Raw genomic sequence first — 127,561 nt, 5'->3', positions numbered from 1 at the left:
CTAGTGAAGTATTTTATCGTGATCAGGAGAGCAACATGTTTCTCAGCCCTGATTTATTTTTGATTCCATTCTCTTTTGGTTAGACGAATTGTTACAAAAGAAAAATCAAAGCAAGTAAATGTCTGAGATCAAAAAACGTCTTATTTTTCTGTGTCGTCAAGGTTTATTTAGAAAAGTGTCAAGAAGTCAACAATCAGACAAACCAAGGTGTTTAGAGCGTTTTCATACTCCCCCTCTTTACCCCAAGAACTGTCATCCAGTCTTTTGCAAATCATTAGAAGACTGTGTGAAGTGTAAAATCTATTTGTCAGGCTGTTCATGACAGGGAGCAATGACAGTCACAAAGATTAAACAAATATCACTACATATATATATTATATATGTAGAAGTTTTAATCTGAGGTTTCATTGAGATTCATTTTTTTATGTTACAGTTATTTTACTGAGCTAAGGTGTGACTAAGCTGCTTCTTGATATTTTGATACCAGATCAGTCACATATTGATTAACTGCATCACATTCATCGCTGGTTCCTGTTTCTCAAATGATCATGTTTCCTGCCTATTTTCTGTTTTTTGTCCAAGTATTGTTATCCTGAGGACTGCCATTTGGGAGTGTCTCTGGCAAAATGTGGTGGACGTTTACACTATTTTCTGATATTTGAGCTGCAACAAAAAAAGTCCAGATAATTGTGAATTGCCACCACACCACAGAGTTGTTGCACAAAGTATGATGTATATCTTTGAAGTCTCGAAAGTCTGTCTCTCATGTTTTAAAGGCAGTCACTCGACTGCATGTGTTGATGTGTAAAAAGCAGCCTTGGAATGAAGCAGCACCACAACTCAGTGTTTCTGTGGATGCATGCGCATCTGCCTTGCCATCTACGAGGAGTGTTGCCAGTTCCTTACCTCCAGATCAACATGCATCTTTCCCTAAGCACTCCACAACTGAAGAATCTCCACACTAATTAACTGAGATTACAGCAATTAGCAGACCATTAATCACACCCTTATTAGTTTAGCAAGGCAGAGAGAAGGAAAGAGTGAAGAGAGGGATGGAAAGACGTGGAAAGTGCAACAGTAGAGGAGGAAAGACTGGTGGGATGTGGGGGAGAGGCTCTCCTCTTGGCACCAGAGTTGTCTGTGACTCCACATAGTGAAGCTTTAGGAGCAAAACGATGCTTCCCCAGATTAATACCGGGGGTATTTGTTCCTAAACGCGTGCTCTGTGTTTTACAACATACTTAGACTTTGCACACAGACACACCTTCATGCAATTTTTTCAAACACGCCCTGTGCAGATTTTACATACGATAGGGGAGGTGTACACTTAGAGTGTAAAAAATGTGGCGAGTCCTGAAGACAACTGTGTGTATGTGTGTAATGGTGGTGGGTGGCAGAGTGTGAGTTCGGGTTGGCACAAGTGTTGGTATGTTAAAGCTCGAGCGTGTGTGTGTTTGTTTGTGAGTGTCCTAATGCATGGTCTTACAGTATCAGTAAATGTGTGAGCATGTGTGTTTGAGCCAGGGGGGAAGAGGTTGCATGTGTGTGTGTGTGTGTGTGTGTGTGTATTATATATGTGTGCATGCGTGTGTGTATATTGTGTATATTATATATATGCGTGTGTGTGTGTGTATGTGCGTGTGTCTTAAGGAAGGAGTGAGAGCAAAGCGGCTTCAGAGGCTGAATTTCTAAATGTGCTCACATCTGATACTATCTTCCATCTTCTATTCTATGTTTCTTCTTCTCTCCTCTGCTACCCCCCCCCCCCCTCCTGCCTCCACCCCAACCCCCACCCCAACTTGCCCCCCCCCCCCTCGTCAGTGAGCGGGGTCAAATGTTATTCCCTCCTCGTTGTCACGGTTGCCAATCACCTCACTTTCTGTAGCAACTGTTTCCAAGGCAACGGAGAGATCCGGTTGCCAGGCACCGAGAGCAATGCATGTGATTGTTACTTATTTATTTAATTCTATCTTTATCTATTTGTTCATTCTAAATGCGTCTGCACTTGCGTTCACGTGCGCACCCTCCATGCACCAGAAAGGCACACACACTCTGCTCATCTCGCACTCACAAGCACAAATACATGAGCTTCACACACACACACACACACACACACACACACACACACACACACACACACACAAACGACTGAGACCTTAACTAGCTAACCCATCTGCATTTACCACAGGTGTGAAACGTGCGCATTGGATGACAAACAGTGATTATCATAGCAATAAGGATCCTAATCTGAGCCCTGCTCTCCTCCTGGCCTTCTGTTCCCTCCTCTCATCTGCCACGTCTCATAGGAGCTGCACAGTGATAAAGACAGGCCCTAATAAGAGGGCTCTTATTGCGCTGTGATTTCCTCCCTCTGTCCCTTCATCTCCTACTGCCCCCCCACCTCCCCCCACCCCCAACTCTTCCATATCCATCCTTCTATACCTACAGCATCTCCTTTCTCTCTCTCCCTTTCCGTCTATCCGTCAGATCCCTGCAGCCACTCCTGCACACAGCAGGCCTTTTGTTTTCCTGGATAAGTATTACAGGGTAATTGTAATGGAGTGACCCATCGAGGAGGAAATTACTTCTATCACTGCGCGGCCAAACCCAAGGCATACTTATTCATTCAGAGCCTGTTGTCTCTGTTTTGTTTGGTCTTACTGTGGTTATTACAGACTGATCTGTCGGGGGTGGGGTGGGGGACAGTGTAGATGGAGGAGAAAGGGGTTGGGTTAGGGTGGGTGGTGCTTCAGCTGACCGCGTTGTTGATTCTGATGGGGGTTGCTTTGATGTAAGCTCAGCCACAGATTGTAATGTGGGGCTATTTGATGGCCATGTTTAGCGCCATCGCTTTTGAGAGGCAGATTGCTATTGTTGTCCGGAAATGATAGATTAATCATGTTCATCAGCAGCAGCTCTATGAGAAGTGGACAATGAAGAAATGAGGTTGATTTGAGTGTTGGGAATGTGGTCAGTTTACTGATTGTGGAGACACAGGGGTGGAAGTTGAGTTACAGTAAGTAGAGCTGAGAGGGCTGCGAAATATGAACGACAGCAAACTGCCTATGATGTATTCCTTCATAGCTTCTTCATAGGTCAAAAGAGTACTCTTTATTATATTAGTCCACTACTTTAATTGTTTTAACCTTAAGCTGCTTTAAAAAACAAACAAAAAAAATTATAAGAAGAGTCATCCGGTCTTCATTTGTATACTTCAGTTTGTGCACTTCTGTGTGCACTTTATTTACTTACTTGCACGATGTTTGAATTTCTCAAATTGAACACTGCAAGTTGTGTACTTAGAGACGATTGATATCAGGCATTTTGCAAATACGTCCGACTTGTCGTGGATTTGGCTAAATTGTTGTGCAGTGAAGGCAAGAATTCTACGATGCCACACATGTATATGTACAATGCCCGATCAGAATTGGCCTCCTATAGTAACTTTGATGTTTTCTCGTTCCCTCTAGTGCCACCAGCAGAAAAATCGAACGTGTGTCAGGCGTACATGGTTCGTTGACATTTATTGCTCTGCTGAAATGTCTGTTTGATCTGTTGCATAGCTTGCCATGAGAACAAATATAATGAGGGGATACGATTGTTTGTTAGGATGACACCATCTTCTCATCTAACACCAACATTAAGTGTATATTTTAACTTGATTCATGATATCTGAGAAGGAAATGTCAGAGTTAAATGCACATTTAGCTTTGTTTTGTACACAGAAAATGTTGGCGTTACATCAGATTGTAGCTAAATGCACAGTCAGTGGATATAATAATCATTGTTTTTTTTTTCTATAAATTTCCACAAATATTGAAAAATATGCTATCATGTGCCAGCAAATTCAATATTTCTAAAGTATTTCCTACCGTATGAAACAAAGACATCTTGGCCTTTAAGAAGCTAAAAGTACTTAAATAGTTAACTGCTAACAAAATTCTTGCCATACATTTTCTGTGGATAATTATTTATTCTGTTAGTAAATGTTTTTCTTTTTCCTTTTGAAGGCATTGTATTTAAAGGTAAGGTGTACACGTTATTGTTCCAGCTCCCTGTTTAATCAGATATCATAGAAAAACCAAACTAGTGAAGCAGGTAATCAGTGTAGGCAGGGAAATCAATTGGATCTTTAATTGCTGTGTGGAAGAAGAAACTGAAAAATTGCAATCTTACACATGCGTGCACACACACACACACACACGCACACACACATGCACACACCCGTGCACAGTGACAGACAGACAGTGGCACTGATATGAGTGGTGTCTCTGGGGAGTGGCATGGAGAATCCTCTTGGCTGGGAATTTCCAGGGTTTAGCACAGAGACACAGTTTCTGTCAAAGGGCCCTTTACATGGATGAGCCCCAGCATCACATTCGCCCACTGTGAAATAGAGGGATTTGAATAATCTTATTACATCCCATTACAATAACGCTAATATGATCCAGTGCCCTGCAAACTAGACTGGAGTGGGAAACTGACAATCTGACCACCCCACATGGCACCAAAGCTGGGGCAAGTAAATCACAAAAAAGATATTAAGGGGATAGCATTTTCATGAGATTACTTAACCAACATTTCAACCCCACAAACATGACTCGATTAGTGAGTTGAAGCAGAGGCTGGTGGAAGGACTTATGTGGTTAAGGTCACAATTGCATGGCAAAGCATAAAGTCATGGATTTTTACTCTGCTTAGTGAAAGCAGAGATGTATCGTCCCCTTATACGTAGATATATAAGTATATATAACCTGGCTGAAATTGTTCTATGGATGTACTTGAAAAATATATATATAAAAAAAAAGTTAATACAGCTTTAGAATTATGCAGCGTGATCTTAGAATTAGCTGATTTACTTGAAATTACTGACTGCAAATGATATCGCCTTATAAGCAGTGTGTGATAAGCAGTGTACACTGGTAGTGTGCTACATACAGTCCCATGTAATGTAACGTAAATTGTGTGTGATTTTTAAAAGTAAATGTATGCAATGCATGAAATTTACCTGCAGAGTAACTGTAAAAATCAAGTTAAATAAGGAAAAAGGAGGCGTATGTGTGTAGGCAGGATGACTTTGGTACATTATAGAACAGCTAATTTTGAGCATTGTTTTTGATACATTGTTTCGATTTTCACCACCTGTTATCAGCCAGTCAAACCCATGCAGTTTGCTCCTGGCAGCCTGAGTCTGTTAGGCCTGCGATCGACACACCACTCCACAGCAGGTAACCTTTACGTGCCGAAAATTCAACATTAATTTACTTAGGAAATTTAAAAAAGCTCCATAAAAGCCCTAAACCTGAAAATAGAATCTTCAGAGGACTTTTCTGCTTTTTGTCCAGTTAAAATATTAAAAGTAATCAAAAAGTAACCAAATGTAATAATTTACTTGACTTTTATGAAAGACTTGAAATAAGTTCATTCCTTACATTTTTAATAAGATAGTAAACTGTAACCTATATTTCAGAAATTACCTTCCCAACACTAAAGATTGATTTACAATCCTGTGCTAAATCTATGGTCATAGTTGTCATGTAATTGCATGCTCTATGCTATTAACTATGCCATTTTCTGAGACCTTCCCAGGGATGTAAGTACACATTTCAACAAAGCACACGGCAACAACTGTGACTCGTCTTCTTGGTAGTATGCTGCTTAAATACATAATGAGGCCTCTATGAAACAAAATGTAACGGAGAGAGAGTGTGTGTATATGTGTGAGTGTGTGTGTGTTAGTGAGTCTGGGGGGGTTGGGTGGTGGTGGCTATAATTGTATTTAGTTTGCTCACCATGCTAACACAATAGCTCGTATTCTGCCAGTGTAGACATATGCTGTTTTCTTGTTTTCATAGCTCTGACAATCTGCGTTTCAATATTTTTTTAGCTCCAAGTCCAACATGATCAGCTCACTTTCAGACACGAATGGCAAAACGATGCAGACGCAGCACACAAGTATAAATGCAAACGACGACGTCGCCCACTATAGGCTCTGCAGAGATTAAAGCTAAAGAGCTGCTGGTCTCACACACTGCAGTAAACAGACAGACCTGTATGTCTGTATTAATCTGTCTATGCAAACTGCTCTCTGCCATGTTTTTTTTTTAAATGTATAGTAACTTTTTTATCTATATATTGAAAAAAATATATAAATATAAAAAGTGTGTGTGTGTTTCATGGATTTAGTAACTTATTTATAGTTTTACTGTATATATACATACAAGGCCTTGCAATTGTTACACTTTTTAAATATTGTATTAGTGTTTTTAATCTAACAACGATATGTAGTTACTGTATTACTTGTTTGAAATAATGTACTTTATATAAAATGTAGTTGTAAAAAAATAAAAACTACTACATTTGCTTTTGAATACAAATCCAAATAAAATGCTGCATGTCATGTCATGACTAACATGTTCCCTGCCCTCCCATTTTCTTAGAAAATGAACAGTTCAAATAGTCATACTGGAGCACTTAACACTGCACTGTTTTGTATAAAAGCCTGAAACTATATATTACAAATAACTAGATGAGCGGAGTGGAGTCGTTTGTTCAGTAAAGCTGTAAGTGAACTGTATTTAGGGGCAGAACCTGAGCATGAGAACGTAATTGTACATGTTACCTTCCTTTCATCAGATATTTGAATCACAGATATTGCATGTGAAGGTTGTTCCCGTGTTTGCCTGTCTTATAGCCCCAGTTTCTGTTCTTCTGTCTGCTTCTCCACCCACCCTCCTCCAGGCAGCTTGTAGAACAGCTGAGAGTAGACTGAGATTTATCTCTGACTTTCTAAATGCGTTCCTGCCCGTGCCCCTACCTGCCCGCCAGCCTGTTTGCCCGCCCGTCTGCCCGCCAGCCTGTCTGGATATTGGATTTGCTCTTTGACTGTGACCTTATACACAGTGAGCCACAGGAGCTAGTGCGACTGCTGGACCTTCTGTCCTGTCGTGCAGAGTCGTGTCTTCCTGCCGTCGGGGGCCCAGCCTCCCTCCCACCGAAACATCAACACTCCCCCCTTCTACAAACCCCTCTGCCATGTGCACTTATTGGATTCCCCTCTTCACCACGCACTCTGATAAGGGCATCTGTCAAGCGGATGAACAATCCGAGCTAAAAAGGTGTGTGATGCACGCTTGGAAGGATCTTACTTCCTGCAGAGGCCGAGAGGATGCTGGGTAGAGAGTCTGAGGACCTCGAACGGGACTTCGGGAAGAGGACCGCCATCACCACAGGTGCTCTTCACATCAGGAGGAGAAATGTTTTATCACTGCACATGATGGTGATGATGATGGCTTCCGCTCAGCTACGCGTATTCTCAAGCAATAACATCGACATCTGTATTATCAACCCAAGAATACCCGTGGTCGAGACGGGAGCAAACGGTCACGCCACCGCTCTTCCCTCCACCTTCTCTCCTCTTATGCTCTCACCTCGCATCCCTAACCCACCCCCTCTGTCCCTGTTCGACGTTATACGGCAGGAGAGAGCTGGAGGGAAGGGTGGGGATTTCATAAGCGTTTTCATAAACTGTCCAGGTCCTGCAAAAGGAAAAAAAGAAGAAGAAGAAGAAAGAAAGAGAGAGCAAACACAATTCTTATGGGATTGATTCAGAAAATAATTACGCCCGCAACAGTTTTTTTAATCAATCATTCATCTGCACATTATTCGCAAAATATCATAAAAATGGTACAAATAAAAAGGCAAAAGCGGAAAATGCCAAAACCCTACATGATATTATAAAACATCAGCATATGTTCACATTAACAGATGACAAAGAAAAACAGGAAATCTGTAAATGATTGTTATTGTTTTTTACTTTAAAAAAAATCACTGAAATTATGACCAAAAGCGTCAACTGCTTGTGGAAACATCGTCTGCGTCTATGGGCGCATCACAATCACATTAAAGTTTGCTTTAAAGTGAGAGGATTACTAGGAAGCTACTGAGGAACGAAACAGGAATTCAAACAAACAAACAAAAAAATACAGGGAGTGGATGCGTTCAGATCATCATCTGAACCGAGAGTGAACGCTCTGCTCAAGATCCCCGCTCCACGTCGCGCACAAGTCCTCGCTAATTGCCGTGAATACGTCTTGTGTTTTAGCGGTGTCAGCCACGGTGCGACAATGAAACTACTCTTGTTTCCAGCGTCGTAAACACTCCCTCCACTTACTCGCCGTTTCTCCTGCAAACACCAAACCGTATCTACAGCCAGCAGCAGGCGAGCAATGAAAGAAATAAGAGCGAGAATGTGATGGACTGCCGTGCTCGCATGAATAGTCATTTTGTCACCGCACACTGGGGCGCAATAAAGTCCCCCCTCCCCTTTTTTCTCTTTTTTTCTTCTTTATTCTGTTCACCTCTTGGAACCTCTGACTGTGTGCGAGTGAGGAAGTGGGAGATGTGAGCTTTAGCCATCCCCTGTCCCCCGTGTTTTATCAGCAAGCGCCACAGTCGCACGCTTGCATCTGAGGGAGTGAGGGCTGCCCCCGCAGTGCTGCGAGCTCGAGCCCCCCCCCCCCCCCCCACGCCGTCACCTCCTCCACCCCACCTCATCCCGTGCAGCACATGTAAGAGAAATCAGAAGAAAAGGAAAAAATGTATGGAAGAGGAGGCTTTGTAGAGAGACGACGAGGATATATATATATATATATATATATATATATATATATATATATATAAATGTCAGGGAAGGAAAAAAACAAAAAAGGAGACGTGTGCGCAATTTCAAGAGAAAGAGAGGGAGAAGAAATGGATAGAGAGAGAGGTTTTTGTGTTTATGTGTGTGTGTGTGTGTGTGTGTGTGTGTGTGTGTGTGTGTGTGTGTGTGTGTGAGAGAGAGAGAGAAAAGACAGAGAAAGAGAGAAGGGTGGGGTGGGTTTGTGGGGGGCGGGGGGTGATATCAGCTGGGTTCGGACTGTCATTCTACAACATGATTGGCTGTGTCAGGGAAGAGAGATAAGCAGTCTTCACATCCCTCTGCCCTCGCATCTTCAAGGCCCCGGAATCAAACGGTGGAGAACACCGACGTGCGCTCCTCTGCACTGAAAAGAGACTTACATGAAAGGAGTGATTCCTGCTATTATTCTAAACACCTCTGCATGTGAAATACCACACTTTTTTTTCAAAGGGTGGAGGTGGGGAGGGTGGGGAGGAAGGATGAAAAGGCAGAAAGACAGAGAGAGAGAGAGAGTGAGCAAGAGAAAAAAGGCTGTTTTTTTTTTTGTTTTTTTTTTTTTAAAGAGTTAGAATTCCTCATAGGAGGTTGTAGCCTGATAGTACCCCTGTGGTTCCAAGGCCCTGAGATCTCAAATCCCTGTGTCTTTACAACTCTTTCTTCCTCTTCCACTCGCCATAAGCTCTCACATTAGACAGCATTAAGGGAGGAGATGGAGCGAGGAAGAGCAACTCCCCTACATCTCAGTTCCTGTAGGACTTAACATCTTAGCTCTTAACTGTCCCGGTGGCCTGTCCAGCCGCTCTCCCCTGATTCAGTCCACCACTTCCCAAGCGTCATCTAAGAGAAATCCCCAAATTAATCCTCCAGGCGTTATTATAAGCTGTGACACTCTTGTATAGATCTGCAGGATTAAAAAAAAGAAACAGGCAGGTATTATAAGGTATTACTTGGTATTAGGTTTTTTTAAGCAACAGCTTAAACCTTCACATCTGATGATGGACTGGTGAAAGGGCTTTTAAACGTTAATTCTATTGATATAAGTAGTTCCTTGTGAGCGCCGAGAGCTACAGGGTGGTGTAAAAGATTCCGATCACAAACCCTTTAAAAATAAAGAACCGCAGATTGGGGATTGATTGAGCAGATCTGAGCGCACGCCGCAATAAGAGCGAGTGTTGTAGTGTTTGGACCCTGCGAGGATAGAACGCCAGGCTGTGTCTGAAACAAGACAGACTGTCTGCGAGGCTGCACAGGCATCACCGGCAATCTCTGGTGTGCTCCCAAACAGCTCCCCACTATGCGCCGCATCAATTATTCAGCATATTTATCTATGCAATTTGACGGCCTCTCCCCTCCAAAGCTCTGAACAAATTGCGGAAGCAGCTAATATCGCTCCCGGGCTATGTGGCTCAAATCGGTGCGCTATAGCAAAAAAAAAAAAAAACCCAAAAAAACCCAAAAACCCAGAGGCTGAGCACAAGAGGCTGTAAACAATCACTTGACACTTAGCACTTATATTTTTTGATCTGTTGGGCTAAATGCAGGCTGTGAACTCGTGCACACCTCCTCTTCCCAGACGTGCGTGCCGCAAGCGCGAGCCTCTTTTTTCCCCCATGAGAGACACAGTGGCGATAAATGTGCGCGCAAGAGACCTGTGGAGCTTTTACAATACCAACAAATCTAAGCATCCCTCACCCCCGCCCCACTTCCATTGGCGAATCCATGTGAACACACACACACACACACACACACACACACACACACACACACACACACACACACACACACACACACACACACACACACACACACTCCTCATTTCTTTCTTTTCTCTCGTTTTCCACCAAACCGGCATTTAGCATGACACACGCCGAGGAGCCAGGGTAGCCAATTATCAAACAGATGTCAATGTATGCGTTACAATACTGAGGGGAGCCCAATTACCACACAGATGTTTTGTTTTCCTTCTCTCACTATTTGCACCCCCCCCCCCCCCCCACACACACACACACATTTTCTACCCAGCATCCTCTCTGCTCAAGGCCCTGTGGGCCCAGATCACCCCCCAACCGCCCGAAAAACACAACCTCCACTAGTCAACACTAAAACCGAAGTGCACACATGTGTACGCGTGCACTCGCGCTCAGCCTTTAGCGAGCCAAAAGGAGAGCATTGGGATGTCAATCAACAGGGTGGAGGAAGGGAAAAGGACTGGGGAGGGAGTAGGTGGGGTGGGGGATAGGAGTGTGTGCGTGTGTACATGTGTGAGTGGGTTTTTGTTTCCGGGGGGGACGGAGAGGAGCAGTATATACGGCTACTGATCAGAACCAAGGACAGCTCCCAGTGGGTAGACGCTTGCCGCTTTGCTGCGTTATTAAATGGAAGTCTTCAGACACACACGCGTTCATATGAACACACCCGTGCAAGTGCGCTAAAGCACCGCTATACGAGCAAACTGATTAGTGCGTGTGTGCGCGCGTGCGCGTGCACAAAAAGTCAGACACACACATGCACATATAATCACATGTACACCCACACACGCGCGCACACGCACATGATCTTTGTCCAAGCACTAACAACAATTTAGTAATCAACTATTAGCTCATTCCTGTTTCCTCTCTTCATCCATCTCCCTTAATGGATTCCCAAGGCTTCGACCAATCTTTTTGTATTTCCTCCTCCTACTCCCCCCATCTCACCACCACCCCCTTCCACCTTCTCGTCTTCATAGGGGGGCCAGCAAGCCTAAAAGACAGACAGCTAGCTCCAAGCCGAGCCCACATGAAAACCGAGGAGATGGAACTTTATGTCTCTCTCTGCTGCTTGATCAATAGGAATTTAATGGACAAGGATTGAGTTCAGGGAGTTCATGCTTGCCAACGTGCCTGAGGGGCTGAGCACATGCACACTGTGAGGGAGGCAGGGGGGCTTACAGACACACACACACACACACACACACACACACACACACACACACACACACGGGCACGCATACACTCATTCAAATGGATGTTCTTTCTCTATACCATTCAGATGCACGCGTGAACAGGTGCACATCACGCCGTCACATGCTCACACGAACCAAAAGCTGCAAAATCAAACAAACAAACAAACAAATAAAAAGCCAACAGTTGAAATTCAACTGATTGCAAGTTACAGGCGGAATCTGACATAACTGTTCACTGCACAACTCACAGAAGGGAGACATGGACACGCCGAGGAGAGAAAGCACGAACATGTCACTGAAGTGAGCCGAAACCAAATCATCTGAAGAGGTCCATCACATTATGCTGAGCCCTCGCGCGAGAGAGCAGCTCCTGCCTTACAAATGTGGGGGTTTTAAAGCGCAGGCTGTTTAGCCTGCATGGATACTGACAGAAAACTTATGCTGGATTGCTGCAAAAAACATAAAAGAGAATGTCAAATGAAGAAAGGCCCGAAGAGTTCGGAGTAGATCCACAAATACATCAGCTTGGTGTTGCAAACATTAAATGATGCTTAACATTCACGGACACACAAACTGTGACGGTGATGACTTTCGGATTTATCAGGGCGAAAGAAAGAGTGTCATGATGTTGTGTTGCATTGTTTCCACATTTTCCTTAGTTCTAAGCTTTATTTGGCGGAGAAAATAAACTTATTCACATCTGCATTGTAGTGCAGGCTGTTCACTTTGAACACAAAGTGAAGTCATTGCAAAATTTCAGGCAACAAGCAAAGTCACGTCCAACTCTTTCAAAAAAAAAAAAAAAAAAAATCTTACTAAAGTCTGTGAAGAGGAATTAGAAGAAAAAAATAGGGAGTGGGGAAAAAGCACGGGAGCAAGTTGGAAAATCGCGCGCGAGGAATGTATGAATGAAGGGAATAAAGAGAAGGGGAATGGTCTTAAAGCGCTGTTTCATGACACTGGTGTTGGCTTTGTGCTGCGATTACACTACACAGAGCGCTTTTTCTTCCTCCTCCACCCCATCCCCTTTTATTCCCCCCTCTCTCTTTTAATGGACAGTCTGCTCTGTAACGATGGTCAATGATTTGAATAAACCCACCTGACGAAACTGACAGCTTTTCATAGTGCACTGTAGCCATATTGGCCACACATTTTCTGCGTGACTTAACGGCTCTGCATTAATTCTATTACACAGCATTTATGTCAAACGGATTATGAGAAGAATGGCAGCAGCAGCGGTGGCAGCAGCAGCAGCAGCAGCATCATCTCTGGAGGATTTATTCCATACTCACCCCATTGTTGGAAGTCTGTCAATTCCCCCCTCATGCACTCAAGTCGACGGCAGTGTATTGGCGATATCTGGAAATCACACTGAAGAGAGGAGGGGGAAACGCCCCCCTTTCTAACTCTCTCTTTCTCCTTCCATCCAGAAAAAGCCTCACCCTTGTTCGAGGGAGGGGAAAAATGAAGGTAAAAGAGGAGAGGGGAAAAAGAAGAAGAGAGATCCGAGAGGCAGACACTCTCCACCCTTTATCCTCCCTTTAGATCCTGGAATCTCTGGCTCTGCTTCTGCCCTCATCTCTCTCTCTCTCCCTCTCTCACTCCCCCTCTCTCTCTCCTGTTCTCCCATTGTTGCGAATCAAGCGTGGTCAAAGGGGCGCGGCGGAGGCGACTCAACGATTCAGGATTCACAGAGAAGGAACAGATTCAAGCCCCGCGCACGCGCTCACGCACGCACGCGCACATACATCGCGGTCATGGTGATGCACGCTGATCAGCATGTAATGACAGCTCACACACTGTCGGGGGAAGAATCGGCGTAGGTCTAATTACGACGACGATAATAATAATAATAATAATAATAATAATAATAATAATAATAATAATAATAATAATAATAATTCAAAGTGTGTGAGTGTAAAAGCAGAGTGTATTAACTCGTCCGCATTCTTTGCTCACCGGACTCAGTGCAGCTTTTTTCCCTTCTTTGTCTCAGTGTCTTAATTCCATTAGGCTATAACAAGCGCATTAAACAATAGTCTCTAACTAAGCCTTGGAAATTATTCAAATGTAACCTTCACCAAAGTGTTCAAATGATAAACCTGCACACCGGGAGACACTCATTAGGCAGTGGCAGGCTGCCTGGAGAGCTCCGCTTTGGATCCGTTTGCCCTGAACATGACCGCGTTGCGCGTTAGGCTAATTAACTTTTCAAAATTACAGATGGTCCCGCATTTAAATTCTGGCCGGAGTGATGGACATTTTTTTTATTAATTCCGCACCCCGTCTTCTTTTATACCCCAAAAAGAGAGAAAAAAATCATCATCATTGTGCCCAAAATCAGGCCCCATCAAAAATCTTTTCTTGTCCTCCTGTTCCTTTAAAATTGTCTACTTCCTCAGCAGCATATAACACGAGCTGATGGATAGATGCACAAGCAAAGGAAGTCACTGCCTGCCCATTCAAAAGCACAAGCACAATCTGTATACACACACCAACACACACACACACACGAGTGTGTGTGTATACTATGGCCTACTGTGAGCATTGCAGCTCCCTGACAGCAACTTCTCAGTGACTGGCTCTATATCCATCCTAATCCAATCCCATGGGATTTCCAGCCGTTGAATTTCCACAGCAAGAAGACTGGCAGCTTCAGCAGGATCTCTGCTTCTCAAATCTTCCCAAACCTCGCCTTATCCGCCGGGGGATTACACAGCTCAACTCCCCGGGTAGCAGTGGAAGTAGAGGTAGTATACTCCAGCAGCAGCAGAAGCAGCAGCAGCAGCAGCAGCAGTAGTAGTAGTAGTAGTCTGGTGGAGGGTGTGGAAGTAGTGTTGCTCCATCATTGCATAATAGCTCAGTATCGCTGACGAGGTGGGCACATTGTGGGACTGCGCCACCCATTCATCACGGTTTTATTATTTGTCAAAGAGCATCAGGATGCAGGGTTTTTACTGGGCTGACACCGAGAGGCAGGTTTGCTTTTCTCCAAAGAAGGGGCCTGGCAGAAACAGCATGCGTGAACACGCACATGCATCATATCTGACCATCCATCTCTCTGCGGCTGATACGGCTGTAGCATTACATAATATTGCTGCATGCTGCCTGTCAATCACAAAGCGGTTCGATTTCCTATCCCGTGCATACTGTAGGTGATCAAAGTTTTTCTGTAGTAATGGGGGTTTGCACAGTTTTTTGGGTCCCCTCTTTACTGAGCTTGAGATGGGCCCCCAGCCTTGGTGAGGTGGTGGTTTTCCAGGATCTGAAGCCATCAGCGGCTGTGTGAGGAGCCCAGACAGGACAGCTGAGTTGTAAGTCCTGTTTCCTGCCTGTTTCCAGTCTCTTTGGCTCTCTAATTTCTTCTCTCTGTCTTTCCTCTGTCCCCCCCCCCCCCCACTCTTTTGCAGTCTGCTCAGATCCCCGTGGTATGAGCACATTTCTCATTCCCTCTCCTTCTCTCTCTCTCTCCCTTTCCCTCACTCCCTCAAGATTGCTGCTTTATTAAACAGACTCTCCCTATCTTTCATTTGCCACTCTCCCCACCGTGCTCCCCACTCTCGGCCTGTGTGTGTGTGTGTTTTTTTATTTTATTTATTCTCTCTTTCAACGCACACATCACACTGGCTTTTGCATACGTCAATGCATTGCTCAGCACACATGCCTGGGTACACTTTTCCCCACCATATTCTCTTTAGTGCAGTAAAACTAAAGGATGGGAAAGTGTGATAGCAAGAGAGCGAAAAAAGAAAGAAAGGAAGGCTTCCCTTCTTCTATATGTTCCACCCCGACTCCAACCACATCCCTCCCTTTGCTTGGTGTCTACATCGCTCCTGCCCTATGTGCTCTCTCCATCTCTCTCCCTCTCTTTCAGACCCAGGGCAGCTATATTTAGCGGCAGGTTAACTGCTCCTGTCAAAGGTCTGATTTGTATTCTCTGCATGCAAGCCTGACTCGGGCCTCGCAGCAACACAAACAAAAGGCCCTAGTTTGAATATGCACTGAGCCCTACTGGCTTAGGAATCAAAGCCCTCTCTCTGCCCCTCTGCCAGTGGCGCCACCTGCTATGGAAAGGGGAGGGTGTGTGAGGAGAAGGAGAAGGAGGAGGCGGTGGGTCACAGGGACTCAAAGTCAAGCTCAAGTCGCTCCAAATGCACACATTCATGCAGGGGGGTGTGGGGTGTGTGTGTGTGTGTGTGGGGGTGGGGGTGGGGTGGGGGGTGGAGGGCACCCGCGCAATAGGCCCAAGTCGCTCTGTTGCACAACCCCTTGAATGTGCAATATCTGAGTAAGTGAGGCAAACATGCGATCAGTCGCACCCCTGTGCCAGAATCTGGGATGGCAGGTGGGAGGGATGGGGAGAGAAAAGGAGCCCCCATACAGGAGACAGACCGAGAATAGAAATCTTCCCATCCTCAAAGTGTGCCCCCGGGGGCTTCAAGTGACAAGGGAGATTAAAGTGAAAGGCACATGCATTCCACGCTACTGTACATGTAAGGACACATGGGGAGCCCACGGAGCCGGGCTGGCGGAGAGGTGTGATAAACCCCGCTGCTTTCCCCTCGCTTCCACTGCCTGGTCTCATCTGGTCCTGCAGCAGGCTGTGGGTGACAGGCTGAAATGGCACCGTGCTACATCGAGAGATACAGTCACTCTGACCAGAGGCTCTGAACACAACACATCCCACATACCAACACAAAGCCTGCCTCCGCTAGACTCTTTTCTAGGTCCTTGCCCTTATTAGTTGCTGTTGCCTTGCGTGACGTGCTTTCCATTCTCACACTGGCAATACAGTGACAAAGGTGGCAGATTTAATATCGAAACCATTAATAGCGTTCAGACAGAACCAGGGAAAAGCAGCTACTCATATCTTGCCAGTAACAGTCAGTTTTCCTGAATGAAATGAGAACTTTCCCTGGCAACTTATATTAGCTGTAGAGAACTAGTAAAGTGGCATTAGATTTTAAACTATAAGGCCTTCCGAGGTTCATTAATACATATTGGATGGTAATCTATAGAATAGTCCCGCTAGTGAATAGCTCATTTACACATTGCACATAGGAGTATCTCAGTAAATAATGCTGCAACACAACATTATTGTTGTGCTGCTGCATGCCTGTTGTGCACTTCAGTGTTGTTGCATTATCAAACAGATTGTTCGACGTTTACTGTTAGAAGACAGAAGGCTTTCAGGATGAGGACTAATCACTGCATTTGGCAAATGTAACATCCGGGAAAACAAGTTAGAGCGGGGTTGCTTGAGGGTAAACTTCCCTAAATCCAATAAAATAAAAAAAGAAACACAGGACAGAGACACTGATCTGACACTCTGAAAAGCATCAGGAAAATACACAAAGGATGAGCTAGTTGTGAGCAAAAACACCACTAAACCATTAAAAAAAAAAGTAGTATAAAATGCTTATTGGCATTGGAAGCCATGCTTTGTTAGTAGTTTAGACGATTGCATTTAAGGTCAGAGCTTCATGTTTACTTTTGTGTATATGTGAAATTTGGTTTAAGAGTAAAAGGGGAAGACAGAAACTTCTTTTCATCCATCACTTTCTGAGCACATTCACACATAAAGGGATGTCTTTCTGTGCAACCTTTAAAAGTCTTTTCACTTTTCATGTTTCAGCCCACTGAGCACTGGGCTCACTTCAACATTATGACTGTGTCATTGCTTTCGTACAGCTGTACGCTCTCTGGCTAGATAAAGATCACTTTTGAGTCTGAGCACTTTTAATTATTTATTGCACTGTAAATATGATCACACAAACAACTGCGAACGTGTAACAGGGCTAAAATAATTTGAAATGCATTGTGTGAAGGGTTGATATGATCCCATTTTATCCAAAGCACTATTCCATTCCCTATTTGTGTCACTAAAAGTATCTATTCAGTAGCAGGGACCACACCTCAAATGTGATTAGACAATGTTTATTGGAAGAGAGTGGAGGATGGAGTGAGTGAAGGTCTGGCCCTGAGACTGCGGTTTGGGGAAGGCCTCAGTGAGGATTGGTGACTACTCCAGACAGATGGAGGAGAAAGTATGGAGCCCAGAAATGGGAATAAATAAACTTGTAGGGCAGAAAGGCTTTTATTAATGCTTGTAAGAGGTGTGTCCCTTTTCTTGGAATTTAGATAAATTATCAAAAATAAACAATCAGGGTGTGCAATAAAAAAAATCCTTTACTGATTTGAGTAAAAATACACTACTTGTCCTCAGGCTAAGAAGACAGAGACAGTCCAGCTTACTGTAAGACTAATACGAATAATATATGGCAAGTGGGGAAAAGGGCCATATTCAGTAAATGGCCCAGGGTGGGCTAAACATCAGGCCTCTGCTCAATCCAGTGAGTAATATTGGCACTCTGTGTTGATGTAGACTGATCAGGCATAACATTATGATCACCTGTCTAATACTGTGTTGGTCCCCCTTTTGCTGACAAAAGACCCTGACCCATCCAGCCATGGACTCCTCTAAACCCCTGAAAGTGTGATGTTGTATCTGCATCAAGATATTAGCAAAAGACTCTCTAAGTCCTGTAAGTTGCGAGGTGGGGCCTCCATGGACCGGACTTGTTAGTCCAGCACATTCCACGGATGCTGATTGTGCTCCTCAAACCATTCCTGAACCATTTTTGCTTTGTAGCAGGGTCCATTATCTCGCTGAAAGAGGCCACAGCCATCAGTTAATACTGTTTCCATGAAAGGGTGTTCATGTTCTGTAACAATGCTCAGTTTGGTGGTGTTGACCCAAGGTTTTCCAGCAGAACATTAACCATCGCACTGCCTCCACCAGCTTGCCTTTTCCCCATAGTGCATCCTTGTACACATACACAACAAACTGTGAAGCACTGTGTATTCTGAGAAATTTCTATTAATTTTTTTAGCAATTTTAGCTCAGTATGTTGGATCGGACCACACGGGCAAGCCTTCGTTACCCACTTGCATGCACAAGTCTTGGTTTTCCATGACTCTGTCACTGGTTCATGACTGTTTCTTACTTGGACCGTTTTTGATAGATACTAATGCACATGCAAACCAGGAACACCCACCAGGAGCTGCAGTGTTGGAGATGCTCTGACTCCGTCATCTAACCATTACAGTTTGGTCCATGTCAGACTCACTCAAATTCTTATGCTTCCCATTTTCCTGCTTCTAACACAACTTTAAGGATAGAATGTTCACATGCTTCCTAATATATCCCACCTACTAACAGGTGCCATGATGAAGAGATGATCAGTGTTATTAAGGGCATCTGCCAGTGGTCAGAATGTTTTGGCTGACTGGTGTGTTTCTAAATGCTAAAATAAAATTTGATAATTTCTGCAATCCAATCGTCAGATTGCAATTCAATTCAATTCAATTCAATTCAATTCAATTCAATTCAATTCAATTCAATTCAATTCAATTCAATTCAATTCAATTCAATTCAATTCAATTCAAGGCACTTTATACTATAAGGTAAAGACCCTACAATAATACAGAGAAAAACCCAACAATCACATAACACCCCGTGAGCAATAATTCGGCAACAGTGGGAAGGAAAAACTCCCTTTTTACAGGAAGAAACCTCCAGCACAACCAGGCTATGGCCATTTGGGGGAGACACAACGCACTCCACTCCACGTGCAAGGACTTCCATCCATTCCTATACTGTGTGTCACATGGTGAGCTTGCAGTACACCCTTTTAACAGTTTATCAGCAAACAGATTCAGGTTGCATCTTTAAGATGCATAACCGTGTATGTCCTACTGCTCCTCTTGAATGTCTGCATGTGTTTTTCTTCAAACTCATAACTGTTCAAATGAAAACTTTTGAATGATATTTCTTCAGGCAAAGCGTGGTCCAAAACAGATGTTCATCTTGGTCTGAATCCGGACCAAATCAGATGGACTAAACAATTTTTGATGACTCATTTTGGGCTAAATAAAGATGATGACTGACCAAACACACAGCCTCCATGGACATCTGGTGTTTGGTGGGGAAGGATGAGAATGACTAGTCTCCCTTAACAGGACATATGTTTATACCACGGCTAAGACACCATGACAGACAAACATTCATGTTCACACTCGGGGTTTCCAAATCAACCAAATCAGCAGGGCAAAAGAGCCTCAAATGAGACGTAAACCGACACCTTGCCTGTCACATCACATCACTGCGAAGAAAAAAAAAAAAACGCTCTGGAGCTGCTAAATCCCAGAAGGAAAGTTTCTTGATTCTTGTATCTGCCATAAAAAACTCAAATAGTATGATTTGCATATCCTTTAGGAGTTGTAAGAAAGATTCATTCGAGCTTGAATTTTGCCCAAATGCATTATGATCAAAGTGTGAGGTTTATGACCATGTGGTCGGTAAATATTTTGAATGCAAACAGTGACAGTTGGTGTCCAGTCTGCTCAGTCGGTTACTGACACAGCCAAACAATATCAACAAACATGACCAATGATTGCGTGATTCAAAAGGGGACTTATCCAATCAAATCCAAAAAGGAGGGGGAAAAAAAACAATCTTCACAGAACAGTTTCTGAATTGTCCATTACATCCAAGTGGCACCTCGACTCAGACAAGTGAAAATGTGGTTTGAAAAATAGGCCAGGCGCACACGTGTAATGAATACATTTCCTGGTTGGCAGAAACATATTTGAATATAATTTCAAATGAGCTGTGGAACACTTTATATTTTGCTCACTGAAAATAGCTTTGAAAATGAATGAATTGCCGGTCAAATAAGATTTTTTTCCCCCTCCCCTTCTTCCTTGCTTGTTTCCACAAACACTTTATGATGATTTGTTTAAGGAATGGAAATAAATCACAAGCTATTTTTAAATTACTGTACTCTAACTTGGCTGTGATTACATGACGGTCGTATTAATGCCGAAGCATATTGCAAAGAGATAAGTTACGGCATCGTATTTCTTTGGAAAATTACATCGTAAAAGGTTATTAAAAATAAATATATTTTTTGTAATAGAGTGGGGACCAACGCATGAGGCTAAGTTTGGAGAGAAAAGAAGGAAGTCTCTCTCTCTCGCTCTTTGTAGATGTAGTTACAACATAGTTAAATACTACATCAAATAAAAACATATGAAAAGGAATAAATTCAAACGTGTTGTTTTTTAATGAAGGGCATACTTTTGCAAAGGGATTTCTTTGCTATGAATGCATGGACACATGTAATATTTATGTGTGTGCATGGAGATGGTTTCCTCTGTTTTCTTACATGTGTTTTATTGTTTGTGCAGTTGACACTGCAGACCTGTGTTTTGGGGCTTTCTCTTATACGTGCATACATCCACGTGTATGCACGTATGTTTGTTTTGTCCGTAGACACCGTGTACACGTGTGTTGTTTCTCAGTGAGTATGTGCAGCTATGTTAGGTGCACTAATGTATGAACTACATTAAGGATAAAATAAATAATAACTGCTATTTTAAGATTAGACTTAAAAGTTTCATTTTTGATGGAGCTTATAGTTAGGGCTTGATCAGGTAATCCTGAAACCTGCCCTTAGTTTTGTTGCAATAGGACTAGGTTGCTGGGATGCACTGAGTGTTTTTTTCTTCAGTCTCTATGTATTTATACACCACTTTGCATGTGCATTAGTTGTTATTAATCCCCCCACAGCGTGTCTTTTGTCCTGTCTCCCTCCCTTGATCCTCAACAGATGGCTGCTCCTCCCTGAGCCGGGTTATGTGGAAGGTGTCTTCCTGTTAAATGGGAGTTTTTCCTTCCCACTGCCCCCAAGAGGTCGTCTGATTGTTGGGGTTTTCTTTCTATTATTGTAGTGTCTTTGCCTTACAACCTAAAGTGCCTTGAGGTGACTGCTATGTAAATAAAATTGAGTTTTTTCCTCATATTTATAACATAGTTTTTGTATAAACGAATACAGACCTGTCTGTACCTTGTAATTATTTCAATAGATGTCAGATAGTCGGGTGTATTTTAGGTGAAATTGTGTGTCGGAGCTGAAGTGTTGCCCTCGTTCTCTTCCTGGCGTTCTTTCGATATAAGTGGCACCTCGCGTGTCCAAATTATTTTACACTGTCATTTGCTATGTCATTTAAAGCTGTGTCACTTTAAATATTTTTATAGGCGTCTGGGATGTCAGACTAGATTGTTCCAAGACTGAAGCCCTTATCCTTCAGATGGATGACAAGCCAAGCTTCCACACAACTTACAACGCCAGAGGCAACCTACAGTCCACACAAATGACCCGATCTTTGGAACATATTACAGATGTTTCTACTTTGCTAGAAGAAAAAAAGCAGTTGCTGGCTATCTCTGCCTAGCCCTCTCCATTTCCTTGTCTATCTGTGTCAGTTTGTCTGTCCAAAAGCTGACATGCACTGCCAAGCCCCACACCCATAAACTCTGACCGATTTTCCCATTTGCAGCTGTCTTACGGAGACTGGGAGGTGTTTTCAGTTTTATGGATATTGACTCCTCCTCTGCTCTTTGATCCTGGTTGTCCACCTTCAGAATGGAATCTATCAGCTGCTTGTAAAACCCGGTGACAGCTCCAGACAAGTAGGCCCGATGTAAAAATGCATGTACTTTTATTGTTCACGTCTAGTCTTACAATAACCAGGTCTGCCAATCAATCACTCTTCCAGTCAGTCAGGGCTCAACATGAAAGGGTTTTTGCTACTGGACCGCACACAGTTGGGCTTATGATTGTTTTTCATTTACTCTGATTAATAGGGTGAAAAAGTGCACGTGTGACAGCTGCAGTCTCAGAGCGCTTTGTCTTGTCTGTGCTCACACTCGTCAGCCTCACCTACTCTCAACAGCTCACTCAAGGGGAATGTCCTTATTGTCTATTAGCTTGCTGTGTGTCCATGTGTTTACGTGTGTGTGAAAAAGGTCCTGGGCCTGTCATCAGTCAGATTTACTACAGCAGTAGCAACCGAGGCAGAGGCAGTGTAGCGATGGCAGGCAGGGAGGGGCTATATGGGCTGGGATATAAGGAAGCTGAGCATGGCTCGGTCCCTCGGGCCTGCTCTATGTGTGAGGATGTGTGTAATGTGTGTGTGCTCAGGTCAGCACCTCGCCCACAGCCCACTGATGATGTCCATGCCTGATGATGTCATGGTATCGATCACCAAGGCGTCTGTTGTGGGATTTGGTGTCAGTATCTGGAGAGAAGAGAAGAGAAGAGAAGAGAAGAGAAGAGAAGAGAAGAGAAGAGAAGAGAAGAGAAGAGAAGAGAAGAGAAGAGAAGAGAAGAGAAAAGAAGATACTGGTGAAGAAAGAGCAACAGATAAAAGTGGGGAAAGGGAAGCTTGTGGATAGATAGAATGGATAAAATATGATTTAAAGTAAAACTTTATCAGGCATTTTAAAGAAAATATTTGAAAATTGAAAGTGACTCAGCTAGCCTGAGGCAGTTCACTCCATGGCCTGAGGGCCACTGACTACACAGGCTCCATCCCTTCTTGTTTTACAGAGAAGGGCAGAACGAAGACTCCTGGACTGGATGTCTTTGTATTGTTGTAATGTACTGTTGAATATATAGTTAGAGATCCGAGATCTATCTATCTATCTATCTATCTATCTATCTATCTATCTATCTATCTATCTATCTATCTATCTATCTATCTATCTATCTATCTATCTATCTACCTATCTATCTATCTATCTATCTATCTATCTATCTATCTATCTATCTATCTATCTATCTATCTATCTATCTATCTATCTATCTATCTATCTATCTATCTATCTATCTATCTATCTATCCCTGTCTGTCTATAACAATGGGTTCACTGTAGTCAAATGGCCTCCGGATTCCAAAGAAATACAACAGAATGGCTGCTTGTCTGTGGTGTCTCAAGCTGTCCGTGTTCATTTCAGAAACTGAGTATAGCTTAGCATGAAACCTGGGCGATTTGATTGCTCTGTCTGAAAGTAGCCCACTTATGTGCTCTATTGTGTAACTTCCAACAGCAATTCAGAGGGCTACCTGTGTCTAGGAAATTTCAACTGTCTCTGGGAGCCACCCAAGATGTGTTTTGTCCTTGTTTGTAAGCATAGACTGTGCTATATACATTAGATGGTTTCCTAGGCAACTAGAACCTGCAATGTCTGCTACCAACAACCAACCCTTCAGCTAAAAAGTGATGTGCGACAAGCGAATCACCTCCTGTGCGGACATCCCTTGAGAAGCCAGAGACGTTATGCTCTCGTTTTAAAAACAACTTGTTAATCACAAAGTGGCGACGCCCTAAAGCATGCCCAGCTTCATGATCCATTTTACTCTAAATGGGATCATAATTTACAGCATGAACATCATACTGGATTGAAAAAAATTGACCCCCCCCCCACCAAAATAAAAAAAACAACCCTAATTAATAGATATACATAATAGATGTTTCCTTATGTGATAAATTACAAAAAAAATCTGACTGCATATCTGAAGCATGTCCACATAGGCTTAACCTTTGGGACCACGGGGCGACATCAGTCTTTTAAAACCCGCACTGACAGGTGCTACTGAAAAAGTCTTCTCTCTAATGTCGGAAGGATCAGTGTTGCTACTACTTGTTATTAAATTCTCTCCAGGGAGTCGGTGGTGTTGCATTCGGCTGTACACGTGTCACAATAGGTTGAGTCTGAAGTAAAGGACATCCAACATGAAAAGGTGAAAGGGGAGGTGGTGGCCAGAGTGCTGTCTGAACATACAAAACATCCTTTTAGCTCAGTTTATGGTCTCCATTGAGTCCCGAGGGAACATTAGCAGGCAGATTTTCCACTGACATGTATGTATGGTGTGGTTATAAATGATTAAGATTCAGAAAGAATAGATAGATAGATAGATAGATAGATAGATAGATAGATAGATAGATAGATAGATAGATAGATAGATAGATAGATAGATAGATAGATAGATAGATAGATAATGCATGAGCATGAAGTAATGAAGTAGGCTTCCATCTCTGACTTACAGTGGTGAAGTGTATCAAGCCCTTTAACCATCCAGTGGGCCCAGGGGACTTGTGTGTAGGAGGATTACAAACCTTACTGCCAGCTCCGGCCATCATTTAAACCTTCTTCAGCATCTCATGCACTTCTAATCGATGCGTTGCCAAGCATTAGCATCACATTAACAGTGTGAATATATAGACTTCTGCATTATTATAAACATTCGCTGCAGTCACCTCGTACCATCAGCCCGCGTAGCGCCGCCATCCTGCCAATAATGACTTTAATGAGCATCCTCCTGCGTGATAGTGGGCTTTTATGAAGTGGGCAGAAAGCATGAAATATACAGTAGCTTGTTTTATGGATTTGTGTCCTCTGGGTTTCCCTCCGATGCCTCGGCATAGCACGGCACCTCCATCACATTGACAGTCAGTCGGTGGGCTGAGCCGTGCTGCTGAAGCTGTATTGTGTAGGCTTGTACAGTACAGTTAAGCTACAAGCTGCTGCATTAGAGCTTGCAGACTCTGATGTGTGCTGCACAGAAAAAGAAGAAGAAGAAGAGGGGGAGGAAAAAAGAGTTTTTCCTTCATCTCCTCCTCCTCCTTTTCCTCCCCTATCTTTCACTATCCACTTCCTGGAACCTGCCCATGCAATTGGATTTAGTGTCTGTCTGTGTGCCTGGCTTGTCTCAGCCCTCTCTCTCTCCACTGCTCCATAGCACTCCACTCTCCCACTTTACTGCCCCCCTTGGCTCGTCTCTGCATTCTAATAGGACGATAATGCAGCCAGTGTGGTCCACAACTACAACACTACATGACAGTGCAACAACAATAGAGCTCCTCCAACAGGCTCACTGCCGACTGTGTATTGAGCCGCTGCTGCTGCTGCTACTGCTGCTGCTGTGTGTGTGTGTGGATTATTCCACGTCTGTTTACATTCGTGCACGCGCAACGTGATACCCCGGTCTGTCCGTACAGTGACTATTTGTATTTAGATAAGGGGGGCTGAAAGAGGGAGCAGAGATGAGGGACGGCGAGACAGTCCGCTGTTTACCCTCATCGATTGAACTCCAACCACCACGCCTCTCATTCACATTCCTAGCTGGTTTTTTGCCTCTACTGCATGTGTTCATTTTATGTGTTTCCCCATCCATCCATCCATCCATCCATCCATCCATCCATCCATCCATCCATCCATCCATCCATCCATCCATCCATCCATCCATCCGCTCTCAACAAAACCCTCCTGACCCTCTGCACACTTATCGCTGCTCCCATTGCCCTGTGCTGCTCCCTCCGCATCTGCTCCACGTTCAGCTGGGGAGTGGGGAGCTGGCCGGGTAATGGCTGTAGAAACGGCCTAATAACATTACAAGCTGCTATAAGGGTGGGGAGGGGTCAGGAAGGGTGAAACGAGGGAGGGGTGGGTGGGTTAGCGGGTGTACTTATGAATTGCAAGGGGTTGGTGGGGTCTAGAGGGGTGGCTGGTTGTGAGTGAGGGATGCGGGTGTGTGTGTGGGGTGGGGGGTGGAAGGGGGGAGGGGCAAGTGCATCACTAATGGCTTTTTAAAAAGGTTACAGCATGTCGCTCCCTCTTCATAATGGGGCCCTGGCTGTGCTGGAAATGCAATTTCCGGGAAAGATAATGCAAGGAGTGAAGGGGCTGCGTGTGTGTGTGTGTGTCGGGCAAGAGGTGGGTGGAGGGTTGAAGATGGGGTGAATGGGTCTGGGGGGAGGCTTAGTGTGTACCTTGCGCTTATATTCAAGTCAAAGAAACAGAAAGGGAGTGAATGAGACGGGGGGATGAGGGGGAGAGAGGAGGTGCAGGTGTGAAAAAGCACGGGGCTTATGGAGGTGTGTGCATGCATGCGTGGGTGTGCATGTGTGTGTGTGTTTTGGGGGATGTGTGTTGGGGGGGTGGTTACACATTTTCTCGGATGTTCAGATAAAGCAGGAGAGACGGCGGGAGACGGGCATGAGAGGAGGAGGCGTCGAGGTGGAGGAAATGCCGCATGTACGCTGGGGGAGATACGGGGTTTATCTGTGTGCTGTGTGCAGCAGCATCAATACTTAATGAAGACATTATCTGCGGACACTGTGCCCGTGTATCTAAACAAACATAATCCTTCAACCCCTTCCCCCTCCACCTCTCCAACATCCTGCATGGTTGGTTAAAGCCAAGTATACTAATTAACCCCACTCCACCGCTGGATATGAGTCTCAACTTTGCTTGATTGAATCTTCCTGCTTTTCACCGGGCATCTGTAATTGCTAGTCATGTTAGAGGGAGGATTTAAGTGTATACATTATGTTCCTGTCGGCGCTGCACACTTTGCTCGATGCTGTAGTAATACTTTCAATTTATTTCACACCCTCTGCACATAACACAAAATCAATACCTCACAGTTATGTGTAATTTCATTGTGTCAGCCTGTAGTTCTGCCTGAACAATTATAATTTAACTAAATTAATATTGAGCTGACATCTGGTATCAGTGTGTGTGTGTGTGTGTGTTCAGCATGAGTGTGCCCGCCTCTGTGCATTATTTTTCATACATAAATAAAAGAAAGAAGAGACTGAGGATTGAGAAGCAGGAACTTAATAAGTTTCTCTACACCTGCTCTGTGGCTTATTTTCTATAGAAATTCAATACAGCACCACACACACACACACACACACACACACACACACACACACACACACACACACACACACACACACACACACACATATACCCACACTCTCACTTTCTCTCCCCTCCCTCCCTTCCACGTCTGCCTCTGTTCCATCATGACTCATCCGGCTTGTCTCTCCTCCTCTCCTCCACTTAACCACGATGATGACATGTGCAACTTCCTCAGTGGAGCAGCTCAGCTGACTGTGCCTCACCTCCAAACTGTCAGGGGGAAACTGATGCCCCGAACCTACAGCACCCGCTTTTAGAAACAGGTCCCATATCCCGGCAGATGGGAGACAACGTGGAGTGGGACGGAATTTGAGATTCGAGTGGGAATGCCCCCATCGTCTGCTTGTTATAGATTTTGTGTGGTGCCTCTCCTCTGCCTGCTCGCTTGCTCGCCCTGCTGTAATCAAAACTACAGGAGTGAGAATTCAAATGAGGTTCCACGGCAACACTTTAAACACACTCAAACACACAACAAAATAAAAAGCAAAAGACCGAAATAATTATTGTGAAGATATTATTTTATTTACTGAGTTGTAAAATTATTCTGTTTATAGTTTTGGAAATAAAATAAATAAATAAAATAAAACCTGCGTCAAATGCGTTCACTGCATAAACCTGAATAATAGAAAGTTTATTCAAGAAAAAACAAACAAATATTGTTTAGTGCGTGGAACATTTAAATTCTAAGTGGAAAGATGTCAAAAGAACTTGTGGTATCGTACAGAAGACACACAGCTTGATTTGAAGTCCCTCCCATAAAGAGTCATGCTGAAATGTTTGCAACAATGTAAAATTCATTCAACGTAACTTTATTAAAATCAGGACCGGACTTCCTGGCTAAAAGTAGCAACTCGTTACATGAAGGCAGCCATTTTAGAAGGCTTGTTACTTCCTCTAGTGACAGATAATCCAGCAGTGAGCTGAAGATGTGGTTGGTCTTTATACAACTCGTGTATCATATGATATGAATGGCTGTGTAAGGTCCAGCACAATATTGGAGAACAACCTCTCAACAGTAACATGTTGTCCAATACTCTGAGGTTTGTGCACTTTTTTCATTTAAATATTTAAGAAAATATAAAAGCAGATGGAATTTGTGAGTCTTCTGAGTCACAGCGGTTGTATACATGTGCCTGTGGTCTTTAAACAATGCTCAGTAGAAGCAGCCTGAACCAGTTTTTGGTGATAGTTGTTGTAGCCTCAGTTTTCTCTTCTTAGGTGGCAGGAGAAGTACCTGCTGTGGTCTTCTGCTGTTGTAGCCCATCTACTTTGACTTCAGTGCATTGTGAGATCATCTTCTGCATACTTAGGTGGTAATGAGTGGTTATCGAGTTGAGGCCATTCTCCTCTGGCATCGGAGAACTGTTGCTCACTGGATATTTTCTCTATTTCAGACTGTTGTCTGTAAACCCAAGGGATGGTTGTGTGGAGAAGCAGATGTGCAGTTTCTGACATACTCAGACCAGCCCATCTAGCACCAAGTCCAAAGTCACTTAAATCACCTTTCTTATCCATTCTGATGCTCAGTTTGAACTTCAGGAGGCCAAGTTGGCCATATCTTCATGCCTAAAAGTGTTGGGCTTCTTCATGTGATTGCTTTGTGTTAAGAAACAATTGATCTATCAAAAATGACTGGTGCCTGTATTCTTGTCATTGAATGCAAGCTAATAAGTGGCTAAATGGGCAGCAAATATTTATGTTTGCAAATATTTAACCCTGTAAGACCCAACCCATCAAAAAATAACCAGAAAATTCAGATTTTTTTGAACTGAGATGTTTATTAACCCTTATAACAAAATCCACATTTTTTTTTGCTATATCATGTTGTGAATTCTATATTTTTATTATATATTTATTATATTGTTTTGTATCGCATTTCGATACATTGGGCGTTTTGTGCAACTTTTTGTAACAACAATGTTAACTTTAGACAAAAAAAAAGTTTTGTCCATAACATTTTGAAATTATGGCAAGTACTGATCATGTTGATGAGATAGAGGTCTCAGAAACTCATGTATCAAATATGATAAAAAGGGCATTATAGGGTTAAAGATCTACACTTTCTCCCATTATGTAGAAGATGTGATGCATAGTGGGGTTGTGTTTTTTTGCTGTTTGTTGGTTTGAAAAAAGAAAAACCTGAAGATCTCTCAGCCTTGTGCACACTGCTCACACATGTGCATAAATCTGAAGCCCGACAGGCTAAAAATAGAGATCATTTAAGGTTTAGTGATGGGTCACCTAAATTCGCTAAATTACTCAATAAATATTGATTAACCTTCACTTGATATAATCTCCTGAGCAAATGGTCCACATTTGCTTATATGGAACTTGACTGTCCAGTTTTACTGACTCGGGAAGGAGATAAAGACATCAGTTGTGTTTTCACCTTTGCCTCTCCACGGCATGCATATTTGCGAAGCATAAATCAGTTAGACGGCTTCAGCTTTGAATTTTTAATATATTTTCTCTCTGTTGAATTGAAAGATATTGATTGTATCTATCAGGATCATAAGCATAAATCACCAGACTCCTGGAAACAATAACAAGGACAGTCACTGCTCCAGTGTATTTCTTTTCCACTTATGCAAAGGAAGAAGAAGACAAAAATGACATGATTTCTCTCTAAGAAATCTCTTAGTGCACATTCTGCAGTCGTATTTTTTGCGCACTCATCCCCAGCATGCAAAACCCACTCTGCTCTGAGTTGGTATTAAAGCGTTTGGTCACCCTGATCACGTTTACCTTCAAACCCAAAAGAGCTTTCTGGTTGAAAATAAAATTACCAAAAATGACAAGAAAACCTTTGCAATAGGAATGCAGAGGAGAAGACAGTGGAATTAAAATCCCCAGCAAACTAACAGAAGGAGTTGTGCTGCCCACACTAATGAGGCCTGTATGGGCAAGAAAAAAAAGAGGCAGAAAGATGCTGCAGGTGGGATTTCACCAGGAAACTGCACCATTCTTTGAACCTCTCTTACTGGGATGTTTGGTAGTCATATTCAGTCAGGCAGTTAAAAATATATTTATTTATTTATTTTTTTTAGGAATTGCAGGTGCATCTCTCTAAAAGTCTGGAGAATTGAGCTGGTTGCAATTAGCGTCAGCTGTACTGTAAGGTTTCTTTGATCAGCTTTCCGTGGATAGTGTTCCATGTTTCATGGGCCCGAATTTCCCTCCAAAAAAAAAAAAGAAAAAGAAAAAAAAATCTGTCAAAAAAGAGCCACTCGCTGTGCAAATCACACGTGCAGATTGGCAGAGCGCGCAGGCGCTTATGTATAAGCAGTTCTTATCATTATCTGTGACATTAAGGAAATGGATGCCATTATAACTCATTAGCGTGCACAGGTGCAGATCTTCTCATTAGAAACTTTGATTGTTCCTTTCATTTCATGACACAGCTTGAGATGTCTCTTCACGTCTGGAGGATGAATGCTTTGTTGGAGTCGACTTTGTGCTCCCTCCCTTAATATTTACATGTCTGTGATGTACAACGCCATCGTGTGGATTTAACCCGCAAACGCATGCACACCTTGAGAGTGGCCAGTCAAGTGTTGTTAAAAAGAAAATGAGAAAAAGCATACTTTTTAATTTTTTTGAATTTAAAGTTTCATATGGTTTTCTTTCATGTGGTCATTCCCAGCACGCGTGACACCGTAGTTTAACTTCTTTTAATTCATATTTAATTTATTCATTTAAACATATTTTAAATAAAACTCTGAAAATAACTGGGCTAAAAGATTATAATTCCCCTTCACAATCATTGAGCTCCATCTCAGGTGTGTGTTGGAAAGGAACGCTTTACCCCACATGATGGCAGTACTGAGTCTGCCGTGTCACACAGCTTTAAACAGACTGGGAATTTATGCGAATGAGACTATGTATGTATTAGTTTTCAGTTTCTTTTTTTTTCTTTTTTTTCCAATATTTTAAAAGTTGTGCTGTAGGTTTAAAAGAACACTTTGCAGACTTAACAGTTCAGCAGTCATGCGGAGCAGCCTGTGAGAACAGTTGGAACAGCATGTCCCCTGATGATGTCATTATTAAGTGGAAGACTGTGAATAGTTTCTGGAGCTTGATGCGTAAAAACAAGTCTGAACATCACAGCCTCTGAATTACTCATATATGCTAGTGATTCTCTTAATATCTTTCTTAAATGCAATATATCTGATATCCTTGTGTTGGAGTTCCTGCATCATAATAATGTTGCAATTGGCCAATCACATTGTTGTGATGTCATTGCCTTGCAAAGTGGGGATAGAAAGCCAAAAAACAAAAGGATAAAAAAGGCTTTGTTTATCTAAAACTCTTTTCTGGAACAAATGATCAGCATTTCAAGTGTTTTATTTGTTCATTTATACAACATAATGATGTTATATTAGTCAGATTTACATTATTCGTGTTAGTTCGCTTGTGAAAGTTTTAACAGCATTATCTAATATCTTGGCTCCTGCTAACCTAAAGCATTGATCAGTTGCATTGTTGATGATCCTGGATCAATGATGATGTAGGAACAACACCAACGTGGGGATATCTCATCAGATCGTGCCATATATATTCTGTTACGGTGCTGGTTCATAAGAAAGATGGCCAAGGGTTCAATGAGCTCAGTGTATGTGCGAGTAATCCTTATGAGCCATACATTAAGGCTTTTTCTCTACTCCTGGCTTTATAAATGTCAATGAAAGTGGATAGCCTAACCCTGTTGGGAGGGGTGGAAGAGAAGCTAAAACAGCATGTTTCAGACAGTGGATGAAGTGTGTGGCTGCATCAGCTCAAGATAAATAAGGGTTATTTTGAGCTGTGAAGTATGCAAAGCTACTCTAGTAGAGGCCACAAATAAAGCAGGACGAGTTCCCTATGAGTGATGGAACAGATGGAGGTGGAAATTAGCCAATTACCGCAGGTCTGCTTTGTGACACTTTAATGTTACTTTTACAACTCAGCAGCTAGACATTTTAGAGAGACATAGGGCACCCTGTCTGCAACTGATTTCATACATTTATTCAAAAGTAACTTTAGGTAGTAAGATTTTATATTTAAAAAAATTAAAGTTGAGAAAAATTACCTTAAAACTTCTCTCATTTTGATTACATTTAAATAACTACTTCACTTTAAAACTTTAAAAGCATAAAAGAACATTTTTTTTCTGTTCTAATGTTTAAACTTCTGACACCCTCTCAGGCTTATCAAGAGAGAAAGGGCCTAGGTTATGTAGAGTTAACGATCCAGTAACATGATTTTTAATGATAATGAACATAGAGACATGCTGCTGGTAATACTGCTAAGTACTTTCTGTCAAGTAGGATGTTGGATGTGGGACTTTTTTCATTGCTGTACTGACACATTTGTAAAGAATCTGTCATCTGGAGATATACACCATGTGTATATGGGAAAGGAATGGGAATAATAATGTAGTAAGTCGTGACTAATCATTTTAAATGAATCTGTACCTTTTGTTATTAGTTTTTTCTTTTAATCAGTGATACTTTGGCTCCATGTCAGGAGATCGGAAGATACTTTAGGAGTTGAGCTGCATTTATAAAATACAAAGAAGGGGACAGAAGGCTTTCTAAAAAGCCCTGACGTTATCACTTTTTCCCAACAAAACGAAATGAAATGCAGTCTCAAACCATGACAGAGCCTCCACTATGTTTTACATGGCTGCTCACTGTTCTAACTTTCTCCTGACCTCCTCTTTATATATTGATAACCTTTTTAACCAAAAATGTAAAATTTGGAGCTATCACTCCATAAGACCTGCTGATGCTGAATTTTTTGTCCAGTTTTTGTGTGACTTGGCAGCCTTTTCTCCCCGCTTCCTTTCCTCAAGTCAACAAAAGCATCCTGTTCACATGCAAAACAAATGCAGCAGCTCTGACACACAAAATCACCGCCAATCACTCTGAGAACACAACAGGAAAACAAGCAGTGCAGACTGACACAGACAGCTTTTCTTATTTCAATATCCATTTATTGTTCTCATCACACAAATCTTTACAAAAACAGAAGGTTTGCTGCATCAGGATCAAAGGAAACACGGTCCTGCCTCTGAGTAGCAGATCTGAAGGAGACTGGTGCTTTTTATTCACATGTCAGTCAACTGCAGCGTGTTTGTTGTTTGATTTTTAAACATGTGTTACCGAAGACTTTACAGGAAAGTAAAGCTGCGGCGACGGCAGTCGAGCCGGTAGAGAATCCGAGTCTTCGTGGCGGGCGTGTTTACCTTTCATGTTTGTTTGTGTCTCATTTGTGCATTTGGGATCACAGAGGATTCACAGAGAACTTGGACAAATGACAAACTCGCACTTGCAAATGAAATTACAGCCAGTCACTGCTTAGAAAACACTTTCGTTACATTTCGTCATCAAGATTATCTTAAGGCATTTCTGCTTCACTGGGACATTGAAGACTGGAAAGAAATGAGGAAACACATGAAACAAAGGGCCATCATGCAGCAAAGGTCACATGTCTGACTCAGCTTCACAAAGTTGCAGGTACAGTATGTGGTATAAGTAGCCCTGGCTCTCTGAGCCATCAAAAATGTCACAGTTTTGATTATTTATTTATTTGTTTTTTCAGTGAAATCAAACCTCTCACAAGTACAAGATGCTGATGATAATGAAGCTTAGCATCCATCAGGGAACTATATAAGGGTAGTTTAGCACATATTCTCAATGGTCAAACACATGCTTTTGGTTAAGTAGAAGCTATAATGAAAAATAAAATCTACTGGGTGCTAGATTTGGATCTCTAAAAGAGGAGAGAAATTATGTTCTTTTTGTTTTAATTTCCAAAATGATACCTATGACAGCCACATAGAGTGTGAGTGGAGCGTTCGTAAGGAATGTTAACAAAAAACTTAAAGATAGGTAGGCTGATGGAGGATTTAGTTGTTGTCATGCAGTCTGATGACGTTTTATCACTAATGTTATAATGCTAATGATTAGCCAGAGAAGCACATATTTACAACACAGGCCTATCATCAGAAAATTGGGCCATCTTTAACTTACATCCACATGAATGGGGAACCAAAAGCGATACATGCCTGGAGAATTATCACCCAGCTCTGCTTCTCAGCGATATGAAGCCTTTTAAGCATGTTATAGGTTTTTATTCTGGTTTTGTGACCTGCAGCTTTACATTACTTCAAAACATTGCTATAGTCAGATAATAATAATGTATACTTTATTGATCCCTGTGGGGAAAATCCTCTCTGCATTTAACCCACTCACTCAGTGAAGCAGTGGGCAGCCATTGGGCACCCAGGGAGCAGTGTGTAGGGACGGTACCTTGCTCAGGGGTACCTCAGGGTTGCCATTCAGTGGATTTGAGCCCTCGACCTTCCGATCATGGTGCCACCACTCTACCTACTGAGCTATCCCTGCCCTTATGAAGATTCTCATTTCCATCTGCAACAATTATTCTTTTCAGGGACCTTGCTGCTTTATTACACAATAGACATGACATTGATGAAGTCAGATAGAGCATTCGAGAAGGGGTGGTGATCAAGGTGGGTTGCAAAGCAGCTTGCAGAAGTGCATTAACTGCAGACAGGCTACACCAACTCAAATAGCATAAGTCGGATCAGCTAATGTGGAATAGCATGAGGATCAGCTGATCTGCTGGTATCATGAATGAGCCTCACTTTATGCTAGATAATTAAGACTTAAAAGCAGGAAGCTCCCTTCAGTGGGGAAACCTCTGGTAACTGTAAAACTGGTCCAAGTAGACAGCAGACAGACAAAGTTAGCAGCTGGCTGGTGATCATAGTAGAGCATAGTAGAACAACTAAAATAGAAAATATGCCCATTCATCATTAACATTACACCATTCATCAAATTAAAGCTCTTAATCTGTTAAGTTGGATGTGAAAGCTGTTAGATAAAGTATTAGTGCTAACTAGAATGCAATAATTTGTGTTCACAGCTTGACCTATTGCCTTGAAAAAGGAAAAATAGATCTCTATGCTTTAGATTTATGGCCCCACTATAAACTGTTGACCTGTCTGGGATGTAACCTCACTCTTGCCCCATCACAACTGAAAAGTAGAGGATGGATGGATGAATGATCAAAGCATCAAAGTATGGATGAAAAAAGAAAAGTGAAAATGGCCTCATAAAACTCAGAAAGTCAGGATCACATAGTGTCTGATGTCAGAGTAAAATGACTTTTCCAATCCAGCTTTATTCAGTCCAACAAGCAGACGCAGCAAATTGAAAAAAAAGTGAGTCATCGGAGTACTTTCCAACTGATGGGTCAGAGTGGTTCAGCACGTCTGCACGAATTCTCCATCATTGTAACAAAAACAAGATTTTCCTTCAATCGCCACACAGAGTCTTGGTGATGCTCGTGTAAAAATCACACTCTCAATAGAAAAAAGAGCTTTGTACAATATCTTACAGGTTCCGTGTTAGAAAGTGGGGAAGAGGAGAAGGAAAGTACAGTAACAAGTAGGGGGTATAAGTGTGCTTGTGCATGTGCGTGCTTTCAAATATGTTAGAGTTTACGTCTGTAAAACGAGGTCTTCTGTGCTTTGTGTGTGTGTGTGTGTGTGTTTGTTTGTCCAGCAGAGGGAAACATTTCACAGCACAGTGATGGCATATTAGCCTAGATACAGACACCACAGAGAAGAGAGATAAATGGAGAATGTAAAAAACAAAATGTATTTGTAAAGAAAGGAAAAGCAAACAAAGGCAAATGAAGAGAACAAAAGACAAAAGTGGATCGTGAGGGAGTGTGCAAATCAAAATCAGCAAAACTGTCATGCCACACGGAGCGCTTATGGCAACCACGCCGTATATACACAAACGTCAGTAAATCAATATATCAATAAAATCTCAGAAATAAATCACAGTAATTACACGACGCAGCCAGTCCGCAGCAAAGGAGATGCCACTTCAGTATGAGCGATGCTGTTCCACAATTAAATGAAAGAGACATTTTTTAAAAAAGTCAGTTGGCATCACAGAGAAGTGTCCTGTATGAAGGCTCCTTTTCACAAAAGAATACAAAAAAAAAAAAAAACAAGCAAAAAACAAATATTTGCTCCTGAATGTGATGCACTTAATTTGGCTCACTGTTGTGAGGGAGCTTGGATTTGTCTCATCCAATGTGTGTTTCTGTTTCACATTAGGTTTTGGCAAAATTGCAACCATCTGAGAGCGACGGAAAACACAAAGTTGATAGCCAAGTGAAGATGTCTGTACCTTCATCTTGTTTGCTTTTGTCTGGTGCTTCTGCTGAAGGATAAGAAACGGATCCATTGATCCTAGGAACCCTCATGCGAAGCTGACTAGGGCACTGCTACTCAACCCTGGTGGGTGCTTATGCATGTGTCTGTGTGCACGTGCATGGGATGAAATAAGGAGAGCAAGTGTGTTTGTTTGTGTGTTCATATGGCTTGCTAAAAGGATGTTTTGTACGGGTAAATCTCAGCAGCACACATTTCCTCAGGTGGGTTTCTTTGGTCCAACACGGCGCACGTCAAAGCCGCGTCCTGAGAGCTCACCATCACCTTTCGGGTTCTTTCCTCAAACAGGTGTGCGCTCGTACGGTTGACGAAAAAGAAGCAGCGGACATTCTCAGTGGTCACCTTATATTTAGTTTTCGTAACAGAGCAAACCACTGCTGATGAAAGTGAGCTTCATGTGATTGAGTTTATATACATATAAAAAAATTAGTTACATTTTTCAACATGAAAAAAAAGGAAAGAAAAATATGATGTACCTGACTCTGTACTTATTGTTCAGAGCTTTACTTTACTGGTATTCCACAAAGAGAAAGTCTTTGAAGTGTTTGCCTATCGGTTCCCCGGGGGTTGAGAGGGCAACGGGGGATGTGTGTGCTGTGTATCATGTATTAGGAGGGGTGGGGGGTCTAGACCTGCGTGGAATAGGAGCGGTGCAATGTTGCGTACCGCCCAGCCGGATGGGCGGCGCATTGTGGTGAGTGCTGCTCCGACTGGTCTAGACTTCGCTGGAAATGGAGCGAGACGGTATGAGGACATCGGGGGTGGCGGGGAACCGATAGGGCTGATGGTCATGTGATCTCGGTGAACGGAGATCCCCGCGGAGTCTGCAGGGGAAAGAGAGGAGTGAGAAAGAGAGAGGAGGACGGGGCAGAGAGGAGGCGGAGGAAGAGAGAGAAAAGTGAAGAAAAGAATAATCAAGAGCAATGTACAGGGATGAGGGGAGAACAGAACAGATGTTCAACAGAGCAAAAAACAGAAATAAGGCAACAGATGGCGGAGATAGTGTTGGGGTAGGGTGACAACGTTGGGTAAAAAATATTCAAAGCTGGTTAAAATGGTTGGACGTAGGTGTTGTAAGGTGGGGAGGAGGAGGAGAGTGCAAGATGCTGAAGGAGAGTGAGGGACAAGGAAGCAGATTGAAAGGAGAGAGGCAAGGTGGGAGACAGAGGAAAAGAAGGCAGTCAGGTGAGGGTTAGTGACAGTGAGAGACCACAGAGGACGCACGATATTTTTCTAAATGCTTCACCCCTGAGAGAATCGCTTTAGAAAATGCAGCGCTTTCGGGGAGAAGATATAACTTGAGGGGATCGCTTCCACAGCTAAGACTATTTTCTTTTAGCCTCTGCTGACTTCACAGTTTCCCTTCAGCCAAGTGCTCTGCATTATATCCAAATGGTAAATAACACTTGGAGTGTGTCAGCCAAACTGCTGATTCACCTCAAAGACACAAGTGGCTCTCTCTATAAACCAGATAACGTGAAAATTTGTAACACTGTGGGATTTTTAGGAGTAAGCAGCACCTCTTTCCATAGCAAACATTCACACTAGAATTTGTTCCATCCTCTGACTGAAACATAACCGTGGCTCATTTCACACCACTAGAACAAATCTCACATGCGTTCTTATCAGGGTACAACAAGCCTCGCGTGCGCAGAGATTTAAAGGATTCACTTGGGTGTTTTGCTAGGACTGGGCGTGCAGGTGGGCTTGGAGCATGCGTGTTTGAATTTGTTCTTTTTTGAGGAACAAAAGGAAGGTCACGGATTCAGTTAAGAGACAAGGGGTGTGTATCTCAGCGCTTATGTGAGCACAGTTGTGCCTCACACCCACCCCCGCCCCTTACCTGAGGGCCACTTAACTTTTCGAGTGGACTCTCCACAGAGGGCAGTGTCACCATCGGCATGCCCAGCATTGACTCGGGACGTTGGGGTCGCGGTGGAGGAAGACCGGGCTGCAGCTGTTGGAAGTTGTTAATCACACAAGTCACCTGGTGATAGAAACCAACATAAAGAGTTAACTGGGCCCAGTATGAGACACATGAGAGAAATTGACCATTTGCCAAATTCAGACTGTTCAGTAACAGCTTAGTGGATTTTCCTGTGTGGCAAAATGGTTTACAAGGGCTTTGGGGAAAAAAAGGACCGAATTATCAAAGAGCATGAATGTTATAGTTATTTTGGGCTTTGGATAATTTCTTTGAACTGTTCTTTTTCCAGTGTACATCTTTAATGCACAAGTTTAAATATTGTTCTCCAATCCACACGGGGTAAAAAGTACTCAAACATACTCAGATATCGACATACATTCACTTAAATCTTCTAATATGTGGTACTAAAGGTTCTTGTCTTTTAACTCGACAAGGGTAAGGCATATTAACCTCTCATTAGTGATCATGATTGACTACAACTGGTTCTACAACTTTTCAACTCAACATAAAAAGAATTTGACAGTACTCTCTGGATTACTCGATACTCAGAATGGGAAAGTCCAAGTGAAAATCTAAGATTGAGAATTATAGATTTACACAAGTTGGGAAGGTCTCAACAACTGCACCATCAGTTCAAACATTTCTATGTAAATGGAAATTATTTGGATTTTTCCCCACCAGAAAACCCAACTGTCACCCTCAGCTGAGAAGAAATGTGTTAGGATATTCAGGAACAACCAAGGAACCACCAAGGTTCCAAGGCATGACCTGGAAACTGCTGGAACACCAGTGTCACTGTCCAAAGTGATGTGGGTTTTTACACAGCTATGGACTAAGACAGTGCTAACCAAGAAAGAAGCCCCTGCTCCAAAGGTGGCAAGGTCAAGCTCAACTGAGACTTGCTGCTGCCCACATGGCAAAACCTAACACTCCTGAAGAAAGGTTTTATGTTCAGATGAGACAAAGATTGATGTAGTTGACCACAGTGAGATTAAGTATGTTTGGAAGAGAATAAGTTCAGGTTTTCAAACCTAAGAACTAGGGCTATATGACCTAAAATTCATATCGCGATATAATTTGAAGCATGTGCGGTAACGATATATATCACGATATATTCTTTTCTTCTGTATAGCGTATTTTCTGCACTATAAGGCACACTTAAAATCCTTTAATTTTCTCAAAAATCGAGAGTGTGTCTTATGTATGAATTCTGGTTGTGCTTACTGACCTCGAACCGATTTTGGCGTGCCGAAATCTGTTAAAAAATGTTTTAATACAACTTTGGTAAGCCGCACTGCTTGATGGATTGTCAGAGCATTACGGCTACCGTAGTGAGGAGCTTCGCGGAGTAATCTGGGTCCAAAACTCCGTCCACTTCAGGTCCCAAAGTCAAACGAACACTAAGAGTTAAAAACGGTCTAAATTCTTTCATCTTTAATTAAATCATCAGCATTGCTGCTTTATTGGTTGTAACAATTAAGTTTAACATCCATGAAAACAGAATTTATTAAATTTAACGGAGTTAGAAGTTAACAGGAAGTTAGCTCGCTAGTTTACACCTAAACATTTCATACCATGTTCTGACTGAGAGATTTTTGAAACTAATTAAAACGTACAGCTCTGTTACCACTTCCAACATAAATGAAGACAGAAAACTAAACAGCAGTGGCGTTTGCAGGGTTACTTAAGTTGGACTACCTGGTATTTAATGTTGTGCTACGTGATTGCTAGCGACACAGCTATGTTAGCATAACATTAGCACAGTGAAGCTGGATGATGAACGCCAACTTTTTTTCCACTCGATAAAAGTTAACGTGAGGGATTCTGGTGGTTAGGGACAAATGCAATCGCATAGCAGGATGCTATAAACGGGCCAAATTTCAGTCAGGAGAACAACTGAGATTATTCATCCACAATACGAGGTTAGTTATTAATATACTGCAACAACATGGGAATAGAACAGCTGCGAGAGAATTCAACATTAATGAATCAATGTTACTGAAGTGGAGGAAGCGCAATTTTGGGCTTTCCCCATGTTTCAAAAGTGCTTCATCTCTTTGCTATGACTGTCGCCCGCCATAATTTGCAGATGATAATTGTTGTAGCAGCCACTGCGATGCTTTCGACCAAAACAGGCGCAGCTAGATGACATCATCAAAATGCGCTATCGCGATAGAGCGATATAGTCAAAATCTCTATTGTTGGCCAAATTTATATAGTTTCTATCGTATATCGTTTATATCGCCCACCCCTACTAAGAACACGCCATCAAGCCTCAGGCATGGTGGAGGTAGCATCATAATCTGGGGTTGTTTTGCTGCTGGTTGTATTGCATTACATTAGATTAGAAAAAATCCAAAATAAAGTCAAACATTTGCACCCAATTCTTGCTTTTTAAAGTCATTAAAGAGTATCCTGGAAAAAGAATATTTCAAAGAAATAATTAGGAGTCCAAAGTTACCATGGCATTCATGCTCATGATGAGTGGGTGTAAACTGCAAAACATTATCAGGCACTGCTAACTATTGTTAGGTCTGCAACTTTCAGTTACATGATTTTTCATAATTTGGGGTATCTATGCCACTATAATAGGTTTGAAATGAAACACCGTGTACAATTGAAATTGAGACTCTCAACTTTGATTCAATGAATTCAAAACATTTTATTACCTGTTTAAATGTTACAGTTATTTGTTTAACAAAAATCGCAAACTTTAAGGAGTAACCTAGAAATTCACTTAAAACAATTTCATAGTCAGATTAAGGTTATTTTTCAGTATTTCTTTATCAGTTAAGCAAAGAAAATGTCTTGAGTAATTTATTATTGTGGCACTTGCATTGGGAAACTGTTATAGTGGACCAAAGCAACTGGTCAAAACAAAACCAGATACTATAGTGGGAAAGTTAGAACCAACCAAAGCATGACTCATGCCATGAAAATGTAAAGCTCGCCAGGTATAGTAACAGTAACAAAAAGGGGTGTGGTTTAAAAAATGGTTGCTTGACTTCTGCTACTGTGGTGCAGCATATTAAAATTGCATGTAAACCTATTTCCGAATGTCATTTAATCTGTTGCGATATTAATGTGGTTCGTAATCATCTGATTGATATGTAGCCCATTAATGACCGTTTTTGTCTTTTTTCATAATTAAAAGCACCTAACAGGAAATTTTTCTAAGACACATTGTTTTAGATTATGAAGAAAGATATTAAATCACCATATGAGATATTATACAACTGTTTTAACAGTGCTCTCTGGGGCAAGTAAGCTAGTCTTTACATGCAAAGATGGAGCGCTTAAAAAACTGAGAACATGTCTTTCTTTTTTAATGTATTTGTCTGCCTGTCTCCCTGCTCCTTCTATTCTCTCCTCACCAAAAACACAGCGATGGCTCCCCCAGTGAAGAATCCTGCCAGGACATCAGCCCAGTGGTTGCGGTACTCAGCCACTCTGACCACACCGACTAGCATGGCGAGACAAAGCAGCGTGAGGCTGATAGTGGGCTTGGTGAGCCGCGTGCCTTTGGTTTTGAACACCAGTGTCACGTACATCTGCAAAGAAGCGTAAGGGAGGGAGCGCACAGTACGGTGCAACAAACACAGAAAGCCACAAAGAGCATGCAAGCGCATAAGACACATCACTATTTTAAACCAGGTAATAAGACGTACAAGAGATTTTCTTCCTGTAATTGGCTGGTTAAAGTGGACCTATGTAGCTTGTCCTTACTTTCTCTCATTATATATTCAGCTACACTAGTGGATGGTCATATTAAACACAGCATTTAACTAATCATAAGGGGAACTAATCATAAGAAAGTTAGCTTAAAAGGGAATGGAGCATAAAGCAGGTGAACTGAGGAACTGCACTAAGTGGCATAGCATAGGATAAGTTACAAGAATAAAATACTGAGATAAAAGTGAACATATTATGCCACCTTTAAAGTTAAAGTACCTGTTAACTGTCTCGACAAAGGGAGGAAATATATCATCTGAAATTATATTCAGGCTAAACACAAATCAAATTTTTGAGGTGGCAGAAATCAACATAAGTATCCACTTGATTACATCAAATAACAGCCAGTGTTATTTCTTGTTCAGCATGGTAATGATTGTTTACAAATGACAGATACAAACTGGTAGAAACAAACTAATAAATGTTGAAATAATTGGTAGGTGGCGCCTTTTTAACTGAAGGCAGCATTTCTGCAAATGTGTTTGTTAGGGTCTGTTTACTTGCATACATCCTTGTTTTGCTTAAATGTGAGTGGTAAAAGGTAAAAGGGTTAAATTTATATTAGTGCTGTCAGCGTTAATCTTGTTAAAATGACGTTAACTCCATAACTGCATTAACGTGGCAAATCACCATTAGCGAGTTATCGCTGCAAGGCGTCAACGCGTTAGCGTGGTTAGCTCTTTAACGCGTTAGCGCCGTGCAGCCACGTGAGATAGATAGATAGATAGATAGATAGATAGATAGATAGATAGATAGATAGATAGATGAGCACTCGACTTTGACCCAGTCAAAGTCCAGACCTCAACCCAACTGAAAACCTTTAGCGGGACTATAAGAGAGTGGTGCATAATTAAGTGCCCACAAACCTCAAAGAACTTAAGCAAAGTCCTAAAGAAGAAAAGAAAACACTTATTTCAAGTTATGGATACTAAAAGCAATTCAACAAGCCATTTTATTGCCGTTTTCCACAGGACCCTATGTAACTTTCCTTTTCAAATGACTGCATTCTTTAATATGTGATGGTCTTCTCTGATTTCATCCTAATTTGAGATCTAGTGGCAATGGTGTTCACTAAAAACAGAAAGTTTGGCATGGGCCTCAAATAACACAGTAAAGTGAGCAGGTGGGCCTCAATTGCTAGAACACATCTGAAACTCCCGTTAAGTCTTAAATCTTTACAGTAGCAGTATCACCTACAGTTTTGTCCAACCTACCACTGTGTACACTGCTGAGTAGACGCTAAGTGCTGCATCCTTAGATGGGAAGGATTTACGTGCAGACATGACAATCAGTGGGTTGCCTGTGCAGGCCCGTCGCTCTGTGATGTACTGCATCGTGGACTGGCAGCCTAATGCTGTGTAGTTTGGTCGGCAGGCAGACAGGAAGTGAGGCGTCTGGTTTCCTGTCACTACCTGGCCGGCATTGGCAAAAATGGTCGTGGTGAATAGACCAAAGGCATAAACACCTGGACAGGACAACAGTGTAGAGAAGGGGAAATTGTGGAAAAGTTAATAAGCAAGCATATATTTTATTTTTATTAAAATAAAATATAGATTTTGATAGAGACAAACATCACCAGGTGATAAAAGTAGTAAATGCTTCTACTTCAAAGAGCCCCAACACATTATTATGTGTGAAATTGCAACAGAATCCTCCTCCTCAGCTGATTCAGCTCAAGATGCAGATTGGTAGGCTTCTTAATATTCACGAGAGCCTTCCTGCCAGGATCCTGAGCAATCTACCTCAAACATTAAGTACTTTTTATTCTCTTTTATTTTTCATCATTCAATTACACACTTATGAAGCACTTATTTACAGACTGAGGATGCCTGTAAGTGAGAGCCCAAATGTTAAAAAAAAAAACAAATAAACAGATTAAAGCCTGCCATCGAGCAGTACTGGGTCCAGCACATCCCAAAGTAATGTGTTACTGCTCTAAATTCAGTAATTATATTACGGTTACATTTAAGTCATTACTTGTGTTACAAGTTATCTGCACGCTGAGTGGATACCCTATATATGAACGAGCCCATAACACGAACAAGTAGATCTGTGGAAATCACTTTAAAGTCTCTTTAGGCTGTTTTTCAATGCTGAGTAATTAAGTAACAAAGTAGATTAAAGTGCATCCAGAATGTTCTCACAATGCTTCACTTGTTCCACATTGTGTCATGTAACAGCCTTGTTCCAATATATTATACAGCAATTACAATCTCAAGTCTTTTGGAATATGATGCTACAAGCATGGCATACCAATTTATAGGGCAGTTTCTTCTTTGCAGAACTACTGCAAAAAATAGAAAAAATACACCCAGTGGCTGTGTGCTTAGGGTAGTTGTCCTGTTGGAAAATGAAACTTCACCCCAGTCCTGAAGTCAAGAGTGCTCTGGAGCTGTGTATCATCATGGACGTCTCTGTACATTGCTGCACTCCATGTTCATCTTTCCCTCAACCCTCAAAGTTCCTGCTGCTGAAAAACATCCCCACAGCATGATCCTGCCACCACCATGCCCAGTGCTTGGTGCCTTTGTTTCTAATGGTCACACTCCGCAAAATGTGGACCAAGTGAAGTGCTGTGAATACTTTCCGGATGCACTTTTAAGAAAAGTAATACATTACTTTGTTGATAATGACTAAGCATTGCCCAGTAGCTCAAAGTCTATGTGATGTCTAAATAAGTCAGTGTCAGAATACAACAGCTAAAGAGAATTCATTACAAGTCTTTGTTACAACTCCAGCTACCTGCACACTGCACCGAGCTTCCCTCATTTTGGAGGAATGGGTCATCATGACCTGACACTGTCCACAGTTTATATATGAAAATGGTTATAAAGATTTAGATGTGTCACTTCAAAAGCCTGAAAAGGGGGCTGTGGAAGAAACTATAGCATGCTCACCCAAGAAGCGTATTATGCGTCTCAGTAAGGGGTTGAAGTAGCAGCAGTCTGCAGTCACAATGGTCTTCTCCTGGGTTCCCTCTGCCTTGGTGAAGAAGGCGCACAGCTCTCCAACAAGAATCTGGAAACACACAAAAAACATAGTAGCCATGGTTCCATCCATCCATCCATCCATCCTCTACTTTTCATTGTGGTCCAGATCACAGGGGCGGCAGTCTAAGCAGAGATAACCACATGGGAGCCAAAAGCAACCTCCTCGGTTGCCTTTGTCACAGGAGGGATCCTAGACATAAAACCACCTCACCTGGCTTCATTCAATATAGAGTAGCAGCTCTAGCCTCTTCAGAATAACTTGCATGCTACCTAGAAGGCTAAGCCCTTCAGAAGAAGCTAATTTCTGCTGCTTTTATACAGTGTTATTCTTTTAGGGGTAGTTCAGATATATACATATAAAGGAGAGGACTGGAACATAGATTGACCAGGCCATCTACAGACACATATTCACATTATGTTTTGGTAAATCTTCAAAAATTGTTTTGTATAATATCACTGTAATTTTTAAAAAAATACACTCCAAATACCATTTCTAGGTGCACCAATAGTAATGGGGGTTATGTGTGCATAGACCAAGTTTAAGCATGCCATTTGTGCATGACTCCATTGTGATCCCTGTAGTTAGTGAGTCTAAGTTACTACCTTGTTTTATTTTATTTTTTCTTTATTTTTTGTGTTCCTCTTGTTCTTCCGGTGTGGTTTTGTGGTATGATGTGCCATGTTGTCCTGATAGGTGATGTAGCCACCATTAGAAGGTGCTGACAGCAATGGTAAATAATATCCACAAGCATGCAAGGCACCAAGGTTTCAGAACATTACATTGCAACACAATGATCAATTAAGTTCACTTAACCTCTCAGTGGTTTTAATGGCATGGCTTATGGTTGTACGGCAGTGTCAGGAATAGAAGCGATCATATTATATGTTACAATTGAACAACTCATAAACTCCATAGACTGTTCACTGCAGAATGACAATGAGCTCAGGATTTGTTTATCTTCAGCTATAAACATGACATAGCTCTACAAATGATTTAGCCATGACAGTATTGCGGCTCCAAACATTACTTATGATCTCAGAACCCACTGTGCGAAAATAGCTAATTACACACTTTAGTTATCATCTCTTTAATTAAGTGTGAGCTCCCTGGCTGTAGTGCCATAGAGCTGTAACCTCAGTACAGTGCTGCACATTCTGTGAGCGAAAAATAGCAGCCATCGTTGCTGGGTGCTCACAGTTTTATTGCTGTTTTTGTGATGAGCATCAGGCTTGGAGCAGAGAGTCTGGTCAGATGACTTTGTTCAATTCGCTCGCAGCGAGTCTGAACAGCGGTGGCTCTCCAGACTGATGATCCCTTAATGGGCTGCAACTGTGAGGCTCATCTGTATGAGAGCCTACTCCACTCAAAGACTATAGCACACACTGCAACAGAGCCCTGAGTAACCACCTATGGCAGATATATCCTTCATCATCCTGACAATATGCATGCAGACTGTGACAGAAGTGGGACCGACATTGACACTGATTGTGTTCCACAGATTCATGAGCCTTACTCTTACTCTTTCCATGCTTAATGTAATTCACCATTTACATTCACAGTGGCAAAATCTGAAGCACTACTGTAAGGGGAAACGGAGCAGGAGAAAATGAAAGAAAGAAAGATGAGAGATGCAGAAAACGATCGCGTTTCAGTCAGGTTTGATATATTTCCATGAGGGACCAGCCAAGCTGAAAGAGTTAAAAGTATGCAGGGAACCAGCCAGTGCAGCAGTGCTGTGAAGTGCATGCCCAGCCAAGTGATTTCTTTCATTAGAGGCACACGGCCCCACTGGGTTTCCCATGGCAACCATCTAAACACTAATATGAGCATGAAATCAAAGCTACGGGGGGATTAATCGGAAGCTTCAAATCAGAGATGTTATGGGTAGTATGAGACTCTGGACAAGCATTTAGGGGGCAATTAAAAGGCAGGATAGCGTCTATTTCCACAGGGACAGCTTGTCTGCAGAGCATTTAAGCCTGGGTATGCCACAAAATATGAGATAATAGCGCTTTTTAACACTTTACCTGGGGCATAGATGTGGAGGAGTGGGTGGCAGGCATTTTAGAAGCATTTAAAGCACTATAACCCCAAAAAGCCTTTCTTTTTAAGGCTTTACAAAACCCCAAATTTCACACTCAACATTCCCAACTCCTTACTGCTTCTAGCACTGTCCATCCTGCCCCTATTGTCCAGCTGACATAATCCTCCCAAGAGAACCTCTTAGTTGACAAAATTGATATGCTTGCAGAGATTTACCTCCTATCGGTCTCACAGTGTGCCTCGAGTAACAGGCTTTACAGACCGTGCCTAAATCAAGTAAAATTTAAATTAGAAAATTAAAAGGTTTATAAAGTATGTCCACTTGGAAATAACATTCAATTAGTTAAATTATTACATTAGTTAAGCTTCAACCTAATTGATTTAAAGCAAGAAAAAAAGTGAGTTTACTTTTCCATGGGATTGTTCTGCAAACGTCTAAATAGATTCTGTGTTAAAGCATTAAAGCATCTGTAAGACTTACTTACTTTGTATGTTGTTATATTGCTTCAAGTTGAGCCCATTATTGGAATAGCATGTGCCTTTTACAGTAAAGTTAAACAGTAAAGTGTAACACAAACAGTGCGTGTGAATTGCCTGGTGTTGCTCTGGAAAGTCACCCATGACAGAGATTAACAGGACTTAACAGCTCTACATTTTTTATAAAGTACAAAGTAGCACAACAATAACACCCACCTGTGCTGATCAAGCATGACGGTCATTATCACAGAATAGGCATGATATGGTAATATTATTAATGTGCAATTACACATGTGTATACTGTGAGGGATTCTCATGATTTTCTGTTCAGTTACTCTGTCGTGACTTACAGACTTACTTATTTATAAACCAACCAATCTGAACAAGACAGTGTTTACTGAGTGGGGGTAAGTGAAAATATTAGGTTTACATGAATACACCTTGTTAGTGAAAACACGCACCAGGCTGGGAGTTTTGAACAGATAAACCCTTAATAAGACAAAAATTTTAAATATAATAATGTTAATTTATGGATTTAACGTTACATTTAGATCCCCTGGTGTTTTGATGAGGTGTTTTAAGTTGCTTTTAGACTCAAAAATTACCTGTAAATGTCTTTGTCTAGTATTAATAAAGCGGGAAACAGCCATCAGCAGTGGGGAAAAAAGTACCCAACTACACCAATAAACTGTGACTAACTACCACGTTAAAACTCATCTGTACCTTTCAACATTTATACCCTAAATGTTGATAAAATCTTATAATACTGACTTTAAGTAATCTGATTAGACGCAAATTTTCAGTCTAATTTTGTTACATAAGTACACTGTAAAACTTTAACTGACTCTGGCCAAATGAAATTTACTTGACTAGTATACATTCGGTTTATACAAAATATGTTTTGCTTAATGATTAATGATTTTTAGATTTCCGGCTGCCTTTTAATCAAAATTGTTGTCTCATGTTATATGAGAGCCAAGAAAATTTTTTTGTGTGTACAGTGTGTGAAATGTTTTATGCTGCCTCACTTTGCAAAACAAATCCCTGCTCTCAGAAGCAGCAGGAGCAAAAGAGAAGATGAGTTTAGGAGTGAAGAAAGAAGAGGGGGCGCTGTGCCAAAGGTAGAAAGTTAATGGGGTTAGGGTTAGTAATGCAGGAATACATTATTCATGCATTGATGGCATCCGTGTGAATCATGAAGTGCATTATTTCAACCAACATTTTTAAATCATCTCTCTCGGCTGCGACAGAATGCACTCTGGCTCCCTGCCTCTGTCCCGACTGCTCCTTCAAGGACTCACGGTTAAATGTGATGAGGCTGTCAATGCAGTTTAGAGACAACAGGATAATAATTCCTTGAAATTAAGCTGCTCATCAAGCATGCACGATGACAAAGCGGAGGTAGTGTGAAGCATTCAGAAACCAAGGACGTGCGACTTTGTTGCTTCAGCGAACTGCAAAATCAGTACGTAAAGGTGAGTGACAGGAAGTTGTATTGGTCACATGATGCAAAACCAGAGATGAGTTGAGGAATGAAACATTAATACAGACGTGAGATGTGATTAACAATCGGCATCATGACTGCACAGCCCATTTTTGTCCTCACAAGGAGGCTGGAGGATTCGGCTGTGTGTGTGTGTGTGTGTGTGTGTGTGTGTGTAAGTAATCAAATCTCAATTTGTGGGTATTAGTAAAATGCGAGTGTGTATTCAGACTGGCCCTTTTTATGAATGTGTGTCTATTATAAGGCAATAAGTGGGGACGTTTTACTCTGAACCACAAGATGAATGAAGAGGATTGTGGAGATGACAGAGAAGCGGTGGCAGTTGGAGAATAAAGAGAGCAACAAGAAAGCAGGGAGGATTAGAGCACCATTATTAAAGAAGAGGAGAACGGAAAGAAATAACATTTTAGATAAATACATTTCACACATGTGCGTTATTTTATATCTAGCTTTGTAATTAGCAATTTCACACTGAACATGTTCATTCAGAAGAAGGAGGAAAAGAAGTCAGGATACACAATCCAGCAGTTTCCTTCAAAGCCGTGTTAAACAAAACCAGCTTCATCTTTTTTTTTTCCCTTTTAGTGTATGAAAGAGTGAATTTCAGAGAGCATATATGAGAACAACAGCCAGACATTTTAGCATCATCTAGAATAATGACATGAAGCTGTGAGGGCCAAATCAGGCATCTAGGAAACAGCCAGGACCTGCTGCTTAGCAGCAAGATACAGATTCCTTCCATTAGGATTCCTCTCTGCAGACAGCTGACGTTGGTGTGTTAGTGATCAAATAAGGTGGCAAAAACAGAAAACTCAAACCACAGGGACAGATGAAAATAAGACTCACATTAGGCTCTGAGTATTCACATAAAATGTATCAGTATTTATTAAGTCTTCATAGCTAGAATCTGTTTAATAGTAAAATGATCAAAGACACATTTCTAGTCTACATTGTTAACCCTTTAAACCCTGAACTGTTAAATAAGTGCCAGAAAAGTCACATTTCTTGAAAATGGAGTGTTTATAAAATCTTATGACAAATAAAAAAATATTACTCCGCATATATGAGTTTAAATTTGTATTATTGGCTAAATCTGCCAATTATTGTAGTTTTATATTTATTTATTGGCAGCTTATTGCTTAAAAATGTATTGTGCAATTTATTTAGGTGTTTCGGGGGCAAAAAAAAAAAAAATCAAACTGATAGTGTAGAAGCACTCATTTATCAAATATGATTGAGGGCTTAGGTTAATTTCACCTGCTGGTGAACACATTTGACCCATTGTAGTGTTTTCCATTTGTCTGAACAACATGATACACTTGGCCTTAAGTCCAGTAAGGTCATTCTTTTGTGATGTGATGCAATATGAAAGAAGTTCGCATTGCATGGGTGTTTTGCACTTTGTTAGTTAGTGATTAATTTTCACTTGGTGTTTTTTTGTGTTTCTTTTTTTCTTCACTTACTGGTTTAGTTTAGTCACCAAAGGTACTTGGTTAGGTTCGGGTACTTAAAACTACTCGATGAGTTCAGGAAAAGGTTGGCGTGTGGGCTAAAATATTCTCCTTCACAACAATAACTCTGCAGAGTGAAAAATGACTCTATCCAGTATGTTGAAATGTGACACCAAGGGGTTCTTGTGACAAGCTGGAAGTGACAGACCCATCTCACTACAGCCATAACCCACTGTGTCACACGCCAATGTCAAAGGACCTCTTGCATAAATGTGACACACCAAAGCCTTTGAAATAGCGGTATTTGAAGCCCCAGGAATGCGCTGCTGATTTGTCCCATGTTTCTACAGCATGTGAAACAAGGCACAAGAGCACACACAGAGACATATGTAAGGCTCACTTTTTGTAGTCCACATTCATTAAACTGAAGTTTCACCGCAGTAGATCTACAACAGCATTTGCTATCAGGTTATTAAATACTGCAGTGCAAGTGTAGCTGGATACTCTGAGCTCTGTGTTTGTCTTTTCCTAAGTAACTGTGTTCACTCTGTGAACTTTTCTACTGAATTTGAGAAGCAGTGATTAGAAAAAGACATGATACACGAATGTAGTATTTCTTAAAATTGACCATGGTGCAATATAGCTGGAGGGTATTGTGCAATACTTGAGTGTATTTGAGCTAAAGCTTAGTCATTTGGGAGTAAAATCCATGTACAGATTTTAGTGACCCCCTTTGGTTAAAGCATAATTCTGGGTGTAGAGCTATTAGTTATTCCCCATGAACAACTGATTACAGTTTGCATTTCTGCCACTTTCTGGTGCGTGGAAATCTTAAAATACACTAACTGCCTTTAATTTCTTCTTCAGGATTTTGCTATTCTCAAATGATTGAGTCAGCAATTAGCTTTAGGCACCCTCTCAGGATCACGACCGTGTAACAGCAGGATGTTATATATAGTTTTTATTTGTCCTGGCTTATTTTTACCTAGTGGAAAATACTGTAAATGAATGTGAATTTTAAGAAAGTTTTGGATTTCTTTTTTGCTGGACATCCATATGTGTTTTTTATTGAAAATAAGTACTGTATAGCTTTCAACAATATAAAGATGAGAGAGAAGTTAGGATAAAGCCCCCAGAAAGTTCAACTTAGAAAAGCAAGAAAAATATCTTCTGTCAATGTAATTGTATGTAATGTGTATGTATAATTTTGTTGCTGCAGATGTTTAAATTGTCATGTTTAAATGACTGAAATGTTTTAAGGTGGACTGTAAAATAAAAACAGAACAGAAACCTCAGGCTTTATTTAAACTTTAAGTCCAGAACAAACAAAGCATAAAGGTGTAAAACTCTGAAAAGCAAACATCCAAAATACACAGACTAGAAGCATGAGGAAAAAGAACACACGGGAGGAAAAAGTGAAGCACAAAATTCAAAGAGAAAGGCAGGGCTATTTATACACACCAACTAGAGTAGTTGGGGATAGGAAACAGGAGCCAATCAGACACAGAGGAAGTGAAACTGTCAATAGAAAATTGTACTTAGTAGTCAGTATAATCTTTTAATAATATAAGTTTACATATGGTAGTGATAGGATGTACGATCTTTAATAGTCTGCAAAAGCTTTGCGTGCATTCCAGAGTACTCTGGCATTCACACCCACATCCTGGGAGCATGGGAAAGGTCGTACCTTGTCTAGGATTAATGTAGCTATGTCGGTTTTAGTCTAAATGCCCTTTTTTACATATAGATGAACTGTTGCATTTTCCAAACCAGCAGGTTAAGGGAAGTCGTTTATGGGTTCACACTCTGACACACACACGCTGTAACAGTCACAATGGTGTGGTGTCTCTTTAAGACAACCCAAGTCGAGGGTTAATGTTGTCATCAGTATGCGCCACTGACTCTCTCTGTGATTGTGTGGACATGTGCTTGCACGCTAGTGCATGAGGAGGGACGGATTTTATGTTTTACCTCTCCACACACCCTTTTTTTTGCAACGTATGGGTTGTACGAACACTGTGCGCTGTTTGTTAAGCTGCAGCCGTCCAACCGGGCTTATATGGTTGACGAAGAGAACGTGTATTAAAGAATACGCTGTGGAATTCCCAAAGCCAGCGTGAGGGTGTATTCTTTCAACTATCCTGCTAAGTGTTTTGCCGCCTACTCTCAACCACTAAACACAACCCGACGTTACAACGCACGCCCACACATACATATACACCTCCACATTCCAATGTAAGGAACAAACGCACACTGAAGTATAAATAAAGACCAGGGCAATCTCTCAGTGCGAGTCTCTGAGCCTCACTCTTGTGCGAGCGTTCTGGTGACTGCCCTTGCTAGCAAGAAAACTGTGTGTTTCTCCTCTCTGACTCTCAGCTGAAGAAGTGTTTTCGAATACATCTCTTGACAGAAACCCTAAACAAGACCAAGCAAAACAGGAAACAACCCCAAAGTGCACTCACTGGTCATTAGTTACACCTCATTAGTTTTAGGTTGGACCCCCTTTTGCCTTCAGAACTGTCTTAATTCTTCAAAGCAAAGATTCAACATATCGACACAGACACGGTGCATGACAGTATCATTCGACTACACATCCATAATAAGAATCTCCAGTTCCAGCACATCCCAAAAATGCCTATTGGACTGAGATCTGGTGACTGAGGACAGTGAAGTGATCGTCATGTTCAAGTAGGGCTGTGCGATATGACCAAAATCTCATATCAGGATATTAAGACATCTATCGTCCGATAACAATATAAATCACAAAAATGTAACATTTTCTGTAAATTCTGTGAATCTCGGGCAGCTTGACTTGCGTGAAGTGTTTCCAGCTGGGCGTCGCATACTTGGAGTCGAGTGTTTTAACCGATGCATGAAACTATACATTTTTAGACATAGGTTGTAATGGCCGCCGTTTTCTTTGTGAGTATTTATTACACAGCGTGCTGCAGGGAAAAGCCTGTTCTAATGTTTGAGTCTAAGGTTTATTTTTTAGCACCTGACGGCTCTTTTTTGCTTCTCATCCGTAAATACTCTGCATCTTTCACGTGATTCAGTTTATTTTGAAAAGTCTCAACAGGATCTTGAGCTTTATTGTGAAAGGTTTATGTGGAAAATAAACAAGCAGACACGCGGTGGTTTTACCGTTGTTGTTGCTAACCACAACGCATAAAAACAAGCGCTTGTCTGTCAGTAGTGTGGTTATATTAAATATAAGAGAAAGAGAGAACTTTAAGAAATTAATATAGCCACTACAGTGACCATCAAAACGATGAAAAAAATACTGCCGTAAACAGTGGATTTTGCGACACCACAAAACAAACGATAGCGTAAAATGAAACGATAGATGTTTTTATATCGTCATCCGATATGTATCGTTATATCGAACAGCCCTTTGTTCAAGTTATCTAAAAATTCAAAGCACAACACAACCCCATGGCCTTAACAGTTATCCTTAATGTACCAGTAGTTCTGTGTATCTCTATGTCTCAAGACACAATCACTCACATATTGTGTAGCTGAAAACCTTTGTTGGGAGATATTCAGTTCATGTCAGTGGCTTAATTTAATGAAGGCATGCTGCAATTCTTGCATTGCATGGACCAACTGCAGACCCACATTGATGAAACGCAGCTCTGCAGCCATGAGACTTAATGCTTCTGACAAGATTGGGAAAGTCATTCATGTGTAAAGTAATGCGATGCAGTGTATAGATGAGATCTGGGCTAATGGATGTTAAAGACACGGCACCTGTCTGAGCAGATCAAGATCATTACCTTTCCTTACATGTGGATCTCACCAGGACTTTGACTGTGAGGGGTGGGTGCAAACACGAGACTCCTGGTCTCTGTAAATACAGACTGGACGAGTCTATAGATCAGAGACTTCATAAACACTGATAAGATATGATGAAGAATAACAACTGAGAAAAGAACATGATCTCATTTATGGATGAATAGACATACTGAATGCAATTGTGCAAACACAATTGCATTCACAAGGCCAAGGGGCACTTTACACAAATGTTAAGGCTTCTACAAAAATGGAGCCTATCAAGCATACACGTCAACACACATCATACAACCTAATAAACAGAGTGATGCCCTTCTTCTACTAGGAAAAATGCAACATCACAGCCACTGTTATCCTGCTTGGTATCTGTCCAGAAAGTCAAACCCTGCCTGCTTGCATTATCAAAGCGATCCTTCTTCCTTCTTACATAAGCACAATCACTTCATCATTGCGTAGCAGCATCACTAATCCCCTTCTTTCCCTTTAATCTCTTCTTTCCTCTTCCTTTAACTTAGTTTTTTTTAAACTGAAAGAAAAAAGTAGGTTATACATTTCTAACTTTTCCCTTCTCTATTTTTGTCTTGTTCAATTTCACACCCCATTTTTCTCTGCTCGGTAACATCCCTTAAAATATGCATCAGTGGGACCTATGGCTGCTTTATCTCTCATTGTTATCTATCATTCTGTTTCTTTCACACTTCACGTCTTTGCTGGGACATTGTTTATTTACAATGAGCCACCTGGATGTACATCCGATGACAGAACTTGGATTTGAGTAACAGAAATTTCATGGAAAATATTCCCCATATGTAGCAAAATGGGAACAGATGTCAGCTTGTATATGTGTAGACCTACTACACATGTGAGCAGTGTTTGGCAAGTTACTTGTAAAAAAAAGTAATTAATTATAGTTACTAGTTACTTCTTCAAAAAAGTAACTGAGTTACTAACTGAGTTACAATATTCTAAAAATAATTAATTACTTGAAAAGTAAGTAAAATGTTTAACCCTCTGGGGCCCAGGGTATAATTGGCCAATTTTGACTACTTTTGATGTTTCCTCTATATTTCACCTTTAAAAACTATTTACTTTGCCTTGTTTGGTATCATTCTTTTCAGCACAACCTCACGTGTCTAGATTTACAGTTATGTTTTCATTTTGACATACTGTATTAACACAACTGCTCTAAAATCAGACAAAAAACATAAAATCTGAGTAGAAAAAGTTATATTTTTTACTGTAACAACCACAAACATGTTTATTGAATCATATTTCATAACTAACATATAATTTCAAATATAAATTGTCAATTTTAAAATCCTATTCACATGTTTTGCAAACAACAAAGTTATTTGCAGCCATTTACCTTTTACCCCCCTTTAAAAAAAAAAAAATAACCATTTCAAACTATTTACAGAACAATCAGCTGTTCTGAATTTAATAAACAAATTATTTGTGCCACTCCCAAAAATAATTTCTGTCCACTATAAAGGAGAACATCACAGTCTGATACCTGCAGGTCTGACAGCAGCAGGTGTCTCACTCATCCTATTTTTTACCTGGAGATGCCTCATTGTTCTGACACACAACACAAAACTATCCACGACACCACACACTAACTACACAAGACAACACATTAACTACACACTCCAAACACGCTAAACATCTCAAAACTCGCTCTCCCTCTTTTTCTGCAGTTTTTCTTTCTCTCTCTCTCTCTCTCTCTCACTCACTCCTAAAACTTCCCCCTCTTCCTAAACAACCAAACGTCATGTTGCCATATCATTTTTGATTGGTTGACATGGTGCATTTTTCCACCAACACAAACGGGCTGTTTTTTGTTTTGTTTTTTTATTTTTTGCTCATAAGCAGAGAGTGCTCGCTGCGCTGTCCTTAGACAGTAAACGTGACGAAACTATTGTGGAAAAAACACACGTATATATTGTTTATCATGACTCTGGTTTTACGTGGCCTATCAGCACAATTTAAAAACTGGTATAAATCACCTTGTTGCTTTGTCATCTTGAAGTGGTTGTGTGATTGGCTTACCACGATTACTTTATTCTTCCTCAGTCAAACAGCAGCGCTCATGCGATTGCCCCCTTAGCTCCAGGTGTTGTGCCAAAAAGTGCTTGTCTACCAGAAAGTGATTGCCGTCCGCGGGAGCGCTCGCAGCTGCTTAAAGCTGTAGTGCCCAGATTACTTACGGCTACTGATATAAGATGCAGTAAGCTGAAGACAGCTTCAGCCGTCTGTTTGTTGAAAAATAGTAACGGACCGCATTTTCTTGTTAGTAACGGTAACGGCGTTGTAACGATAGAAAAAGTAATTAGTTAGATTACTCATTACTGAAAAAAGTAATGCCGTTATGTAACGCTGTTATTCCTATCACTGCATGTGAGCATGGGCACTTATATATATATACAGTTGTGGTCAAAAGTTTACATACACTTGTAAAGAATATAATATAATGGCTCTACCGAGTGTCCAGTTATTTCTAAAACTCAGATTTTTCTCTGATAGAGTGATTGGAACAGATACTTCTTTGTCACAAAAAACATTCATGAAGTTTGGTTCTTTTATGACTTTATTATGGGTTAACAGAAAAAAGTGATCACATTTGCTGGGTCAAAAATATACATACAGCAACATGAATGAGCAATTTTGGTGACTTAGAAAGTTGTCAGTGAACTGAGCTTCATAGCATGGCCTCTTAACTTCTTGTGAGTGATTATGAATGACTACAGCTGGTGACTTCTCTTAGGCCAGTTAAATAGGGCTCATTGGATACAAACGCCCACAAACGCTACAATGGGAAAGTCAAAAGAGCTCAGCATGGATCTGAAAAAGCGAATTATTGACTTGAGCAAGTCAGGAAAGTCACTTGGGGCCATTTCAAAGCAGCTACAGGTCCCAAGAGCAACAGTGCAAACAATTTTTTGTAAGTATAAAGTGCATGGCACTGTTTCGTCACTGCCAAGATCAGGAAGAAAACGCAAGCTATGTTATGCTGCTGCTGCTGCTGAGAGAAAATTGGTCAGGAGGGTAAAGAGTCAACCGAGAATCACCAGAAAGCAGATCTGCCAAGAATTAGAAGCTGCTGGAACACAGGTGTCATTGTCCACAGTTAAACGTGTTTTGCATCTCCATGGACTGAGAGGCTGCCGTGCAAGAAGGAAGCCCTTGCTCCAAAAGCGGCACCTTAAGGCTCGACTGAAGTTTGCTGCTGATCACATGGACAAAGATAAGACCTTCTGGAGGAAAGTTCTGTGGTCAGACGAAACAAAAATCGAGCTTTTTGGCCACAATGCCCAGAAATATGTTTGGAGGAGAAACGGTGAGGCCTTTAACCCCAAGAACACCATGCCTACAATCAAGCATGGTGGTGGTAGTTTTATGCTGTGGGGCTGTTTTGCTGCCAATGGAACTGGTGCTTAACAGAGAGTAAATGGGATAATGAAGAAGGAGGATTACCTTCAAATTCTTCAACTTCATAACCTAAAATCATCAGCCCGAAGGTTGGGTCTTGGGCGCAGTTGGGTGTTCCAACAGGACAATGACCCCAAACACACATCAGAAGTGGTAAAGGAATGGCTAAATCAGGCTAGAATAAGGGTTTTAGAATGGCCTTCCCAAAGTCCTGACTTAAACCTCATTAAAAACATGGGGTCAATGCTGAAGAAACAAGTCCATGTCAGAAAGCCATCAAATTTAACTGAACTACACCAATTCTGTCAAGAGGAGTGGTCAAAGATTCAACCAGTGAAGTGAAAATGGCTAAGGGACATGTAACCAAATATTAGCACTGCTGTATGTATATTTTTGACCCAGCAGATGTGATCACTTTTTTCTGTTAACCCATAATAAAGTCATAAAAGAACCAAGCTTCATGAATGTTTTTTGTGACAAAGAAGTATCTGTTCCAATCACTCTATCAGAGGAAAATCAGAGTTTTAGAAATAATAGGACACTCGGTAGAGCCATTATATTATATTCTTTACAAGTGTATGTAAACTTTTGACCACAACTGTATCTATAATATTATATAGAATATATAATATAATGGCTCTACCGAGTGTCCAGTTATTTCTAAAACTCAGATTTTTCTCTGATAGAGTGATTGGAACAGATACTTCTTTGTCACAAAAAACATTCATGAAGTTTGGTTCTTTTATGACTTTATTATGGGTTAACAGAAAAAAGTGATCACATTTGCTGGGTCAAAAATATACATACAGCAACATGAATGAGCAATTTTGGTGACTTAGAAAGTTGTCAGTGAACTGAGCTTCATAGCATGGCCTCTTAACTTCTTGTGAGTGATTATGAATGACTACAGCTGGTGACTTCTCTTAGGCCAGTTAAATAGGGCTCATTGGATACAAACGCCCACAAACGCTACAATGGGAAAGTCAAAAGAGCTCAGCATGGATCTGAAAAAGCGAATTATTGACTTGAGCAAGTCAGGAAAGTCACTTGGGGCCATTTCAAAGCAGCTACAGGTCCCAAGAGCAACAGTGCAAACAATTTTTTGTAAGTATAAAGTGCATGGCACTGTTTCGTCACTGCCAAGATCAGGAAGAAAACGCAAGCTATGTTATGCTGCTGCTGCTGCTGAGAGAAAATTGGTCAGGAGGGTAAAGAGTCAACCGAGAATCACCAGAAAGCAGATCTGCCAAGAATTAGAAGCTGCTGGAACACAGGTGTCATTGTCCACAGTTAAACGTGTTTTGCATCTCCATGGACTGAGAGGCTGCCGTGCAAGAAGGAAGCCCTTGCTCCAAAAGCGGCACCTTAAGGCTCGACTGAAGTTTGCTGCTGATCACATGGACAAAGATAAGACCTTCTGGAGGAAAGTTCTGTGGTCAGACGAAACAAAAATCGAGCTTTTTGGCCACAATGCCCAGAAATATGTTTGGAGGAGAAACGGTGAGGCCTTTAACCCCAAGAACACCATGCCTACAATCAAGCATGGTGGTGGTAGTTTTATGCTGTGGGGCTGTTTTGCTGCCAATGGAACTGGTGCTTAACAGAGAGTAAATGGGATAATGAAGAAGGAGGATTACCTTCAAATTCTTCAACTTCATAACCTAAAATCATCAGCCCGAAGGTTGGGTCTTGGGCGCAGTTGGGTGTTCCAACAGGACAATGACCCCAAACACACATCAGAAGTGGTAAAGGAATGGCTAAATCAGGCTAGAATAAGGGTTTTAGAATGGCCTTCCCAAAGTCCTGACTTAAACCTCATTAAAAACATGGGGTCAATGCTGAAGAAACAAGTCCATGTCAGAAAGCCATCAAATTTAACTGAACTACACCAATTCTGTCAAGAGGAGTGGTCAAAGATTCAACCAGTGAAGTGAAAATGGCTAAGGGACATGTAACCAAATATTAGCACTGCTGTATGTATATTTTTGACCCAGCAGATGTGATCACTTTTTTCTGTTAACCCATAATAAAGTCATAAAAGAACCAAGCTTCATGAATGTTTTTTGTGACAAAGAAGTATCTGTTCCAATCACTCTATCAGAGGAAAATCAGAGTTTTAGAAATAATAGGACACTCGGTAGAGCCATTATATTATATTCTTTACAAGTGTATGTAAACTTTTGACCACAACTGTATATATATATATATATATATATATATATATATATATATGGGTCAAAGATGCCTTTCCCACATTTTATTTAAATAAATAATCATTAAAATCATTATTAAAGTGAATAAAATCATATAACCTGAGCCTGTTTCTGCCAGACATTTCTTCCTGTTAAAAAGGAGTTTTTCCTTCCCACTTTTGCCTGCTCATAGGGAGTCATATGATTGTTGGGGTTTCTTTTTAATATTTTAGACTCTTTACCTTCCAATATAAAATCCCTTGAGGTGACTATTGATGTAATTTGCTAGATAAATAAAACTGAATTGAATCAAATTGAATATATTACTCACAGTAATGCTTTTATACTGTAAACAAATAAGCTAATAAGCTTTGCAGGTGGATTCTATTATCTTTAGATACAGTGATTAGCTGTTTTTTGATGCTAGCTTAAGCTAACTGGTGGTTTCAGCTTCATATGAGCGGTACAGAATAACAATGGTATCAGTGTGAGAAAGTGTTTGGGGCTGGTCGTGCAATCAGATACACAAGCTGCCTTTTCCAAATCAGTATACAGTAGTACTGAACAGAAGCATGCAGCTCAGAAATCATCATGTCATGTAAAATCAGCATGCAAAGAATTTCCGTTTGCTGCGATGGCACACAGTATTTAAAATTTTAGGGTGAAAAAACATTTATTGGAAACTAATATTTTCTTTAAAAGTAAGTATTTAATAGTAATATAACAATTTGAGAACCTTCAAACCTTTTCCCCCATTTTTAGATAAGATAGTGACAATGGAAAACAGGACAACTTTGAGACACATTTCCTTACATATGCATCTGCTTGCCAGAATCTGTCACGTCCGGTGTGGCAGACATGTGGGGTTGAAGATAGGACCCAAAATGCAGCAGCTCTGGTGCAGGTGAGTATTTATTAAACAAAAGAAAATACAAACAGCAATGGCGCGGGAACATGAAACTGGAACCTAAACTGGGCAGAGCTAACAAAACAAACCAGAAACATAGATGCAGGGAGGACGGATGGAGAGACGTAGGGAGACCGAGGTAAACAACACAGACGAACCAGCAACGACTAAGACAGAAGACACGACTTAAAAACACTCAAGCTGTATCCCAATTCAGGGTCTGCACGCTTGAAGTACGCATTATAAGTGTGATTACGTCACCGCCACGCGACGATGGCTGTCCCAATTCGAAGTGTACTTCAAATGCATACTCCAAATGCGCCGTTGATTTCCCCAAATATCAAGCGTGGTCCGGTGCACGCTTTGTGGTCCCATATATCCCACAATTCATAGCGCGACGGTGGGTGTGGATAATTTTGCCGCAAAATACGGCAGAAGGGAGCGGCCGAAGTGTGAACTGTCAAAAGTAAGTACTGAACATGACGTCACTTATTTATGTGCGAATGTTTAATAACGAAGAACATGTGGCAAAGTTGTGTGACATTAGTGATGTTTGTACTTTCAGCGTTAACTTAGTTGTAAAGCCATATATATATATATTTATATATATATATATATATATATACATATATATATATATACATATATATATACATATATATATATATATACATATATATATATATATATATATATACATGATATATATATCATAATAATCTGACAATAACTATAATATTGGCCATATTATATTTACATTACCACAGTGAGATGATTTTAGTCTCATGAACAACATTAGCTAATTGTTATTTACTAACTACTCTTGAAATGACTGTTCAGTACAGAAATGAAGCCCAGCAATCATGTTTTACAGTCCCGTGGTTTCAGCCTCAGATACTCAACTAATCAAAGTGATGTCATGACAAAAATGAATGACCAACAAAAAAATTTTCTCCTTCATTTCTGTCAAACAAAGCTGTATGTAACGTTTCTCGCGGTTAGTATCTTGGTTGCTAGGCAACCTGAACAGCGCGACGAAGGCTGTCGCTACCCGATCCGTACAGGGAACCCGATCGGTACCCCGCATGCGCGAAAGGTGTCTACTTCCGGTCGTAGCGTTTTACGATAGTTATGGGTCAGAGTATCTGTTAAGATGTTAAGAATAATGAGTAAATCTTAAAATGTTTGCAATAATGAAGCCTTTCAGTACAATGTAGACAAAAACGAAAAATAAAAAGCTAGTTACGGATCGGGACTCCCCGATCCTTACTGCACATGTGCAAAGTCGGACCGTACAAATCGGGTCTACCCGATCCGTACCGCGCATGTGCAGATGTTTTCTTCTTCTGTTCATTTAATGGCAGTTTACTCCCCAGTGTACGAGGATACTGCCACCTGCTGACCGAGCGAATGAACCCTATTATAAACTGAATTGGCGTCATTGCAAACGTGTGTTAAATTTGATTTAGTGATAGTCGAGTGTGTTTATGCTTGTCTGTGTGGAGAGGATTGACTGGAATAGTGATGATGATGTCGGCTATCACTGTTAATTGTCAGTAAACACTTAATCTGGCTGCTGAATCTTCACGTGACACATTGCTAAGTCAATATTATTAAGTCTGTAATTAGGCGCTATTCTTCTTATTTTACGGCGCTGTTGTTCAGTCGGGGGACGCTCTCTGTTGAGGAGAAAAGCATGAATTTGCTTGTATACGGATTATCCATTGTTTAAATGTCCCGATAGTCGAAAAGGAGGCAGAGCTGTTGAGAAATGCTAGGAGCTAACTGGGCGCTAACCGTATCATTCAAATATATTGAATGTCGCAATGCTGGCAAAGAGAGGAAGTGACGTAAGATTTGCGCATGCGGGGTACGGATCGGGTTTCCGGTACGGATCGGGTAGCGACAGACCCGATTTGTACGGTCCGACTTTGCACATGTGCAGTAAGGATCGGGGAGTCCCGATCCGTAACTATCTTTTTATTTTTCGTTTTTGTCTACATTGTACTGAAAGGCTTCATTATTGCAAACATTTTAAGATTTACTCATTATTCTTAACATCTTAACAGATACTCTGACCCATAACTATTGTAAAACGCTACGACCGGAAGTAGACACCTTTCGCGCATGCGGGGTACCGATCGGGTTTCCGGTACGGATCGGGTAGCGACAAGGCTAGACCGTAGGCGGCCTTAACTTCCTACTGCTCTGCAATTATAGTATTCCAAAAATACCACTGAAACGTTCTCACTTTCATCAACAAATTCTTTTGGCATGGGCGCTGATTTACAAACACAATTTCTCTCCACAAAACTGTTTTATTTGGAATAACTGCAATATTATTTATAAAAATAAAACTCTTTTTTTTAAATAACTGGTTTAATAATGGAATAATCTTGGTTAGTCAGTTATATAGAGAAGATGGACTCTTATATAATTACTCTGAGTTCCTCAGGAGATACAATGTACCGATAACGCCTAAAGAATTCTCAATAGTGTTCGATGCCATCCCATCTGGTCTGTCCATGTTACACAGATGCTCTCACAGTGCTCCACTACAGGTCACTCCCCCGGATGTGTTACATTCTTCTCTTGGCAATGTTTGCTTTTCTTCTCATAAATCTATAAATACCAAAATAAGATCTCTCTTTCAGGATGCAATGGTCTCTGTTCCATCAGCCATATTTTATTGGGCCAATTTTGTAACAGATATTGAATGGAAAAAAGTTTGGACTTTACCACAAAGGTTTTTCTTAACAAACAAAATTAAAGAGATTTCCTTTAAGTTGATTCATAACTTTTACCCTACCAAACAATATTTGTCCAAATTTATGGCTGAAATAAATGTAAATTGTACCTTCTGTCAAGAGCAACCTGAAACAGTTTCTCATCTGTTTTGGTCATGTAAATTTACATGTAAATTCTGGAAGGATTTCCACAAGTTTATTACTGACTCTGTTCTCCCTAATCTTCAACTATACTATAAGGATGTTATCTTTGGCTATTATAATTTTAAAGACAAGGACAATGATGCTTTCTTCTTTATAAATTTGGTTTTATTTTTGGCAAAATTTCATATACACAAAAGCAAAGTCCTCGGCAGAAAGCCTGAACTTCTTGTATTAAAAATGGAACTTGCACAATATATAAGGACAATCTCCTCATCAAAAAACACTAAGGCTCTCAAGACTGTTAACATCTATAACCGATTGAAACTGCTAACTTGATTTTGGCTCTTGCAAACTTTTGTTTATTTATGTTCCCCTTAATTTATTTTATTTTTTGTACTCACTTTTGTCTCACTGTCCTTGTCACTCTCTCTGTTCCTCATTGTACTACCACAATGTCATCTTTTATGTGATCCCTGTTTTACTCGACTGTATGTCTAAAATGTGATAAATAAAGTTTAAAAAAAAAACAAAAAAAAAAAAAACAAGGCTAGACCGTCCCATTTCACAAGCCTCTCACTTCCGCACTTCTCGTACGCACCGTCCGTAGTACGCGTAGTGCGCGTACTTCAAGCGTGCAGACCCTGAATTGGGACACAGCTTCAGAGAACACAGGGAGATTACACACAGGTGGGGGACACAGCTGTGAGTGATTAATGTGACGAGACTAGGGAGGCGAGCTGAAAACACTCACATAAGACGCAGACCTTCACAATAAAACAGGAACTTACACATGCAAGGACACAGACTAAGAAACGCGGACTTGATACAGGAACACACGGGCCGAACAGAGTTAACACTAAACAGAGGAAGAACAGAACCAACAATCACACTAATAGAAAACACAAAACGCTTTGTCAAAAGGACCCAGGACCATGACAGAATCATTTTTCACAGAGAACTTGTGTGAGTATAAATCCATACTACTGCATTTTTGCTTAGAAACATATAAGTATTACAAGCATCACTAAAACAGTTTATAACTTCTTAAATGGAAACATTTGGAAATACTGTCAACCCAGTTTCAGGTTTTAGACTTTTGGAAATGAATGATAATCTATGCTTGTTTCAATAGTGAAGCAATTTATGTCCTAAAATTAATTCATAGAGTTAACTATTGGTAGGAATACAAACTTAAAACTTAAAATGTAGTTGCCAACTAGTAGACTTTACTCAGCTTCAGTCTGGGACTTTCAGAGAAACATTTATTTACAAATAATTATTTCACACTGTTAAATGAACACTATCATTATTTCAAATGGGCAGGACTGAAAATGTTAGCTACCAAGCTCCTACATTGACATTATTGTTTTATTATTACCCATAGCTGCTACCTTAACAATAGCTTAGCAGATGGCTAATGTGGCTATTGGATAAACATATTTTCATCTGCTCCATTATTTCCCGAGGCATCACCACATCATTTGGATCTACTGATGTCTGATTTGGCACAGTTTTTTACGCTGGCTGCTCTTCCTGATGAGCCCATTTATCCAGGGTTGGGAAGGGCACTAGAACCAGTACACTAGCTTGAGGCTGGATTTATATGTGTCAAATAATGGCTAATAGATAATATGTGCACTTGCCAGGTTAACATTTATGGTAACTGTTTAGTACTAAAGCGTTGTTGAAACTGGAGTTTTACTGAAATTCCTGATAAAATATTTTTTAATGTTTTCAATCTCAATTCCCGTTAATGTGTTCAGCTGCTAGTGAGTGGAGGGGTCAACCCTAACCCTATGTCCTGACTAAAGTTTAGTGTCAACCACAGGAGGTTAAAACAGCACTGTTAATATCGATACTGTTGCTAATTAGCATCTAATTGTTTTTTTTGTTTTTTTTACAACGCTATACTGTTTGTAATTTCTTCCTTCTTTCACTGTCCTGAGTGTTGGATAGAGGACCTACACTTCAGGCTGAATATTAAACAAAAGGTGAGGCTTTATTGTGGTTGATCAAAGTTCCACTTTAAATACAAAAAAGTCCAACTAAAACCATATAAAAAAATATGAAGGCACAGACAGGAGCAAACCAGACTGAAAAAAGGAAAGACTGTAAATACATTTTGTAGTAATTGGTCAAGAAGAAAGAACACAGTGAAAACAAACAGGAGATCAGGGAAAGTCAGAGACAGACAACAAAACAACAATAAAACCAGCCTTCAAAGTAAAACAGGAAGCAAAATACAAACACTAAACAGAGACAAAAACACATTTCAGATGACAAATAAAAGAAAACAGAACAGGAAATAACACTGAAACAAGATAGAGGGGGAAACAGCGAAGGTTCTTGAAACACCCTGATTTCATTTGAAGCCGTTGCAGTTCCTTGTATTCATTATTTTCTGCAAACAAATAGATCTCTGCTCTCTGTCTACACTGCCATAGTCAGTGCGCACATGACAGAAAATATTTCTTAAACCGTCCAAAAGTGTACATCTGGAGAGTTTTTTTAAAATGCTGTTTTAAAAAGAAGCATTATTACTGTGATTGGGTGTGAGTGTGAGTTAGATGCTAAAAAGAAAACCTAAGCCTTGGACCAATGTACCCATGTAGAGATGTAAGAATAGACAGTAGCGAACCAGTATGCACCCCTGTTGTGAATGCAGATTGGGCACCAGCATTTGTCAGAGACCTCTGAGGTGTTGACTGAAGCATGGCAGTCCACCAGCCAAGCATGACCCCTGAGGTGTCTCTGCTTTCGCCTGAGTAAAAATGGATCAAAGCTAAGAAGCAGAAATGACAACCACTGTTCAGTCTAATCTCATTTCACAGGAATGGGTGACTTTAGCTGAAAGCACTATGAAGGCATAAACTTTATCTTTCTCGCCCTGTTCACTGCATAGGTAATCAGGTTGATGCAATAACCGCCCAGGGCCATAAAGGAAAACGGTAAAGTACAAACTGCAGACTTATGAAGACACAGAGAAACTGGTGGAGAAAAGAGAAGCTGACGGACGGAACGAGGAGATGTGAGTTGATGATTAAAATGGTATGTTGATGCAATCCCATCCTATCTTAGGTAGGGTGATAATCACCATGAGGAGTCAGATGAGAGCTGTGACTGCATGCCAGGCAGAATGGGAACTGTGCAGACTGTGGTAAATTAGCCTTCTGTATGGATCCCAGCATCACAGATAGATAGAAAAGATAGAGAGTCTTTAATGTGTACGGAAGAAAACAGCACAAACGGCTTCTTTCCATGAATAGAATCCTTATCAGTTTCTTTTACTTAAAGTTGCTTTTTTTTTTACGTGTATTTTCCCTTCTGGTATCAGCCTCAATATCAGATGTCTCTCCCTGCATTAACATCACCTCTTCTATTATTATTTGAACATTTTATCTCCTTGCTCTCGTCATCACAAGCTAAGGAACAGAAGTCGAGGGGGCAGAAACCTTCGCCCGTGTGACATATGCTCTCATGGCAGCCAGTGTCACAGAAATCGATGCCACTCCTCTGCCGCATGGAGCCCACCCTGCCATCTGTCTCATTAACCTGGCTTAGCAGCATACAAAACCAGACTGTGTGCTCGTGGGCTTGTGTATGAAAACATAAAGGAGAGATGCTAAAGAAGAAAAACAGCAGGGAAGACCAAAAAGCAAAAGCTTAAGGTAGAGAGAAAGTCTGGAAAATGGGCACTCATCCTGTGGGCACAATTTAAAATGAAGGTGAACTGTTTTGTGGGGTCGTCAACATGAGGTCGTAGTTTGTGTCAGTGATGCACAGTGAGGTTTAATGGAGGAGGAGGAAGCAGGCAAGGCATTTCTGAGAGAGGTTAGGTAAATCATTCAGCTTCACCTGTTCGGACCTCAAAGCTCCATCCCAGTTAGTACTGCTTCATATCTGTGAAATACCTAGCACTTTTGGGGAGGCTGTGGCTCAGCAGGTAGGTAGGGACATCGTCTCCCAGAAAGTTGCTGGTTCGCTTTTCAGCTCTTGCAGTCTGGATGTTAAAGTATCCTTGGGCAAGATACTGAACTCCAAGACGTATCCACTGAACTGTGTGTTAGACAGAGTGCTTAGGTATGGAAAAAAAGTATGTGTGTGTAATTAGGTAGGCTTGTAATAAAAGTGCTTTGAGTGCTCATTTAAGAGTAGAAAAGTGCTATACAATCAATATATTTATAGAGTACTTTAACTAAATTGAAAACATCGGTTTATTATCGATGCACCAATGTTAAGTTACCGTCAGCACTTTACCTTTAACATAGCTAAGATTACCACTGTCTTCAGCATAATTTTCTAGGATTGTTTGCCACTGGGAGAAGTTGGGTATTTGGGCATTCTGACAGGAAGACTTCAGGAAGTTAGGGAGGAAGCATAAAGTTAAACTAAACCAGGAGGAAGCTGTTATGGCTGAAAAGCTAAAACGGGACTTTCAGTCAGTAGATAGTGGTTTGAATCCAAGTAGAGAGCCCATGTTAATAAATTATTTTTAGCATAAGTTGATTTTTTTCTTTCTTTCAATTTTCAGCTGGAACTTGGGACAGTGGGACAGGCCAGCCTCCACCTTTTGACTTTGCAGTGAAAGACATCTCTATAATGCTTGTATTATTATTAGAAACCTATTTTTTAAATAGTAATTTTCCAGTGGAAGAGGTGAGTGAGTGGAGATGAAACTTGGTTTTATTTGAATAAACTGAGCTCAACTACATATGGATTTAACAAGGCCTTGAATGTTCTGTGGACCTCTCCTTGATTCTGTCAGAACACAGCGTAACTGAAAGGTGATGTTTTTTCAGATTTATTAAGCAAAGCATTCATCTCTGTGTGCCTTTTATCTCAGTGTGACTGCAGTCACATAAAAGACTTTACCTCTTCATCAGAGGTAAAGAGTGGGAAGTGGGACAGATGAGCACAATTTTGATCATTTTCTGTAAGATCTCTATGCTTATCAGTCTAGCCACAGATTTTAATGCCAGTGAGAAATCCTATCAGGTGTGAAAATGTGTTAATTGGCAGGTGAGACAAACACAGAAGAGAAGAGCGGTCAGGAAGGGTAAAGGGTAAAGATTTAAAAATGGAAGGAAGGGTGTTGATGAGTGGAAGCAATGTCACAGTACCCAGGATGGTGAAAGGTGGGGAAAAAATATTTAGTACTATTATGCTGTTCTAGTTACAAACAGGATATTTTTGAATAAATAAAGAGAAAAAACACAGAAAATCCTAAATAGCATAGGAAAGAGATGAATGATAATAAATAGAACACGAAGGCAAAAAGGTCAATGTGGATGGGATGTAGTGGAGTGAGAAATGTGGACGGTCGTGGAAAATGGCCGTGCAACAGAGAGAGAAAAAGACAAAAATGAAGCTGATCAAAGGGTGGATTTACAGAGAATGAACACACATTTGTGCGCACACTGTCAGACTGAATCTTTGCAGGATAAGTTTATTTATCCTAAGATTAACTGGCTTACAAGCTCCATTAGGCAAACTTTCAAGATGTCCTTAAAATGAACCAAACTAAAGTGTGTCTTTATACAGAAAATTCTTACTGTTATTCCAGATACAGCAGTGGTCTTTTGATAAATGCTGACAGCATTTATGTGAAACTAATGTATCAATAAAAAGGCATATGGATTATCACAATATGTGTTTTCCTTAAGTATAACATGATCATTTTGATTACAAATAAGTGATTGACTTGCTGCAGTGATTTAGGTGCTTTTTGCATTGTTATGATTGCAAGAATTATTCCTAAAATTGATTGTGGAAGCACAAGTTTCCCATTAAAAGCATATTTTCTTTAAATAATCAAATCGATGCCTACAAATTCCAACACCTGTGATTAAAAATCACATAATAATTACCAAACATTTATGTCTTACTGTCTTATTCCATCCCCCTCTTATAAAAACATCCACGCAAGGCATAAAAGTTCAAAAGTCAGCTTGCGCAATTGTCCAAAAATTTATATAAGTCCATGAAGAAAAGACCAGCAATTTTCTACTATTTTATTTTGTTTCAAGTCTTATTGAACAATTCTGTACTACTGTGAGTTGTCGTGTCCTTGATTTCTCAGTCAGATCAAACAAATGGTGAGATGACCACAACGGTCAAGAGGGGATTTCAAAACTGGAAACCACTAACAAATACAGTGCTATGCAAAAGTCTAGAGTATTGAGTCACCCAACAAGCTTGAAAGTCGACTTTTGGTATGACCAACATTCTTCAACATAGCCTGAACTCTCTGAGGCAACTTTCTTGTCATTTTTTTAAGTAATCTTCAGGAATAATTCTCCAGGCTTCTTGAAGGACATCCCAAGCTCTTCTTTGGATGTTGGCTGCCTTTTTCTTATGTCCTCTGTCAAGATGATCCCACACTGCTTCAATTATGTTGAGGTCCTGGTTCTGGGGAGGCCAATCCATGACTGATAATGTTCCATTGTGTGTTTTTCTATCCAGGTATGTTTTGGGGTTCATTGTCCAGCACAAAAATAATTCCATTGTCAATCAGACAATAAAGTATATTCCATAGTGGATTAAACCTAAAGTAGTTTTCTGTGTAATTTCATCAATTTTGATGACATCTCCAGCACCACTGAGTTAAACGGAGCCCCAAACCATGACAGAGCCTCCACCGTTTTTTTAATGATGGCTGTAGTCACTCATGTTGTACTTCACTCCTCATCTTCCCTGTTCACTGACAGTTTAAACATAACATTTCAAATTTGCATTCATCACTCTATCAGATGTGTTCCCACTGATTTTTGAGTACAGTTCTTGAGTAATTTGGCATACCTCAGCCTTTGCCACCCTTCAACATTTCTGATCCGGCTTGAGTGAACAGTAGATGGATCAACTGAACATCCAGATGCATATCTCAGGTTTTATGTCAGGTTTTGCTGGATTTTCTCTGTTTCTTAAGGACATGACTTCCAGACTGTTCATGTGCTACATGTGGGAAATTTAATAGCTCTTTGCTAAGTTGTCTGTTATGTGTAGCCGTAACACTGGTCCTTGAGTTCCTTGAGATGACCATTTATGCTTGAATGAGTCATAGGGTGGTGTTAAGTGACTCAACAAACAAACAAAAAACAAGTACAACAACATTCCTCTGAAATATAAAGAAATCAAGTGTGACTCAAAACTTTGCTTAGCAATAAAGATGAGCCATGGCCATTGTTTGAAAAAATTACAGCGCATTTGGAAATTTGTTCATGCATACCAACACAAGCTAACAGTAAATTGGCAGTGCTTACCGGGTGGGAGGTTAGTGGGGGATAATTACATTGTCACTGGTGACTGGTGTTCCATGTGGAGATGCAAAGATAGTTTGAAGAAATAATTGACCAGTTACTCAGTGCTCCCTGAAAGTGGCTGCGATATCACCCAACCACAGTATGCTTGAGAAAGAAGGCAAGTTTGCTCCCATGGAAAGATGAATGTGACCTGGACACACATGAATTTTAAAATCTTTACTGATTATAAAAGATCTTACCTAAATTACCCTAAATGTCCGCTCATATTGTTGGGTTATTTTAACAGGCAGATTAACAATTCCAAGAAATTGGACTAATAGGAACTGGTTTTCTAAAAGAACCGGTTCTCAAATCCCATCCCTAATTGTAGGCCTGTTGTGGACTGTATTAGATTTCATAAACTTATAGGTGTAACAAATTGTAACTTTTTTATACGTACTGAAAAGATGGATCTCACCCATGCTCAGTGCTTTTGGAAATAATCTAAAGAAACTATAGAAAAAAAATAACCCCTTCTTTATTAGTTCTTCCCACCTTTAGTGTAATCTATAAAGTTATAACAAAGTTTAACCTTAATGTTACTGAGGTGGAAACCTGCCTTGTACCTCCTCTTATGTTTTGGTCTCCACACAGTGGATTGGGTCTTTGTGCTAAAACCTTCAAAAAGTGATTGATGATTTTAATTAAATGTTGGGAGCCACACTGGGAGCCGACTGAGTGCTAGACTGCCCTCTGTTGGGCTTGGAGGACTGGCACTGACCCAAATACACTGGATGCCTATTACCTTCAATGGCTCAGCCAGACAAGGTCTCATTTACATGGTCAGTACAAGTAATTAAGTCCACATTCTAAAGTGTAATTAGTTCCTGCAGTAGCAGTATTATGGTACGATGCTCTCATACTCTATATCTCTACTACATTCAGTAAAGATTCATTCTACATTCAAATCAAAGAATATGCACAATAACTGAATATAATAACAAAATGGCAACGCACGTTTACACCAGACTGCCACTATCTCAGGGAGTTACTGCTGTGATTTGCTTTGGTGCTTGTTACACATACCAAGGCCTCTGTCAGCACAGGTTAGGGCAGACTAGCTGGTGTAAGTAATGCGCTTTGACCCAGTTCAACATCCCCAGTAATTTACCCTGAGTTAGGGCAGATTTAAAGGTCTCTGTGGATAATCCAACTCAAGAGAAATTAAATTATCCACAAAATAATATGTCCTGCTGTGTAGGTATTAGTGAGTTACTTAGCACTAAATAACACGTACAATTCTCTGCTATGTCCTATCCTGAGCCAGCCCTATTTCTTTATGAGACAGACTTTCTTGTCATTTTTAAGTGGTCTTTCTGAAAAATTTCAAAAATTTTATTTGGACATTGGCTGCTTTTCCCACTCATCTTCAGTCCAGTCCAGTTTCTTAAGCCACCATTCAAGCATAAAAAAGCTCCTAACTCAGTGGATGAATCAGTGTTGTGTCTGCACAGAACAGACTTAGGCCCATTATTACAAGCAGCAGTGGCGGTCCTAGCCTGTTTGGCGCCCTGGGCGAACACTCCCTCCCTCTAATTTTGCACTCCAGTCGAACACCCATCCCCCAACCCGAGGATCACCACAACATAACCTAATAGATCTACACCTTAATTCACAGATTCACTTTGTCTAGGGTTTATTTCTGGGATTTTGCACAACCCAGGATTCAAATCATGAATACATAATGGGCTTGGATTTACAACATTATAAATGAAATGTGCTCTATTTGGAAGCAGTCGGGCCCCCTCCCCTTTCGACAGGGTGTGTGTGAAACTTTAAATCATCAAACTCTAAATTTTAAATTGTTATTGATCCGTTTGCCCCGAGTCCTAAAGTGTATATTTATTTTCTTACTCTTCTTATATTTATTGTTTGTTTACTTGCACTGCTGTAACTGGAGCTTCGTCGTCTCGTCTCTCTATATACTGTACTGTATGTAGCGGAGATGACAATAAAGTTTATTTTGACTTCAGCACAGCAGCGAGCAGGCGCACCGAGGGCTCTCGCGCTCACTTTTCGCATATAGAATTTAGAAAAATCATCGGTGCAAATTATAAGTCTGTATCATGCTGTCTGGTGTTTTTTGGTTTGTTTTTATTTTGTTTTATTTTGCGAGTTGGTTATTAGATGCAGTTCCAGCCAGCCAGAGAATCCCCCGCCGCCCCACCCTCTCCTTCCTGTGCCGCAAGCAGCAGGCGCACCTTGCAAACGGAGGGCGCCCTTACTCCCAGCAAATGGGCGATAGAAAACCGATCGGTGCCTATGCCATTCCCAGTATGCGCTGGCTGATGTCGGGGCAGCATGAGTACAAGCAATTTTTTTTTTTTGCCCGTGAAGCCGCCCCCCACCACGATGCCGCCCCAGGCAACCGCCTGTGTCGCCCGTATCAAAAACCGCTACTGACAAGCAGCCTGTCACAGAAACACACAATTTGTTCTGATTTTTTTAGTTGAATCTTTAAAAATGCAAACAATAACACAGTTTAAAATAAAGAAATCGTACTTTTGCACCAACAAGGTGATTCACAGAGAGTCACCATATTAGCTGAAAACAGCATAGAGTGCAGCATGTCCTTAAAATATTGAAAAAGTGAGGAAACTGTACAAATGGAAGACAAAAGAAGAGCCCAACAAACATGCCCTATGCACACACAGCCCTACAATCCAATCCCCATTTATATATTTTTTTATAAATGCTGTTTATAAATGAAACAGCATTTATAAAAAATAAATGCTGTTTAAATATAATATAAATATATATATATATATATAAATATAATATAAATACTTTCTGAATCCATTAAATTACTTACGAGTATTGTTTTGTCTGCTGTGGTTGCTAACAGCTCGCAATTAGAAAAAAAATCACTGTGTATTGTGGCTGCAAGACAAACTGTACACAGCAGTACCACATTATAACAGCCCACAGTCTTTCTTCTGGCAATGAACTGCTGCACAGAAAACCTCATCATCTGCGATTGTTTGGTGCTCCAGTTGTGGGGTATTCTTGTCTTTGCACTGAGTGCAGGCTGTGTTTTTTGTCTGTGCATGTAATCTGCTCAGGTTATTTGTGTGCTTTGTATTGTGGATGCTGGTTGGTTTCTGTATGTGCTGTTTATTTTCTTTCTTTCTTTCTTTCTTTCTTTCTTTCTTTCTTTTTCGTGGCGTGCTGGGGATTTAAGCTGTTCGGGTTTGTGTCTGCACTCAGGGTCAGGTGTTACACATTTCAGGCTCACTGCCTCCTATCTCACTTGAGGCTCAACAGCTAACCTCACACGCACACACATGCACAAGCATTCATGCATGTGCAAACATACATGAATACAGTACAAAAATAATAGCACACACCCCCTCTTAAAAAATTACCCTCCGTCGTGCTCATGTGTCTTTTTCTCACCTATTACTTCAGGGTTTTTTGTTTTGTTTTTTAAGAACAGCATCTGTTGCCTGCCATCGCTGCTCTGTCTCAACTCCAACTTTTACCTCGCTTCGTTTTTATTGCTTTCTGTGTTGTTTGTCTCTCTTCCTCTGATGCTCTCTTTCTCTCTCTCTAATGACCTGTCTGCCTCTTCTTATCACATCTCTGTGTGCTGATGCTTGCCTCAGTTTTTTTTGTACTCTTCACACACATACAAACACACACTTGCATCTGCTTGTCAAGAACAGAGGGCGGAGGGGGTTACCTCTATGCAGCTTACCAATCTGCACACTATCGACAGTGGTGCAACACACAAACACACGCACAACAGATGATTCATCATGAGAACTACCAAACTCCAGAAGTAGGAGATTCTTATGCACTTTCACAGCATCTAAAGGCAGAGCAAATCTAATACACAATCTCAACTTTGATAACTTCCATCTTTCTAACGCATCATTTTCCCCCACTCTGCTTTTTCAGAGCACGGGAGATGCAAACCCACTTGCATGATTATCTCTTGAATTTCTTAACTACCCACCCATTCCATATCTGCCAAGCTTTACTTCCATACTTAGAAATGAATAAATAATTAGAACTCTTACCGTGAGGGTAGGGATGGCTGTGACGAGCGAGTAGATGAGCACCGGAGGGATCTTGCTGGTATCATCCGGACCAGGGTAGGGCTTAGAGAAGGTCTTGTCGTAACAGAAGAAGCCCTGGATGTGCACGGGGAAGGTGTCCGTGTACTCAAAGTAGTAAGCCAGCAGCACCGTCCCAGCCATGATCACCAGCTGGAAATAGAACATTATCCCTCCGTTAGGAAGCGAGAGGACGAGAGGTGAAGCAGAGGAGGTAGAGGTGGAGGAGCCGGAGTGGGAGCGGGAGAGAAAGAGGGGAGAGACGAGTCCCTGTACCCCTCAGCAGCGGGGAGATGCATAGGAAATGCCGGATCCAGAGAGAGGCAGAGTGAGAGGTTCAGTGTTTGGAACCAGGAGACATGGCGAGAGAGAGAGAGAGAAAGATGAGAAGACAAGAAATAAAAGAGCCAAATCTGCAAGAGACTTCTCTCATCAAGAGATGGAAACAAAGATTCAAAGAAGGGGAAAAAAACAAAACAGGATAAAAGAGGATTCCCAACACCGCAAGCAGCAAAGAAACAAAGAATTGCATAGAGAGTGAGCAAGAGAAGAAGAGAGTGAGAGAGCAATGGAGAGCGAAAGAGTGATAGAGAGAGGGAGGGAGAGAGGAAGTGAAATGTGAGGGAGAGGAAGGGGGAGGCAGCCTTCATGCTGCTGGTACTCATGAAATCTACTACAGTTGAGCTGTGGGTGTATTTGTAGATGTTGCGTGCACATGTGTGTGTCAGTGTGGAATACGTGAGTGTGTGTGGCATGATCACGTGCACAGAGACTGAAGTTTCTGCAGACACATGGCTCTAACCATCAGCTGCTATCCCCGCTAAAAAGTTTAGTTGATATCATGCAAAATTTTATCAATTTCATTTCATTTTCTGATGTAACTTGATGGCTTTTTAAGTTTTCAAAAAAGGCTTTTTCCCCCTGCGTGTCCATTTTAGAATTCATTTGCACACTGCTTTCTACTTTGTTTTCTCTGATCACTTTGATTTCAAAGGGATCAGAGAATGCTTCCATGTGCCATTTCAAGCTGACACATGCAAGCAGTGCGCCAACTTGAAATGAAATTCCAACCTAGTGAGCAGCGTCATGAACCCTGATTGGTACTCACAGCTTGTTTTTGCAGTTTTCAGAAGGAAACAAGGAGGAGGTTTCTCTAACAGAAGTCCCAAATGAGAGTGCACTCCTCAGATCTGCAGATTCACAAATGCAGCAGATCAAAGGCACCAAAACTGATCACGATTTGTAGTAATTAAAGCCTCACCAATTTACCAATATTGTGGACCAGTATTGTCGACTGATATTAGCTACTGGCCAATCCATCTGTATCAGCATTTATAACAGCTAATAACTGACAATGTAAAAAATAAAGATCGTAGAAACACCCTTGACACGTGTTATGAATTTTGATGTTACGTTATTTGTCCACCAGAGGGCAATCTGCATTTTCCTTGTTGGCATCATCAAAAACACAACAACAAGCTGGCTTAAATGTGAAGTCAATAAATAACTACACACAAGAAACGTAAGGGATATTTATGATGAGTGTTAAGAACACATTCGGGGGGGAAAAAAAGAGTCATTTTGCGATTAAACTTGAAATAGTTTTTTGAGATTAAAGTTGAAATGTGCTGATTACAGCTGTCATTTTAAACTAAACCGCCACAACTCCTATAACCTCTACAAAATGTGTAGATCAGTTAGTGAAACAAACTGATCAGCTGTGTTATGGTGTCTTACATCCAACAGTGTAACCACCAATATCCTTGCATCATTTTGTACAAATCCGGCCAACTCTTCCAAATTTTTCCTTCTGACCAGATGCAACTTTTGGCACCATTTTTTCATTGTCCTTGTTTGTATAAGGATGGCTGTAGCTCAGGAGGTAGAGCAGGTCATGTGCTGATTGGAAGGTTGGTGGTTTGATCCCTGGCTCCTCCAGTCTGCATGCCAAATATCCTTGTGCAAATACTAACCCAAGTTGCTCTCTGATGCATTCATCACAGTGTGAATGTGTATGATTGGTAGATAGAAAGCATAGAGCATTCCAATCCATGTGACTGGAGTAGAAAATAAGAATCAGTCCATTTAGCAATCACCACACTGTGTTTATGTGCTTAAATAATTTCTTTGTAACTGTGTCAGGCAAGTTATTGTTAATGTCTGGCTCTCTTCCACAGTGTCTTTGTCCTGTCTTCCTCCACTCACCCTGGTGGCGGCAGGTGGCTTCGCCCTCTCTTAGCCTGGTTCTGCCAAAGCTTTCTTCTTGTTAAAAGGGAGTTTTTCCTTCCCACTGTTGCCAAAGTGCTTGCTCATCAGGGGTTATCTGACTGTTGGAGTTTTCTCTGTTTGCTGTTTATTGCTGTAGGGTCCTTACCTTACAATGTAAAGGTAAGGTAAGGACCCTACCTTACCTTTACATGAGGCAACTTGAGGCAACTGTTGTTATGATTTGGTGCTATAGAAATAAAACTGAATTGAACTAAATTATTTATTTCACCTTTGCTGAAGAAAATTCCTATTGCCTGGAAAATCATCAACTGAGATCCTAACATGGATCACAGACAATGGGAAATGGTGGGAAAGCTTATTAACTTCATTTGATGGCAGCTGGGACTGTATGTTTTTAACTTGGCTAAGACAGGAAAGATCATGGGCTGTATTCACCCTTGTTGTGTTGGCTATTAAACCTTGATTATACTCTAATTTAGTCAGACATGGACAGCTAGAAATACTGCAGCTGCAGGTGTTCCATCTATAGGCACATGTGTAGTTGGTGTATTTTTGTGTGGTCACAAAAAGCTTGGCAGGCACGCTGACATTAACAGAGACCTGCATGCTCAAGTCTGATGACAACATTTCATTCGAACCCACGATGATTGTCTGTCTGCACTGAGAGGTGTGTGCAGTCTGCTTTACTGAAACGAAAGCTATGCACACTTGATGTTTCGGTCTTCTGTCACATCATCAATAAGCAGTGTTGGGGAGTAACGGAATACATGTACCGCCGTTACGTATTTAAAATACAAAATATGAGTAACTGTATTCCGTTACAGTTACCGTTTAAAAAGGTGGTATTTAGAATACAGTTACTTTGTTGAAATAAATGGATTACACGGCGGTACTTCCCTGTTTCATATTGTGGCGGGTCAGGACTGTTTGGGTTTTGTTTGACAGCTACGTTCTGTTGTTCCAGGTGGCAGCGTTACGGTTGCCATGGTTACAGGGTGACGCTCTCTCTCTGTGTGTTTCCTGGGTGAGAGAGCGCCTGTTGTTGTTGTGCTAAGCTAATAGGCAGAATGCTACAGGTATAGCTCTAAAGAATGTAGCATCATAGGCAGTGTAGTCCGTGCTGCAGGGAGAATGGACTGTTGTACCCGTTATGTGTCTGTGAGCGAGGGAGGGAGAAAAAGGAAAAGTACGAGCTGTCATCGAGCAAAAACGGGAGCTGGAAGCATGTAAATATAATAATAACCACTGCAGCCAAGAAGAGTGCCTGACGAGCCCAGTTGTAAGTAAGCTATTAAGCTATTAAAGCTAGTTTTCGGCTACGAGCCCGACACAGAACCCACCGTATTAGCCAGAGGTCCCTTTACTGCGGTTCGGAGCCGCGGACCTTCAGTAACAGTAATAAATCACAGCAATAGTACATTCATGTAGTTGTAAACAGCATGATAATATATTAAGTAATCCAAAGTATTCAGAATACGTTACTCTCATTGAGTAACGTAACGGAATACGTTACAGAATACATTTTGGGGCATGTATTCTGTATTCTGTAATGGAATACATTTTAAAAGTAACCTTCCCAACACTGTCAATAAGCACAGGTTACTCAGTGCCACTGGAAGCCATGCTTGCCCATACATCACAATGTTTCACACAGGTTTTACAGATGATGTTGTGAGCGTTGAATCATGATCCATTCCAAACCTTCTCCATATATTTTTTCCCTATAATTCTGTTGCAGTTGTAGAGTCATTGATCCAATGAATGCTGTTTCTGAACTTTTCTTGCTTTTTACATTTTCTTTCTTTCTTTCTTTCTTTCTTTCTTTCTTTCTTTCTTTCTTTCTTTCTTTCTGTGATGGACTTGTAATGATACATATACCTCCTGAAAATGGTTCTTGTGAAGGGCTTTTTCTTCTCAGTCAAAAGCATCAGGCAATCATCTACCACTGGTCTCTTCCACAGATATCCAGGCCTTTTTATATAGATATTCAGCCTGTAGTGCTGACCAGCTCACTATATTTTCAGAATGAACTAGAACCGAATGAACTCTCATGTTTCCACTTTCTCTGTGATGGATTTGTTTTATTTTTGAAGTATGGGCAGAATTGCCCATTTCACACACATTGAGAGTTCCACTGAAACTGTTTCCAAAATCCAAATGCTACACTTGGAAATCAACTGCAGACCTTTTTACCTCCAAGTACGGGAAACAGCTTTTGCTAGAATTGTCCGATTACATTTGAGCCTCTGAAAAAAGACCGTCCCTTAAAATGGATGAAATTCCTAGAAGAAAAGTCAACACTTAAGGCCTATATCTATCTTAGAACTGTAACCTGGGTAAGTATAAAAAAAAAAGTCGTATCAGTGCCTGAAAATATATGAATGTTATGGTAAGATGAAGCATAGATCCTTATTCACCATTCATCATTGGCAAATTTTACTTCACATACATGTACAGATGTTTACACATGTCAATGTATATCACCATCTACACATATACATCTGGCATGCACTATACATATGTCCTGAATGTATATATAGAAGGGTGCATGTATTTATATCATGTGCAAATATACATAGGGGCACAAATATAAAGGATTTTTTATTTGTATAAACACCCTTCATTTGTGCCTCCCTCATTTTGTTTTTTGACTAGCTGCAGTTGTCATGGTGAAGAAATAACTGAAGCACCAGATTTATAAAATACAAAAAAGTGTTTGTACAGATTTGTGTTGAACTTACGCTTCACTTTGTGGTTTATAAATTATTGTAGTAGTGGTTTATGTTTGTATTTTATGTGTTTGTGTATCTAGCACACACGCTTGATGGGAGCTGTTTGTTGGGTTTGCTTTGGGTGAGAGGAGGTGTTCTAAATGTGTGACTCATAAAGCCTTCCCTTGTTTTCCTGTTTGATGGTGTAGCGCTCCTCCCCTGCATTTCCCCAACGTATTGTGACTGACTGTGACTCACACTTCTAGGAAGAAACACTTTTAAGTCACAACGCCACGTTAAAATCATGATCATACTTATTCATAGTTGAGCACAGAGCACAGCATACCATGTCTCCTTTATTTCCACTTCTATGCGCTGGAAAAATATTAGAGAATGTGCGTCTGCTGAAGATTTTGCCTCAAGCTCCCATATGTCGGAGTTCATAGTTGTTGACCAGCAAATCTGCATCTCCAGCCAACAGATGAAGAGCTTATTTTTAGAGTCATCTTTAGATATGAGCTCTTTCTAAATCAAACCAGGAAAAAAAATACACTACAAAGGAGTATTACAGCCACATGAATCGAGAACAGAGAATATATATATTTACTTTACAGAATAAATAGAACATTATGATATTAATATTCATTAAAATGGAACATCAATAATTTAGTAGCACATTGGGCTCACAGTTAATAACACCTAACAGATTATTGTTCGTAAAATGATCAATATAACCTTGACCATGACTTTCAGTTTTATTGTCCATAAACCTTATATACTTTATTCTTAGCATTCAAACCTCAACATTTTAACTCAGGGTTCTCAAGTTTTCAAACTTAATTTATAGCACTTTTTAACTACAGTGTGTAGAATTTCATCACTAGACGTTAATAGATTGTAGATTGCAGTCAACTAAATGCTGTTTTTTACACATTCTAATTCAAGTGCATTATGTTATCTATGGCAGCTGTTATAGGATAAATAGTTTTTTTACTCAGCAATAGAGATCAGAAACATTAAATTAAATTAAGAATGTACCACATAATGACACTGCTGTTGTTTCTGTTGTTAGCCACTGTTAGCTGCTGCCAGCTAGCATTAGCCTCTATTAGCTGCCGATGTCAGTCAAATTTTCTTTTAAGTGGCTCTAACATTGCTGGACTCAGGCACGTAGCGAATAAACTCTCATACGATTTAAAAATATAATCAAACTGTTTATCAGATTGAAAGTGTAATTTTTAGGACACTCGAGCCAAACATTAGCTGGCATAATGTTAGCTTATAACCAGCTATTGTTGTGCTTTAGTTTGTGGTGTTGTTGTCAGGTGCCTAGAAGAGAGGACCATCAAATTTGTCCAATTTGCTGAGAATAGGTAATTGCAACAATTTCAGGAATAAATAAGCATGTTTATGCAGTTTTTTGTGTTTAAAAGCATTGATTCCAGTTTCGGAGATTATGTTTAGCGTGAGGAGGAAGAGGATGATTTTTAATCCAGATGGCTGTTAAATTGTGTCTTTCCTTCATATTTTCACTTCTTTGGTGAGAAGGGGATCCCTTCTCATATGTATGATCACAGGTATGAGCAATCTTGAGTCTGAAGGTGCAGATATGAATAAAAATTTGTCTCCACAGCACACATACGCTGCTGCATTCTCTTATGTATGTGGCCGGTCTATAGCCATTTATGTAAAATGTGATTAGATGGAATGGTGCTTTCCATTCTATTCAAGAAGGTGGGGCCACATGGCAGCTTCAAAAAAACTGTGTATTTTTATGCAAGATGCAATTGCACACTAATCATGTATTTTTATGAGGTCAATATTATTTTTTCTATTAAACAAAGTTAAAAAAAAAAAAAAAAACAAAAACCCACTGACTGTTATTTTAATTTAACTTGCGATTTTTTTATTCTCAGAATGCAAAATAACTAATAAGTGAATAGATGTGTGGCGATACCACTCCTTCAGAAAAGACAGCATGGAATCAAGTACACCATAAAACTTATTTTTTGCAGCTAGTAAAGGGGGGGGGGGGGGGGGGGAATAGTCTTGAGTCACTTTCATCGTACCTAACATAAGAAAGTTTTTTATATTTGCCAGTGCAGATTAAGCCGCTACTCTCATGATGGTTCGCTGTTACCTGCAATGTGACTTGTGGCAGTTTATTCACACCCTGGCAACTCTCTGTCCTACCCTCCTCTTGGCACTCCTTCACATTCTTCTCTCCACTCTGCTGTGCACCTGTCTTTCCTTTTTTCTTTATTGACCTCGTCCAAAAGAGAGCAGCTATTAACAGAAAAAAGGGACAGGCAGAGTTAGAAACCTGCCCTGCTCTGACCTATTTTTGTCTGGAGATGGAAGGGCAGATCAGCAGCACAAAAGATCCGTGGCTTGTCAAGATGAAAGGTCACATTAAGACAGTTCAAGTCTGGAGCTGTCAAAAAGCAATGTGTGGCTGCCTGTTACAGTCGCAAAAAATGGGTGAAGACTGACGAGTGTCTTCTTCTATTCCCAAGCTTCTAAAGATGTCATCATCTCCCTCTGAGCCTCAGCATTTTCGAAATACGCTTTTTGGCTGTCATATTATCAGTGTTGGGAAGGTTACTTTTAAAATGTATTCCATTATAGATTACAGATTACATGCCCCAAAATGTATTCTGTAACGTATTCCGTTACGTTACTCAATGAGAGTAACGTATTCTGAATACTTTGGATTACTTAATATATTATCATGCTGTTTACAACTACATGAATGTACTATTGCTGTGATTTATTACTGTTACTGAAGGTCCGCGGCTCCGAACCGTAGTAAAGGGACCTCTGGCTAATACGGTGGGTTCTGTGTCGGCTCATAGCTGAAAACTAGCTTTACTTTGTTGTCTGGGTCAACTTTGCTAGCAGAGACAGAGAGAGGCGTTGAAAGGCTGCTCCAACAGAACTTATTGTTTCAGAGGAAAACACGAACACGGTGTTCAGTCGAGTCTTAATAGCTTACTTACAACTGGGCTCGTCAGGCTCTCTTCTTGGCTGCAGTGGTTATTATTATATTTACATGCTTCCAGCTCCCGTTTCTGCTCGATGACAGCTCGTACTTTTCCTTTTTCTCCCTCCCTCGCTCACAGACACATAACGGGTATGGCAGTCCATTCTCCCTGCAGCACGGACTACACTGCCCATGATGCTACATTCTTTAGAGCTATACCTGTAGCATTCTGCCTGTTAGCTTAGCACAACAACAACAACAGGCGCTCTCTCACCCAGGAAACACGCAGAGAGAGCGTCACCCTGTAACCATGGCACCGTAACGCTGCCGCCTGGAACAACAGAACGTAGCTGTCAAACAAAACACAAACAGTCCTGACCCGCCACAATATGAAACAGGGAAGTACCGCCGTGTAATCCATTTATTTCAACAAAGTAACTGTATTCTAAATACCACCTTTTTAAACGGTAACTGTAACGGAATACAGTTACTCATATTTTGTATTTTAAATACGTAACGGCGGTACATGTATTCCGTTACTCCCCAACACTGCATATTATGAAGGCGTTAGGAGACTACATCTCATTAAGACATAAAACTCACTTCATTATTTTAGGTATCAGGATATTTTGAACAAGCTTCATTTCCTGATTTTAAAAAAATATGCAGGAAATAAGTTTGGAATCATTGATTTCTGTGAGGCAGTATGAAAAGTGCTTGTCAGTGATAAGAAGAGGGCTTATCTGCCCTGCATGTCTGATCTGTTAAGAATAAAAAGGCAATGAACAATAATTTAATTCATATACCTAAAACCTCGGGTACCCTTACTTTGGTATCATTACATTAAAACAAGAATAATTACACCTTTACTCCGCTACAATTGCAGCAACATACACTTTAAATAAAGTTGTGTGTGTTAAATTTACATAAAAATATTTCTGAAGCAAGTTTACATAATGTATGTCTTTATTCACTGCTCCAAATTAGAGCTGCCTATTTTTCATCTATAAGTACGGAAATAACTCAAGCTCAAGTTCTTTGTCATCAGAGCTAGCGGGTCTTTTTCAGATGATATCTTCCAGTAAAAACTGAGTTTCTGATGTTCAGCTGGCTTCTGGTATAAAGGAGAATATCACTGATGTCAGGTTGCAAAGCTGAAAGTTCACAATTTTAGCAACAGAAAATGTTCTTCTTAAGGTTGAAAGAATGTCACCAAATATAACAGGAGCTGATGAAGGAGTCGCTGTCTAAACCAAAACCAAATGCAAAATGCCTGCAAAACCAAAAGTGTCAGTGTAATGGTGCCACTGGTGGAAAAGTTTTGGGAAGAACAAAGTCACTATTTTGGGAAAGACTAATATTAAATGCAAAATTTAATGCAAATCTAAGTTGTAGATACTGAGATACTTTAGTGGCATAAAAAGTCTAAACTTCACAACTGTCAGATTAATTCAATGACCAACATGAATGTCTTAATTCACATCAGTCACCAGTGGTCCAAAGTTTGCTTTAAAACCATCCATCAATACTTCCATCCATTCATTTTTTTCCATTCAGGGGTGGGTCACAGGGGTTTAGCCTAAACTAGGAAACCCAGATCCTCCCTCTCCCCGGCCACCCTCACCAGCTTAACCAGAGGAAAACCAGCACATACTGTGTCTACCCTAGGGCCTCCTCCTGGTAGGACATGCCTGGAACACCTCACCCTTGAGGCAAGCATCCTTATTAGCATCCTTATCAGATGCCTGAACCAATTCAACTGACTCCTTTGCGAAGGCAGTTTGCTTAAAAACATCTGGAATAGTTTTCCCAAAGACCCAACGTCAACCTTTTTCAAGGCTTGTGGACTATACTTAACAGCTGGTTCCGTGCTTTTATGGTGATTTTTCTGCCAAATATATATATATTTATATTTGATGCTTATGTGTAAAATTCAATAAAGAAGAACTGTGTTCACTCATCTCCCTGTTTTCCCAGGTTTTTGGCTGCTAGTCTATCCTTTATCCTTCCCTGTAAAACAGAATTGCTTTAGGTCAATCATTTTTCTGTCCACTTTGTCCAAGCCAATCAACCTGCTGCATATTGCGTACTTTAAATTGCACTGATCATCTTTCATCCAGCATGCAAACCACCTCCTCATCTCTGCATCACCCAAGTACTCAGTCTGTATCCTATCTTCACCACCACTACCATCTCGACTGCAGGGGGTCCTGATCTAATTCCTATCACTGCTGGGATTCTGTCTGCTGTGATGGCCCATCAGAGTCTGATTGCCAAATAGCATAACTGAATTCTGTATTGCAAAAAATCCTATTTATTTTATTGTAATGAGCTCTCCTTATTGATATATATTACTATTTATATATTCAGATTATTAAAAACCTCACAAACAAATGTGTAAAGCTTTATATATCTTTTTCCATTAGTTATAGTTGGCAGTCTAGAGCAAAATAGCAGATTGGGTAACACACTGGCTGCATGACTTATAAGGAAAAGTAAGTATTACAGTCTCTCCCTTGGCAAGACTTAAAAGCCTTAAGACCTAACAGCACACAAATCAAGGCAGGAAAATATTTCTCATCTTGCACATCATCATTCGCTAAAAGGGCACAGTATTCAGTATGTGCTCCCTCTGTGAGCATTGTCACATTCCCGATGGCACTACAGGATGAGCTCTTGCCCTTTTCTCAGATGAATATCCTGTTCTACCTGATATCAATGTGTCTGACAATGGAAACGTCGCAGTGTGTTTCTCTTTAAACTGCTCCATGCTCCCTGCTGCCTTTAAAGGATAAAACATGGTTCAGATACCCAGACACTCCTTTTCCTGTCCCTGACAGAGATTAAACATTTTACCTGTCACAAATGCACCCCAACCCACCTTGGTATCAGTTCTTCCACTTCTCCACCAACATACACAGCTTTTTGATGAATATTTCATATCAGCTGATGAACTGACAGACTGTGCCCACTTCTAGTGGCTGCGATGCCACAAGGCAAGAAGGGTTTACATCAGCAGTGACATCAAGACGTCTGAAAACACGGCACAAATAACTGGAAAGCATTTCAGGAACAAGTCCAGGGAACAGCAACAGCCAACGGCATGTGAAGGACCCACCACAGCGAGCTTAGATCCAAAAATATGACCACTTTCCCCTCCTTCATTTAACTGGTGTGAAATACACGGCAACCTCCCACATATCCAGTTTTTTTCTATAAACAGGAAGAGACAACACTGCTCAGAGTTGATGAACTTGATCTTAAATAGAAAGTTGTCTTTATATTTTTACAGTTGAGATTTGAGTTTGGACGTTCTCAGCTTTTTTTGAGCAGATTATGTATAGACATCATAGATATCACAACACTTTGCCTCTTTTATTATTAATAAACATAAAGTAGTGGAATGTGCAGTAACACCTCAATTCTCTTATTTCCACAGCTTTTATTGTTTTCTGAGGCTGCCATGGACACGCCACAGCGCTCCAGTATTTATTAGCAGTTCATTTTAAAAAGCCACAGGGGTGCGCCTTTATACTCTACCTGCTAGGTAGAGCAGGCTGAGCAAATCCAACATAGCCGTCTAGCTCATTAAAAATAGTAAAAAGGAATTCTAACATGGCACCTTATCTGCAAAATCTACCCTCATGTTGTTAAGTGGAAAATGTTTTTTAGGTTCTCTTTTTCCAAAAACAAAACTAAAGACTTTCTTAGGTTGGGGCTCAGACTAATGTAAACATCTACTACTGCAACCATGTTTTTTATCTATCCAATGGATCAAATTCAGATGACATATGGAGTCATTATGAGCTGTGCCTTTAACAAGCAAATATTAACTCACAGGCCAGGGATGCTGTGAGACTTTTGCTAGCAGCTCAAACCTTACCATCTTATCATGTATGGAAGCTTACACTGAAAAAAAAACGAATTAACTGCGTTTTGCCATTCATAGGTCAAAGAATTCAGGCTCTCAAAAACTTGACTTGCTACTTAAATCACTAATTTATTTGAAATTTTTAGATAATAAGCGGAAATATTGACTGATTTTTTGTGTTTTATTTGTTTTATTTTTAACCAGCAGCGAGCTACTATAGAAAAACTGAGGCAAAATTTTAAAAAATGTATTACTAGTTAGCTGTTTTAATGTCAGTGAACCAACTAATATTGATGTTAATTCTTTTGCACTGTCTTGCAATGTTTCACTATAGTTCATTCAGAAAATGTGATTAATATCATAATAATATTGTTGACCGTGCTATTTGTAGTTCCACTTAAGCACTAAAAGTCGACATGAGCACATGTTTACAGTCAATCCTTAATGAATTATAACATGAAAATGTACAAGAACCCACAGTTGTATAAAGCAGTGGTTATCACTGTTGCCTAAGAACAAGGAGGTTCCTGGTTAAGACCATCTGGTCAGATAGAGGCTTTCTGCGTGCAGTTTCTGTGCTCTCCCTCTGCCTCCATGGGTTCTCTCAGTGTGATCTGGGTTTCACTCACGGTCCAAAGAAATGTATTTCAAATGGTAATTTAAGCTGGTCATAGGTGTAGATGGAAGGCGGATAAAGTGGTCACCTTCATAGAATAAAGTGCTGTATTAAAAGGTGTCAGAAAAAGGGTAAATTTGGCTTCAATTGTGGCCAAGAGAGGCCAATAAGACCAATAAATTGTATTTTATATTTTTAATAATGTCCATCTCTTCAAAACCCATTATGCCAGTTTCTCAAACTTTGAGAAAATAAGTGTTTTTATTTGCTTGTTTCTTTTTTCTACATTGATTTGGTGAGTTTGGTGGTTTTATATCAGGATAGTTCACTGATTTATGGATGGCTATGCATGAAAATGTTACTAAAGGCACGTGAATACGTTTGGTTGTTTTTTGTTTTTTGTTTTTTTTTACGTTTTTGAGTCATTCTTGTTCTGGAAATTCATCACACTGAGGCACTGATAGACATCTATCATATAGACTCTATGAGATAGACTAAAAGAGGCAGAAATGCACATCTTATATTATATGTTTAGTAATACATCATATCATCATGATATTGTAATAATAAATATAAATTTAGCACTAAAAAACTGTTTCAACCATTCATTGTGGCCTGGGATTTTCCTGACTTGAAATCATCCTTAAACATACATTTAAAAAATTGATTTTTCAAAGGTACGCAAAGGTAGGCAAGCTATCTTGTAATTTCTTTAAGTAGTCTTTTGAAGTAGTTCTCAAATCTTCTCTGGGGAGACCAGTTTGTTCCAGTGTATGTCGTTCCATTGATGCTTTGACTTTGAATGACTTGGCAGCATGTTAGAGATCATTGTCATGCTGAAACATGAAGCCTGATAGTATTGCATGGCGGATCAAAATGTGACAGTATTTTTCTGCATTGATAATTTCATCATTTTCAACTCGTTCTGAAACACCACTGGCTGTAGCCTCAAACCATGACACAGCCTCCACTGTGATTTCACAGATGGGTGTAGTTACTCATTGTTGTATCTCTTTCCTACTTCTTTGTTCAACAACGGTTTGAACAAAACATTTAAAATTTGGATTCATCACTCCATCAGACCTGCTGCCACTGATTTTTGAGTATAGTTCTTGTGTAAGTTGGCATACTTCAGCCTTTTCTTTCTGTTTTCCTACCTTAGTAATAACTTTTTGACTGCCACCGTTCAACATTTCTGAACCAGCTTCAGTGACACTTCACTGATACACACTTTTATTTCACACTTCTGACTTGCTCCATAAATACAGAGATGATTGACAATGGTTTGAAACAAACCTGCACTTGTCCAGCCTACTTTAAATTTTTGCAAGAATATCGGGTTCCTTGGAAGCAAAATATAATGAAATGAGGAGAGACTCAAGACTTCTGCACAGTACTGTACGTTAATACTTGTATTGTTGGAAATACTTCAGAATTAATGTAGAAATATGACATAAATGGCAGGTTTACATTAGTGATAGTATGAATTTAAAGAGTACACTTTCAGCTGCTTGCATCCACATCAGTGAGAGCTTCGTTTCCGTCATCGCATCGCAACAATGACTTTTTTGCTGGAAGCATGCTGCCCTCTTTCTGTTAAGGTTGTAAATCAATCAGATAGATTTAACAAAAAGTGTAAACCAGAGAATGCCACGGATTTGATTACCAATAAAATGTTTAGTTGTTCAGACTGATAAGATTGATAAATGTTAAGATTTGCACTTCCACGTCTTCACAGTGTAAGTAAAAGCTACAGCGCTCTAACGAGGGTCACGATCGCTACTTGTCTTTCCTGTGTTGTTCTCCTTCCCTCTCTTTCTCTGGAGGTCCACGTGTCTCCCTGAATGCTGTTAAAGCTGTGTTACCTAAAAGAGCAGTTTTCTGTTTTACAGATGGAGGATTTAGAGCAGAAGCACAGGAGAGGCACAGGAGTCCACCATCAGACACATGCTATCCATTAAGAGGCCTGCCATCAACACACGCTACACTGCACCTGGCCAGCATGTCAGGAGTCCTGGAGGAAGAGGCGGAAGCCCAGAAGAGTAGCGGAGGTAGCAGGGGATTGAAAAACAATGGAACAGGAAAGAGGGTTGAAAGAGGAGTTTGGACGATGACGGTGAAAGAACACAGACTGGGTGCTGGGGAACAGGTGCAAAGTGGGGTGCAGCAAAATTACCTTGCTGCCTCCACCTCTGCTCTATTTTCTTTTTCACTGTTTGTCTTTTAAAAATATCATTTCTACTCAGGTGTTTTTTGGGGTTTTTTGTGGAATCCATCTCATAGTCTCAAATCCCCAGTGCTGTCAGCATAAAAAGCAGCCACCTTGTTGAAAATATGAAACATACATGAAACACGACAACAAAGTCTCACTGGGGTGTACATGTGTAAGCTCTATGTGCTTTTGTCAGACCTGCAGCAGCGCTTCGGCTTTGCTGCTCTGCCGCGAATGCCACAAAAACACATCTACGGTGCTCAATGGTAACGCTCTTCGGTGTTGAAGCAGAGGAGCTTCACACCATGACAAACTGCACAGAACAAAAAATGTGATAAATTATTGAGCAACTGGTGTATCTGGTTTCCTCTGCTGCACATTCCAGAAAAAAACAAAAACAAAACAAAAACCCCCACAAAGACTGTAAACTTGTATTCTTTTACTGGGATTTGGAGCTTGTATCACCACCTAGGCTTGAAGCCAAACACCACCTACTAGCCAATACGTTGCCAGTGCAACCACCAACACCACCCACACGCCGCCCTCCCACTTCCATTTCTTTGGTTCTCCTCTCAGCCTTTGATTAAATAAAAGAAAGGCCATGACCCCAGCTCTACGCACGGGATGATTTCCATCATGTCATCCTAATATGTGTTATTTTATGTGAACTGGAAGCTAACAGGCGGCCACCGCTAACTTCATGGCTCAGCGGTCTGTGCTGATTCTAATCTGTCATTCTAAATACAATAGAGACTTTCTGCTGAGAGTGGCATTAAGGGAACTAGAAGGGGGAGAAAACAATAAAAACCCAGTTTATTTGGTGCAGTATACCCTGTTATATATCAACACTGTTAAAAAGCCTTGTGGCTAGAAGTGTTCACGAATGAAGGGCTCAGGTTTGTAAGTTTGCCTGCACGGAGACAAAAGGATGGAATTGACTTCTCTTCTTTTAGTTGGCAAACAAACTGTATGTTACTGCCCTAAAGTGTTGAAGAGGTTCGAAACAGACTTTTACGATCTGACTCTGCAGTTCTTCTAAGGCTAACTGCTCCACAACTTTACTTTTGTTTTAGTACATCACCAGTTTACACATTATAGTTTTAGAACAATAGTCTGGGCTCGCACCTGGTCCACTACACACTGTTAGAGTCAGAGTGAGAGGAATCCTATTCACACTAAATGCAGGACAGAACAGCTAACCATCCACAATGAACTCCATTTAGCTGGGCATACAGCATGGTGCACAATGATTTGTGAAGCATAAACAATTTGTTACATTAATATTTGTACCATCCATTCTCTTCCACTTATCCAATTCAGGGGGGCTGGAGCCGTGCCCAGCTACCATAGGATGAGAGGCAGGGTACACCCTGGGCAGGTCACCAGTCTGCTGCAGGGCCAGCACATAGAGACAGACAACCATTTGCACTCAATTTAGATTCTTCAATTAACCTAGCCTAGCTAACTGCATGTCTTTGGACTATGGGAGGAAGCCAAAGAGAACCCACATTAACAGGGTGGTGGAATTGAATTTAGGACTTTCTTGTGGTAAGGCAACAGTGCTAACCACTGCGCCACCATGCTGCCCGAACAGCTCTATATTTAAACAATTACAACAGCTTATTGGATAATGCTACTCATTTTGAAAAGTAAAGAAAGCAAGGCATCCCTGTTTGAAGACAGCAGGAGGATTAATTTCTTTACTTCAAAACTCTGATAAACTTGAATGCACTTCTTGCCAGAAGTAATATCAATAACGGGAAAAAAATCCATCAACACCCAGAACTGCTGGTGTATCCGCTGAAGTAAGGCTGATGGCTGAGGAGAAGTAGCAGGTCTAAATATTAATTCATTAATGTTCATTAATGTCTGAGTAACACAGACATTTCTACTGATACCATCTTCATCTGATCAGCAGCTTCATTATGTCTTAAAATATGTGCTTGTTTGCCTTCACACACATATGAACTTGTGTGACATCCCATTTTTAATCCATGGGGTCTATTATGATGTCGGTCTATCCTTTGCAGCTGTGACAGCTTCATCTCTCAGTGGAAGACTTTACACAAGGTTTAGGAGTCTGTTTATGGGAATTTCTGACCATTCTTCCAGAAGCATTAAGAGTTCCTTTCACCACAACTAAAGGGATCAGTTCCTGAAAAAACAATCATGTTTGTCTGCAAATACTTGCCAGCCACTAGTGGTGGTAAAATTTGAATAAGGTACAAGTTCCTAAGTGTTGCAGCCAATGTGTGTTTAAATAAAAGCAAAATGTTTACAGCTCGGAGAGTAGCTGGTCAGTGTTTGCACACAAGTTCGTCACTACCACAGCAATATGCTAGCAACCAAAGCAATCACAAACAGTTGGGGAATACAAGCTTTTCCCTAGCCACAGGTGGATGCATGATTGGGGCCTTATTCACTTGAACTTACACTGTCACCGTGATTGTCAGCCACCGAAACGGAGGACAAGTTGACCTCAAGAAGTCAGTGTCTGCATATCTGCAAAACCTCAAAAGGTTACCAGAGTTTTTAGGTCCTCCCTGGGGACTGGTGACAACACCAGCACACCAACATTATTATATTTAATCATAGTGCTTCTTGGAGTGACTTTACTTTGATTTAAGGTTCACTGTGGGTAACAATAAGAATTTTGTCACCTATTTCAAAATTCATGTCAAGAACTTAAAATTGAAACTCATCTGCAGCTTCATTTAGAGCCTATGTCAAAACGGTGTCTCAGTCTTGTGTAATTGTGTTGTACCTGTGAAAGCAACAGTTGAAGCGAGTCACTAAACCTCACCACTAACAACTAATGATTCAGCAGCTTCTGCCAAACTGTCTCTTATCGATTCTGTCTGAACATGGTCTGCCCAGCATTGCTCCATAAAGTTTTCTGAGACTATATCTATGCACCAGTACTCTCTTGATATTTTGCTCAAATGATGACAAACAGCTATATTAAAGCAATAATAGTTCGAGCTGCCTTGAGCACCTAATCTATACAAATATTCCAATGTGACAAATAGGCATTGTAAGCAGAGTAAATGGCCCTGCTTTGTCAGGTTTTTGCAGCTGAATGAGAACGAGAGTACAAATTTGAAAAGTTTAGGCAGAGTGCTCAAGAGTGAAAAATGTGGAGCAATGGGAGCTGGAAAAAGAAAGAACTAACGGTGCATTTAGCAAGTCCCAGAAGACGAAAGGAAAAATAGAGGAAGGAGAAAAACAGGTGTTCAGAGAACGAGAGAGGGTGGGAAGATGATGGGAGCAGACTGAAATAGTGCGTGTGAATGTAAGAGCAGGACGAAGAGGTGAGCTGATGATGGAGAGGGCCACCCAGAGAGTTTCAGTCCATCTCCGAGTGAGTATGTGTGTGCGTTTGTTTATGGGCAGGTAGGGTCAGGACCGATGTGAAGAGAATGCAAGAGTGGGAGCTTTTGTACATTCTGCTGTAAAAAAAAAAAAAAAAAGTCTGAAGGAAAAGGAGTCCAATGGAATCAGTAAAAAAGAGATGAGAGGAGCAAGCACTGCTTTAATCATCCTCCAATCCAGCCCTCTTTTTCACACTTTAAAAAGAAAACACCTCTCCTAGTGCTCTTATATCACTGCATACCAGTCACCATGTAAACTGCCTTGTAGGAGTCTTTTAATAGATAACACTGTGCATGTACAACCATGCATGCTGCTGGGGATCCACCTCTTTGCATGCCGTTGGTGCAGCAAGAAATCCACCTCTGCAGTGCACGTATCTCCACGGGGAAACCTTGTGTATACAAAATATAGAGATTACACTGCAGCAAAATAGCTATTACCAGCCCACAATCTGCCGCATGCTCCTAACTCCTTGTCTGCCAAGTTATACAGTGTGCAGTCTATGTATTACTCACTCCGACTACAGTAGCTGGTTTACCTTCTTTTTTGATGAATCATCAGAATATTTTTTTATTGCTAAATTTACCATGCATTATTTCAACCAGAGCACAAACTGTAAATAAAAGGTGGATGTAGCTACCATATTGCCAGCCACTGGTTTATGCACTAGTATAACATTTTGGTTCCTGCTGTGATGATTTTTGGAGACTGAAATATCTATAAATAAATATGTATAAATTTCACTTACTTTTTGAGTTCATTTAATAGGAAAAATGTGAATAGCCATCGCCATTCCCCCTAACTGTATTGTAAGTATGTGACTGAGACCAAGTTAAATGTGGAGGTGAATATAACTCTTAAGAGGGAAATTTTAATTTGAGTTAATTTGGCCTCAAAATATGACACTGGGGCTCTGACACTGGAAAAAATGCATAACACAATTACAATCACCTATTGCCAAAAGATTAGAGAAGCGACCCTCCCGTCTCCAGACAGCTGACAACGAGCTTACTAAACAAGAACAGCTGGTAAATTATAAGTGATTGTTATGTCAGCTAATGTTAGCCTAACGTGAGCTAAAAATTTAATTTTCCCCAGTGGTAAACAGTATGAATCAAACTGTACTGTGTCTCATATTGTATCAAATGTATGTTTATTTTCTAAGAGTCCAAGTCCTACAATCTTAGATCAACTTTAAACAAACTTTCACTAATGCCAGCTAACAACAACTAACAGCAACTAACAGCTGCTAACAGCTAGTTGACAGCAGCTAGCGTCAGCAAAACAGCAGCGCTTTACTGAGAGAAATGTTCAGACTATCCTCAACAATCAGGCAGCTTTCACAAAGTTTTACAGCCTCCAACAGAGTAAATCGATGTGGACACATATTGACAGCTCAGGTCAACACTGGACTGTTAGCCTGCACTCAGAGTTGTTTGTCCTACAGTAGCCAACTTTATCTAGGACTATGCACTTCAATTGGGAGGAGTAGAAAAACAGAATTCAGTTGACTGCAACCTTCACAGGGTGAAGCTAATATTGTTAGCTTAGTTAGCAGTCTGCAATCATAAACTGTATGAGTACAATGGACAGACACACTAGTAATATTAGTAACAGACTGAAATACTAGAGTTTCACTTCCCAAACTGAGACATAAAGTTCTAGTAGTCAGCAGTATGATCAGTCCCAGTAAATATCTTTTGAGCTACAACTCTGTTATAAAAATGCTTCAAAAGACGTGGCTGCTCACCTATTTCCCAAGGGGTTAGCAATGCAGATGAATCCAGATGTTTGGTTTGGCATTCTATTCCCGCCTTAACCCTCACATTTATTTCGTATCATCTCAGGACAAACACTAGGAGTACACTAGCTTGTCACCCTCTGAGACTGGGTTTATGTCTCCTCTCTGTCTCAAACATTGAATCTTTCACAGTGAAATAGGTTAACAACCACACCATAAAGCATTTTTAATGCTGTCGAGTTTTGGCTTGCTTTTGGATCAGCCACAAGTGATCACTCAACAAAATGCATCTTTTGAGATTTTTCTTCATTGTCAACAAATGTCATGAAAAAAGAAAAACTATCACCTACTGCTTGTGCTCTAAAAATTTGTAGCTGCATCCTGACACTGTTTGTCTTATTAATCTGTCACTGAGCCGATTCCCATAAACACATAGATTTTATGCCTGTAAGCCTGTACTGTCTATCATTATCTTCTCTGAATACAGATACAACATACAACACCAGATCTGTACTTTAAGGGAAAATCCTGGTTGTTATTGTGACATTTTGAAGAGATTTTTGATTTAATATATACAGGTTAGGTAACCTCACAGCAGAGCTTTAAACAGACACGGTGACACAAAAATCAAGCAGCTCTAAATTGCTCTGCCAACAAACTATAACCTTCTGCTGGTCTTTTCATATCATCTTTATTACATTCACTGTCAACATAGCAATGTCTAACCTGGTGAATCTGTCAGTCATACAAGGCAATAACACATTCAGTTTTACTAGCTAAGGTCTCAGAACAATCTATATGTCATATAAGACACTCATTCAACTACAACTAAGCCACCGAACTTGCACAAAAAAGAAAAAAAATTAAAGCTAGAGCACAGCATTGTGCTGTGGGTTCTACTTATAGAGTTAACCAGATGGACAGTAAAAGAAGTCATCTAGTATAATTCGCTTGATCACACCCAAGATACAGCCTTACAGCATCTGTTTTGTGGGTCAGCGTTTGCCTTTGTTTGAGCGGATTTAACAGTTAGCTCAGTATTTCTGGCTATTGACTGTCTATCTCATTCTCCATACATTTGACCTTGTGTGCATGCAAAGGTTTGATTGCGTGGGGAGGAGATGTGGTTGGCTACACCGGGAGACTTCGTGTGACTTGGTAAGCTATCAGCTATCCACCATTAAACACTCTGGCCTATTTATAGCAGCTGAGGAGGCAGCTCAAGACACTGATGTGATGCTGAAGTGTTCTCTGTCTAATCTCTGCATGTCACTCTGGTGTTAATGAGGCTTCTGAGACCGATGTGTGTGTGTGCGTGTGACACATTCAAGAGTTTTTTTGTTTTTATGTGCTGTGTGTCAAAGTGAATTAAGAGAGAAAACCGAGTAATAAAAACTATGTGAAAGATCAAAGTTCAAAACAAGTTACACAGTTAATGCTGCATTTTGCAGGAAAGCTTTAGCTGTGTTACAGCAGTGCCCTCTGGTGGAGACATTTTTGCCTGTAAATCATCAGACTGAGAGGCAACACCAAAGGAACGGATGTATATATACCACAGAAATGAAGGTTTACTTTCAAAAATGTGAAAATTTGTCCACGGATCTACAAAAACAATGAGATTGATGTGCAAGATGTTACCCATGGCCTCTCATTTAATTTTTTTAAGCAAAGGAGCTCAGGGATGATCGAGATGTGAGTTAGTCATATTTGGTTCAGTTTAATTGTGGCACCCACACTATCAAAACTGGAAGTGCATAAAAGCTGATGTCTGACACATTATGGCTAACATCCTAATTTTAACCTTAACAAGGGCATGAAAATTACTTCTTTACAGTATTGCCTCAGTCCATTGAGGCATTAATTTATGCACAGCTGTACTCCAGCAGTGGAGTTAAAGTCTGGATTTTTGATTGGGGCATTGTGGAGCCATGATTCTTTCTTTTTTTCATCCACTCTGTTGCAGATTTGCTGCTGTCATTGGGATCATTGTCCTATAGCATGAGCAGTTTGGGCCAAGCTTTAGCTGTCACATTTGACTCTACAGAGGAGTTCATGGTTGACTCAGAGAGTGTAAGGTGCCAGGTCCTATGGCCTGAAAAACAAGCTCAAATCTTCCCCCCTGCATCACCGTGCTTGGACAGCTGGCTTGAGGTGTTTGTGCTGATATGCCATGTTTTGGTTTTCACCAAATGTGTTGCTGTGTGTTATGATCGAACATCGTCACATTAGGCTTGTCTGGCCAGCAGACATCATTCCCTAAGGCTTGTGGTTAGTTGAGATGCAGCTTGGCAAACTTCACAGTGCTGCCATTTTATTCTTAAAGAGAGGAGAATTTCTCCTACCAATCCTTTCAAACAAGTCATACTTGTCATACATTTTTAACTAAATTGTCATGGATTTTAACACTTAACATGCTAACATGTCTGACACACAGCTCTTGGGTTTTTCACAATTTCTTTGCACAGTATGAACTTGGGGTGAATTTGGGGCATCCATTCTCAGGTAGGTTGTTCTCACAAACACCTGAGTGCTCCAGACCAGCGAACTGCCAATATGTCTGCTTTTATTGAGGAGCTCCCACTTGCTGATAATCAGTTAATCAAGTGCATTTAATTAGCAGTGTCTGGCTGCTACTTATCCTCTTGGTTTTTATGTAAGCAGTAGTTACACAGCTTATTTTATTGCCATGATATGGGTTAGAGTATTTGGACATCTTATATTTGTTTTTATTAGTCTCAAGGAAATGCACAACCATAGTTTTAAGGCTCAAAACTACTTTGGCCTTTGCACACTTCTCTTTTTTGACTCCTACACCCCAAAAGGCCAAATTATACAATTAGCTGTCCTAAATAATAGCAGCATGAAAAGGCAAAAGGTGCGTTTTTAACACAGCAACCACATTTTAATGACAGAAGTCAGACTGGACAGTTTAGTTCAACTTGTGAGGAGACCTGTAAAAAGCATTTAAACTGGCAGAATGGTGAGTTTATATCTGGTGCTCCACTGGTTTAGATAAGAGTAATCAGCTGTTCTTCACAATCGAAAACACCTCTACACTGAACCACACAGTAGATTAGCATTGAACAAAAGTTTCGTTTAAACAGCAAATTTGCTGGTGTCTCTCCAAATGGCAAAGGATATTTTTTGAGGTGCAGAGGTAGAGAGAGTATCACCTATCAGATAACAAATAGAAAAAATGTCCACAGAATATATTTTTAAATATGCTATTTAGGTAACAAAGGTTAAAACAGTTCTTATCTCCAGCCTTTACAGAATGGGATTAGATTACGAGCAGAGACGATAACATAGAATTGAACACGGTAAAACAGGATTAATTTGAAATTAATGAAAGGTGATGTTGATATCTGTGCTGCTGTGAAGGGCTGGGAGAAATCCTGCCAGAACCAGAGACCAAAGATAAGTGCTAGCTGGGAGGGAATCACACTGAAAAATGGGAAATGACAGAGCAAAATGGAGGGGATAGAGTAGACACACAGAACAAGATGGCTGAGTGGGTAGCACTGATAGAAAAGGTTGTGACTTGTGATTAGGGCACAGAGGATGAAAGGAGTCAGAAGAAAAAGAGCACAGACGGAGAATGAGTCTGGCTGATTGGTTTCCATGGTAACTGCTGATGAGGTGTGTAGGGCTCAATAAAAGAGCAGGTCCTTCTGGCTTGGTATGGATCACTGTCACACACACACACACACACGCGCGCACGCACACACACTAAAGATGTGGAGGGACATGTTTGATAGGTATTGTCAAAACTGTTCCTACTGCAGGACAGTGAGAAATTATTAACATTCTTCATGCAATTTAAAAATATACATCACTTAGCAACAACATTACAACTACTGCCAGCAGAAATAAATAACACTGATTGGCACATTACAGGGCAGTGCTCTGCCAGGAATCCTCAGGTGCTGGCATCAATGTGGATGTTACCCAATCTAAACATGCTTCACACTAATAACACGCCCCCATGGCTTCCTCACTATACTGGTCTGCCCCACTGTAACGCATAAGGTGCTTAATAATTGCTCAGGGTTGCACGCCCCATCCTGTAACCCTGAGATTTGAAAACTCTGCTGCTTGTTCCTGATGATACAACAGGGCAATCTTAGAGGTCCCATGTCTGTGCGATGACAGGTTAGAGCTATACAATACTAAACTGATGGTTTCAATGTAATAGTTGATCTGCGCATCCAACTCCCATATTATGACATCCAGAAGAACTCTGTTAAACCACAGTCTTTTGTTTGTTTGACACTATAAAAGCTGGACAGTCTGAAAAGTGAAAACAATGGGGAAGTGCCTTAAACATGAATTCTTCTTTGTTGCCATTAGGAAGCAGTAGTTGTAAAAGCAAAAAATATTTCTGGTATTAAAGAACCTTTACTTTGCCCATAGCAAGCCCTTTCTCAATGGTGTGTTAGTTAGCTAAATCCAATCTGAAAATGCTTTTTAAAGCTACAAGTTTCTGTTCATTTATCAAAGGCCTCAGTATTTCTGTTTATCCATTTTTCTATGACTGGTTAGTGAGTAACTACTACTTCCCAACTAACCAGCCAAACAACTCCTGGCGGGAAACCTATTTGTGAAATATTAACTGTAGTTTGCTCACACTGCTTCCTATGGGTCAGTAAGCAGATTAGGCACTGTAGCAATAATTGTGGTTACTCACCATGGCTGGTAATCATTATCATTCATTATTTTTGAAGTAATTAATTAAGAAATTATTTGTTGTCTTTTCTTTCTTTCTTTTTTCCTTCAGTTTCAGACAGGACTTAAATTCACCATGAACTGGAATATACTGGGATACAGGATGGCAGTAGTATCCTATGAAGGTAAGCATGGCGAGCAGCAGTTGCCAGGTGACAACTAAGAATAAACATGAATTAAAACCTACCAAAGTAAGAGTGAGGTCTGTCCTTGCATTTCAAATTACATTCTGTCATCAAGAATTCTTCCTGTTTGAATTTATCCTTTCAGTCACAGTTGGCTGTTGTCTCTGGAAGCATGCTCGTACCTCTTGCTTGGCTAAGAGCCGTTGAAATCTGTAGTGTCTGTTGATTTCATTTGCATGTCCATGTCACATTACTAAATGCTATAGGCAGCTTGTAGTATCCAGAGAAGTAGCAACACAAACCCTTGACAATCACAGAATATGCAGTCATCTCCAAGAATCATCCCTCAATCACTGTTGCTTCACATTTGCAACATAAACTGCTAAAGCACCTCACAATCAATAATGTAATGTTATTTAAGGCAGTGTAGTGGCTCAATAGTTAACACTGTCAATTTACAGTGAGAAGCTCCAGGGTTGGGAACTTGAATGCATGAAAAACATCCAGGTAAAATTATGAATGTAACTTGGACTCTTTGAACTAACAATGGGTTTGTTATTGTAGCTGTGTCTTTGAATTTAAACCACACAGGCAGCTGTCATATTATATGGAAGTTTGGGCAAGAAAACTCTGTTAAGTTTTTTTTTTCCTTGCTCGCTTAGAAGGCACCTTCTAATGCCATATTTTAGACGTAAGAGTTAGAACTGTTCTGCAAAAAAAAAACAACAACTTTGATGCCTCAAAAGAAATTCGACCCTTAAAAAGCAGTGGGAGAGAAAAAAAAGCTCTGTGATGTTTTCTGTCTGCTAAGCAACAGTATCAGTAATGAGACAACCCAGTTTATACAGTGACTCAGTGCTGTGATTTCCAACTTGCATCAATATAAGTCTGTTGTAAGGGTATGTCTAACTGTAGAATGACTTGTAAACACTATTTATCTCTAGAGGCTGTGTACCTGCCCACAGCAAAGTATTTCTGCATCTAGTATTACCATTCTCAGGGATAAATGTTTTAGTAGATCATCCACTGCCATGTCATTCCCATTGCCATTTTACAGAAAGATCATCATCAAACGAAACACATCGATTTAGTCAAAAGAAAAAAAAAATCCCCAAACTTCTTTTCCAAATAACAAAAGTCTGTTTGTAGCTTGACAACCACAAATACATACATGCAGTTATTTTCTGTTTACTTTTTCAATATGCTTTAGACATAATGAAACTCAGTGAATCCAGGGGAAAAATTCTAAAACATTAAACAGACGGAAAATTAACAAAACAAGGAGGGTTTTTAGAAAACACATTCTCCTCCAAGGCCTGTGCCCTGTTTTGCAATTATAGACAAAGAAATTCATATCCATCCCAAAACTTAATTGGATCTTTCTTTACCCATGTTCAGTCATGGAGAGGATAAACAAACAGCTCTCATTCTGGCAGAAAAATAAATCTGGGCAAATTCAACTGGCTACAAGTAAAGTAAGAAAACTGTGAAGACATAGAGAATCAACAATCGAAAGACTAAAATAAAGAGAATTAAAAGAAAAAGCAGGCGCCATGTATTAGTAGCCTAAAATAGTATGTTTAACAGAGGTGGGAGGTAACGAACTGTACTTAGCTAGAATTTTCAGGTATCTGTACTTTACTTGAGTATTTATTTTTCTGACAACTCTTTACTTTTACTTCCTACATTTTTAAACAAATATCTCTACTTTCCTTTTTAAAACAGGCTCATTACTTTCGGTTTGACACATTTGAGGGGAGGGGAGAGCCTGTACTTTTTCACTTTTACTCGAATAGAAGTTAACTCAGTACTTCAGCTTTTACTGGAGTATGTTTTAACACTAGTATCTGTACTTATACTTAAGCACAGAATGTCTGAGTGAAGTAACTAGGAGTATAGAAAAGTACCAATTCAAAATTGCTTCCCCAAGACTGCTAGCTATGCTATGCTTCCTACATCAGTGACCACTCATTACTAACATGGTGAAAAGACCACATGATTAAATTGTCTTCATTAGTTTATTATATTTCAAATTATGTTAAATGGTGCACATCTACAATATAGTATTTCACATGTGTGTCAAAGTGAGTCCTGTTTAATATTACAGTGTTAGCTTAATTAGCTAGCTTGCAGCAGTGGATTAATTCTGCTACCAATAGTTGCCATAAATGGGGAGCCAGTTATTCTTAAATACAGAATTAACAGTTCAAGAATTTAGATGGAGGCAGGACTTAGCAAACCATCAGTTTGCTGTCCCTCATTAGTGCTCCACCAGTATTGTAATTTTCAATGCAGTAATGAATTTGGCTAATAGCTCATAACTTTGCAACTGTGCCATACAAGATTTAAATCATTCTCTTGTTTAAACGTTGCTTAATTTGATATATAGAAATATAAAATAATAGCTTTAGAAGCTTTAAGCGCTACCTGCACCTTTCTCTGCCATGCCAAAGAAACCCTTTTTTCACTACTCTGCCTCTACATTAAAACTACACTACACTACTCTACATTTCTTTCAACTCGATTACTTGCCAGGCTTCTCTATCACAGTGCAATCATACACATACAGACACACATAGATGAAGAGTTAGCAAGGGAATTGACTGAGACCTGAAGGCTGAGCACCAGTGTGTGGGAGGCATATGGCGGAGTGACCTAATGGAGAGCTTTTAGAGTGTATTATGACCAAAGACACCAGTGTTTCATTGGTAGCCTGATGAAGGGTTTGGCTAGTGTAACTACATTATTCAGGTCCCCCTTTGAAACAGTTTGGTACAGTAGGTGCACAGCGCAAATTTGCTGAGCTGTTCAGATAAAGGGCAGCAAAAGGACACCAGGATCCCCCTTTATTTCTTACTCTTGCATCCACATATAAAACAATGAATGCACTAACAGCTGAAGAAAGGAAAACAAAAGATCTCTAACACACCCATTGAGTGTATGGATGTTGGACATTTCTGCATTGCAAATTCTTTTTTGGTTGATTTTATGAGATATTGAAATATTCTAACATACTGGGATTATGAGTTCACTTATTTCACACATAAAGTGATATTTCACTTTACATGCAGTGCATGTATAGAATGTGATAAAGTTTATTTTTTGAATTCAATTATAAGGAGCAAACCCTTTTGTGCTATTCTAATTTTCTGAGCTGTACTAGTACTGTATTACACTGTCACATTGAATTGAAAATGTGCATCATGAGGGTGTGTTTAGATCTGACTGAGTTATGTCTGCAGGAAAGGATGAATTTTGACAGAAATCAGCAGGCAAAACAAGACATAACTTGTTTTTGGAAAAACAGCATTTGTCAGTCTTTTTCACCCCACATACTGTGTTTTGTCTCATGTCTGTTTTTGTGTTCTCTTCACTCTGCGACTCTCTTCGTGTCCTCTAGAGAGGTGCATTTCATTTCAAAAACTTCACCTAGTTCAAAGTTTCTATAATGAGACCCATCTACAGATAAAGTGAAAATTATATACAGCACATACACTGTGCGCTGCACATGTATTGTCAACACTAAACAGAATCCTAACGTTTAAATCCAAAAGGATGCTGTGGTTGCACCTGGAAAGCAATGGTGCAAACAGCTTCTCTTATCTGTAACAGAACAATGCTTTAACTGCAAAGACTGCTCCCTAAAAAGCTGATGGTTGGCTTAGATGAAGCCAATGAGCTTCTGGACCGCTAGCTTTGTCTAATTAGATTGCAGATCGTCTGATTACCTCACCAGTTTGTGCTTTTCACCACCTCAGTTTCAAATGGCTGAAAGCTCTGGGACTTCCACAGCCCTCTGAGTCATCTGTCTGACTGCTCTCACAAACAATGTAGAGCACCCTTTCCACAAGGGATGTAGCGGTGTGTGTGTCCATGCATGTTAGCATGTTTTTCTGAGAATTTTCAGCATGCCACAGACAATAACCTTTGGTGTGCCCAAACCTAAATCCTGCAGTACATCAGCTGAAAATCCACTATGTCTCTGCTGTGACTTCCACAACTACCTCGATGAATCATGCAGTTCACAAATGTGCTGGAAAAAACTTCAGCATGCCACAGAACAACTGTAGCCACTTTACCAAGCCACCACTTCCCCTGGTGCTGGAACAGAGCAGAGCGCGTGACACAAAGTGAGAATGTCAGCAATTTGCTGAGCTGTCCCAAACTCCACTGTTGAGAGCCTGAAAAAATGTTACCGCTGAGGCTGAGACTGTAGGGATGTAAAGAGATGAAAGCGCTTAAAGCTGGGCGTTAAATAGTGAGTCACTTCTCAGGTCTCTCCTCGCTAACACGACGGGCAATCTCAGAGATAAAACTGGAGTCAGCATGAAACAGGAGATTTGGTCGAGCTTTTTGCATGATCTGCAAAGTGAGGTGAGGAGTTTTCTGGTGATTTCATCAGTTCTATTGAAAACCGTTTTCCTTCCTAGTGTAACACAGGATTAGTGCAGAAACTGCAAGCCATACATCAGCATGTCCATACTGCTTACCTCCACAAACAGAAAGCAGGGAACGATGGAGCTGCTGCTCTTCACGCCTGGCTTCTCCTCCACGGCCATCCCTCTCTTTGTTTCTTTGAACATCCCCCTGAACAGGCCCAACTTTCTGCCTCCTTATCCTGAAAGAGAGAGAGAGAGTAAGTCAGATGAGTGTGCTTGCCAGCCCTGAGGTCATGCCCAGAGTGCAAGATTAAGTAAAATCCATTCAGGACAAACGAGCTTTGGATAGATCTGAAGCTTTCTTTGATGTCTTTTTTTTGCTGTTATTTCATATGCTTCTATTGTTATTTTGTTGCATACTCTAAGAGCAGATTGTACCCAAAGCCCTAACATTAGTACACCTACTCTAATGAGCTCACCAGCCATGCTGTGAGCCATCATTTACATTAGATTTTTTTTTAAATAAATGTATTCATTTGTCTTCCATTTACTGACGTTCTGCCACTGCCTGTGAGTAAATATTATTTTGCATTATTGCAGTCTGAATTTAAAAAGGGAAAAGCATGCCTGTCATACATTTCATTCATACTATTTGCACAAAATCTAAAGATTTAATATATATAAGAGTCAGAAACACACAAAGATTTTCTCAGAATAGGTCATTTTTGATGATTTTGCTCATTTGTCTAAAAAGTGCAGAGATCATATTTCTCCCATGTTAAATTATCTTCATTGGCTCCCTGTTAAGTTTAGGATTGAATGTAAAATCTTTGCACATAAAAAGTCCTGAATAATCATATCTTAAAGACCTTGTAGTACCTTATTATTCTAATAGAGCACTTGGCTCTCACACTTCAGGCTTAGTTGTGGTTCCTAGAGTTTCCAGAAGAGTTCCTTATCTCTCTGTCCTCCCGTTTTTCCCCTTATCTCTTTCCCCTCATGGGAGAAGACTGCCCGTCCCTTAGCCTGGTTCTGCTGTCTCTGTCTGTTTAAAGGGATTTCTTCCTTCCCTTTGTCATCAAACACTTGTTGGGATTTTCTATCTAATATTGTTGAGTTTCTTCTATTTATGTCACCTGCAGATTTTTGCTGTTATAAACTGGAACTATATAAATAAAATTTAATTGAACCAACTGCACAACAGAGTGGTCTACACATGTCCCAGGAATTTTATGTAATAAAATCCCAGAAATACTGTTTCAAATGCATAGCCACAACAGCCCACCAAAGCTAGTTGTAGAGACAGACAACATTACCCAGACAATATAGTTTATTCAAGAGCTCCATGCATAGCATCAGCTCGCGATTTAATGAGTGTAAACAATTTAATTTCTGGGAAGAACATATAGTGTATTTGGATGTGTTTCTTTTGTTTGTAGAGACTGCAGAAATCATAGAGCTGTGAATAGTAGGTTTTGCCAGTTATTTCTGCTGCTTCCAGTCTTTGCAAAGCACTGGGTTGTAAGGAGGTTTTACACAATTCCTTTTTTGGTTGTTTTTTTTTTTCCATTCAGCAATCAATTGCAAGTAGTTCAGCAACCACTTTGGATTGCAAGTGGACAGAATCACAATCATAGCCAGCTTAGACTGACTGCAATTTGGGAACATTTGCAAATAACTGCCTTCTAATTTCTAACCACAGACAGATTGCCAACACTATGCAATTTTTCGGAGTCAACCTGTGCGATGAGGGCAACTAGTATGTGATCTGTCTCTTTGCAACAGGAAACTTGACTACACTATCTGCAAATTGGTTGTATTTTTGTTATATTCCTATATAAACGCAAGGCTGCAGAGCACCTATGTCGTCTTGCAGTTAAATTGTTGTCCTGCAGCAACTACTTCACTCTTTGCAGAGGAATTTCTGAATTTCCATTTCAGATCTATGAGCTTCTGGCTGGACTATAGTTTCATTTCTGTTTAATGAGAATTAAACAGACTGACTCTGTCTTGTTGCAGTTTTAGCACCTTCTCCTGACTGTGAATGAGCAGACCACGTCCTAACACCCATTCAAATGCAACAACATTGCAAGTTCGCTGCAAACATTCACAATAATTTTAGTCATGCCATTGTCTGAAACCAGTTTTCCCCAGTGTCACTGTAACATGTCCCACAATCTACAATCTATCTGTGTCTTTATTCTGGAAAATACAGTGACACACATTTCAAGAAAAATGAGGACAGAAGGGAAAAACACAAAAAGACAAGGATTGTGAGACTGTACGCGCCAGCAGCATGTACAGACTGATTTCTGTTGTCACATCCAAAGTGAGTAGGAGTGCTCAGCTACAGTTAGTGTTGTCTTTCTGGTTTTATGACATTATCGTATCTAAAAATTTCACAGGCTTGATATAGACCCTGAAATTTCCTGTTGTCAAGTTCACTTTAAACACACATAGAATACACAGACAGTAGATGAGAGAAGACAAGCAGTAAGAAATAAAAGATTTTCTTCTTTGTTTTGTTTTTTTGCCCAGAAGTTATCAGATTGACCTCTATCCTGTTGGTGAGTAGTGTGTTAGGTGCCGGACAGCTTTCCTCCTCCTAAATTCTTCTGCACTGGTGGAAAGAATAGGCCTGAGGGATGAATAAGGCATGAAGCCAAGCTCTTAGCAGCCCCCAGAACAACGCAATGTGCCAACCAAGACTGCTTTTAGAGGTTGTTTGGTTGTGTGTGTCTGTACAGCTGTGGGTATGTGATACTTGTCCAAAAAAAAAGTAACTGTCAGGGTGAACAAGCAGAAGCCCCAGGTAATGGAAACCAGCAGTGAGGAGGAGAAGAGACAGAAACAGAGATAGAGGGAAGAATCGTTCCTGTTACTTCTCCTCTGGAGGCTGATGGGAAGTGTTACTTTGTGTTTCATTTCCGTGGTGGGAGGCAGCACAATGAGACTCTCTCCTACAGTTTGGCCACCGGGTTGAAAAGTGAGTTGGCGGTAGCAGATTTCCTGTAGATGTAGTCCTGGGAGAAACTACTCAGGTGGCCAATGATGAGGCGGAGAAGCTTTTAATGATTAATATCTAATGAGTGGGACATCAAGAACGGGAATAATAAAACCTGTCACGTTCCTTTGGGGTATAAGCAAACTTCTGAGCCATCCCATTTGATATTGCTATTATATTTTTTCTCAGAAGTGTTCTCCAAGTGCTGATTTGGGTGGCAGGTTTGCAGCCTAATTAGTATGGGAAAATCTGTCCGCTGCTCAGCATGCAGCACAAAAACAGAGCCAGAGGCTGACATGGATCTTTTTAGTCTTACTGTCCTTGCATCAGGTCAAGAGTGTTAATCAGTGCTGTGCAGGTTATTTGAAGAATCTGAAGCCTTTTTGCTCAAATCTCACATCTTTAGATAATCTGACAGAAAAATTTGAATGTATGAATGTATGTAAAATGTATCAGATCATCCCAAGCCATGCAAAGCTAATGACTTACTATATTCACATTATCCATCCATCCGTTTTCTCAACCGCTTATTCAATTCAGTATCCAGTCAGGCTGAAGCTTATCCCAGCTGTCACAGGGTAAAAGAGGGGGAGGCCCTGGATAGATCTGTATTTACATCATTAATTGGAGATTATGTATCTGAATTTCAGGAGCGGGACCACGCCTCCAAACACGCTCCTTCCGGTTGCCATCTATATAGGTTCCCCCCAGTTCTGCAAACTGTTCATTCTCGTTTACGTGCCCCACCCTTCCTCCCTCCTTGTTCTCAATTCTTTAACTTCTTCACTTCTATTTAGTACATGGGGATCTGCCAGGCCCGGGATCCGTCGCCAGTCCCCTTTGAGGCCTTCCCCAAACCGCAGCTCAATTCATGTCCAAGCATTCACCTTTACCTACTAAAACACTGTCAATCCTAAAATGAGGATGTGGGCCCAGCTAGTGAAATAGATTTTTTTAAAGAACATTAATGCTGACTAATCAGAGCCTATCTCTGAAACTCCCCCTAGCAAGTGAAAGCTATAGCTGGGAAGGTCAATCCAAATATTGATAGTATAGACACCAATGCTGGTATCGGTGCCAAATCAATACTAGCTCAATACGATCGATACTTAGCTTCTATCTTCTAAGTTCAGTATTTGAACCACTGAATAGTGTTAAATACATATATTTAAATTGGTACCTCAAACATGCAGTATTGTCTAATGTCTCAGTCTTTTTTGTGTTGACTGTCATGTCTATTTTATTTAGTCTATAGCATATTTAAACAACAGGAACAAGAGCTTTAAAAGCAGCACCAGACTGAATTCTTTCCTGCTAACTCATGCTACATTACCAGATATACACTGCCCATGTCTTCTTTTGCACATTAACTGCCTCAGCTTACAGAGCTCTGGCTTCAGGCTTTATTGGAACTGTTACCAATAGCTTGATTTGATAAGGCTCGGGACCACTCGGATCCGCACTACACCAGTGTCTGCTTCAGGGGACTGTGAAGGGGAGCACTCCACCACCTTGAAAGAGCTCTGTGTGCATTAAGATTATGCAGTCTCTTGATCGGTCAGGCTAAGAGGTGGATATTTCCCTTTGGGAGACCAAAAGATTTTGAAGTTACTTTTGATGATTGCAAGCAGAAGTCTGATCCTAACAGTCCATGCAGTGTGTTAACTGAAAGCAGGGAAGTGATATAAACTCGAGTGTATCCTTTGATGAAATGGGGAAAAGGGGGGAAAAAGTTGAGTCAGAACATGTATTTAAGAATTTTTAGAATCAGTGGGCCAAAGGCTGATTCTGGATTAATAAATGTAATGTGCATTTGACAGACTAACAGAGATGCTCCAATCATTGGCCAGCTAGTGGCCTCAGACTGGCCTCAGATACAAATGATTCTGTGATGATTTCATGCAATCATGTAGCGACTGGAGATGCCTTGTGGTCAGAACTTGGTCAGCACTACTTGAAATAAAAAAGCTGGAGACAGCAGCATAGTAACATTACCACCACTGGCATTTTGAAGGTATAATTACAAAGAAATGCAGGCATGTTGTAGTATACTCAGACTACACAATATTTTTGTCATGATAATCACCAAGTCAGATTAGGGCATTATAGAGACATAAAATCGTCTTTTGCTCCCCAAGCAATCATGCTTGACCCCTTAAAAGATGCCAGTGGGTAGGACTTGGCAATTTATGATGCAGGCTGTCTACTCCATTTTACAGTTCTTGAACTGATGTCCTGTGTGACTTGAATCGACCAAAATTGGGCTGGTATTGTGCAGTCTGAACCTGGCAACAGATAAACAGGATATACTGCAATTTATATCCTTTTTCTCCAGCAAAGTGGAGCCCTTTATATTGAGATTTGTTTGGAGAGAGAGGAAAAGAAGCTCTTATACCCTGATGCAGTTTTGGAGAAAAAAAAAGTGTCAATGACTTCTTAGTTCTTAGATAACTGCAATCAGCAGGTCATACATAACTGATCCACCTCGAACTGCAATTACTTACGTTCTTGAAAAAGTGAGCCCGTGGCAGTCATTTAGAAATGCTGGTTAAAATCTGTGTCTGTATAGCAGAGTGAGTGCATGAAAGTGAGAAGCGGTCCAGCTGGTTGTTTAAAAGGTCCATGTGAAAAGGGGCCTAATCGAATAGTCCATCTATCAATTAGAGAAAATGAAATCAACCAGTCAGCAAACACAATGATGGTGAGAAACTCCCAAAACAGACCAGAGACAAAGAGACTTTGTTGCATAGCCACACACACCAGCAATACACCCATCGGAATATAAAACATGAGAGAACTGAAATCAAAATGGTGGAGATGAGAGAAGCAAAGGGAGCAGCAGAGGGGAAAGTTGAATTAACACTAGCAAGCACACACACACACACGCCTGCACTTCAGGGGGAGCAGGACATTTGAATCGTCTGCTGCTCTGAGGACTCCCGTCAAAGAGAAGAGACCCAGGCAGCCATATGTCCTCTCTTTTGCCTCTGCAGTCCAGCACCCTGCCCCAGGACATCCCTGTGCATGTAAGCACACACTTAGACACAATCTCTCTCTCTATTACACACACACACAAAAGCTAATTGGGCAAAACAATCTGGATCATGCTCACTCCTGCTTTACCAAAGCATGCTCTTGCATGTCTTTTTATGCAAAAATCCACATTTGTGCAGCGGTAACATGAGAGGATGTGCAGCAGCAATGCAGCGTTAAAATACCAACTGTCAGTCACCCGTTCCTCTATTTCATGTCTGCACCACAGCCAAAGACATACACGAGCTGCAAACTAAATATCCAAGACTTTGTCAGCAGAGTATTACTCGGTATTTTGGACACTGTTTTGGACCATTTGCATGGAGTCAGGTGCCAGAACATGCGATCAGAGCAAACTGTCGAATACCTCAGCTCGCTTTTGTGTGTGTGTGTGTGTGTGTGTGTGTTCAGTGTGTTGAGATTTATTTATTTTTTGTCCTGTAATTGTCAAACCACTCACTTGCAAGTCAGATTGCATGCACTGTCCTACTCAGCACGCTTCTTCCACACATAGAGGCTATGTGTGAACAATGCACCTATCCTGACACCTGAGTTGAGTCACAAACAAACAGCAAACATCCCACTCCTTTGACTAAGGGGCAATCCCTTCCTACTATTAAAAGAACAAAGTAAAAGGGTGAGAGTAAAACCATAATAGGATTTACCCAGTGCTCAATAATTAGTACTTCTGTTTGGGGAATACCACAGAGAGACACTCCCCCCCACATTCACACGACTCTTAGAAGAAGCACGTAACAGCGGGTCTTTGACCGGTTAGCGTGTAGAAAATCCAACAGTGGCTGCTCCGTTACAGCATCCCGGGCAGGCATGCTGTTCAAATCATCCCGGCATGGGAGCGAGGAGAGGAAAGCCTCCCCGTCTGCCTCTTCATTCACCACTCCCCCTCCCTCCTTACCTTGGATCTGACGGTTGCCACGGCACCAGATTCCTAAGCGGTGGCCATGTCAGAAGAGATGATGAGGGGAAGTGGTGTGAAAATGTCCTTCCACCCAGGTGTCTGCCCCTTCTCTCTTTCTCCTCCTTCTCTTCCTCTTCTTCCTCTTCTCTCTCCTCTCCTCTCGCCTGCTCCACAGCAAAGCGTGAGAGAGCTGATGAAGGGGACGGCAGCAACAGCAGCAGAAGAAGCAGCAGTAGCGTCAGTCTCTAAATCTTACACACAAATACACACGCAAACACACACACAAACACACACGCTCCTTTTAATTAGCTTGTTCCAACAACCAGCGATGACTAATAAATCAAGTGGCTGAAATCACCTCCTGTGCGCCGCTGATCCGATGAGGAGACACAGAGGAGAGAGAGAGAGTGCAAGCACATGTGTTCGAGGAAGTAAGAGTGTGTGTGAGAGAGAGACAGTGATCTAGAGCATGAGAGAGGGGGAGAGAGAGAGAGGGAAGGAGAGAGAGGAAGGGAGGGCATGCATTATGTGTGTCAGCTCATTTGTATTCAAAGCTTGTTTTGCCTCTCCATCCCTCCCCTTCTCTCTCTCCCTCCATCCATCCATCTCTTCCTTTATCTAACTCCCTCCATCCATTCTTGGTTTCTCTTCTTTTCCCCTTTTACTGTTCTGTCCTTTGTGCGTTCACGTAAAGGACACAAACTTGACCAGAACATCAGAGGAAAGAGGGGTCAAGGAATTCCACAGATTTAAAAAATGGGATGGAAGTGGAAAGGAAGGCTTCTTGTGTGTGTGTGTGTGTGTGTGTGTGTGTGTGTGTGTGTGTGTGTGTGTAGGTTTGTTTGTTTGTTTATAAGGGTTCACAGCTGCATGCCTCCAGCGAAGCACACTCTGGATGTGGGTTAATGATACAAGGCTGGCTATTGATCTAGGTCAGAGCTGGTAGCAGAGAGCCAGGCTGGACACTAGTGCACGTTTACCCCAGAGGTGAATGAAAGTTTGCTGTTACGCAGAGAAAAAAATACAGAAATGCAATACAAGCTTGGCAAAATGTTTTTAGCAATCAGTATTTCATGTAGATCTCAAAGAAACAGGCATTAAAACAGCAAAACAAGCCTCTGACGGCACCTTCTTCTTAAAGCCCACCAGTTCTGAAGCAATGCTTCTCTGTAAAGGGTCAGGACAATGCCATACTGACAGCTGAAGACAGGAGCAGCAGTGACAATGTAATGAAGAGAGTTGCAGAGAACTCTCATCGCTTTTGGATGAGACAGAAATATCTTAAAATTTCCCAAAATAAAAAACATATTGTTGTTATTAGCAGCAAATGAATGCCAAGAAAAAGAATTTCCAGAGCCATTTCTTTGGCATTCGCTACTCAAATGCAACAAATAATAATAAGTGGCATAGGCACCATAACAAAAAAATACAAGCTTTCTTGTTGGTAGTGTCCAAAACAGCTGTTTCTGTATAATATGAATGAGAGAGCTGGTGGGTCTTCAAGAATAAAAATATGTTTTGGGGAATAAGCATAGCTGGTCCCCTTTAAGTCACTGGATGAGCACTAAAAATCTCAGGTCTGATTACCTTTTGCTAGAAGCTTCAAAAATCATGTTTTTTCACTCTTTTGTCCACTTACTATAGACATTAATAGGATGTTGGTGTCTGCAGCTTAGAGACCCAGAGGTGCAAAAGGAACCAAGGTTGAGGTCTTAGGTCTGTTTGTGTGGTAGGCTCCTAGTGGCTTCCGCTATGCCCAGTCTTCATTAATATAGCATTACCTTTGGGGCATTAACAGCCCGCAGGCTTATTTTATGCACACAGCTCCTGACCTATTTTAGGAGTGACAATCCATCAAAAAAAGAGGCAAAGAACACCAGTAACCCAATGGTGATTTAGTTTCTCGTGCTGGTGAAACCATTAGCATTGTAAGAAGTAAGAATAAAGGCCACAAATGGGCATGGACTAATCAAATAACCTTCCTGTTGTGCAATTATTTACCTACAAGTAGATGTGGAAATCAAATCTAACAGTTTGTGAAATCCATCACTATTCTCTGTCATTCTTTTCAAATTACCTCATCACTGGGTTTCACTTCCCCTCCTCCAGTGCTGAGTGCACTGTCCTGACTTGTAGGGGTCTCAGTGGGATTGTCATAGTGGTAGATGAGATATGGGCTGAGCATCTTAGAAATGAGAAATCTGCCTGTTATGGGGCCATTATGGTTTACAGCAGGTTGGATGCCTGTCCCAAGGGTCTACTCTCCTCCCGCTCATATACCCTGCTTCGTTTCTCTTTGTCCAACCCCCTCTCTGACTGCTTTCACCCACGCCAAGCTTACAGTGGAAACCCCTCAAACTATGTCCATGACTGATGGAGAGAGAAGTCTGAGAAGGTGAAGGATAGAGAAGGGCAAAAGAAAGAAGAGGAAAGGCCAAAAACGAAAGAGGTCCAGACCTCAAGGAGAATTGACCGAGCTGTTTCTGTGTATGAATTGGGTGTTTCCATGGAAACCATTGCAATCAGAACCATACACAGGAAAACGCACATTTAGTCATTGGAATCAGGTTTGATGTAGGATACTGTATGCACATTTACTTATTCGTGCGCACTGCACAGTTAATCCAGTAAAGCATCTGTAGTTTATATGTGTGCTACTTGCCTGCATTCATGTCTTACTGCTGCAACCAATTAGCTATGTAAGCATTGTGGTAATTAAAAGTATCAAAGTCTGGTGGTAAAAATTAAGTCAATGCAGAAATAAAAACAAACAAATAAACAAAACTGCAGTTCCACAAATAGCCACTTGATGCTAACTCAAAAATAGAATTAATTCCCACTAACTCCTATGTTTAAATGTCCATTGTTATAGCAGAATTAAAAATGTTTACAGCTTGATTTTGGTCCCTTGCCAGAATTTTATTGCTGTGTTGTGGTTAATATTATATTATTATTTTGTCTTAAAGTTATACATGACTAAAGATGGCTGTGACTGCTTTGTTAGGCTGCTAGCTGTAGGCCTTACCTCAGCTAATCTGAATGACTGAACTAGACCTCTTGATTGTGGTTGTTGTGTTGGGTTGAATTTTAGATTCTTTTCAACACAATTATCAAAGAAGTGTTACAGCCTGGTTTGAAGTTTGTGTTTCAGTTTTGGTACTGGATTTCTGGTATTTCATTAGCAGTTACTTAGCTGTAATTAGCAGATTAGCAGCAGGGTTGCTAGCTTTAGCTAATAACTAACCTTTCTATCTTCTTGGTGAATTGCAACATTTCAGAATTCAATAAACCAAGATGGAAACAATAAAATGCCAAACACAAGGCTTAAAATGTATTTTCAGTTGGTGAAGTGACAGTAGCTACATCCATCTTCTTAGTAATGGATAAACACCATCTGTTTTTGCATCTATCCAACCAGTCAATCTATTACTTGTAGCTAGCTGTTGCAGTCATTTATCCTTTATCATTTTTTTTATACAAATGATTCACTTACTAAATACCATGATGGCTCTGCGGTGTTTCAATAAGAAATTATATAATAATGCTGGAGACTTTGATGAGTTTGTGTAGTAAAAATAAAGCTACTGTAATTTCACTAATAAGGTAATAAGAAGTTGGGCTTAATACGTTTAAAACAACAGAGGTGTGAAACTTGCATTCTGACAAGATTGTTCTTAATGTTTTGTTTTATACTTATAAGGATTATATAATATATTTATATTTTCTCTGCACATATGACAGTGGTATGAATGTCTACAAGAAAATCATTCAAAGGACACAAATGGCTTTTTTCATACAAGACAACCATGCTTAAAATATCCAGCCACATACCGGGAAAAAGTGGGGCACATCAGTAGGCTACATAACATTAATAACTCATTTTACGCCCATCATTTAAACATAAATGAATAGAGACAAACATGATCCCTCTATTACCACAAACATCATCCTGCACAGCTCCCCAAACATCAACTCACCAGCACAGAAGCCCCCAAATACCTCCTTGTATCATTATGCCAAGAGCTCCAGCTGTGGTCCAGAAGGGAAATTCATTAATCAGCCTTAGAACAAAGGACCACATTCCTCCGCTATCCCCCCTTTGTCTGTTCATCCCACTTGATCCTGTGCTAATTCTTCCAGTTAAACTGAGAAAAAAGCTCTAATTTTGTTTTTCAGTCTTGAACCAGACCAGTTAGATCACATCTGTATATTAATTATTTTGAATATGGCAACTTTGACAGTCTGTAAATCTAAACACATGAATAAATAGTAGATATCATTCTGGTGCATAGTTTGATTTGTGCTTGTACATTTATCGTAAACACAGCTGGACAAACATAAGGAAGTACAGTATTTAGCAGCTGTTCCAATATTTGTAAAAAAGTATCCAGAAGAATTAAACTGAATTAACCACTCATCATGCAGTAGATTTGTGGCATGTTTAGCAGCTCAAGTGTTGACACACAGATACTGAGTGTCTTCTTCAAGAGTCTTCTTTAAATTATATGAAGGATTTCCCTTAAAGAAATCATTTCATACCATAGCCTCTTATCAGAGGTTTTACCATGGAACTGTGTGGCTTCTTGTTAGTCATAAGAAATGTCCCATTGCCTGAAAAAAAAACGCCATTAGTGACAAACCATCAACACTACAGCATGCTTCTGCACATATCAAGGTGGGGCCTACAGCAGGTGTTCCTTCCTTTTCACAGTGATTGGAAAATAAATTCCATCTCATGCGATTTGATTTCTTGAGCTGCGGTCGGCTATTATCACCCCCACCTCTTTACACAGGATCAACTGAAGTGGTCCCTTGTTCATGTCAGAATGCTATAAACCCCTCGGGCACAGAGGGAAATGATGCATGTTATTGTGAACACACCAGATGGGGTCCCGAAGCAGAGAACGTGAAGGTAGAGCAGCAATCTTTCGATAATGAGATGTAAATGGAGGCAACTCCAAGCTAGGGATAGTGACAGGCTCATTTTAATGGATAACAGTGCAAAGTAATGTAAGTGACAGGTAGCAAACCTGCATGAAAATAAATCACATTTGTTAAATTATGCTCAGCACACAGCTCCTCTTAGAATCTAACCTATTATTAGTCCCACCAGTCAACATTAAAGTCTCTAAAATCAATATTTTTAACAATAACATTGTTTCAGAAGACTGTATGTGATGTGAAATGAGTCACGAACCCCATAATTATAATCTACCTTTGTTGTTTTCCTTAGTGCCACAGATCTATAACACTGCTTGAAAAATACTTGAAAAATCTATTGTAAATCCCTTTCCTATACCAAAAACTACAAAAGGCTAAGATCCTAATTTACATCAATTTACTTAATGTAATCTTAATCTTAAATACTGTAGATTCAGCATCATTTACACATTCTATGGCTTTATTCTTCTTTTATTTTGTGCACATTTTAGATTGCAAATAAATCTGTCAGTTTTGCTCTGTATCAATTACCAGTTAATGTTAAAATTCAATTTCCATTCATTTCAATATATATATATATATATATATATATATATATATATATATATATATATATATATATATATATAGTGTCAGTCTTGATACAAATAAAGTCGTACAAGCCAGTGTAAGTTGAATGTGATACATGAAGGAGCAAGTAGCGCCTCATTTGCAGGGGGATGATGAAATTAACATAATGTCTATGCAAATCAAAATAATTAGGATTATATAATAGATAATAATTTAGTAAGTATAAATAAGTATAAATGTTAATAATCACTGCATGTTTGATGAGTTTTGTTTAGATCGGCCCACCCATTAAGAAGGAGCTAGGGTACGTACAGACATATGCATATATATGCTATGATCATTATAGTAACGTTATATGTTATAGTAATATATCCAAACTAATATTTGCTTGGAAGAAAAAAGAATAGCTAATGTACTAGTGATGTATTTATGCAAAGGATGTGGAATATAAATTATTATATAAACATTTCAGCATATCCTATAAATAAAATGAAAATAAAACAACAGTCTGCATCTAAAGTAGCTGTTTTCTATGCAATTCAAAACATGTAGTAAACAAGAAGTCATTCATGCATGATTTGCAATGAATCCTCAGCGGACACCTCACTAACAACAAAGAGCTCAGTCCATGGCAGGAAACAGGAATGATATGACCCAAGCGTTAAGGAGACAAATAGCTATAGTCAGGTTGCTTTTATTAAAAGTGGTGGCTGAAGTCCAGGCACTCGACCACCCATCATCATCACTGTCATCATCCTTATCCCTGCTGCCACCAGTTCCTCTCTGACTTCCTCACTGCCACTTTTCCAAATGCTTCCTCGCCCGATGTCAAAGTCAATAATCCATCAGTTGTGAAATAGGATGCTAAAATACTCAAAATATCAAACATTACAGTCACACAAGAGACTGAAGAAGTCAATTAGATGAGTGACGAAATGTTTTACCTACTGAAAACTTTACATCCAGATGAACAGAATCAACTTTTAGGGTTTAGATACAGTTGGATCCAGAAACAAAACTGGAAAAAATGTAATTGTTTGTCTGTTATTTTTTGAAGTTTAAAAAATCCCATGAAAAAAAAAAAAATTAAAAAAAAAAAAATATATATATATATATGGTAAATGGTAAATGGACTGGTTCTTATATAGCGCTTTTCTACTCTTCTGAGCACTCAAAGCGCTTTACACAACTTGTGCATTCACCCATTCACACCCATTCGCACAAGCACATTTCTCTAGGTGCTTTTATAACTAACATTCACACACATTCATACTCCGATGGATGCATCGGAGAGCAATTTGGGGTTAGTATCTTGCCCAAGGATATTTGGCATGCAGACTAGGGGAAGCCAGGAATCGAACCACCAACCTTCTGATCAGTAGATGACCTGCTCTACCACCTGAGCTACACCCACCCCATATATATATATATATATATATATATATATATATATATATATATATATATATATATATATATATATATATATATATATATATATATATATATATATATATATATATATATATATATATATATATATATATATATATATATATATATATATATATATATATATATATATATATATATATATATATATGTGTGTGTGTGTGTGTGTGTGTGTGTGTGTGTGTGTGTGTGTGTGTGTGTGTTTATATGCGTTTCAGATTCTGAAAGCAGAGGGAGACGCAGAGTGAAGCGCTGAGGGTCTGATGGTGTTAACAAATCCAGATTGGAGCCCAAGGCTGGTGAGACTTGCGATAAGACACCCACATGCTGAAGCAGAGCGCCTCATTAGGTAGGACATGCAACGGTGGGGGCGGAGGACCAAGAGAGGATGGGTGGGAGGACGCGAGAGATGAAGGGAATAGTTGTTCACACTCCATCTGGGTAGAATCTTTAAAAATGCTCCTGCGGTGTCGGGACTTTGCACTGGCAGTTCAAAGTGTTGGTGACATCGTAGATGGGTGGAGGGTTACATAAAACCATAAAATTCTCCGAATGTCAGTCCTACTGTGAGTGAAAAGATCTGCACTATCAGACTTGAACTGCCCACGGCTTTTTAATTTGTAATGATGACTGGCTACAGCTGGCCAGGCAAGTGCACATAGGGGTTATGAGGCCAAGATGTCAAGCAGAGGTAGTAGCAGACTTCATGGGGCGGGAGTAGTAGTAGAAGTGAGGTTATACTGTATATAGCAAGTCTGAGTTTCTTGTCCTTAAAATTTGCATGCAACCCTTTGTGCTTGATAGTTTTGAATATCTGGGAATAGTTCAGCTGGACAGCTTTGTGAAGCTATTTTATTGTCTAGAATGTGTAAAAAGAAGAGTATGTGTGAGTACGTGAGAAAGAAAAAAGCAGGCAAACCTCCAGAACTCTTTTTTTGGCTTCTTGGCAAGATTCTACTACTCTGCTGAATCAGAGACATAAGCTCAGGGCTGTCTCTTTTGCTATTCTGTCCAAACTTAACTACATCATGTCAACACAGAAACACAGAGAAAATGCCATCAAGCACAACAGTCAGTGTCGTCAAATATCAGTTAAAATGCACTAAGTAAATACGGCCACTGTCAATATAATATTAGTGTAGCAGATTTCAGACAACTGAAAGTTTGCCAAAACATCCAATTAATTGGAGTAATTTTGCTTTGGGATCTGGGAGGCTTTCAGGGGTACTAACAGTTTTCTTTGACAAAATGCACTCTGAATGTTAAAAGGTCATATTTGGCACAGACAAGAGACTCCCTAAAGTACAGAGTCCATCCAAGAAAAGCCTTAAACATCTAACAAGTAAAGAATTTTGAATGAAGGAGTAGTCCAAATTTCTGCCACTCAGTCCCGGAGATTTGTGGCTAACTATGTAAAATACCATTCAAAAATTCATTTTCTTAAAAGCTTATCCAGCCAGGATTAAGAGGGGCACTTGGCGCCAGGCAGGAGAACGGATACACGCTGGACAAGTCATGATTCCACACAGCCAGATATATACAGAGACTCCTTTATGCATTAATGAGTGTTGTTCAACAATAAATAAACACGTCGTAGTGGGTTTCTGTCCATCATGGTGACATTCTGCCATCCACTCCATCATCACCTCTTCTTCACCTCGCTTGGCTCTAATGTGTGATTTTCTGGGATGAGAAAGCTGACTGTTTCTCACACAGTGACATCGATGAATCACTCAGCTTTGCAGCCAGCTCTAACCTTAGAGGCCCTCCCTCACCTGTTTCAGTTCTGCCCTAGCTTAAACTCTGTCTGTCCATCATGACAATTAAAGTGGTTTATGGAGATCCATGCTGACGAGCTGGGGGGGGGGGGGGGGGGGGGACGAGTCCTGTATTGCTGGAGCCTGGAAGGTAGAACTCAGAACACTGAGTTTCTTCTAGTTAGCTTTGTGAACATGATGGATGGACACAGACGGGTAACTCTTCAGGTAACTCCTTTCTGACTTACCATAGACCACTATGAAATATATGTCTCTTCCACTTAACCCCCCCTCCCCATCACCACCACCTTTCAAGCTGCTTTTCAAAACCACCATCTATAGTAACAACAGTCTTTTCTCATCTCTCCCTTTGCATAATTTATTAGGGGCTCTGTCCCTCAGACCCATTACTGTCTTATCAGGTGACCCAGTTATGGGGGGAAAGCCTGCATCACAGATATGATCAGTCTGGAGACCATAAATCTTCACGTTGGAACGCTGCCCGGTCGGTAGGATGCTGAATGTGCAACCAGAGCCCAGAAAAGCTGGTGCAATAGTGGATAGCATTTAAGAAACAATAAATCTACCAGATAAAGTTTATTTTTGTAACTGTAGAAATTAACTGATTGTAGAATAACACATTGCTGTATAAACAGTGTGGCATGATCCAGGTAAAGACAACATGTCAAGTGTTTTTGAACCACTACTGGTTTGGTCCTTATACATTTTAAGGTGGTTTATACTGCAGTCGCATTAGAGTAAACAAAAAAAAAATTAACATTAATTTCTTGTATTCAGGGTCCAGCCAGAAGCTCATAGAGTTAAAAGCTTTTTGAGGGAAATTTCTCCACAAATAGTCACTAATACTGCAGACGGACATAGGTGCTCAGCAGTGTTGCTTTTATATACGAATATAACCAGAATACAAACCTTTGATTTAAGTCACCTTGAAGAGCTACGCTTATTCACAGGCAACTGTGGCAATCTACTACAGCTGTCAATCTGTTTATAATTAATTTTACATTTATAAATTATTATAACCACAATTTCAAAAAGTTGGGACCCTGTGTAAAATGCAAAACTTATAAAGCCATATTTCATTCCAAGTACAACATAGAAAAGACACCAACGTTTAAACTCATATTGAATTTGTTTGAAAGACGGTTTGAATAATTGTATACATTGTGAGATTTTAAGTAGATAAAATAGGATTTTGTTTGTAGCTCTGCGTGTCATTTTGGGTTAAAGGTCTCCATCCTAAAAAGGACCAAATTGCGTGTGCTTCCTCCCTGCATTTTGTTCAACTCGATCAGCTCTGCAGTCTAAAAGAAAAAAATGGGTCACACTCAGAAGGATGTAGCCATTTGTATATTTTATTGATCTCAGGGCCAAGTAGTGGGATCATTTAAGCTTCACGATTAAAAAAGGAACAAAGGCAGAAATGTAAATGAAGCAGAAATAGGAAATGATTTGAGGTTCACAAAAGCAGATGGCTATTTAGAGAAAGTGCCTCAGCAGAGGCCAGAAATAGCTTTGTTCCAGCCAAAAATAGTCCTCCTCTCTCCTATTTCAAACTCGTATTGCCTGTTAATGCAAAATAGATTAAGGATTGGCTTTTCTAGAGATTTTTTTTTAGTAAGCAGCCGATTTATCATGTGTGGGCCTTAGAACCACAGAACTGTTGCAAGATTTTATATTATATAAAGAATGTTTTAGTGTTGTGGGACTAGCGAAGAAGCCTGGGCAAAAACCTACATTTAAATCCAATTTTGTCCTCAGGCTGCACTGCCCTTGTCTGTCACAGCAGTCAAAATATTGGATTAAAACTTGTGTTTAGTCAGACATTTTATTATTCCAGGCAGACAGCATGCTCCTGCAGGATGACAATACCTGACTGAAACACAGAGTAATGTATGGGGTTAAGATGCAACCTCGATATCAAAATGACTAAAATGACTTTGATCACCACATGATGTTTGTCATCACAAATCATTTTGAGCTTTCTTAAATTATGTCACATTACATCACATTACATGTGTTTCCACCAGTTGCTAAGGAAAAATATGTTTCGTACTGTGAGTTGCACCGCATATGAGCTTGAATGCTAATCCTTTTTCATGTATCGTGACCCCGTATATCTGCTATCGCTGATCCTTTACTCCCCTCTTTTCATACACTCTCCAGGGACTCTCTGTGAAAGTCAGAAGGACAGAAGGATGGCATCCTTGATAATAGGCAGGAAGTAAATAAGAAAAGTGTTTTAACCTTAAATATGTTGTCGTTTTGGTCATCCTGCTGTAGCTATGTGGACATATATCAGAGACAGTCAGAAGGGACTGTTATGGGCTACAGTAGAAAAAAATCTGCGTGTGTGCCCCCAGCGCTTCATGTCCCATGATGGCTAAACAAGAAATATGCAATGCTGCCAGACAGCATAAGACAGAGCTGCAGTCCGAGAGGGAGGACAGAGAAGCAATGTTGCATAATTGCTTCTTATCTGTCATGCATATACACTTCTATGCATGCTGCAAGGTCTTGCTCTGAGCTGGTTAAAGTGTCAGCATGCGATGTCCTTCTGGCTATTTTGTGGGCAGATGAATGTGTGCAAACAAGCTGAAATCATACATTTCTTTATGAGGTTGTGGGTGCTGCTGTGCATCCGCTCTTAATGTGTAGGTTGCAGCAGTTCTTTGATTTGTTTCAGCAGGGGGGAAAGATCCCATGGAGAGTAACTGTAAGCTTACAACGTCTTAGCTCAAAAGATTAGCTTTATTCGGTAGCGAGAAAATGGAAGATGCCTGATTAAAGAAGACATGCCTTTGAATGCTCCAGTTCAACCCAACAGCTTGGCATACGATAATACAGAGATGCCGTTTCCGTGTGTTCTTTGCAGGGGTGGATATAGCAATTCAGTAATTCCTGGGCAAACCTAGACACGACACCTTACACATCTGTTTACTTCAGAATTTAGCTTTTCCATTGCCATCAGATTTTCTTTTAATAATGGAAAAATGTTTGTTTCATTTATATTAAAATTAAACAAACAGCTGTTTTTCTCTGTTATACTTACTCTTTGATGATGTGTTCGGTTGTTATTACTGAACTACGCAGCTGAGGTCTATTCCAAGTCTTGTTCTACAGGGTGGGCCATTTATATGGATACACCGTAATAAAATGGGAATGGTTGGTGATATGAAGGTCCTGTTTGTGGCACATTAGTATATGTGAGGGGGCAAACTCCTCAAGATGGGTGGTGACCATGGTGGCCATTTAGAAGTCGGCCATCTTGGATACAACTTTTGTTTTTTCAATAGGAAGAGGGCCATGTGACACATCAAACTTATTGGTAAGGTCACAAGAAAAACAATGGTGTGCTTGGTTTCAACGTAACTTTATTCTTTCATGAGTTATTTACAAGTTTCTGACCACTTATAAAATGTGTTCAATGTGCTGCCCATTGTGTTGGATTGTCAATGCAACTCTCTTCTCCCACTCTTCACACACTGATAGCAACACCGCAGGAGAAATGCCAGCACAGGCATCCAGTATCCATAGTTTCAGGTGCTGCACATCTCGTATCTTCACACCATAGACAATTGCCTCTCTCTGGGCGAGATCACCCACTTCAGGGTAGAAATGGAAACACAGGATGTGAACTTAGCTGTACTTGGACACAGTGGTAAAGGTACACAGACACACAAAAATCCTGTAGTTAAGCATATGATAAACAATTTGTATGCTGTTTTTTTATCATTTGCTTGAGGGAATTCAATTCTCTACCTCAGATTAGCCAACATATCAGGCATATTAGGCACATTTAAGGCAAACACGATGTCTACCTGGGAGAGAGGCTCTTGTTTTTAAAGATTGGGCCTCAAAAGGTACAGAATGTGTTGCAGAGTGTAGCACTGGGAAAAGAATTGAGAGAATCATCCACTAAACATTTGGGTTGGCATTACTTTTCATTTTTTTACTAATTGCATGCTTTGATGTTTTTGTGTCTTGTGTGAGGTGTGGGCCACACCCATATGGGAGTGGAGATTCAACTCTAGTCCAGCTGACAGCTATTTGGAGTTCAGTACAGGGAGCAGTTGATTGGGAAGGATTTGAGCCCTTCTCTATAAAGGGGAGAGGGAATAGAAAGGGGGAGGGGTATTGTTGTTTTTGTAGGACACTGTTGCAGCAGGGAAGCCAGTTGACCTTGGAGACTCCAGGATGAAAAGTGCACATTTTAAAGGAAAGGATTTTTAACCTGGCCTGGTTTTGCTTTTAAGGTAATCTGATGATGCTGGAGGGAGGACTCGTTTTAAGTAGGATTCATGTGGATCTGCTGGAATAAAAAAGACTGGATTGGAGACCCTCTGTGCCCAAGGAAAGGAAATTGGTCAAGATTTGGAGAAGTTTGATCTTGAGAGTGGAAGCCCCGGGATCTGATGTGGAGACCCACCCTCTAACAACGCCAGGCCTGATAAGGCTAACAACCCTGACCTCTTGGATTCCAGGCCGGAGTTGTGTCTTCAGCCAGTAGTCTGACTTGGAGGGAAAAAACGCTCACACTGCTCACATCACAGTGTGAGCGTGGTGGTTTCCTGTTGGTCAACATTAGAGCTTACTACGTTCTTGTATGGAGGCCATTTTGGGCCATACATAACACATGTATTAAGGAACTTTATCAGGCTGACTTGGACATAATGGAGAAGAATGAACATAATGCTGTAATGTCAAGTATATCATATTGAATTTATATTTTCCCCCCAATAAATTGCACAAATCCCAGTTGTGGAAAGACTGATAACAATTAAAACATATATATGGAAAGTTATAACTCAATTTTTGTTTGAAAGTTTTCCAAAAGGTCCAATAAACACTTCAGTTAAAAAAAAGTGTATTTCCTGTCAATTATTTCAAGGTTCAGGCTTTACAGGTATAATAATAAACACTTTTATAAGTATCTTCAATTCAGAAGTTTTATATATTAACAAAAAAGAGAGCCAAGTTAAAGTAACCTCCACAAAAGCAAATTATTGGGGGGGAAAAGTGTAGCTGTGTACACCAAAGACACATTTGTGCATATTTATGGATTCTGTAACCATTTTAGGACGCAGTAAATAGAAGTGTTTTGAGGGTGTCTGGCTTTAAAATTTTAACTGGCTGTGAGAACAGAAAAAACACTTTTCATTTGTAGTGTAATCGTTGGTTTGATTTTGCCCATGGTAAATACTCCAGTTCTTTTTATCTTGGATTTGAAACATTCATTTAAAAAAAGAGGGTCAGAGTGCAGAGCAGAAGTCAGCAAAAGGCCAAAGAGCTAGAAGGAGGTCTCCACAGTGTGACTGCGCATATGTTACAAACATGTTCACACAAACAAGCAGCAGATGTCTTATTAAATCTGCTTTAATCAGACTTTGTTGTCTTTGTATGTTTTAATTGAAAGTAATTTGTCAGAGTAGATTACAGCCTGGGAAACAGCTGTGAGCAAGATGAGAGGGTCCTGTGGAAAGTGAGAAAGGGCTGTTGAGCTAACTAGGTGCACAATTTTTCCTCTGAACACTGAGTCACGTAGGCAAGGCAGCTTTTTAAAGTGCAGTTAAAAAAACAACAACAACAAAAACGTAACTTTTATCTTTAACACTGCTTTTAACTACCTGTACTTTCATAAACGCACTTTACATTAAATGGAAGTTAATTGGAGCCAATCACTATGCTCACTACTGATTGGCTTATCAATATTGCTCCATTGCATAGCTTATTTTTTTCTAAGTCGATTTTAAGAAAGTTAAAAGTGTATCTAGCAGTTAGTAATATGACAGTAAAGTCTCCGAGATGCAGTTCATAGGAGGTTTTTAGCCAAATCCAGCAAAAGCAGGAGCAGTGTGGGGAAAAAGGATTAGGAGGATTGTGAGCGAAGGACTAGTATATGAGATTTGTGCAGTGCTGCTGAGGTCAGCTTCTCATGACCAAAGCAAAACTGTGGTTATTTTAGGAAACGTGGAGGCAGAAAAAATATGTTCCCACAAATCCAACTGATGTCATTTTTTTTTCACCAAAGATGCAAATTGATTTACCAGAAAGTTTACTTCATTTCCCCCCCAGAAAGTACACGTTTGTCTAACAGAGGAAGTGCTTTCCAAACAGGACGTTTTCTATTCATCCCTTTGCTCACTATGTAGGTCTCATAATCTTGTAGTTTTATTTTCTATAAATACAGGGCAACTCTTAGCAGACTTACTTTTATAAAAAAAAATTGGGTTCATGAGCTTCATGAGATCATCGCAACGCACTGAATCCAAGTCTTTATACTTTATACGTATGCGTCTTATCTTCAGGGCGTTTCACAAATGGGACTAAGCTGAAGTTGCTGTGGCGTGTCACAGCAGTTGAGGTGCAAGTGAAAAATGCAACAATGGCAACATTTAAATAATGGCCTGCCTGAGGTAATCCATGGAGAATAAACGCTGCGATTTCTGCATACGTTTTGACACCACCACTTTGACTTACTGCCAGAGCATGTTAAGTGTGAGAACTCTCAGACCACACACACAAAACGGGGCTGCACAGTAGCTGAAGCTGAAACATCAACTCATTTCAAATCAAAGATTTCTGTAGACACATTTACTCGAGCCATGTAATTTCAGGCCCGTGAAGTTCTCCAAGAGGACATGCACCCACAGCTGTGGCTGGTCACAGCACTGATATTGTACACAATCGTCATCACAAGCTCAGCATTTTGGGAAATAAGCCTTTTTGCTTTCTTGCTAAGAGTTTAATGGGAAGAGGGAAGCATTTGTGCTGTAAACACAAATTTAAACAGTTCACTTAAACTTGCACAAAGGATGGAACCGTTTCTGTGCTCAGTTAATATATAAAGGAGTTACGAAATTCATCTACCATCTACAGTGCTTTAACTATCATGTTTACGTGTTTAAACTGTGCAACAACTATTAAAATTAGCATACTGCAACACTTTCAGATAAATCAACCTTTTTTTTTCTCATGTTACCTAAGCTAAGGTAAGCTTAGAATGTGGCATTGAAACATTAAAATGACTCGGGTAGCTCAATTAGCACCAGATCGTGTAAGTGTAAGCCTCCATGGACCTGACTGTTTTTTGCAGCCCATCCCACAGATACTTAATCACAATGAGTTTCATGTTTTTAAAGTGTTAGGTTAGGCTAGAGGGAAAACCCCCAAAAGTGTTTTAATTTTCAAGATAACCTCACTAGAGGTAGAACAAAACATTCAAAAACTGCAAAATCTACTTGAAGTAATGTTGTCACATAGTCCTTAACAAACTAGATAAAGTCACTATAAAGGCTAGTAGATATAGATATATAGTAATTTGATTAATATTAAGCCATTAAAAGTGTTCAAGTTGTAATTTCCCCCATCCACATTCCCCAGTGGACACATGAACACATGTTGCCAGCTATGTAAATTTTGGGGGATTGGCACAGACTACAGTGCCATCAGAGAGTACCATTAATATGGAAATCTGCAACAATCTCTAGATAGGAGCTAAGTTGTCAAAGCTTTCCAAGAACATCAGCCAGAGCATCAAACTGCCTCCACAAACTTGTTCTCTACCTGCTGTTATCTCCTCCTCAGTGACACATGATGTAAAAAGAAAACCAGGCCACCCATCCACTGTCCAGTTCTGTTGCTGGTGTACCCATTGTAGGTGCTTTTGGTAGTTGGTGGACAGGTGTCTCCATGGGAACGCTGTACAGAAACAA

The 127,561-nt window shown here is 40.4% G+C and overlaps 1 protein-coding gene and 1 long non-coding RNA gene across 8 annotated transcripts; both read right to left on the bottom strand.

Annotated features, from left to right (window-relative positions):
• Positions 1-33,192: 33,192 nt before the first annotated feature.
• Positions 33,193-111,621, bottom strand: plppr2a (phospholipid phosphatase related 2a). 7 transcript variants are annotated; one of them, XM_085155838.1, is made up of 9 exons: positions 111,467-111,620; positions 111,106-111,359; positions 104,264-104,391; positions 75,153-75,341; positions 45,050-45,170; positions 43,367-43,617; positions 41,795-41,971; positions 38,353-38,480; positions 33,193-37,317 (listed from the first exon to the last, which is right to left on the bottom strand). In XM_085155838.1, the coding sequence occupies exons 3-9, from the start codon at positions 104,354-104,356 to the stop codon at positions 37,209-37,211; spliced, it is 1,068 nt and encodes a 355-aa protein (XP_085011964.1). In that variant the 5' UTR covers positions 104,357-104,391; positions 111,106-111,359; positions 111,467-111,620; the 3' UTR covers positions 33,193-37,208. The 7 variants fall into 7 exon arrangements, with proteins under 7 accessions (XP_085011964.1, XP_085011965.1, XP_085011966.1 ...); XM_085155839.1 differs by having other exon boundaries at positions 111,106-111,298; XM_085155840.1 differs by having other exon boundaries at positions 33,193-37,599; positions 38,337-38,480; positions 111,106-111,621.
• Positions 63,361-75,146, bottom strand: LOC146520645 (uncharacterized). Its single transcript, XR_014873583.1, has 2 exons — positions 70,148-75,146; positions 63,361-70,026 (listed from the first exon to the last, which is right to left on the bottom strand). It is a non-coding gene; the product is annotated as an uncharacterized LOC146520645 (long non-coding RNA).
• Positions 111,622-127,561: the final 15,940 nt, after the last annotated feature.

The sequence above is a fragment of the Neolamprologus multifasciatus genome, chromosome 4, assembly GCF_963576455.1.
Source record: "Neolamprologus multifasciatus chromosome 4, fNeoMul1.2, whole genome shotgun sequence".
Lineage (NCBI taxonomy): Eukaryota > Metazoa > Chordata > Actinopteri > Cichliformes > Cichlidae > Neolamprologus > Neolamprologus multifasciatus.
The sequence above is the reverse complement of the archived record's forward strand: the minus strand, read 5'-3'. Positions and strand labels throughout refer to the sequence as shown.

Coding starts and splice junctions, on each gene's coding strand:
- plppr2a (XM_085155838.1), bottom strand. CDS start 104,356: ATGTTCAAAGAAACAAAGAGAGGGATGGCCGTGGAGGAGAAGCCAGGC. Junction 43,618..45,049: donor ACGCATAATACGCTTCTTGG/GTGAGCATGCTA, acceptor TGTCCTGTCCAG/GTGTTTATGCCTTTGGTCTA. Junction 41,972..43,366: donor ACTCAGCAGTGTACACAGTG/GTAGGTTGGACA, acceptor GCTTCTTTGCAG/ATGTACGTGACACTGGTGTT.